We start from the raw sequence: 144,179 nt of genomic DNA on the forward strand, positions 1-144,179 counted from the left end.
GGTAAATCAGTTCACGGGGCAGGGGGGAGGGAAGTACAACATACTTTTAAGTTTAACTTGCATGATTGACATTTTCTACATCACTGTCTAGACAATCAAAAAATAAATCAAATTCATCTTTGTAGCATTTGCCAATTCAAGGATGAAGACATTCATACTGGAAACTCAGCAGTCACTCTCCAAAGAAACTAGCCCCAGCACAGCCCTATTCAGCTCAAGTTTACTCTGACAACAAATTGTCTCTAGGCCTCATCCTTTTCTCCCCAGTCCCACTCCACTGGACTCAGTCTTCATGTTGCCTGCCTTCAACAGATATGTTTTTGCCAAATTTGCCAATAACCAGGCCTCTATGTCTTGCTTGCTAGGTGGTACAGTGGATAGCGCACTGAACCTGAAGTCAGGGAGGTCTGGATTCAAATTTGCTGTGTGATTATAGGCAAGTCACTTAATTTCTTTTTTGCCTCAGTTTCTTCAACTGTAAAATGGGCATGATATCAGTACCTGCCACAAGATTGTTGTAAGATTTAAATGAAATAGTATTTGTAAATATCTTAGCACAATGCCTAGCATATCACATAATAGTTAATAAATGCTTTCTTTTTCTTTTTCTTTTTCTCTCTCTCACTCTTGCTATCTATCTGTCACAGATTCGTTTGAGTATTGAATAATAAAGCGGAGTACAAAGCAGCCCAAATCCTTTGCTCCTCCTGCTCTTCCTTTCAGCCCTGCAGGAGGGAAGGAAATGAAATGTGTGTAAGTTTTTCTTAAAAAGGGTCTTGTTTCCAAGATATATAAGAAATTGATTTAAATTTATAAAAATAAGAACCATTCCCCAAGTGATAAATGGTTGACGAAAGGATAAAATAGATATTTTTCAGAGGAAGACATCCAATCAAAAGCCATATGAAAAAGTGCTCCAAATCACTAATGATTAGAAAAATGCAAATTATCCTTATTCTGAGGTTCTACCTCACACCACTCAGATTGGTAAATATGGCCAAAAAGGAAAATTGATACATTAATGCAAAGCTGCCAAATTAGTAAATAGCCTTGATACTCCAGATCAGTTTCCGTCTGATTTTGACACCACTGTATTAATAGATTATTGGTGGAGCTGTGAATTGGTACAGCCATTCAGGAAAATTATTTAGAATTGTGCCTCCAAAGTCACTAAGCGACACATGTTCTTTGATGCAGTGATATCATTGCTAGGGCTAGACCCCACGAAAAGATGGAAGAAAGGGAGGAAAGAGCTATATGTACAAAAAAATTATAGTAGTCCTTTTGTGATGACAAAGACCTACAAAAGTAGGGGTTAGCCTATCAAGTGGGGAATGGCTTAACAAATTATGACTTATGAATATGAAGGAATATTATTGTGCTGTAACAAATGAGAAAAAGAATGTACATAGAGAAACCTGCAAAGACTTGTATGAACTGAGTCAAAAATAAAGTGAGCAGGATCAGGGGAACAATTTTTCATCACAACGTTATAGATATAAACAACTTTAAAAGATTTAAGAACTCTGATCAGGGCAATAAGTAACTATAATTCCAGAGGCCTTGTGATAATTTATGCTACATACCTCCTTGAAAGAGATGTAACAGGTTTCAGAATGAAACATGCATTTTTTAACATGAATCATGTTTTGCTTACTATGCAGCGATAAAGCAAATATTTGCTAATTGAAAAATAACATAAAATGAAAAAAAAGGGAATGGGATATTAGTAATTCTCTTCTCTTGTGGAGAATCATCCTGCTCAGGAAAGTCTCCTTCCCTTAATTGAATGCCAGATCATCAGATGCTCAAACCTAGGGCTAATTATGAAGCAGTAACCCCAAGACTTCTGTGATCCCATAAAATCCCTTTTGCTGGCTAAATTTTGAGATCAAATTGTTTAGGAAGCCCCTACTTCTGTACTTTGGAAGCTGGCATTTCAAAATGGCCTTGTTGAAATTATGTGGGAAAGCATGCATCTATCCTTTCCATATGACTTATCAAAGTTTTAATTAATAGCTCCTGCAGTATAGAGTTCTTTCTAGAAGAAAGACAGAAAGGAAAAGGCAAAAATGGGAGGAGAGGATTGCATCCTCAAATATGATTCCTTTTTATAGACTAGGAAAAGGTATAGATTCTCTGACAAGAGTCTGTTTTCCCATTACTTCCAGTCGATCAATTCATTTTGAAAGTCCTCTCATTCAGTGAGATTTAATCAGATGTTTTTATAGTTCTCTCAACAAGATGGCAATGGACATATTCATACCTTCTATGGGGAGGTACAATCTGAAGTCCACCACAAAATCTTGCCTCTTGCTAAACTCATTAACTTAATGAAGAAAGTCCCTTGATCAACCTACCACATTGGGGGGGGAAATCTATTTCCTTCAAAATCATCTGTAATCACCCTAATCAATAATACTACTTTCCCTGCCTATTTACCATTTCCTGAGGATACCTAGTCTTCACTCTCAGCCAAATTTGTTCTCCAGACTTCTTATTCTTCCCAACTGCCTTCCCCCAAACACATCCCTATCACCTCTAATTCTTCCTTTTATAGGGTCTTTCTCATTGGAATGTAACCTCCTGAAAAATAAAATGTCTCATTTGATTGAATTCTTATTCCCATATGCTTTGGACAATATGCCTAGAATGTAAGCACTTAATGAATGTCATATCTATCCATCCATCCATCCATCCATCCATCCATCCATCCATCTATCTATCTAACCATTTCTTCTCTTTTTAATGTTCCCAACTTCGTCATACTAGGACAACAGCAATATTTGAGCAAAGAAAAGCTCTCAGAATGTTCCCATCATCAGAGTTGGGTGGCACAATGGATAGAGTGTTATATTTAGAGTCAGAAAGACATTAAGTTCAAATGTTGCTTCAGACACTTATTAGCTGTGTGATCCTGGGCAAGTCACTTATTTTCTGTCTGCTTTGGTTTCCTCATCTGTACAAGGGTAACAAAAATAGCATCTAACCCCCCAGAGTTGCTGTGAGACTCAAGCAAGATAATAAAGTAAAGCACTTTGCAGATCTTAACCTGCTGTATAAATGACAGCTATTGTGTTTCATGAACAAACAGAAGAAACTGAAAGGAGAAATGGCTTGGGTTATGTTGCTCTTGGGAGTGATGGTCTTCCTGGGAGTGCTGGAAACAAGGTCCTGGGCTATCTCCACAGCAGTGGCCATGACATACTTTGAGCCTCTCCTTCTTTATGAGAGACACATTGAGTAGAACAGAAATGAAAGTGGTAGAAAGCAAAAGAAACCTATGTCACCATTCGCCTTGGAGTTGTGAAACAAGTAGTATTTTGGAAAGGTAACTGACAGAGAAAAACCAATCTGCTGAGTCTGTCTCTGGATCACTATGCAGTTTCATTTGCTAATTGTTATACTCTATGATAATAAAACCAAACTATTTGAACCTGTAAATCAACAGGGAACAACTGCCAGCCAACTACAGTAGTTTTGGGGATGGAGTTTTGGGCATAGCGTGTCTCTGGGGTTGAATTCTGTGTATTTCTGAGAAATGTAGTCTCCTTCTTCTATTTTTAGCCAGAAAAATATGGAAGGAATATTACATATTTTCTTTCCTGAACTTGTTTGGGATTGTGCCCTCTCTGAAAGCCTGAATAAGTCCAGAGTGAGAAGCAGTTAGAACTGTAGGAAATGAATGGAGAGTGGGCTAGATAGGTGGCAGAGGATGATGTGGAGCAGCAGTGTCAGACTTAAAGAAAGATTCCAGAAGGCCACATGTTGACTTAGAAAAACCACAAATTAGCATCATCTATGTTGTATTATGTTCTTTGCTAGGCATTTCTTAAATACATTTTTATCAAGTCCCCTCTGAACTGGGAAATTTTACAGCCCAGTTTGACACTTCTACAATGGATCAAAGGCAAAGCCCTTCAGGGCAGTCAACATCTTGTACTACAGATAGATAGAACAACTGTCACCAGAATAGGAAACAAGTCCGATTTTTGTTAAATTTTTCCTCCAGCTGACACCTCAGGTTTCGAGGGATTCCACTTGATCCACTGCACTACTGAGCTGCCGCTCAAAGGCATATTTATTTATATTATGATGAAACAGTATTGACATTTCTTAGACAGACTGCCTTCTATGAAGAATGTAATACCACATCCTCAGCATTAACATTTTATTCTCAATGATGCCCAGAGTTTATCTGTATTCCCCAAATATAGTATTTGGAAATCCTCCATTATTTTCTTCAGGTAAAATAAACTTATTTTCTTTCTTACCTTCTCCTTAAAGGTCTAGCACTGATCTTTTCATCTTGATGTGTTATTCCACTCTCTATAGCCTTAACACATGTCCCAAGTCATGGAGGTAAAAACTGTAAGCACCATGAGCATGTGACCAGTGATGTCTATGGGCTGGTTTTTGTATGCTCTCCTATCATGCTCTGCTCCTGTTTACACATTTTGGTGTTCTGTATATGAATTTATATTTATATAATCATCATTCTGTATAACATAGGATAATTTTTTTTCCCTAACAAGTCCCACCTGAACCTCCCATATACATCAAGAATAATTTTCCTATTACTCCTCCACTAAGGGAAAGGGAGGGGGAGAGTATTCTTAATCATGAAAATATAATTCCATTCTATCTTTGTATTCATCACCTGGTGGTCTTGGAAGACCCTGGGAAGTCTCTTTTCCCCTATATCATGTGTTAAAACAATTTTTAGAAAAGTTCTAAAGAATATTTAGGAGGAGAAATAAGCAAAAGCATATGGACAAGGACCAATTTCTGTTTAGAATGTTCACAAGTCCTGATGTGTTCTTCTTAGGTTAGAGCAAGCAGCTGGAAACAGCTTTCTGTTCATAAAGTGGTGTTTCTTCCTCTGTTGTATTCTGTATCTCCTCCTCCTCTGCTTCTCCTCCTTTCTCTCCTTTCTCTTCCTCTTCCCTCTCCTCCTTCTTCTTCTCCTTCTTCTTCTCCTCCTCCTCCTTGTCCTCCATCTCCTCCTCCTTCTTCTCTTTCTCCTCTTCCTCCTCCTCCTCTTCCTTTTCCTTCTCCTTCATCTTCTTCTTCTTCTTCTTCTTCTTCTTCTTCTTCTTCTTCTTCCTCTTCTTTCTTCTTCTTTCTTCTTTTCCCTCCTCCCTCTTCCTCCAAGGACATTATAGATGAGGCTTCACATTTTCAGGAAAGGTTTTAAAGTATCTTTAAAGCATAATAGTTTTCACAGAATTCAGTAGAATTACTTCACTATCAAATAGGAAAATACACAAAATTGTTTTGTGAACTATGAAGTATTACATTAATGTTAATTGTTTTTACCTGAAATAATTTCAGCAGTCCTAAGACATGATGAAACTTACATACCTAGACACACACATACACCTCAGACAAACAAAAATTTATCTTATCATTTCTTCTCAGGACTGTTACTCTGATGTGTAACTATTACTTGAACTAAATAAAAATATTTCCCCAAAAAAATAACATGAAAGGCAAGAGATTTTTAAATTTTAATAATATGTTTGTTAGTATCACTTTACTGTTGTGCATAATGGGATGTGTTTCCCATAAATATGCCCTGTATGTTCTTAGTTGAGGAGTTGACATAATGGAGAAAGCATTTGATGTGGATTCCAGAAGAACTGGGTTCCAAGATTTCCCCTGACATCAGTTGTGTGACCAAAGCACACTATATAATTTCTCTGACCATAGATAAACAATTGTCCAAAGTCCTAAGTCATAGAAGTGTTGCCATCTGCCATCTGATCTCCTTTTGGAAGGACAAAATCACAAATTCTTGAAATATTGATACATGCACATAGCTATATATGTGAATATACTATATTTGTATGTATGTGTATATATATATATATATATATATATATATATATATATATATATATATATATATATATATATATATATATAGAGAGAGAGAGAGAGAGAGAGAGAGAGAGAGAGAGAGAGAGAGAGAGAGAGAGAGAGAGAGAGAGAGAGAGAGACAATTTATTTAGAACTTGCCTCTGGTGATTTCAGAGGTACAGGTGGATGGATTTTTCCTGTATGACAACTCTTAAAGACCATCTAATAAACTTCCTACAACAGAAAGATCACTATTTCTGGAGTGAGAAAGGCAGGGTTCAAATCCCACTTCTGATATTTACTTACTGTAGGACCCTGAACAGGTCACCTCACCTCCTGAGCTTCAGCTCCCTCATCTGTAAAATTAGGTCTTTGGACTTAATGGACTCTAAGACTGCAGTTTGAGATTGGGTAACACAAGCACACTAAGAAATTCACATAATCTTGAATTACTGACCAAGGACTGATTTCAGTGATGTAGGCTCAAACATAAGGAAGCTTTCAGCTAGCTACATGAGCACACTGATTAAAAACACATCAATTCCCAATAATCATGCAAATATTTCTATTGGTCACAGATAATAGTAGTATACAACTGTGAGTACATAAAGGCATAAAGTACAAGAAAGTCATTGGGCTCCACCCCATTTGACCAGGGTGAGTTTCTGTTTCAGATAGATGAGTCCAACCACACCCCAGCTGTAGGATATTAAACTTCTACTTCGGTTTCCACTTCACCGCCTCTGCTTCCCCTCCACTTTTTCAGCCAACACCCATTTCTTTCTGTGTTAAGGAGAGCAAAGGCTTTCCTTAGTTCCTCCTCTTGACACTCTTTTAACTATCATTTAGCATAAATTTCTAGAGTACTAATACTCTCTAGCGTCCCCCATGCTTTCATCTGTAAACTACAGCTTTTTGAAACTTCTAATTTCTATAGTAGAATATTATACTAAACTGTATAGGAAACATTAGAGTCAAGCAGCAGATGGTGGTTGATACTGGGACTCGTAAGCACATAACTTTCAAGTTCACTCTTCTAGGAAATAAAAAAATAAATAGAATCAAAGCAGAACCAGACTAGTTATAACGTTTCTGCACCTGACCCTATCCCTATTCTGCACACACACACACACACACACACACACACACACACACACACACACACACACACACACACACACACACACCTTTTCTCTAGAAGATGCTGGGCTAATCCATCATGGTGGGCTTGAAACCTCCTACAGAAGTGAAATCCCATTAAAATGAACAAGAGACTTCTAGATTTCTCTTGCTCTTAGGATCAGACCAAGCTGAGACCCTTTCCTTTGCCCTCGGGGTGTCATTCACGCAGACTTTCTTTTCCTTCAGGTGTCAGATTAAGTGAGGGTCCTTTCTTTCAGTCCATTCATTATCCTATAATCAGTCTTAACTGAAGTCCTTTTCTTGAGAGGACAGAGAGGGGGAAAAAAGGCTTTTTCTTTCATCTACCATTAAGTCATAAGTTTTCCCTCCTCTGATGCAATAGTAGTTAAGGCATTTTCTTTGGTGAGACGGGGCATATTGGTAGGGAAGAGGAACTTTTTAATATTTATTTTTCTTCACCACCTGGGGGTTCTTTCTTTCCTTTCTTCTCACTGAGCCTTTCCCCCACCTCACACTAGGTTTTTGTTTTGTTTCATTTCTTAGTCTTTCACTTTCATTTCTGACAATCAAGGGGATCTGGATCATATCTACAGCTGGTGGGGGTTGAGTGGTAATATAATTGTTTACAGTGGTGTCAAACTCAAATAGAAAGAAATTCCTGTTGGCCCCATATTGGCTTAGAAAACCACAAATTAACATTTATTTTGTAAAGAGTTTTCAATTGGATTTTAAGACTCAAGAGTCCTCCCCCCACCTCACCCCAGCAAAATTAAGACTTCTGGTTAAATGGTTGCAGAGAGATGAATTGTACAGTTTTCTGCTTTTTAACCATCTTGGTCTCTTCATGAATAGGCTGAGTCAATACGATAAAAGGACAATACCCAAACTAATTTACAAAAAAAGTGATATACTAACAAAATGAATAATAATTACTTTGTAGGATTGGAAAAAATAATAATGAAACTCATATGGAGGCAAAAAAACTCAAGAACATATATCAAGGGAAATAATGAAAAAAGTGGGAAGTGGGCCTAGCATGATTACATCCCCAATTGTACTGCAAAGCAGTATTTATCAAAACAATTCAATACCAGTTAAAAATAAAAAGATTGATCAGTGGAACAGATTAGGTACCCAACATACAGATGCAGAGAAAATTAGTGGCCTAGTATTCAGTAAACACAAAGTCCCCAGCTACTGGAATAATAACTGACTCTTGGGGGGAAAAATGATGGGAAAATTGAACTACTATCTGGAATAAATTACATTTAGACCAACACCTCACACCTTGTACCAAGATAATCTCCAAATGGATTAAAAATGTGACCTAGATGTAAAATGTCATGTCATAAACAAATTGGAGAAAAAAGAAAAAAGCTTTTGCAGAAAGTTTCTAATTTTCAAAAAAATTGAATTAAATGTACAAGTGAGCCATTTCCTAATGAGGATATGAAAAGATAGTTCTCAAGGGAAGAAAACTAAATGATACCAATACGAAAAAAAAAGTTTCAAATTGCTAATAATCAGAGGAATATAAATTAATGCAACCCCGAGTTTTTACTTCATGTCTATCAAACTGCTAAAGATGACCAAAAAAATAAATAAATAAAATATAGAAGGGCTGTGAGAAAACAGGACCTGTGAATAGGACTAATCATTCTAGAATGCAATTTGGAAGCATATACAAAAAGTCGCTAAATAGTTTGCCCTAGCTATATTACTGTTAGGCTTATACCCCAAAGAAACAAGAGAAAGATGTAAAGGTCTTTTATGTACAAAACAAGCCTCTTTTAAAGAGGCACAACACTGGAAACTAAGGGGATGACCTATAAAGAGAAAACTACGTAGTGCAATATATGGAGTGGTACACCTGGAATCAGGAAGACCTGACTTAAAAATCTAACTTCAGACACTTAATGATAGTATGACCCTGGGCAAGTTACTTAATCTCTCTCTCTCTGCCTCAGTTTCCTCAACTGTAAAATGAGGATAATATTAGCACCTTACCTTTCAGAATTGTTGTGAGGAACAAGAGATGATATTTATAAAGTGCTTAGCACAGTGCCTTGTGCATAATGGAAACTTATTAAAACTGTTTGTTTTCCCCTCCCCACCCAACCCATTTGCCCATCAACTGAGGAATGGTTGAATAAATTGCTGTACATAAATGTAATGGAATACTTTTGTGCTGTAAGAAACAAGGAAAAAGAAAGTTTCAAAGACACATGTGAAGATTTATATGAATTGATGCAGAATGAAGTGAGCAGAGCCAAGCCAAAAATGTATACTGTAACATCAATACTGCAAAAATTAACAATTTTAAAGACCTATAAACTGGTCAAGAAATAGGGTATCTGTTGAGGACAAGAGACAGTTGATTGGGTCATCCACCATCAATTGATTTCCCCCCAGCTCAGTCGATGAAATCACAGAAGATGGCTAAGGTAATTGGGACAACAAAAGGCTGATATCTTAAATGAAAAATATAGAATGACTTCTACCTTGTTTCCCTTTGTCCTTTGTAATTCTCTAGTCAAAACTGGTGAAATTAGACGGTGGCTAGCTGTTGGATGGCTAAGAGTCAGCCATGGATCTACTAGTCCTTTGAAAAGTGAGACCCTCTCTTCAGAGGCTAACTCTGAGGGGGATGATCTCTGGCATTAGAGAAGAGAACTTTATATGAAGGAAAACCACTCTTGGGAAGGATTCATTCTTCACCTACCAAATAAGGATGAGAAGAAGCAAAAATTTCTCCCTCCTTTCCCTTTTGAACATAAGTTCTCCCAGTATAGCTTCTTGCCAAGTTAAGGACAATGTATCTTACTGGAAACAGACACAATCAGTCAAAAATAAAAGACCTGAAGGAGTTTCATGAGTTGAAAGACAGCTAGCCCTGGCTATTGGAAGTTGATCGATGAAGAGGAACAAGCCAAAGGAGCCCAGCTGAGTGATCTGCTCAGCAAAAAGATACCTCATTGAACACAGAAAACCAGAACAAGGAAACCACCAGAAGAGAAAAGACATTAGTTCCCTGTAGTACATATGGTTTAGGTTCACTGAGCTAATTTTCTTCCTTATTTGCGTGCTTCTCTTCTAGGTAACTCTATGTATATCTCCATTGTTCCAACTGATACTATATGCTTTAGGCAGAAAGAGGGCTTGAGGTGTAAGAAAGGAGAAGAAATATTTTGTTACTCCTACTACTGTTACTAATTATAGCAGTAATTACTGTATTATCTATTATATTACATCACATGTTATATTAATTATAAATATGCTCTTGAGAATAAGGAATGTTCATTTGTTTTATCTTTATATATCCAGCCCCTTGCATAGTGCCTGGTACTTATTATTTTTTTTGTCCAGACCTAGAATTTCATCAATTTAGGGAGCTCCATACAAAGTAATTCCCTCTACAAATGAAGAACCATTTTTTTCTACAACTTTTAATCTTAGAGGGTTTCTTAAGATGTTAAATGATTTGCACCTTTTCACAAACAAAATATGGATCAAAGACTAGACTACAACATGATCATCTTATTTCTGAGGGTGTTGACCATGCTGGAAAGGCAATATGTCCTCTCATGCAATAAATCTGTAATAAATACTTTTTTCTTGAACTGAATTGTATTCCTATATTGTCACTGCAGAAACTCAGCCTCAAAGAGATTAATGACTCCATAGTCAAACAGCTAGTAAGTTTCACGTCTGGATTTAAATACAGGTCTTTTTATTTAACCTCAAATCAAATGAAAACATATGAAATTAGATATGTTTGACATGTTTGACATGTATCTGTTTGACAGGCAGTGTGGTACAGAGAGGCAATCATATATATACATATATATTTTTTCATTTTATTTATTTTTAATGTTCTACAATCACTACCATAAAATTTAGATTTTCCCCCCTCCCTACTCCCCACCACCCCCTTCCCTCCCCAAGATGGTATACAATTCTATATAGGATCTACACATATATTCCTATTAAATACATTTTCACTATAGTCATGCTGTTTAAAAGAACTAAACTAAATGGGAGAAATCATATAACAAACCAAAATATAATACACACACACACACACACACACACACACACAAATGATCTGCTACATTCTGCAATTGAATTCCACAGTTCTTTCTCTGGATGTGGAAGGCATTTTGCCTTAGAAGACCATTGGGAATTTTTTTTTTTATATCCTTGCATTGCTATGAAGATCCAAGTCTACCAGAAAAAACTCTAGCACACTGTGGTCGTTGCTGTGCACAAAGTTCTCCTGGTTCTCCTCCTTTTGCTCAGCATCAGATCATATAAGTCTTTCCAGGCCTCTCTGAAGTCTTCTTGTTCATCATTTCTTATAGCACAATAGTATTCCATTACATTCATATACCATAATTTATTCAGCCATTCCCCAACTGATGGGTTTGGCAACTACAAAGAGTGCTGCTATAAATATTTTTGTACATGTGGGACCCTTTTCCATTTTTATGATCTCTTGGGGATACAGTCCTAGAAGCGATATTGCTGGATCAAAAGGTATGCACATTTTCGTAGCCCTTTGGGCATAGTTTCAAACCGCTCTCCAGAATGGTTGGATGAGCTCACAGCTCCACCAACAATGAATTAGTGTTCCAACTCTCCCACATCCTCTCCAACATTTATCATTTTCCTGTTCTGTCATTTTTGCCAATCTAATAGGTGTGACGTGGTACCTCAGAGTTGTTTTGATTTGCATCTAGTAGAGAGGCAATCTTAAAGTCATGGAAGACTTGGGTTCAAGGCAAGTCAACCTCTAACAAATAGGCTTGTAAAAATGGATAAGTCTTATTGACTGGAAATGGCTAAAAAAAAGTTGTAGTTTATGAATATAATAAAATATTAGTACATTTTAAGAAATGAAGAATACAGAGTAATATGAGCTTTCAGTGAACTGATAAAACTAAACAGAACCAGTCATATAATATACATGACTACAACAATTTACATTAAAGAACAACAACAATTATAATTGAATGTGAAATTATATTGATTGAGTTTTATCCTGATGAAGAGATAACAGGAATGTACCTGGAGCAGTGAAGTAGCACAGTAGACAGAATGGCAAGCCTGGATGGAGTCAGGAAAACCTGAGTTCAAATCTGGCCTCAGACACTTACTAGCTATGTGATCCTGGGCAAGTCTCTGTTTGCCTCAGTTTACTCATCTGTAAAATGAGGATAATAATAGCACCTATTTCACAAGGTTGTTGGGAGGATCAAATGAGATAATAATTTTAAAAGACTTAGCAATAGTTTCTGGCACATAATTAGTGCTGTAGAAGTGCTAGTTCTAGTAATGATAATAAACAAAAATAAAAATTGATATTTTTATTACTTTCCTCCTTTTCTTGTCAGTGTTGGGAGGAACTATTGGAGCGGAGGGAAGGGAAGAAGAGAGGAGGGAGAAGAATATATAGAGAAATGTATATGATGTAAAAACAAAGGTTAACAATGAAAATTTTAAAAGAAAGGAGACTAAGCAAGTCACTCAATGTCTCCATGTCCCCAGACAACTCTGTGGTACTTCAAGTTGCATAATAATTGCAGATCTAAACTGGTAGAGGGAATTTCTTTACAAAACTTTATACCTAATAAAATCACAGACCTAGAGACAGAAAAAAAGGATCAATTCTAATAAATTAATTATAAAGTAAACATTCTTCTTTTGATACATTAGTTAAATAGTGGATGAGAAATCTGTGGCCTTGAGGCCACATGTGGCCCTCAAGGTCCTCCCACATGGCCCTTTGACTGAATCCAGACTTCAAATTTGAGGACCTAGAGGGCCACATGTGGCCTCACAGCTACAGGTCCCCAAACCTTGGGAGAGGTAAAATGGAGTTTATCTCAGAAGCAGATTACTCTTTATCAGTATTAAACATATATTACCCATTCTCCAAATAACCACCAACAAAGACACAGTTACACAACAAAGTATGTCCAGATACTTTGTTAGTAGTGACCGCAATCAGCACACAGCAATATCTGAGAATCTTTGATGCATCAGGGAGAATAATGAGAATTCTAAGGCTCTGTTTTAAAAGGATACTCTAGATTTGACGGGTTTTGACTGACTGTCACTAATCCAGCAAACAGAAAGAAAGCTTTTGAAGGTCCTAGCAGTGAGACATTGAGCCCATAGGAACTGGGACCTCCCTGGCACACATGCTGATTGGGTTCAAGCCTAAAGATTCTTGCCTCTAATTCTTGCCTTTAGCATAATTAGAGGCCTCCTCTCACACTTTTTGGCTTATCAAGTGACCTTTCCCCAAATCTTAGATTATGGTTCATAAATCTAGAGGATTGCCAAAAGGAGGGAAGCTAAAAAAAAGTCATCAGTGTTCAACATACCGTCTGAATCAGGTGTGGGTCAGGTAATTTATTCCTATACTAAAAAGGGAATGCCAATCATAAAAGAATCACAACACACATGAACAGAAGACATAGAAGAAAATCCAGTCATTTAAGCCGTAACTACTTCTATAATCTTCTGGGAGGTTAATATTTCCACATCAGAACATAAAGAAGCTTCTCAAAACTCATAATTGGGCATTTTGCATTCCCTCTAGGTGGGACTATATCTGTCTATATAATTCTGCTAGGAAATGGCTAGGTTTGGGTCAGTCCTCCCCTTGTCAATGTACAAATTTCCTCTACTGTCAGCCCCAACAAATGTGGGATGTGCCAGTCTTACAAACACCCATCAGAAATGTGTGTATGTACATATGTATGTATGTATGTCTGTATATGTGTGTATATACATATATGTGTATGTGTATATATGTGTGTATGTATGTGTGTATATACATATACGTATTTGTCTGTATATATATATTTCTCACAGCTAGCCACTGACTCCAGACCCATTTCTCATATTTCCCACAGAAACAGCAGGCATATCCATGCACTCAACCACAACCACATCAATCTAGTCTAGACAAGACCACAATACTTAGCCAATCAGAAAGCAGCACCATCAGGATCCCCAAGTAGGATGTGGACCCCAAAACAACAGAAGCGACTTTTCCTAAGTAGGCATCTTCAAAGTAATGGTAAAGAATTGACCTAGACTGAATTATGAGTAGAGAAGCTTATTATAATATCATTATCATACATACCCCCCCAAATGGGTTTTTCTGTATGCATCGTGGGTAACCACATGTACAGTTACCCTGTGGCTGGGACCTTTCCCCTATTACCTAATCCCTTAATAAACCCCTCCTGCCTTTTTAATATTCATGACTTCTGTTATGTAATTGCATCTTTATCCTATAAAAATTTCTGTTGCTTCCTCTGAAGTTGCTGGTTCCTCTTGGAACTTAGCCCATTTCATGAGAGGCATCAATCTCAATAAATGCCCATACTTGGATTAGAGATGGTCTGACTGAATTCTTTGAAGCAGTTCCACCACAACACATCATGAAACTGAAGCAGTTTTTGGCATCCCTAGGTGGGCAGTCTACATTGCAACAGTTAATAATAGCTAACATCTATAGAACATTTACTATGGACCAAAAATTATGCTAAATGCTTTACATATGTGATCTCACCCTGGGAGCTTGTGGCAATCTCCTATTTTACAGAGGAAACTGAGGCAAGGATTAAATGACTTGCCCAGGGTCACATAGGAAGTCAGTGTCTGAAGTTAGATTTAAACTCAGGTCTTAGTGGCTCTAGGCCTAACCCTCCATTCATTGAGCTACCTTGGGGCAAGCCAGATACTTGCTTACTTAAGATCAGGAAAGAACGTACACAAAAAGGGCAAAAGCAGCCAAAGGCTCCAGAGCTATGTTTCTAAATGGGCTAGGTCACCATGGTGGGGAGGAGTGGTACAAGACTCATCTATCTCCACACCTGACTGAAGTCACGTATTACTCTCTGAGTCAAAATCAAGAAGTGGTAAGCTCATGCATGAACTACTCCCTTTTTTGTATGCACTATGTCATTAGTGTTTCTGGCTCAGGAGTCTATTAGAGAACTCTTATCATCTAAAAGGCAACCAGGTGGTACAGGGGATAGAGTGACAGACCTGGAGTCAGGAAGACTCATGTTCCTGACTTCAAATATGGCCTCAGACACTTACTAGCCATTTGTTCCTTGTCAAGTTGCTTAACCCTGTTTGCCTTAGTTCCTCATCTGTAAAATGATCTGGAGAAGGAAATGGCAAATCACTATGGTATCTTTGCCAAGAAAACCTCAGGAAGAGTCAGACAAGAAACAACTCAACACACACATATGCATGTACACACACACACACACACACATACACACACACACACAGTGACAAGATCTTTCCATTAGCCTTGGAATCTTTCTATGAGCAATAAGGGGCAGAGAATGGGAGCAGGGACAGGGTATGAGAAGTCCAAAAAGAAAGGGAAGTTGCACAACTGGGAACATTTTTTCCTGGAATGATCAATATTCTATGATGTGGTTTTGGTAGAGGCATAGATAAGAAACAGAGAAACTGATGACTGGATAACATAGCTGACTACCAAAGAATCCCCAAGTTAATAAATAACTTCCCTTTTTAAATGCCTCAAAAGTCTTTTTTTTTTGAAAGGGCAGGCAAAGAAATAAACATCAGATTTAGACATTTCTTATTGAAATAGGAGAAGGCTTTACGTTTTCACCTGTCAGAATTTCTAACTTAGGTGAGTAGCCTAAAAAACTCTTTACAGTGTAAGATATAGTGGTTTAAGTAGTAAAACTTTAAGATAAAAAATATGTTACAAGAGTATAATCATAAAAAAGCAGCTGTGGTAAAACAGAACACAGATTTGGAGTCATTGGAATCCTCTGACCTTACTAGCTGTGTAGTCTGTGGGACCGTAAAAGATAACTTCTCTGCAACTAAAAGAGATGAAACCTGGAGTATATAGCTCATACAGCTAATCAGAGGATCAAAAAAGATAAAAACTTTCTTTATAAAAAAGAAATACAGATGTTATTGTTTTTAAAGGAGATACATACGTACACACACGTACATACATATATTTATAATATGTATCTTCACATTTTAAAATCTTTTTCTCATTCTGTGTCTCTAATCTATCACCTCTCTGCCGAGAAGTGAAAATCATGCTTATTCATCATCCTCCTGGAGTTTTACTCAAACCCAATTGATCCAAGGATTTTAAGTCTTTCAAGGTCATTTTCCTTTATAATGTTGTAACCATTGTCTCGGGCAGGTAGGTGGCACAGTAGATAGAGTACTGAGCCTGAAGTCAGGAAGATTCATCTTCCCTGAGTTCAAATCTGACCTCAGACATTTACTGCATGGTGACCCTGGGCGAGTCACTTAACTCTGTTTACCTCAGTTTCCTCATCTGTAAAACAATCTGGAGAAGGGAATGCAAACCATTCCAGTATCTTTGCCAAGAAAACACCAAAACGGGTCATGAAGAGTCAGACACAACTGGAAATGACTGAACCAACAGTCATTACATTAATTGCTCTCTTAGATCTGCTCACTTCACTCTGTCCCATTTCGTACAAGCCTTCCCAGATTTCTCTGTTGTCTTTCTTATAATATAATTGTATTTTATTATAGCCATGTGCTATAATTTGATTAATCATTCCCCAATTTCTGGACAGTCCCTTTTCCCCAGTTCTTTGCTACAATAAAAAGTGTTGCCATAAATATTTTTTGTACATATGAGTCCTTACCTATCTGAGGCTTTGAGAAAGGCATGAGGCCAATCTACCCAGAGTCACGGACAGCATGTATCAGTGTTGGGACATGAACCCAGGATATCTTAACTCCAAAGTTGGTTGTCTGTCCACTGATACCACACAGCTTCTACTGTTTAAAGAAGTGTCTTGGGCAGGTTGTTAGACTTTTCACTTTTAAAAGGGAGATTCAGAGAATTTAGTTGGCTTGGCAAAGGTCACCTAGGCATTAAAGAAAGAGAAGTAATTGGAATTGAAGACTTCCAGAGCATGTACTCATCAACCTAAGACAAGTATATTTATAAGATGGGATAAGCTCAAAAGAGAGGTCTAGCAAAGTGCTTACAAAAATGGGGAAGGGATTGCCTTTTTCTGGGAAAAGACATCATGGCAGAGGTATCACCCAAACTGAGCCTTGAAGAAAGAGAAGTACTTCAACAGACATTTGTTCAAGGAGTGCATTCTATGCTTTTGCAGATACCTCAAGATGGGAAAGGGCAAAATAATATGAAGGAACAGAAAGCAATTTTGATTGACTAGAACATAAAATGCATGAAAAACAATATTTTGAAATAAAGCTGTAAAAGAAGATTGGAATCAGATCGTGAATATTTTATCCTTAAGTTGATAGGGAGTTGTTTTTGAGCAAGGGAATTATACAGTAAGTTTCTTGCCTTAGGAAGGAATTATTCAGTCAGTATTTCTGAAGGACCTACTATATTCCCATTAGTTGCTATATATACAAAGACCAAGTGAAACAGTTCCTGCCCTCAAGGAGCTTCTATTCCAGTGGGAAAAACTACATGCATATTCATAAGAATATGCAAAACAAAATATAGGACAGATGATACAAAATAATCTTGGAGGGGAAGCTGAGCCGAGGCTTGAAGGAGACAAGAGATTCCAAGAGATAGAGGTAAGAAGGGGGTCTACTCCAAGCATGAGAGGTAGCCATTGCAAAGGCAAGAAGTCGAGAGATAGGAGGAACATTAAGCACAGTTTAGCCAGGCTTCAGTATGTATGCAAATGAATGTGTAGTAAAGCTGGGAAAGTCAGTTAAGGACAAGTCATAAAGAGTTTTCATTACCAGAGGAGGTTCTATTTTATCATAGAGGTACTAGGGAACCACTGGACATCACTGAGTAGGGGAGGTGATTTGGTCAGACTCATTCAAAGAAAATCACTTATGTAGCTGTAGGGAGAAAAGACTGAGATGAGAGAGGTTATGGACAAGGAGACCATTAGGAGGCTATTGCAATATTCCGGGAGAGAGATGGTGAGGACTGGAACAAGACTGTTGGCTGTTAGTACAGAGAAGGAGATGTCAGAAGTAAGAGATTTGCAGGCAAAAATGACAGCATTAGCAACTTACTTCCTATGTGGGGTGAATAAGAGTGAAGAGGTAAGCCTGACACTGAACTTACAAACCTAGGCCACTGGCAAAACAGGGGTACCTCCTAAAAATATGCAAGATCAGAAGAGCAGTGTGTTTGGAGAAAAAGATATAAGATTGGGAAGGTTACTTTGGCAACTATGCCAAAGACAGAGTGAAAAAGGAAAAGATGGGAGCCTAGTTAGGATGATATTACTATAGGAGAAAAGCAATGGGTAGTAGCAGAGGGAGGAGTCAAAATGAGAATATAAAGAGAAATGAGAAGCCAGATCAATTGTGAGGTTTTAAGATGCTACTGCTTATTTGCAGGTAGTTAAAATACTGGTCCTTCAGAGTTCTGGAGTCTAATTTTGACTAGTATTCAGATTCAAGGGTTGTTCATTGGAGGGCAAATGAGAAGGTGATGGACCTAGGAGGAAAGAGGCATATGGTAGGCGGAGAGAGTTAGGGGCAATGAAGACATGGCTATGTAAGGGGAAGTATGAGTAGAAATGAAACTTCAGAAAAAGGGAAATTATTAAAAATATACTGAACAGCTGCTAAATTTACAAATGTATCTATTCAAACCATTAGTCATTAAGCTTTCAACTTTGTGATAAGCAAAGATAAAAGAACCATTAACTACACCACCACCAGAAAGCATGGAGTTTTTAATAAGCCATTTTTTTTAAGTTCTAAATTAAAGGAAGGAAATCAAATGCAAGTTCCTGAATATATAGTTTAGTCCCATACTTAGATGTCTCCGTAACCATGAACACAAAGTGGGAGCAGGTTGGGGGAGGGATTCAGTACCTTGCTTTGTATTTTTTTTTTTTCTTGTAGACTGCTGGAGGGCAAGCATCGTGGCTTTTTTAATCTCCATATCTTTTTGCATAGTACCAGTCATTCAGCCAATAAACACTTATTAAGTGCCTACTATGTGCCAAGGATAATCACTGCCTTCAAGTAGTATACAGTCTAATAGGGAGACAAAATGCAAACAGCTAAGTACAAACAAGCTATACATACAGGATAAATAGAAAATAATTAGCAGAGACAATTAGGTGGCATGGTGGATAGAGAGCCAGGCCTCAAGTCAGGAAAATTCACCTTCCTGAGTTCAAAACCAGCTTCAGACACTTACTAACTGTGTGACTCTGGACAAGACATTTCACCCTGTTTGCCTCAGTTTCCTCATCTGTAAAATGAACTGCAGAAGGAAATGGGAAGCCATTTCCCGTATCTGCCAAGAAAACACCAGAAGGGGGTCGCAAAGAGTGAGATAGGACTGAAACAACTGAATAACAGCAGAAAGAACTAAGCAGGGAATAATTAATTAAATAAGCAACAGCAGAATTAAGAGAGAGCAAATACAGTGTGCCTTGTACACTGTTCATTTCTTTGGCATCTTCTTGCTGATTTTCTTCCTATTATATGAGAAACTTCTGTAGGGCAAAGACAATACGACATAAATAATTCCTTATTTATTTTTGCATCTCCTTTCCTGGTATGCCTTGTACATTTTACATACGCACTCAATAAATAGTTTTCTAATATATTAAAGTAAATCACCTAATAACTAAAACCAAGCTATGCCCCTAACTATGTGTTCTTAGACAAAACACTACACCTCAGTTTCCTCATTTGTAAAACAAGAGTGATCTCTTTAACTGACATTAACACCATCATTAATAATAACTGGTATTTGTATAACATTTTAAGTTTTGCCAAGCAAAGAAATGTTGCTTTCTGTGACTTAGGCAATTTCAGCATCTCCATACAAAAAATTCCTCCGGTGGTAGCCATGTTGCATAGATTTGTGACTAAATGCTCAAACTTTACTTTGACTTTAACTCTTCAATGATTATTTTGTAAAATAGAAGAAGTAGTTTGTACTAACTTTGATATTATTGACATGTTCAATCTCTGAGAAATGGTTTTAGCTAATGTGATAATTAAAAGTTAATTGTACTTATTCAAACAAATTATATTTCATATGATATCAGGATCTTAATATATTGAAATCAATTAATTGAACAGTACCTCAGAGGATACTGTCCAAACTCTACCTGAGGCATGTATACCCTCTACACTGACTGAAGTGAAATAAAGCAAGTATATCCTTCAATTTAAAATTCCTTTTGAAATATAAAACAAATGAAGAAATAAAGTTGTATCCAGAGAAGCAGAAGGTCCGAAGATTCATTGCCAGAGTCCTGGGATCATAGATTATAATTTTAGAGCTGAAGAGATATTCAAGGTCACCTAATCTAACCCTCTTATAATACAAATGAGGAACTGGGGTCCACATAGATTAAGCAATTTGCCCAAGATTACATAGTTGATACAGAACTAGGATTTGAATATAGGCTTTATGATTTTAAGCTTTCTTTCCATGACATGCATTAGGAAAACCTAATGAGTCCTCTCACACAAACAGCTGTATGACCTTCACTAAATCACGTAATCACTTAGTGCTCCAAGAAACTGCAGCTCTGCACAGGTACAGGGAGAACTTCAATCACTCCCTGTCCCTATTGGCTATTCCCTATCCCTATGAAATCACAGGTCAACTCTCCCTAAATTTAAAAAAATAATAATACTTTGGTTCCCATTCAACAGGAAGCTTCAATTGCTATACCAAGTTAATTTCAACCCATGTAATTTCCCCTTTCAGTGTATTGAGATCATATTGTGAAATGGTAAACTTTCAACAAACATTTGTAGTAGTCTCCAAGGACTGGGCTTCCCCTTCCTGATGCTTCTCCCCTAGATGGTGCTGATAGTCTAGATGGGGCCCCTTAGACATCATTTGGGACTTACGACTTAATTTAAGAAGAAATGCTATGCCTTATGAGTTTCTGAGTAAGGAATGTTCACTGAATCAAGGAGATAGCCCTCCCAGGTATCTGGAGAAGAACATCTTGGTGACAGGTACCCTGAGACAGAGGTAGGATTCCTGGGCAAGTGAGAATATCTGTGGGGGTGGGGCCTGGCTGGAGGAAAAGATAGACTCAGGTCTATCAAAGGAAAGTTCCTATTCGAGCATTTCTTCAGGAGGGCAACGAGGTGGCAAGAATTTGGTCTTTTCTACTATGAATAAATACACAGGGTTATATTCTTAACCTAGGATTCAGGTGAAGCAGGGTGTCAGTGACTTCCAATGGAGAAAAAAATCCATTTTTATTTTCACTAGACTTTAACCAAAATTTGGCATTTACTTCCATTAAAAAACAAAACCAAACATTATTCTGAGAAGGAGCCGATAGACTTCACCAGACTGCCAGGAGTCTAAGGCACCCAAAGGGTAAAGAACCCCTCTTCTAAAGACTCCCTCCTATGTGCTGTTCAGCAATAGCATAGATCAGACTTTAAGATCAATGCCTGACACTGTCTTGGAAGAGGAAGAAACAGTTAAGAGCTAGGGAGCCATGGCAGCCAATGAGCGACACCTAATACTTAAGAATTGTGTTGGTCAGGAGGAGCAACAGAAGAGAGTGGTACCTGTCGCCATCTTCTGGGAGCTACTCAAAACTGCACCACCTTGCAGGTAGCTAAGTAGATTCTTGGATAGACAGGAAAAGCTGAATTTAAATCCTGCCTTAGACATTTACTAACTCCTTGTGCCTCAGTTTCCTGAGGTGTAAAATGTGTGGGTTAGGCTAGATAGTTCCTAAGATCCTTTTACTGCTTCAAATCTGTGTGATTCTATCAACCTTCTGGAGGTAGTTGGGTGGCTCAGTAGATACAGCACTGGCCTTTGAGTCAGGAAGACCTGAGTTCAAATCTAATATCAGACACTTACTAGCTGTATGACTCTGGTTGTGTCATTTAACTTCTGTTTACAACAACAACAACAAGCCTTAATCCTTTGCAGAAGGAAATGGCAAACCATTCCAGATTCTTTGCCAAGACAACTCCATAAAGAGTACTGGTGTGTTATGGTCCATGGAATCACAGAGTCAAACATGATTGAACAAATATAACAACATGAACCTGCTAAGGTCTCTGCCTCATATGATAGAAACTGAGACTGTACATAGGTATACCTTTGCCTGAGGGGCGCCCATGGGAAAGTGTCTGTTTTCCAAGAGTTCCACTGTGAGATCTATTTAATTTTCTAGAGACTTCCAATAACATTTTTCCTTTTTAGCTTTGTGAAATCTGCACTTACCAAGGGAGATGATGTCAGGATGCTAGCTGATTGAAGAAGAGTAATTACCCCTAAATTTATGGGTGGGAATTCTATGCCTAAGAAATGAAAAATACTTCAAAGTGAACCTGGATTCTGTGTTGTGAAAGCCCCTGACACATGAGGATTACATTTTGAGGACTCATCTGGAATATTATTGACATATAATATTCCTGATGTTGGGGTGGCACTTTTTAAAATCATTAAAACAGTTTTGAAACTAGTGGGCTTCCTTTCATGAAAGAAAAAGAAAATGGCCTTTCAGTTATTAAGGGACTAGAGGCAGCTATAGGATACAGTGGATAGAGTGCTGGACTTAGAATCAGGAAGCCCTGAGTCCAAATTGAGTTGCAGACACACTTACTAGCTCTTACAGATTAAGTAACTTGCTCAAGATCAGTCTACCTCAGTTTCCTGATCTATAAAATGGGGATGAAAATAGCACTTACCTCCCGGGTTTTTGTTAGGATCTAATGAAATAATATTTGTAGGATACTTTGCAAAAAAAAAACCTAGCAAAATGCTTGTTTATTATTATTAATAATAATAACTTTGAAATGAATGAATCCCCATATAAAATGCTGATAGTTTGGTGAATGTTACAGAATGTTGATAAGGGCACTACTTAGAACACCCTGCAGAATGCTTTGGAATCTTGGGGCAGATTTAGGATATTAAGGAGAGAGGCTTGCATGAGTTTTCTGAGGTAATAGAGGTTTCCGGTATGTCTTGAGAGGGAGAGCTATGAAAAGTCCTCATAAAATTCCCTGCTTTATACACTGAGAACTGAAGTGATTGATGTTCCTAGTGAAGGAAAAGAAAGTGGGATACCCAAGTCAGAAATGGAAGAAGTGTCAGACAACTCCTTACCAGCAAAATTAGAGCATGATGCCAGATGTATGGGTATGAGTCATTGAGTATGGATACAAATTTTTTTTTTTATAAGAATAGGTAATTTTCATAGGTCTAAGGATGTCCTCTTTTGGAAGTATCTCTACCAGTGCAGATAAGACACATTCCCTGAATACATATTCTTAGACAGTTAACCTGAAGTAGCGAGAGTTGATCCCTTAGTCACTAAACACTTATTAAGCATCTCCTATGTGCTAGGCATTGTGTTAAGAGCTGAGGTCCCACACAAAAAAAGGTTAAATGGCTTGTCCAAGGTCACTAAGTCAGTGTGGAATGTCCGAGGAAGAACTAAAAGGTGTTTCAGATTCTGATGCCAACGCTGTTCATCATGCCATTCTGCCTTTCTGTCGATGGGAGATATTAGGAAGGATTCCTGAATGGACATCCTATAAGAAAGTATCATTTTTCTCAGGAGAAGTTATTTCCCCAGGAGGAAAAGAGAAATTTAACCCCTGGCTAGCATATGATATGCAAAGTCATAAGAATGGAAAGTGGCAGACAAGTGAAAACCCGTGTCTACTTGAAAACCTCATTGTTGCTGCTTCTTTGCAATAATTTTCAGTGGCTGACTCTTTGTGACCCCATTTGGGGCTTTTCTGCAAAGATACTGGAGTGGTTTGCCATTTCCTTCTTCAGCTCATTTTACAAATGAGGCAAACAGGGTTAAGTGACTTGTCCAAGGTCACACAGCTGCTATACATCTGAGGTCAGATTTGTACTCACAAAGATGCTTCTTCCTGACTTGGGGCCTGGTATTCTATCCACTGTGTAACCTAGCTACCCACTTGAGCACCCTGGAGGATTTGTATTTGATACGTATGGTGCAAATGGAAAACCCATTAGCTGTTCTTCTTACGCTGTAGCTGTTTGCTTTGATATCTGTCTCGATGGAGAATGCGAGTATGTGTGTGTATGTATTTATGTATGTATATACTTATGCATATGTATCATTGTTGTTGAATTGTTTCAGGAGCGTCTGAGTCTTCATGGCTCCATTTGGGATTTTCCTGGGAAAAAAGACTGGAGCAGTTTGCCATTTCCTTCTTCAGCTTGATGTGTGTGTGTGTGTGTGTGTGTGTGTGTGTGTGTACACACAGAGGCACATACACACATATACACATACTATATATATATATATATATATATATATATATACACACACATATATCTATTTATACACAAAATTTCCTGTTGTGTATTTGAGTATATAACAAATATCATTTGTGTTTTTCTAGCCTCTCTTGAATATTTCTAAATCCTAGGTGATTCTAAAACTGTCCCAAGACTCCAAAGCAGTCTGAAGGGTCTTCCAAGTGGTGACCTTGTCATTATCATTCCGTAACATTTGCCAAACCAACAGTGTTTTGTGTGGGACTTCATTCATCCCAAAGTCTACAACTAGCACTTATATAATGCTTTACATAGTGGTGTTTTTATATACACAAGTACCCTGTGGTCAAAATTGTGTCTATCTTGTGTAGGCTGGTCTAGTTTGCTATTAAACGGGTTTTGAGATTGTTATCTGAACTATCAGACACTTGGCTTCATTGCTGCTTAGGCTGACTTCAGAAATCTAAATCCTCTTCTTAGACAACACCTTCTTAACCAAGTCTTTTTTCTTTTTCTTTTTTTCTTTTTCATTTTTAACACAGTTCATATCACGTAACACAATTCCAACTTTTGGTCAAGTGATATTTCTTTTAAAGCATTTATAATATAGACCACAAATGATTTTTTTTTTTGACATTAACCAACTGAGACACAAATGATGACTATGTACGCTAACTTCATAAGCCCTTGACCTAATTGTCTCCACACTATTACTAAGAATTAAAAGATGCTAACTTATTGTTGTTGGTCTACAGTCCTAAGGCTAATAGCTTAATTTTAGACTTAACCTCCTATGTTCCCCTACCAACAATCTATGATGTAATAATCTGGTATTAAGCTTACAAACCTTTTGACTACAAGAAATTGCCACTAAGAGTAGGGACATTGTAGGTGGGTCAGAGATTGAGGCCATGGTGCAGAGACTTCTGGAGGTGGATTATGGTAGCTACTGGTTCTTATGCAGGCCAGATAAGGCAAAAAGTTCATCTTTCATAGCCTGGGGAGGGGGAGCATTTAGCTTGGGAGATTTGGGTAATTCTATTCAATTGCCTCAGAGAGATTCTTGGAGACTTAAGAGATTTAAATCAGGAGGAATCAGTGTGTTGTCAGCTCCTGGACATGTAACTAGTGCTCAGGGATGGGGAAGAAAGTGGTATTGCCCTTCTCACCAGGTGTTTGAAGGAGAACAGGCATTAAGATTTTTAAGTTCCATTTCTGAAGCTAGTGTTAATAACTGAGATCCTCCTGAAGTAGGGAACAGTGGGATTCCTAGTTCCCGGATCAGCATTTGTAAGGCCAGCATCATTAGGAGTACTATCAAAGGAGGAGAAACTCCCAGCATGCAGCAGGCAGAACTGCTATCTTCAGCCAGAACAGGAGCATCCTTGGAGGCAATCTCCCCAGGAGTGGGCAAGGACATCATTTAAAGAAGACTGGGTCCAAGTAATGTGTGATATGATCTAATGGCATTATGCAGGAGCCATGACAAGGAGCAACACCTTGTGGGAGCTGGAGCCTCAGATTGGGGGTTGGCAGGGCATCTGCTGTTGGCTACTGGGAGCTATGCAGAGATACAGGAGGAACTGCCTTGAGGAACACTGCCTGCTGGGAGTTGGACTGCCTAGAACAGCACACCTGCTATTGCCTGCTGGGTGTTAAGAAGATTTGCAGGAAGAGACCCTGTGGAGAGCTTCACAGAACTGCAGGAATCAGTGTCTGTTGGGACCCTGGCCTAGCCTGGCCCAACCATAGACCAGGCCTTTGGGAATGGAGAGTGTTTCTCTTCCAAAGTTCTGGTTTGTTTCCTAAGATGTTTCAATAAAACTTTCCTTTCTTTCTTTTGTGTATGGTTAGCCGGCATCAACAAAGTATGGGACATCAGGGAGAAATTTTCCCAAATTTTTGGACTGAGGGCTATGAGTCACAGAAATAAGGAATTCCATAAAGTGAAGTCCAGTAATCTGCATGGTGAAGCCCTTTTGTATGAGTTAGACATTTTTAATTGACTAGATTTCATACTTTGAATTCAATGAACATTTACATAGTAAGCACCTAAACCAAAATACCATACTCACGAGTTCTGTATCTTTGATTTGCCTCTTATTTTCCACAAAACCATAAATGAAATATTTGTTTATTTACTCAGCAACTATGAGAAAAGAGTGGCAAGTCCCCCCAATATTTTGAAAAACTCTAAATTTCAAGTGAAGTCAGCAGATAATTTTGTACATGCCTAGAGCTTTCTGTTTGGTGATTAAGTTCCACAATTGACTTCCCTCTTGTCTATGGATCTGGGTGAGTTTTTGTAAAAATCTTGGTGGAAATAAAAACAGATTTTTTTAAATGACAGTTTCTTGATATTAAATGTAGAAATGTAAAATCAAGTCAAGTCGAGCAGTTGAAATGTGAACCCTGAGTATTGCATAATAAACAATAAGGAATGTGACTTATTGTAGTCACCCTGTATCAGCCCTCCTGTCAACATTGCCTTCTGGTGACAACCTCCAGCTGTAACTGAATTGTTCTATAACTGAAATCGTACTGAGACAGCTAAAGGACATGGAGTAAGAAGAGAAGGTACTTAAGATGAAGCAAGGTGCCGAACAGGGCTGGGCTACACACTTTTTGATTGTTTCAGGATTTTATTTTTTTTAATGGAAGTAGAGACTAATTAGCTATATTTTCCCAGGTTTCTTTCTTCTCTGGAATCTAAACATAACTAGATACAGTATGATTCTAAAGGGATAGAAAATGAAATATATCATGAAGTCTTAAACCAGATTATGAGGGCAGTAATCATTTCCTGGGTTTTGTGTCCTGATCTTTGGCCCCATCCTTAAACAAAATAATATATATAATATGATATATATATAATATATAATAATTATATATTATACAATAATATATAAAAATAAATTGAATTTTTAAAAAGTATTTGTGAAGGATCTGCCATGCACTCAGCTTGGAAAACTCAGATACCAGAACCCTTTCCACTTTTTCAGTCATGTCCAGCTCTTCATGATCCAATTTGGAGTTTCCTTGGCAAAGACACTGGAGTGGTTTGCCTTTTCCTTCTCCAGCTCACTTTACAGATGAAGAAACTGACGCAAACAAGGTTAAGTGATTTGCCTATGGTCATATAGCTGCTAAGTGTCTGAGGCCAGATTTGAACTTACAAAGATCAGTCTTCCTGACAGGTCCAATACTCTATCCACTGTGCCATTGACCTGTCCATATGAATAGTAGATGAAAAAATAAACAGATGGATGGGTAGATTAATGAATGAAAAAGCATTTATTGAAAGAGTAAGCATTTTTATAGGTTTTAAGGTTTGCAAAGTACTTTATTGTACTATTTCATTTGACCTGCATAAAAGCCTAGTATTTTTATTATCCCCATATTGCAAATGAAGAAATTGAGAATGAGACTTGCTCAGGATCACACAGCTAGTAAACACCTGAGGCAGAATTTAAACTTGGGTCTTCCTTACACCGAATATAGCACTCTATGCATTGAATCATCTAGCTGCACAGGCTATGTGCCAAAAATACCATATTAAAAGGATACAGATAGAAAGGAAAGACTGCCCCTCATCTCATGAAAATCACCTCCTATATCCACATGTACAAAACTATTTATAGCAGCTCTTTTTGTGGTGGCCAAGAACTGGAAATTGAGGGAATGCCCATCCATTGGGGAATGGCTGAACAAGTTGTGGTGTATGAATGTAATGGAATACTATTGTGCTATGAGAAATGATGAACAGATGGACTTCAGAAAAACCTGAAAGACTTATATGAACAGATGCTGAGTACTAAGTGAGCAGAACCAGGAGAACATTATAACAGCTACGGCCACAGTGTGAGAGAACTGTATCTGATAAACTTAGCCCTTCACAGCAATGCAAGGGCCTAAAACATTTCCAGAGGATTCATGATGCAAAATGCCATCCACATTCAGAGAAAGAACTATAGAGTGAGAACACAGAATGAAGCAGAATACTTTCTATTTTGTTATATGTTTTGGTTTGGTTTTTCTCATGGTTTCTTTCATTCTTTTTAATTCTTCTATGCAATATGACTAATGTGAAAATATGTTTAACAAGAACATATGTGTAGAACTCATATAAGATTGTATTCTGTCTCAGGGAGGAAGTGGGGAATATTTAAAACTTACGGAAGTGATTGTTGAAAACTGAAAATAATTATATAAAGAGGAAAAAAAGAGAAAATCACCTGCTAGGGTGCCACAACCCATGGAGGAAGCTTCAGTGTCAGGGTAGGTGGAAATGCCTAGTACTCTTTGGGATTTAGCAGTAGGGCAGATGGCAATGCATATGCTTTAGCATCATTTCTATTTAGCTGTGGTGAAAAGAACTTTCTTTTTCTGGATCTTCAATTCCTGTGGATACTGAGGAGGCTTCAGTTACTGCGCTCGAAGAGGCAGTTGCTAAGTTTGGTCTCTATGGGGTTGTCACCCTGAATCTTAATGGCAGGGGCTGGGCTGGAAGCTGGGTCAGTGGGAGTGGGAGCCATATGTAATGTTCTCTCACATCTTGCATTGGAAACAAATATTCCCTCTAATTTTGTTTTTCAAAATTGTGAGCTGACCATCATAATGAACAACAAACTATGAAAATGGAGCAAACATCAACAGATTAAGGTATTGAAATTAAATTAAGCTTTCAATAAAGTTAATTTGATACATTTGAGGCTATATATACATACATTTGGGGGGGGTCAGTGTCTCACCAGCTAATCACACCACAGAGCAAGGAAGTTTCTTATAACCTCATCACAATGAGTAGACCAACCCATAATCAGTTTTAAAAGATCATAGGACTTTTGGCCATTGGATGAAAGACAAGTGATGTCACACAGGAAACATCTTATAATTGGTTGAGAAAATCAAATTACATTTTTGAGGTTACATATAAAAAGAGTAATTAGATCAGATTGCCTAGTATGACAAAAAAAGGAAAATAATAAATGTTGGAGGAGATGTAAAAATAATGGGACACTAACACTCTGTTGGTGGAGTTGTGAATTGATCCAACCACTCTGGAGAGCAAGTTGGAACTATGCCTAAAAGGCTATAAAACTGTACATATCCTTTTACCCAAAATACCACTACTATGTCTGTATCCCAAAGAGAGAAAATAAAAGAGAAAAAGACCCACTTGTACAAAAATATTTATAGCAGATCTTTTTGTGGTAGCAAAGAATTGGAAATTGAGGGAATGCCCATTCATTGGAGAATGGCTGAACAAGTTGTGGTATATGATTGTGATGGAATAATATTGTGCTATAAGAAATGAACTGGATGATTTCAGAAAAATCTGGGAAGACTTACATGAATTGATTTAGAGTAAAGTGAGCAGAACCAGGAAAACACAGTACAACGTAACAGCAATATTGTATCATGATCAACTGTGAATGACTTAGTTCTTCTAAGCTATACTGATCCAAGACAATTTCAAAGGACTTATGATGATTTTTAAAAAGTATTACACAAATATATTTTTTAGTGATTCTTTGGTTTGTTTTCTTTAGCAATATAGAATATTTTGCTATAATAGAAATATTTATATTTCATATATTTATGTATAAATATATAAGATATATATTTAAATATATAACAGAAATCTTAATGTAATAGAAATAATAATATTTTGCTAATATAGAAATATGTTTTGCATGATTGCACGTGTATTAATTTATGTCTAATTGCTTGCCATCTCAAGAAGAAGGGAGGAGAGGGAGTCCAAGAGCTTGAAACTCAAAATATTTAAAAATTAAAGCTAAAAATTGTTTTTACATGTAATTAAAAAAATAAATATGAGAGATTAAAAAGGAAACAGCAATTAGTCTATCAGTGAGTTTGGCTATGCAATGGGCAGGCCAAGCAGTGGCATCGAGAAGCAGGACATTGCCCATAGAGGTGGGGGGAGAGGGTGGAGGGGGAGAAAAAGCCTAGATGGAGTGTTATACTATCACCTCCAACATCATTGTACCTGTTATTGGAGAGACTGGACCAGTAGCAGACAACATGTCCAGCCAGGATCAGCAAAAGAGCTAACTACAAACGTAGACAAATAAGGGCATAGATGGAGATTAAAAATAAGCCATCTGAAGAGCAAACAATTTCAAAAGATGTGACACTTCCCTCCCCCTTACACCAGAAGAGTCATGTTGGCTTTGAACTGTATGTTTAGTGGAACTGGCTTTCAGACCATGGCACATAGCTTCACCTCAAGGAGACTTCTGGAAGCTTCTACAAAGGGCTTCTAGTAACTAGGAGCTGTGACTACTCTTGAGTCATATGTGTCCTCCACACATGTACCTCATTACCTTTGTACTTTGAGGCCCCAGGGACTTTCCCCAGGTACCTTGTGTGCATTCAAAGAGAGTGTACGCTTGGATTTGGGGAAATGTGGTCATACCAATTGTTCTTGCTGTACCATTTTGGAAAATAATTTTCTAAGAAGTTAATTGAAGTTACTGACTTCAACAGAAAATACAATGAGGAGGCGTGTGAAGGATAGGACCAGAAACTCCATCACTCCCCCCAGGGTTACTCTCAGGACTCTAAGGGAGAGCAGTAGCCACACACTAGGAACCCAGCCTGCCAGAGGTGAGTGCAACTTGGGTGAAGAAGGGCTACAAAGGTAGACATAATCCCTACTGTGTAATGTAGTATTGTGCCATCAGCAATTGGTCTTCTATTACCAAAAAGGTGGTTGAGCATACAACTACAACTAAAAGTTGCCACTTTTACTGTCTGTGTGACCGTGGGCAAGTTTTTAACCTCTCTGGGCTTCAGTTTCCTCATCCTTAATATGAGGGGTTTGAACTAGAGGCAAACCCACAGAAAAATTAATTCTCAAGCAAGTGTAATTTTCATTAGGTTAGACAAAGGGTGGGGAACCTATAGTCTCAAGGCCACATGTAGCCCTCTAGGTCCTCAAGAGCAACCCTTTTACTGAATCCATATTTCACAGAACAAATCACCTTAATAAAAGGATTTGTTCTGTAAAACTTGGACCAATGGAAAGGCCACACCCAAGGACCTAGAAGGACCATGTGACCTTGTGGCTGAAGGTTCCCCACCCCTGGGTCAGAGTGTATTTGAGGTAGGAGATAAAGAAAGGGTAGGCTGGAAGCCAGATATCAGACATCTCTGACTTCACAGTTTTATCTAGGCAAGGTTCATTCATCATTTTCTCTTGTGCTCAGACAAATTAAATAGATAGATACTACCTACATAGCTCACAAGAAGCACTGATAGGTCATACTAAGAGTAAATATGTCCAATTACACCTCAGGTCAGCTGATCCTCAGACCAATTTCTCTCTCTTTTTCTTCCTTTACTTTTCTTGTTTTTTCTTTCTCTCCCTTTTCTTTCTTTTTCTTTCTCTTTTCTCTCTCCCTCTTTTTCCCTCCCATCCTTCTTTCTTCATCCTTTCTTCCTTCCTTCCTTCCTTCCTTCCTTCCTTCCTTCCTTCCTTCCTTCCTTCCCTCCCTCTCCTAGCTTCCCCAGGCTGGAAATGCAGTGGCTCCTCACAGGCTTAAACCCTCTGTTGATTTTTCTCCCTAAACCAGTTCTCCCCTCCTTTGATGACTTGAAGCCCTGCCCTCATTCCAGTCCCAGAGACTCACCATATTAGTGCCAGACAACATAATTATGACTTTTGCCCTACTGAATTCAAAATTCCCCAGTTTCATCCTCTCCAGTAGCAGGAACTACAGGCATGTGACACTATGCCTGGTCCCAGACCAAATTTCTCAGTTCCTCTAAGGCAAGGGATTCTTAACCTGTGGTTCATGAATGTGGTTTTTAAATAGATAATTGTATTTCAATATAGCTGTAATTTCCTTTATAATACTATATATTTTATTTTATGCATTTAGAAGTACAGTTCCTGAGAAGTCCACAAGTTTCTCATGGCTGCCAAAGTCAATAAAGCTGATAAACAAAAAGGTACCTACTATGTGTCAGGTTAAGTGATTGGGTTACAAAAAGAGGCATAAGACAATTCTTGCCCTCAAGGGGCTCACAGTCTCTTTGAGGAGACAGCAAGCAAATATGATACAAAGGAAGGTTAAGAATCCTAAGGTATAATTGGCAGTAAGGCTAGTTATAACGGGGTGGGTCAATATTTGGGAATTTAAATATCTGTCCAACATTCTTAATTCTAAAACATGTACAAAAATGTCACCAACTTTATATGGCAGAGGTTACAAATACAATTTACTCAGACGTAATATTAAAAGTCTGTAGTTAGTAATGTATACAAAATCTCTAAATAGAAAATGAAATTCTCCTTATGAACTCTGCCTTATGTGTTAAGCTATTGATTTATCCTTGACTTCTGAACTCTCCCTATCTAGCACCATTCTTCCCCAGCGCTCAGCAGCAACCAGTCATAGGTTTCCATCTTCTATAATTAGAGCAGCATTCAACCCCCATCATCCTTGGAGAGCTGGGTGGAATCTGGTATCTATACACAACCTCCTATTCTCTCTAGCTCAACAGCTTTTGTTTTCAACACACATATATTGAGTGCGTCTGCCTGCCCTTCACTCCATAAATTAATGAAATTGAATATTTCATCAGCCAGTCTTCCCCCTCCTCCAAACTTCACTCACTCCCCCTTTCTAACTTTCCCATTCCTATCAGCCGCGAGATTATTGCCTCATTGTCATTTCCAGTGTATTACTTTTCATTCTACCTATTAAGTACTATTGGCACTGAGGATACAAAAGAATATTTGCCTCCAAGGAGCTTACCTTCTATCAAGGAAGATTTCTCTATCTCTCTCTCTCTGTTTCTCTGCTCTGTCCTTCACTCATATGTATATATGTATATGTCAGTATACATACTTAATTAAACAAATTAATTTGTTTAATTAAACAAAACATAAATATAAGGTGATTTGAAGTTGGGGGTAAACAGGAAAGGCCTATTTATTTCATTTTCAGAATTACCAATTTTCACTGAAAACAAATAAAATAATTTAATAAAAATAATATTTATCAAAAAAAAAAAAACTACCAATTTTCCTGAAACATTTCTCTTCTCACTCTAAATAGTAGTCACTCTTCTCAAGTAAACATCTGGTCTCATAAACACTGAAATATTTTAATTTGGATTCACCACACCACTTTAAACATCTGAAATGCTTTCCATATTCTTCAGGGCTATCTTTTGTTTCTCACTTTATTCAAAGTCCTCTGCCATATAATCTCTTTAGCTAGATGGTCCAGTGGTTAGAGAGCCAGACCTGGAATCAGGAACATTTGAGTTCAAATTTGTCCTCAGACATTTACTAGTCATGTAATGCACTTAACCTCTCTCTACCTCAGTTTCTTCAACTGACAAAGAGGATAAGGACAGCATCTACTTCATACTTTGTAAAGTGCTTTGCACATAACAGGCTCTTCCACTACAAGGAAACAATTCTTTAGCTAGTGGCCTTCAAGGAACAGGGCCCCCACCCCTTTCTTCAGTTCCAGTTCTCTGATTAGCATTTCTATGTAGATTTTTGGATAGGAACTGCTGGCTGGGTAAGTGTGTATGTGTTCTTGAAAACATCATTATGCTAAAAAGCATGGGAGCAAGCACACAGCCCTGTTTCATTCCATTGGTGACTGAGAAGGCACAAGAGCTTTGTCCATTATCCAGAACCCAGGCAAACATGCCATCATGAAATTGATGTACAATATTGATGAACTTCTCCAGGCAACCAAATTTTGACATAATTTTCCATAAGCCCTCATGACTAGCTGTGTCAAAGGCCTTGGTCAGATCTACAAACATTGTGTACAGACCTCTGTTCTGCTCCTGGCATTTCTCCTGGAGTTGTCGGACAACAAACACCATGTTGACTGTTCCTCGGCCCTTTCTGAAGCCACACTGGCTCTCAGGGATGTGCCCTTCTTCCAGGTGAAGGATCAGCCTATTAAGGAGGACTCTAGCAAGAATTTTGCCATCAAAGACTAAGACAGAGATCCCTCTGTGATTGTCACAGGACAATCTATTCCCTTTACCCTTATAGAAATGGACAATGGATACCTGGAACTCCTGGGAGATAACCTCCTCTTGCCATATAACCTGGAAAATTTCAGTCAGCTTTTGTATGAGCAATGGTCCCCCTACCTTGTAAATCTCAGCTGGAATAGAATCAGCACCAGGTGCTTTGTCACATGAAAGGAGCTTAATGGCCCTCAAAACCTCTTCTTCAGTTGGAATTTCAGTTACAGAGAGATTGACTTCAACCTGAGGCATCAAAGTCAACTACCATACTGATAGTAAGTTCTCATATTTGAAAAGGCTACAAGCCAAGACCAAAGTGGAGGGAGTGTTGGTCCATGATTTTCTGTTTGCAGATGAGAGTGCACTCAATGCATCCTCTGAAGCTGAGATGCAACAAAGTATGGATCAATTCTCTGCTGCCTGTGCTAATTTGGCCTAATAATTAACACCAAAAAAACACAGGTGTTCCATCAGCCACCACCACACCATCAGTTACAACAAATGGAGAAGTTTTGAATGCTATGGATAAGTTCACTTACCTTGGTAGTATACTTTCCAAGGATATATACACATTGACAATAAGGTTGATGCACACATTGCCAGAGCTAGCTCAGTGTTTGAGAGGCTCCAAAGAAAGGTTTGGGAGAAGAGAGGTATTAGACTGACTACCAAATTGAAGGTCTACAGAGCCATTGTGCTGACCTCATAATAATATGCTTATGAAATATGGACAGTCTACCAGTGCCATGCCAAGAAGCTGAACTGCTTCCATTTGAACTGTCTTAGGAAGATTCTGAGGATCACCTGACAGGATAAGGTACAAGTCTTTGTTCAATCTGAACTGCCAAGTATTCCAACTATTCTTCAGAGAGCGCAACTCCGATGGGCTGGCCACATTGTCTGAATGCAAAATGTACGCTTGCCAAAAATACTATTTTATGGAGAACTTGCGTGGGGCAGGCAATCACATGGTGGCCAGAAGAAATGATACAAGGACACTCTCAAGGTCTCTCTCAAGAACTTTGGATTTGACTGTGCTACATGAAAGACACTGGCACAGGACCACTCAGCATGGTGTGCCCCCATGAGAAAGGGTGCTGTGCTCTTTGAGCAAAGCGGAATTGAGACAGCACAAAGTAAATGTAGGATGTGCAAATCTGGGATATCCACCCCAAATATTCATAGGGACTATCTGTGCCCATTGGGATATCTACCCCAAATACTCAGAGACTATCTGTGCTCCACCTGTGGTAGAACATTCTGAGCTCATATTGGTCTGATCGGCCACAGTCGGACACTTTACAATGGTGATGTCATTTTGGTCCTCTTCGAAGGTGAAGGACAACAACCATGTGTTCTTGTCATTGACAATCAGATGGATTTCCTTGTGTTTGCCTTTTTTCCCCCAATTGGAAGGTATATTCTTCTTGGGTAAGAGCTGAGTGATTTCTCCTGCTTTTATCACTAATGACTACACCAGGCACTTGCATAGACACTAAATATTGTTAATTATAATAATAGCTAACATTCAAAAAGTGCTATGAGGTTTGCAAAGTAGTTTGAATACATGTAAGTTGTGTTATTTCAAATGAAAGAGTCTGGCTCAATGTAATGAGGGATGCTAGACTTACTGGGTTTCCTGGGTTGAGGCTATAACCCCAGCCAAGAGGGTGTAAAAATAAGCCAACTATATTTGGGACCTGAGACTCATGAGTGTTTGATCCAAGGTACACCTTGTTTGTAATCCTGGTTTTCTTAAAACTAACAAAATGCTTTGTAATAACTGATGCTTACATAGGGTTTAAAAGTTGTAAAGTACTTTAAATACATCATCTCATTGGATACTCACAACAACCCTATGAGATAGATAGTTTTGTTGTTCAGCTGTTTGTCAGTCATGTCTGACTCTTCATGCCCCTATTTTGGGTTTTCTTGGCAAAGATACTGGAATGGTTTGTCATTTCCTTCTCCCTGAGGCAAATAAAATTAAGTGACTTGCCTAGAATTGCATCGCTAGTAAGTGTCTGAGGTCAGATTTGAACTGAGGAAGAGGAATACTTCCTGACTCCAGGTATGGTGATCTACACACTGTATTACATAGTCACCCACCCAAGGTATATATCATAAATGATATTAATATCCTGATTTTATAGATGAGGTAGACTGAGCCCACCAAGATGGTGACAGTTAGAGGAGAAAAGGGGACATATACTGAGAAATAGAATTGACAGGGCTTGGCAATAGAGTTGAGTTCAAATTCTGCCTTTGGAACTCTTTGGTGACCCACTAGGCTCATTGTTGACTTGTTTTCAAAGTTGTCCATTAATAAAGATGCCATATGTCCCAATGTCTCTTCTATTATAGTTATTTTTTAAAGATTCTTATTTACTTTCAAGTTACTCCATTATTTCCTATAATGTGTCAATTAAAAAGAATATCACAGACTTCATCCCCATAATAAAAGAGCTATAGAGAATGTTTACTTGCTACATTTCTACAGATATCCAAAGAAAATTTAGCACCTCTGTCTTCTGAGGCCTAGAAGAAAGAAGAAGAACAAATGCTCTTCCCCTTCCAAATTTAAAAAAAAAAATCAAGGATTGCCTTCCTTTTGAGATGTTCAATGTACCTGCATCAAATAAGTTAGTCACACTAAGAAAATAACCAAAGAAAAAATTTGAAATTCCTATCATCTGGCCAAAAAATCTGGCCAAAAATTAGGTCTTAAATGATCATTTCTACAGAACTTCAAGAGGGTGGCTAGATGATAGAGTGGATAGAACTGCAGGCTTGAAGTCAGGAAGGCTCATCTTTGTGCATTTAAATCTAGCCCTAGACATTTACTAGCTCTATGACCCTGGGCAAGTCACTTAATACTTTGCCTCAGTTTCCTAATCTGTAAAATGAGCTAGAGAATGAAATGATAAACCACTCTAGTATCTTTGCCAAGAAAATCCCTGATGGGATTATGAAAAATTGGATTCAGTTGAACAACAACAAACAGAACTTCAACAGATTAATTGATACATTATAAATAAAATGGCAGCTTAGTCTTTCAGAAAAGATCCCAGATCTCCCAAACCAGAACTCATCCTGGCCTCTTGCTATTCTCAAGCTATAAGTCCATAATTCCATACTACATCACTCCCTGACCTGTATTGGAATTATTTTTGTCCATGATAGATTCTTCTACTAGACTGTTAGTTCTTCGAGAGCAGGAAATATCTTTTTTTTTTCCATCTTTTATTCCCAGTGCCTAACACAAAGCAGACATTAAAAAAATTAATAAATATTTCTTGAGTTGAATGGGATCTCTTCTCCCTGCCTGTGTATAAAATCCATAGCTCTGTTTTGGTCAATTTGCTTCACCAATAAAATTTAAAGATAGTGTTCACCCTGTTAGCAGGTTACTCAGATCCACCTTCATCAAGTTCATGGTAGTCATCTCCTATATGACCATATTCATTCAAACCTAGTGTTATACTCATGTTATAAAACTCAATGAGAGCCTTAGTTTTGGAATCAGAGGACTTGCTTTCAAATATTACCTTTGTCGTTTACTGTTTGACCTTGGACAAGTCACTTAATCTTTCGCTCTCAGTTTCTTCTGTAAATGATAGTTTGGACTAGATACTGAAGTCTCTTCCAACTCTAAATATATAAATAGCTAATAATGATAACTGACATTTAGATTAAGCTTCAGACATTGCTAAGCACTTTACATGCATTATTTCATTTGATCTTGACAACTAGTCTATAAGGTATGTATTTCAGGTACCCATATTTAACAAACAAGAAAATTGAGGCTTGGAAAGATTAAACGTCTTTTCTGTGGTCACACACGTGAGTGTTCTGCCAAAAATGAAATTTGAATCTGCATTTTCCTGATGCCAAATCCAACATTTTATTGTTATGCTATTTTATCCCTCCTATGAACTGAGATTTCTTTTCATCAAAAGTGAGACACTCTTAGACTCCCCAAATTGCAAGTTCTGAAAGTGCCTAAAAATAAATTACCTTGATTTTCTGAATTACACTCTGCTTTTTGGGAGTGCTGTGGCTATCTGACCTGAGCTAGCTAGTTTGATGCAAGATAGCTATGCCCAGAATCTGTTGACAAAACATTCCAAACGATGTGATGATAAGCGAAAGTATAAATTTCTCTCACCACCCCACAGAGTTCCTCAAGACAGCCTGATCCCAAGGAGACAATGATGGCCAGTCAGTCTCAGGGAATCCAGCAACTCTTGCAGGCAGAAAAACGAGCCAAAGATAAGTTGGATGAAGCCAAAAAGAGTAAGTTCTCACTTGTCTTGATGATGTTTTCTTTTCTAATGTTCATTGCATGCCTAGCTTCTAAATTCTGATTTGCTCTGACTCTGGAGTTGAAATGGAGTTTCTTGAACCCAAACCAAAGTTTTGAAATTGAGATCTTCTCACTGGGAGGCAAAGGCTTTCTTTGCTCCAGTTCATTTTTCCAAGAGGGCTTGTAACTAAATCCTTAAACAGATTCCCCTCTTAATTGCTTTTCATTCCAAGATTTAAAAATATTCCCATCACATGGTCCAGCTGTCTGCAAGCTAAACTCCAAAGCTAGCATTTCTAACTTTAACTGTTTCTCAGTGGTTCCTCTACTTTTCTCTCCTTCATATAATAACATTGATTTGGTCCAGCTGTGTGTCTCTTGAGCAAGTAAGGCTCTGACCCTTTCTGACCCTCAGTTTCCTCATCAGTATAAAAGGAATAATAACACATTGAGTACCTACCAGTAAGGTTGTTGTGAAGGTCAAGTGAGGTCATTCAGTAAAGTTCTTTGCAAAAATTAAAGTGCTTTATTCATGGTAGTTATTAATTTTTTTATGGTTTGTTCTCATCTTTTCAGTAGAGTTCAGAAAGAAATTACACTAGAAGCTATTATTTTTGTTATGTGTAGAATGAATTCTGCAATAATTATTATTACTATTTCAGTGGATCTGTCAAAAAATATAGAAGAAAAATTGGATAACAAAGTAATCTATTTAAAATATACTTAGAAGGCAGCAATATGTAGTGCTTGACCCCAGAGGTCTGAATTCATATGAACAGACAAGAGTTGCAGGGAGGCAGACTTAGGCTAACTTCCCAACAGTTAGGATCATCCCAAAGTGGAATGTGCTGCCGTAGGACGTAGTGAGTGGATCCCTCTTCCCTCAAATTTAGAAGTCTTCAGGCAAAGACTAAAAGATCAAGAAGATTATGGGGTGGATTCAATGTTGATGTTGTCTGAGGTCCTTTGCAATTCTGACTCTGAATTTATAAAACCTGGATTCAAATTCCAGTTCTCTAGAATTTACAAGCTATATGACCTAGGTCAAATCATTCAAATTTAATTTCCTCATCTTTATAAAGAGGATAATAACAATAGTGCTTTTTTTTCTGTTGAATATTAAGGTTTATAAAGTACTTTCCACACAATAACCCTATGAGGTAGACAGGGCAAAAAAAATTATGATTCCTGCATATATATAAATGTGTGTGTATATGTGTGTGTATGTGTGTATGTGTATATATATATATATACATATATATATATATACATATATATATGTGTGTGTGTGTGTATAAGATCAATGAGACAATAATGGATGCATAATGATTTTACCATACATGTACCATTCGTATGATATATAAGGACGTTATTCTATACTGTAACTAAGCATGTTGGAAATATTAGTGAATGCTTAATTATGAAAGTAATGGCAATATTTCAACAGCATGGATAAATTCAAGTTGAAGTACTATTAATGTGAAATATTTCATTTTAATTTGGATTAAAAAAAGAAATAAAATGAAAGAAATTAATCAACTTCCTGACTTTGGGACGCAAACCAAGAACTGGTTTGTTAAAGTCATAATCAAACACAACTGCAAAAAGACTAGAAAGATATTCTGTATCTTCTTTGAGGTGGAGAGAATAAAATGTGTAGACTTTCAACCTTAGGATTAGGTTTTAATAAATTCATAGGGCAGGCAGTCGATGGTACTATAAAGTCTACAGAAAGCAAAAACCTCTGAGGCCTGTAATGGCTCCTGAAATTGTCAGGATTGGAATCATGGATTAATCACCTTCTCAAGACCCACAAATTCTGGATTATGCTACTTTGCTAGTAAATACAGATTGGAGAAACCATCACATGGTGGTTTAGGGGGTCAAATTGGATTATTAACATAAAAGCTCTTTATAGTAAGCAAGCATCTTGTTAATACATCCAGGATTTCCTAGCTGAGAGCACATAGTCCTAAGGGCAAGAAACTCTCTATGCTCAACTCTCCAACTCATTCTAATTATAAAATTGTAGGAACATAAACTGCTACATCCAAGATTAGAAGGGACTAGGAGTCATCTAGCCCAACCCCTTCATTTTATACATTAATGGATAGACTTGGAATCAGGAAGATGAGATCAAATCCTGTCTCAGATACTTCTCACCCATGTGACTCTAGAGAAGTCACAATCTCTCTCAGACTCAGTTTCACCATCTGTAAAATGATAGGGATAATAATAGTATTTATTTCACAGGAATGTTTTGAGGATCAATAGAGATAACCAGGTAAAGTGCTTTCAAAACTTAAAATGATAGATATATAAATACTGCTGCTACTACTATTATCCATGAGGAGAATGTAAATCAGTTTAAAATTTTGGATACATGATTTGATGAGGTTACTTTCCTATTCAATAAACTCCAGTGGTTCTCTATTACTTCCAGGATCAAATATAAAACTCTTCTGTTTTGTTTTTAAAGTTCTTTATAAACTGGCCCTTTCCTCTTTTTCCAGTCTTCTTATACCTCACTTCCCTCATTCTTCCACCCAATGACACTGGTCTCCTTGCTGTTCCCAGTATACAACACTCCATCTTCTCCTTGTGTTCATTTTTCCCTGGCTATCTGTCCTTCACACCTTTCCCTCTCACTTTTTCATGTTTACCTCCTGGATTTTCTAAGTCCAAATCTCAGCTAAAGTCCCCTTTTCTGCAAGAAGCCTTACTCAATCCTCCTTAACCTTATTGCCTTCCCTCTGTGATAAAATCCCACCTTCCATAAGATGCCTTTCCTGATTTTCCTTAATGCCATTTACCTTTATTGATCATCTCCAATTTATTCAGCCTATATCTTGTAGGTTCCTTGTTGTTTAGTCATGTTCTACTCTTTGTGGCCCCATTTGGGGTTTTATTGGCAGATACTAGAGTGCTTTGCCATTTCCTTCTCCAGCCCCTTTTATAAATGAGGAAACTGAGGCAAACAGGATTAAATAATTTGTCTGGGGTCACACAGCTAGTAAGAGTCTAGGGCTAGATTTAAACCCAGGAAGATGAATCTTGTTGGCTCAAGGCCCAGTGTGCCATCCACGATGCCCTATAGCTGTCTCTGTCTATACCTAGCTGTGTTTGCATATGGTCTCCCCTGCTCCCCATGCCCTTAGGTCGTGAGCTCCTGGAAAACAGAGTCTGTCTTTTCCCTTTCTTTTTTTAAAAATTAATTTAAGCTTAAATACACAATAAGAAAAGAAAAAGAAACTCATTCATACAAAATAAGAAAATAAAAAAGCATTACCATGTAGAACTTAAGAGAAGATTCAAAATATACAGAAATAAATGTTCATTTTAAGAAAATCTATATAATAAACATTGTTACACATTGTGTTCTGAACTGTCCATTTTTTTTTGCTTCCTTGTAATTATTCTTTTGTTTTCTGTTGTACACTTTTTTACTTTGCTCTTTTCTTTGCTCTTTTTTCCCTTTTCCTTCCTCCCCCAAGAAGGGCACAATTAGGTACAAATATATTTGTGTGTATATACATATACATGCGTGCATATTCACTTGTGTATATACATACATACATATAAACATGCATATATACATATGCATGTATACACAAATACATATACATACACATACTTACATATCTATAATCATAGTCATATGATTATATATCATATCATATATATAATCATCCTCCTATTCCTATGCATCTATTACTTGTGTCCTCTGTTTCTCTGAGGGTAGATAACCTCTTCATTCATAAGTCCCAGTCTTTCCATATTTTTCTTAGTCCACCAACTCAGCCTTTTCTAAATCACAACAATACTCCAGCCTTATACCATCTAGTTATTTTAAATAGTCTAAAACAATATTGATTAATATGGCTGACACATGGTATAGTTTCCCCATTTTTCTCTTTTGATTAAATCTGTTTGAGCTTTAACTTTGTCTGAACTCATGATTAATACCCCTGCTTTTTTTTCCCTTATTAAATTCTACTCCTGATCTTTATTTTATGTTGTCTTTCGCCTTTCATTGTAATCTCAGTACTTTGCAGTCTCTGGCACAGAATAAGCACTTTTTCATAAATGCTTATTGACAACAGCACAAATACACAAACATGCGTAACATTTAAAAGTTGACAAAGTGCTTCATTTCCTCACCATCATATCTTCAGGCAGCTAGTACAGCTACTAGTTTCCTTAGTTTTCAGATGAGGAAACTAAGCCCTAGCTAGCATGGTTAAGTGGCCTGTCCAATGTTACACAGCTAAGGGACAAGGTGAGGAATGAAACGCACGCCTTCCCATTTACAGTCGAGTTCACTGTGCCACCTTCCTGATTACATGAACGTTGTGAATATGAAATAATTTTGAAGATGAGACAAACTATGAAGCCTAGTTCACAAATTTGCTAAATATTTATATTTTTTCTTACCAAAATTAGAGCAGTTTAAAATGTTCAAAAGAAGCCAATTCTCCCTCAGACATGACAGTCATTCATCTGTTTCCTGGCCTCCCAAAAAAGTGACATTACACTCAATTTTAATTAATATCATTGTCTTTTCAAATGACTTTAATCAACCATCTCACTCTATTCCCAACTTACTGGTGAAAAGAGAAAACACTTTTCTTGCTGATCCTGGTGGCTAATGGAGGTTGTTGGGGGCGGGCAGTGGGAACAGTTTCAAATTCCAGTGTAAGGGCAAAAGATAAGCTCTTTTCTTTTTAAATTTATGGAAAGTCTTTCACAATCCCTTAGTTTATTAGTGTTCTCTCCTTCCTCAAATAATCATGTATTTGCTTATCTGTTTACATATTAAATCCCCCCAGTAGAATGTAAACTACTTAAAGGCAGAGATTGCTTTTAGTTTTGTCTTTGAGAAGTAGGGCCTCTTAACCAGAAAGATCTAGACTTAAGTTTAGCCTCTGACGCATGTTGCTTGTGTGACCGTGAGCAGGTCACTTAATTTCTCAGTGTCTTCATGCTTTGGAAGATGAAGTTTACTCACCAAGAAGTTCCCTTTACCAGTGAAATTACAGGTCTAATTATTATCCATTCACTGTATCCCCAGGGCTTTGCACACACAAAAGGAAGTTGATAAGAGTGTGGTTTGGCTATACAAATACAAATGAATATACTTAATATGGTTTCATTCTGGGGAACAAGTTATGTGAAATTATAAAAATTGTATCAATATTTGTCTGTAATATGATAATTTTCCATGTCCACAATCTAAAGCAACAGCAGGTATTTTGTTTTTTGCCAGTATCCCCTTTCAGTCATGTCTGTCTAGCTAAAAATTAAGGAGAGTCAGTGGCTGGCCTTTCACAGACCTTTCAGAAAATGTTTTGATTTCTAACAGGTAACCTTTGTTTTTGGTTTTACCCAGTGGGTAAAAATATACTGTTCTGCCCCAGAAAGCAGGAACCTAGAGACAGTTTTCACTGGCTAGCACCAGATTTTCCCACTTAAAAGTAGGCAGGCAACAGTTTACAGTAGCTACATAAAATACCCAACCCAAACCATCCAAAAGAATGCAGTTCATTCCATGGCAAACATAAATAAAGCCTGACTTTCACAGCATAAGAAATCTGTCATTATTTAACTAAGCCTTTATATTTTGCTGTCTTTTGCTTCTTTCTTTTCTTTACTAAATAGATGTGGAATCAGAGTTAGAGACAAAAGAGACTTTAGCTCTCACGTTTTAAAATTTTCTTCCCTATGAAGCCAAGATCAAAAGCTTGAATAATTTAAACCAACTAACTTAGGTAATTGAACTGACTGGTGAAGTGTTAAGAGCACTGAGTTAGATTCAGATGATTTAGTTTCCATGCCTCACCTTGACAGTGGTGTGAATGTGGAGAAATCACTTTACCAATGTGAGGTTCAGTGTCCTCATGGGAAAAAATGGAGACCATCATACTTTTAGTATGGAACTCAAAGAGCAGCAAAAAGAGCACTTTCAAAAATCTATAAAACTCTATATAAATGTTAGTTACTAATTAAAAAGCTAGCAGTTCTAGGTGGGTGTATATGCATACATATACATCTGCGCTAATACATATACACATATATGTATGTATAAAAATAAATCTTTAGAGCTTACAAAGGAACTTAGAGGCTATCTAATCAAAGTCTTTCATTTCACAGATGAGGAAAATGAGGTCCCGAAAATCTTTGAGGATATTGGTTTTATAAGAGTAGATACATTGCAAACCTGATTAGTCCATTAATCAGAAGAGGGACACTGACTCTCAGAGTTGGAATGGACTTCAGGAATAAACTAGTGTAACCTGTACCCAAGCAGGCATTTATCTATCTATCATCTAACTATATTATACTACCATACTATACTATACTGTACTGTGCTGTACTGTACTATATACTATACTATACTTTACTATACTAATGAGATGAGTTGTCATTTTGCCCCTGCCTGAATATTTTCAGGGAGGAAAATCCCCCAACAGGGTCCATTCCACTTTGAATCACTTTTAACTATTAGGAAGTTTTTTTCCTTGGATTGAGCCTAAATCTGCCTTTCTCCAACTTACCATAGGACAATAAGACCAAAATTCTAGAATTGGAAAGAACCTTAAAAATGATCTAATCCAACTTCCTCATTTTATATATAGGGAATTGGATTTAGTCCTCACATTAAGATCAGGGATGAAGCAAGGATGCCCATTCTCACCACTATTATTCAATATTATACTAGAAATGCTGGCTAACAATAAGAAAAGAAAAAGAAATTGGAGGAGTAAAAACAGGCAATGAGGAAACAAAAACCTCACTCTTTGAAGATGATATGATGGTATACTTATAGAAGCCTAGAGAATCAGCTAAAAAAACTAGCTGAAAGAATTAAAAACTTTAGCAAAGTTGCAGGATATAAGATGAATCTACATATCCACATGGTCATAAGGATTTCTACATACTACCAAAAAACCCAGCCATAAGACATAGAAAGAGGAATTCCTTTTAAAATAGTTGCAGATGATATAAAATACTTGGGAGTCTACTTGCCAACAGAAACCCAGGGATTATATGAACACAATTACCAAACACTTTTCACAAGATTAAACAAATGTAGAAATATTAATTGTTCATGGATAGGCTGAACCAATATAATAATATAATAAATATTATATATTTATCATATAATATATTAATAATGTAATAAAAATTTTACCAAAGTTAATTTACTTATTTAGTGCCATAGTAGTCAAATTATCAAAGAATTATTTTATAGAGTTTGGAAAAATAATAACAAAATTCATCTGGAAAAATAAAAGTTCAAGTAGATCAAGGCAATCAGTGAAAAAATGTAAAGGAAACAGATTTAGCAGTTCCAGATTACATAGTTTTAGAACCCTTTGGGCATAGTTCCAAGTTGGTCTCCAGAATGGTTGGATTAGTTCACAACAGAGCATTAGTGTCACAATTTTTCCACATCCCCTCCCGCATTTGTCATTTACCTTTACTGTCATGTTAGGCAATCTGATAGGTAGAAGGTAGTATCTCAGAATTGTTTTAATTTGTATTTCTCTAATCAGTAGTGATTTAGAACATTTTAAATTACAAAGTGATAATCCTCAAAACAATCTGGTATTGGTTAAGATATAGAGTGGTGGATCTGTGGAATAGATTAGGTACACAAGCCACCATAGTAAATGACCGTAGTAATCTAATGTTTGATAAACTCAAAGATTCAGGCTTTGGGGGTAAGAACTCACCATTTGACAAATATTGCTGAGAATACTAGAAAGCAACTTGGCAGAAACTAAGCATAGACCAACACCTCACACGGTTTGTCAAGATAAAGTTCAAATGAATAAGTAATTTAGACATAAAGGGTGACATCATAGGTAAATTAGGGTAGCATGGAAAAATGTACCTGTCAGATCTAAGGATAAGGAAAGTTTATGACCATACGAGAGATAGAGAACATAACAAGAAGAAAGATAAGATTATTTTAATATATTAAATTAAAAAGCTTTTGTACAAACAAAACAAAATAAATGCAGTCAAAACTAGAAGGAAAATAAGAAATAGGGAAAAATTAAAGCAGGTTTCTATGATAAAGACCTCATTTCTCAAAAATATAGGGAACTGAATCAAATTTATAAAATTAAAAGTTATTTCCCAGTTGATAGTCAAAGCATATGAACAGGCAGTTTTCAGAAGAAATCAAAGATATCAATAGTCACACACACACAAAAATGTTCTAAATCACTACTGATTAGAAAAATACAAATTAAAACAATTCTGAGATACTACCTTCTACCTATCAGATTGCCTAACATGACAGTAACGGTAAATGACAAATGCAGGAGGGGATGTGGAAAAATTGTGGCACTAACGCTCTGTTGTGAACTAATTGTGAACTAATACAATCGATCTGGAGACCAACTTGGAACTATGCCCAAAGGGTTCTAAATATACCCTTTGACCCAGCAATACTGCTACTAGATCTATATCCTAAAAAGATCAAAGAAAAGGGAAAAGGACCTATGTGTACAAAAAAAAGTATATTCATAGCAGCTCTTTTTGTGGCAGCAAGGAATTGAACATTGAGCAGATACCCATCAACTGAGGAATTGCTGAATAAATGGTGATATATGATTGTGATGTATTGTGCTATAAGAAATGACAAGCAGGATGGTTTCAGGAAAACCTGGGAAAATTTACATGAACTTGTGCAAACGGAAGTGAGCAGAATCAGGAATAAATAAGTTATATATTCCTCAAATTCGAAGCATTGACCACGAAAGGATGGAGAAGATCTTTTTAAACAAGCAATTTTTGTAAAAATTAAACAAAAAAACCACCTTCCCCAAATCTCCTAGGGTCTTTAGTGGTCAACCAACTCAAAACGAATCACATATTGCCCAAGAAGCCAACACAACTTCGGTGTCATTACAGAAGATTAGTGCTTAACTCAAGAGAGGTGTGGTTCCTCTGTCCAGCATTTGCAAGGCTGGTTACTGCACACCCGAGTGGCCCCATTGATTCCTACTTCATTGTAGCTAAATCTAAGACTAGAAAAATTCAGCTGACTTCTTATCTCTAGCAATCAAGGATGTGACAATCCTTTAAATAATTTCTTTGGTTTTGATCTGTGCATAAGTCTCAATTCACTTCACTGAATTGAAGGAGATTTCTGTGGATTTGCACTAATTTATTTTATTTTACCTTTATTTAGCCACTCTTTACCAAATGCCTAGAGAAGGATGACAGAGAATAAAACAACCAACAAACATGAAAATGAACATATTGTTTCAACAGCAGCAAATTTTTTCTTAGTTTATGCTGACCACAGCACTGCTTAGCAGTCTAAGGAGTTCAGAGTCCTGGCCAGAATTCAATGTGACATTTAGCAATGTGTAAAACACTAGACTACATGTTACAGTGACTTGGGCTTCCTCCTGCTTATGTCCAAATTTTGCTCTAAATATCCTTTTGTTTCATCATCTTTGTGTTATGGATCTATGGATATTTTCTCAGAAATTTTAAAAAGCTCATAATTGAAGGAAATGCTAATTTTGAGTTAGAAGTTAGTGAATATAAATATGTAATTTGTTTTTCTCGTCCAAGCTCTTGGATTCCCTGAAATGGGACTTTAAAGAGTTCTGTGTATCCCAAATTAAGAATTCCTGCCTGAAGACAATTTTCTCGCTCCTACATTTTAGTAGTATACTATAAAAAATATTACTAATTACATACATGTTTCATGCAAAAGCTTTTTGGAGGGACATTAGCAAATTTCAGTTAGTCATGATAGATGGCGGTGGTGGCTGTCAAGTTCCCCCAAAGATTTAATTCAGTTCAATGACCACCTGCTGCTACACTGTGCACTGCAGAAATAAAAATCTAAGACAAAAATAAAACAAAATAAAAAGGAAGTCCTTACTTCCCTTGAGGAGCTTATATCCTACTGCTCAAGAGTGTATAGACCTCTCTGCCTTCTCAGTTTGCAAGTGAACTAGAGTAGGTCTCCTAAGATGAAAAAACCATCATCACTATGAAGCATTCTTTGCCTTCACTCTTTCACAAACTCAAGTCTGGTGAGGAACTGATTTTGAGGGGGGACATATTCCATCCACCCAACTCTGAAATTTAAGCAGAAACCAAAAGAGTATGAACTATCCAAGATACCTTAGCAAAGTGGGGATTACTATATGGGAGAATAAGTAGGGGAATGAAGACAGAGAAAGCTGAAAAGGCTGAGAACTTGAAGCACACACCAAGGCATCTGTCCTCCCAGCTGCCACAGGCCCTTGCTATCCATTTGCCATTGCCGTTACTTATCCATACCAACTGATCCCACTATATCTCTCCAGGACCAGGTTCCTCCCCCAGATCTGTAGCTTTTCTGCTATATTTTTATTGGTTCATTTCAGTTATATCTGACTCTTCATGACCCCTTTCAGGTTTGGTTTTGTTTTTTGCAAAGATACAATCGGTTCCTTCTCCATGTCTGCCATATATTATTTTTAATGCATTTTTATTTATTTTGTTGAACATTTCCTAATTGCATGTTTAAAAAATTGTAACATTCATTTTTTTAAAATTTTGAGTTCCAAATCCTTTCCCTCCCTCCCCTCTCATACCATTTGAGAACACAAACAAAATGATATCAGTTACACATGTGAGATCATGCAAAACACATTCTGCTATATACTCTTGCCACATCCTAAAGTTCAAAGAGAGAACTATCATGAATTGTCTGCCACCTTCCACCTCGTTAGAAGATTGAGGGACTGACAAGGCTATTGTGGGAGTAAGCGAAGTCTGGGTTCCACAGATGTTGGCTAGCTATCCCCCAACATCACCACACTCATTACATCACCATTTAAATGGAACAAGGGAGGTGAAAGAGGACAGATCCCAAGGTGGGATCCCAAGGCCTCCTCATACCCCAGATAAGATATTTTATAGTCTGGCCCCACCTTATTTCCTTCACACAATGGAGTTCATGATTTCTTCCCAAACCTGAACTATCCCTACTGCTTCAGGTATCACAATTCCTAGTTCTTGCTCTGGCAAGAATACGAATTAGGCTGGAATGGGAAGTATGTAAAGAAGAATAATCAGAAATGTATGAAAAAGTAGGCTAGCGCCAGTTTGCAACAGGTTTTAAAAGTTATGGTGAGTAGTTTGCATTTTGTCCCAGAGACAATAGTGAGACATTGAAGATTCTTGAACAGATAAATGATATAGCCTGACTTGTGTTTTCAGGAGAATCTTTCAGCATCTGTGTGGGTGGAATTAGAGGAGGATACTAGAAGCAAGGAGATAAAAAAGGAAGATATTGCAATATTCTAGGCAACAACACAGAGGGCCTGAAATAAGGTGGTAGCTAAATGAATAGAGAGAATGGGATAGACCAACCAAGCAAGAAGTATTTATTAAGTATCCGTAATATTCCAGGCACTGCAATTGGTGCTGGAAGTATAAACAATCAAAATAAAAACCTAAAACAATCTTTGCCTTCAAAAAGCTTACATCGTCTAGGAAGAATTAACATTCTAGTGGACAGATGAGAAATAATGTGGAAGCAAGCTTGGCAAGGTTTGACAAGGGATTTGGATGTGAGAAATAAGGGATCTGGAAAAATGAAAGATTGCCTTGAGGCTGTACACCTAGGTTCTTAGAAGGATGGTGGTGTTCTCAGTGGAAGTGAGGAAATTGTAGAAAGGGCAGGTTTAGAGGAAAGATCATTAGCATCCTTTTGGTCAGTATCTGAATATACCGAATTTTTTGCTTTTCATGTGTATGTTTGGATTTAGGAAGACATACTCTTTTATGAAATTATATATTTTGTGGCCTTCTTAGTCATGTTCCAAATATGAATATAAACAAATATGCAGAGGGGTCTTTGATCTTACCAGCTTAGGGAACTCTAGGCATAGGAACTCCTTTCTTCCTCCTCTAAAACTCAATCTCACCTCTACATTCTCTAGATTCTTTGCCTGGTTCATTGTTGAGGGGAACCTTCATTCCCTTCCCTGCTTTCCAAAATCCCTACAAGTGTTGTCTTTCCCCTGTAGAATATAAACTCCTTGAGGTTAGTGACTATTTTATTGACTTATTTTAAAAAATCAAAACATATTAAAAAACAAAAGCTAATGAAAAAATCATTAGGATTCTCTGCACAGAATGTTTCCTCATCAATTTTTCTAATCCTTTCCCCCCGGCAAAATTACAGCAAATTGACTCTTTCTGGTTTTCCACCTTTCCACCTTAAAAATGTTATGCATTAGAACTAACAAGTAATCATTGTGCATAACATTTTTAACTTTATGGATAAAGACTATTTCTTATTCACCTTTGTTTTTTCCCTAGTATTTAACACCTTCTACCACATATTGTAGGTTTTTATTAAAAGCTTATTAAATTGAGGGCAGCTAGATGGATTGCTGGGATGGAGAGAGAGCACTGTGCTTGGAGTCAGGAAGACCCGAGTTCAAACCCCACATGAGGAATTCACTAGCTAGGTAATCTTTGGCAAGTCACCTAGCCTCTGCCTTAGTTTCCTTACCTATAAAATGGAAATAAAAATAACTCCTACCTCCTAGGTTTGTTGTGAGGATAAAGTGAGATAACATTTGTAAAGTACTTGGCACAGTGCCTGGCACATAGAATTTGCTATATGAATGTTAGCTCTGATTACTATTAATTGAATTATTGGCATAGTCACAAGTGTATTATGAACAGATTTAGGCTTCCAATGGTTATGAGTATGCCTGCATTTTAAGTTTAAATTCTAATCTCCCATGAAAAATTTTCATAAAGGAATCTCTTACATGGTAGAGTGAGATGAGCCCTAGAAGGAGTCATAAGAACCGGATTTAATCATGGACAAGACATGATGTCCACATAGAGGACAGCAGCAAAGAGTGTTCAATTAGAATCAGAGGATGGAGGAGCTTATGACCTCGTTTCCAAGCTCAGTTCTTCTATTATTACCTATGCAATCTTAGAGAAGTTGTTTACCCTCTCTAAGTCTTGGTTTTCTCATCTATAAAATGGGGAGCATGGACTTAATGACTTCAGAGATCCCTTTTAACTCAAAATTTGATCCTTATTTCAAAAATTAGAATAATATGACTATATTCTTAAAATAGATTTTAAAGACAACTTTTGGGTTTTTGTCATATTACCAACAATTTACCAGTATCCTTCCCTAATTCTCTAGAGAGCCATTTCATGAATCAATTTTTTTTGAGGCAATCAGGGTTAAATGGCTTGTCTAGAGCCATACAGTTTCTAAATATCTGAGGGCACATTTGAACTCAGATTCTCCTGACTCTAGGGCCAGGGATCTACCCATCGCTCCACCTAGATGCCCCCATGACAAAAATTTTTTTAAAAGAAAAGAAGTCAGGTTAGTAAAACTGATGAATACAAAGAAAAAGTCTTAAAACATATGCAATATACCACATCCACTGAACTCCTACTTCTATAAAGGCATGGGATGGCAGTCTTCTCATATCTCTCCTTTGGAGCAACACTTTGTAATTTTGCTAATATTCACTATACTCACTAGTGACTGTTTTGTGGTTGTCCTTAAGTAAAGTATGACCTCATGATTCCTACCTACTGCATTGAGCTGTTATGAAACTATAATATATGTAAAATTTCTGAATAAACTCTATTATTAGTGTTATTTTTTTCATTGAGAAGATGATACCTCTCCAATAGAAAGGAGCATTCCCCAAAGCTCTCACAGGTACTTAAAACAGCTTACCACCACACTCCACACCTCCCCATGCTTTACAAGGACAGCTGAGAAACTACAGGGTAGGCTCATAGCTTTCCTGGTTGGCTTCTCTGCTGTTGCTTCCAAGGCAATGACATCCGTGTTCAAATTTGGAGACCTGATTTCACAGACAGAGCCACAAGAAATAGGTTAATGTAAGCAAACCCCATTGATTCATTTTTATTTTCATCTAGTGAAACAGTGGGTACCAGAGGTAGTTCCTCCCATGGAATGTAATCAGTGTCAACATAGGCAGTGTTACATACAGTGGCAGCTGCTGTGTCAGTCCAGAAAATTACTGAGCCAGCAACTCTTTCCCTATAACTTGCCCACTTAATGGAATAGGGAGCAGCAGGTACCTGGTGTGATGATAGTGGATATCACAGACACACTGAGAAACTGTCACTGGGAGAAGAATCTCATAGATGGCATGCTGTAAGAAGCCCTTGACTTTGGTCTGGGGTGGAGCATACATTACCTTTTCCAAAATCTTTCTTTGCCATAGCATTTTTATTTTCAAACCTACAAATCCAACATCTTTACATTGGAAAAGAGAGGGAAGATATGTACAATTTTGATAGTAACATATTTTTTCTCACTATTTTAAATTATATTATTCTATGCAATCATTTTCAATGAATTGAATGTCTATTAGACAGATGCAAGGCACATTTTAGGAGCTGTAAGGCATACAATGATAAATAAGAATGGTTGAAATTTACTTAGTGTATTAAAATCTGAGCAGCACCTTACATCCACTAACTCATGTGGTTTCAAAGATGCTCCCTGCCCTCAAAGAGCTTACAAATCTAGTCAGTAGAGAGATGACAAGTAGACCAATAACTATTAAGCAAGGTAGAATATGATATAAGCTGTAAGAGAGACACAAGCAGAATGCTATTGGGGTTCAGAAAAGGGAGAGAGCATATCTGGTTGGAGATAGTAATAGCACTTAAGGTTTAAAGAGTTGTTTACAAATATCTCATTTTATCCTCACAACAAGCCTGGGAAGTAACTACTATTGACAGTCATTTTACAAATGAGGAAACTGAGACAGACTACATGACTTACCCTGGGTCACAAAGCTAACAAATGTCTGAGGCTGGATTTGGAGTCAGGTCTTCCCCATTTCAAGCCAAATGTTCTAACCACTTTGCCACTTAATGAATAACAAATGAGTAACAATTCAGCACAAATTTTTCAAGCACTACTGTGTTCCAGACATGCTGGAGTAAGTGCATAAAAAGTACACAAAGACAAAAAAACAGTAGCTGTCTTTATGGAACATACATTCTTTTAGGTGAAAACAATCTGTACATTAAAAAAAAAAATACAAGGTCCAAGCAGTTGGGAGGGATTAGGAAAGGCTTGTAGGTGGCATCTGAATTGAGCCTTGAAGGAAAGCAGGGATTCAATGAGTCAGAATTGAAGAGGGAGTTCATTTCAGGCAGGAGTGGTTACTTGTGCAAAGGCATGGATGTAGGAGATTGAAAGTCCTGTCTAAGGAACACCAAGCAAACTAGATTGGTTGGAATATAAAATACAAGAAGACTAATAGGTAGTATGCTAAGAAAGGTAGAGCCTACAACTTCATGAAGCGCATTAAATGACAATGTTTATATTTTAGCTTAGAGTAAGAGAGAGAGTCTAGAACAGGGGAGTGGGATGGGCAGACCGGTGCCTTAGGACTATCCATCTGAGAAGAGAGAGATTAGATGCATGAAGACCAATTAGAGGTATTATAATGATCCAGGAAAGAGGTGATGAGTGCTGAATGGTGCTGAACGTTGGAGAGAGGGAGGGGAAAGGGAAAAGGAATTGATATGGCATATGTTGTGAATGTAGAATTGACAAGACCCAGCAACTTGATTGGGTTTGAGTTGTAACAGGTACTCCAATAGAAAGGAGGTTTGGGGGGCCCATCCGTCACAATTAGGGAATCAATCAACAAGCATTTATTAAACACTAAGTAATTCTACGTAACATAAGATTTGAATGAAAATATGTTTTATCTATCATATGCATACATACATATATTTATATCTATCTACATATACATGTGTATATATATGTGTGTATATGTATGTGTATATATATTTCTATATATAAATACAAAATACTATTAATTATTATTTCATCAGCATGGACACTCTCTCCACTATGTAATTTTCACCCCTTCAAGTCTTAGTAGATTCCACAAGTTGCTGTAGTTAAAAAAAAGTCATCAATTTTTTCAATGTTCATTGTGGTTCTGATATCGTTTTTAAATTAGCGAGGCAGGTCCTTGAACAACAGAAATAATTCCTCACTCAAAGTCTTTCTTGCTTGGTCAGGCTTGCCAGAGCTTGGACTCTGGTGGAACAGCTACTAGAACTCTGCATACTCTCTGTGCCAAAGATGGGGTACCTGTAGCTTTGGGGCCACCTGTGAAGTTTGGATTCAGTCAAAGGGTCATGCTTAAGGATCTAGAGGATTGAGACCACAGGTTCCCTACCTCTGCATTTATGCCATAATGAGTTATTAGATGTTCAAGTATAAACCATTTTGTAATAACCTCTAAATCTTCAAATTAACATTTAAGAAATTCACCCATATGAAAATTCTAACTATATATATGAATATAAAATTATCTGTTTTATCTAATTTTACTCAAATTCATCCTTCAGCAAATTCAATAAAGTACCTGTGTTTTTCTATATGGTTCCTACATGCATCACTACTTAATTTGAACATTCCCAATCCAAACATACCTTCTGGGGATCAGCTCTTAAAAATGTTTCCTGACAAGTCAAAATTTCAGGGGCCATAAAATTTCAGAACTTGTTTCCTGAAATTTAAAAAAAAGCACATGAACATTTATTTCAGTAACAAAATTCTCTACATACACCTATAAAATAAGAAACTCCTTCTTTTTATGCTTCAGACATGGTTCTTACATTAAGATATATATATATAGTATTCAGTAGAGGAAAATGTGTATAGGTAACATGGCTTCAGGTTGTCATTCACTTGAATTTCTCATTATCCCCACACCTTGCTGTCCCTACAAAATTTAAGTTCTTAGTACAGGATTATAGATTCTTCAATATTTCAAACTTCAAAATATCAGTGATTTCATCAGTGTTGGTGCTCTTTCTCTCTATATGTATTGAAATCCCTCTATTTCTTTGTAATGAGATTTGTGGGTTCCAGTGTAACCACCACCACCCCTCTCTTACCCCATTATCACTTGTTTGTTAACTTTCTTATGATGAGCTTTAGTGCACTTAGCTAGGTGGATCGTCTGACAAAAATCACTGCTCCATCATCCCCAAACTGTTCTGACTTGATAGAATCTGTTAGAATAGCTGTTTATCCAATATGCCATACTGCCTCTATTATAAACATGTATACAGGTCATTATCCTCTTCATTTTCCTAGGAAACCTGAGATAGATTAAATGATTTGCCAAAGGGCTTACTGGTAAACTATTAAATGGAGTCAGAATCAGAATCCAGGGCTATGGATTCCTAAGGCTTGTATTTTTAAAATTCATTGTAATAAACCTGCCCCCCTCCCCAGTTGGTGAACACTCTTGGGAACACTCCTCTCTTAGGGCCTACCAACCTGGAAAGTTTACAACCTTTCCAGGAAAGGTTACTAACTCAGGGCAGATTGCATAACTATCATCTAAGAACAAACCTTTATCTCCAGAATGTAGGGGAATTCAATGAGGCTTATCCAGTTTGCAAACAATAGAGAGACACTTTGAACATTTACAGAATGTTGGGTGACTACAATGTCCTATCTGTTCTACTTATACTGATTATCTGCTGGTTTGGTGACATGTCATATCTAATAAACTTCTGCCTTCACTTTGGGAAAAAAATCCTAGAAATTCAGTCTTTCACTTCTCTCATGTCCCAAATAATATACCATATGGAAGAATTCTTGCCCTTATCAATCTATTTAAAATATAGAGCTGATGGATTCAAACAGTAACCTGACCTCAAAAATATTAGTGTAGAGTCTAGGAGTGCCCTACCCTTAACACTCAGAGTAGGTCCCCCAGGGAACAACAGGTCAAGGACCTCCCAGAGGGGCTACTTTGTCTAAAATCTCACGAGGTCCAAATGATGTGTTCATCTTTAATAGTCAACTAGAGGACCCAATTAATCCAAACAAAGATTTAACAAATGATATAGAAGGAAAAGTAACAACAAAATATTTCTCTAATAAACATGGGATATATTATTCTACAAATTCACACACAGGTTGGAAACATATGGGGTCAGAGGACACAATGGAGAGAAACACATTTAATGAGACATAGGACCAGGCACACATATGTAGGGAGAATGAGTGACCAGGGTACATACATGGATATGCACATATACAGGAAATGTGCATGGCCAGGACGTACATATATGAAGGGACAATTAACATCTTCAATGGTGCAGAGCTACTGATGTCTTCTAATAATACCCATCTTGTCTCCCCTGTGGTATTGTGTTCTTCAGTTGCTAGATCTCATAGTGGGTATTGGACATTAATGCTCTGCTGCAGTCTTTCCTAGACATTGCTGCACCAAATGCTGTTTAACTGAATTCTTGCCTCCTGAATGCTGCTTACTGGACACATCGTCTCCATCTGGCTAGGCTGGTTTGTTGATGCTTCTGGTCTACATGAGTTCTTTGGCTAGCTTTTCAGGGGAAAAATGGATATTGAAGTATTCTATCAGCTAAAATAAAACCCTTGAACTTTCCCCCAACTCTTTTAGAAAAGGCAGAATCTCTTTCCTAGAAACCAGCAACAAAAAAAAAAAAAGAAAGAAAGAAAGAAAATCCCTTGGGAGTTCTGATTTCTTCTTCTCTCAGAATCTCGGCTACACATCTCATCAGGAGAGTCTTAGCTTTAGGTGAAAAGCTCTTAAAAACAAATAGCTTGGTCCTCCCAGTTAAAAAATGCCTTTCAGATTAATCTTTTTTTTGGACTCCCCTCCCTGCATTCAGAGACCTCATCCTAGCTTATGGTGAACATGTTCAACAAAATATGTTCACATTTTCAGTCTCTGAAGGTTAAGCTATAAGTCAGGGAATGATTATTTGTGTAACTACTATCAAACATCACTAGGGTTCAATGTTTCTGAATTTTTGAATCCTAAGTTTCTTCTATTCTACCATATAAATAAGAGATTGAGTAAAAGGTACTGAAACAAGCTAAGCCCAGGGGGTAAGATCACACAGCCAACTCTACTTGACTAACCACATTCCTTACTTGTCACATGGAGATACAGACAATACCAAAACTTTTTTCAGGGCTTTGAGGTATATCATCAGGAATTATTAAAGCTTATTTAGAGCCATGGTAGCATATAATCTGCTTTTAAAATAATGTGTGTATGTATGTTTTCATACATACATACGCACACATATATACAAGTTATATTACTGTAACCCTCCCCAACCTCTGTCACAGACAAATCTCATATAACAAACTTTATATATAAACAGAAAAGAAGAAAAAAATCAGTAAAATCAACCAATATATTGAAAAAATCTGAAAATACATGCAATGTTCCACATTTGTGAACCTTCCATCTTCTCATTGTCTTCTCATATCACTCCTTTGTGACCATGCTTATTCTTTAATTTTCAACATTTATTTTTGCTTGTTTTGTGGTTATTCTTTCTGGCTTGTTGCAGTCATTATGTAGAATGTTTTCTTAGCTCTGCTAATTTCATTCTACACCAGATCATATGACACTCTCCATGCTTCTCCATGTTCATCGTCTTTGTTGTTTCTTATAACATAGTAGTATTCTGTTACATTTATGTACCACCACTCTTTCAGCCATTCCAGAATCAATGGACTTTTACTCTATTTCTGATTTGATTGTAATTCTCTGTTTCTAAATCTTAAAAGATGGAAAGGGTTGCAGAGGTAATACACCAATTAGTCACTGAAGTATGTGCAGCATCCTTGAGGATAAGCTAGGAAGACTTCAACTCAAGTACTCAAGTGAAAAGGAATTCTTGGTCTTCCTAGGTAGTCTTAGTGTTCTTTTAGACAGTTACAATTCTTAGGTATTTCTTTAGCATCAGCTGAAATCTACCTCCTTGTAACTTCTACTTATTGTCCTACTTGTACCCTCCAGGGCTGAGTGAGAACTTCTTGAGGGCTATGTGCTGCAGAGAAAAGAGCAGTAGGCAAAAGACAGGAGACCTGGGTTCTAGTTCTATGTTTCTATATCTTTGTGACATTTTGCCATACCCCAAATATGTTGTTTCATACTTTCAGGATCTAGGCACTGGACATTAGAAGGCCTGGTGGGTTCAACCTTATTAAAAATAAACACATGATTTTGCTCAAGAAAGGTAAGTTGATGGAGAATATCACTATTTGAGAAATGTTTATTTCAGTACAAAAATGCAAATACGTTAGAAAACAACTGTATAATGAAAATGAAATTCTTACCTATATCCCTAAAGACATGAGATATACAAGTGTTCCTCCAAAAAGAATATGAGGTGGATTATTAATCAATACTTATCCTAAATACTTAGTTAATGCCTCTTTACTGATTAGGCCCAAAAAAGTCTTTGCATGAGGTTGATAATGATGAAAGTGAGGGTAAAACTAAAGCCTGCTGATCTATCTACCAGAAAAGAAAGCTTAAAAAGAATGTACGAAGCAAGTATCTTCATCTCAATGGGAAAGTAGAGAAAAGGGAAGGAAGGCAGAGGCAGGAAGAGATAGAAGCATGGAGCTATGGTGGGAGGGAAGCAGACAAACAGGAAGGAAGACAGGGAAGCAGGGGAAGAAGAAAGGAAAATGAAGGAGGGAAGAAGGAAGGAAAAAACGAAGGAAGGAGAAATAGGAAAGGGAAGAAAACAAGCATCTCTGACTCCACTCTCAACCAAGAGAGTGTCCCAAGAATTCTGTCCTAACAACCAAATAGAAAGAGAGGTCAAAGGAAAGAGAGCTCAGAAGGCTTGTGCCCTGAAGCTGTTACAGATTTGAAAAGATTGATAGCAGCGATATTACTCCTGAACAGTACGATACAAAGCAATCTAAGCATTATTAGCATTCATAGAAATACTGATATTCTCTATTCATTATTCAAGGAATAGAGTTTTGGGGCTTAGAAATTATTTAGTGATTCACCTATCAGATTGGCTAGCATCACAAAATAGGAAAATGATAAATGTTGGAAAAGATGTGGGGGAGGCAGAACACTAATTCATTGTTGGTGGAGCTGTGAGCTGATCCAATCATTCTGGAGAACAATTTGGAACTATGCCCAAAGAGCTATGTTGGGGGTGTAAGCTCAGTTCCATGTGGACAGTCTCGGGCGGGTAAAGGTGAGAACTTCTAAACCTTAGAGTTCTCATGAGGCCCCCCAGGGAACAGCAGGGAATTGAGGTGTGAGACCGAGCTATCTCGTGCATTTCCGCCTCTTCCTGTGAGAAAAGTACTGGGAGAGGGCATCCCTGCCCTCGAGATTGGCCCAGATCTGAGCACACCTATTGTTATCTAACAGGCATGGTATTCAGGTGCAAACTATGTGGCAGGAGAGCTTAAGTAGGGTCAGGAAAGCCTGAAGGCGCTCTTAGCGCTGAGGGGCCCTTAGAGGACAGAAGGCCCCTCTTCCCTCTCTCCTCTCTCCTTTCTTCCCTCTCCCCTCTCTCCCCACTTCCACTTCTGCTTTCATTCTCTTACTGTAAGATCTTTGCCTCCTTGGGAGATTCCCCTCTCTCCTAAGGAAGAATTCCCCCTGCACATGTAACCAAGACCCTGAATAAAGCCTAACCCTTGTTCGACTCTGGAAAGTCTCTTCTCTCATACGTTTATCCGGTTTGGCCAGCCGAAGACCTGCGATAGGTAAGGTAAGACTCGGGTAGCCCTCAGGCCTCTAGGCCTGGCAGGGCTACAAAAATGTGCATTCCCTTTGACCCAGAAATACTGCTTCTAGGGCTGTATTCCAAAGTGATCATAAAAAATGGGGAAAGGACCCACATGTACAAAACTATTCATAGCATCTCTTTTTGTGGTGGCCAAGAACTGGAAATTGAGGGGATACCCATCCATTGGGGAATGACTGAACAAGTTGTGGTGTATGAATGTAATGGAATACTATTGTGCTATGACAAATGATGAACAGGTGGACTTCAGAAAAACCTGGAAAGACTTATATGAACAGATGCTGAGTACTAAGTGAGCAGAACCAAGAGAACATTATACACAGTTACAGCCACGGTGTGAGAGGACTGATTTTGATAGACTTAGTCCTTCACAGCAATGCAAGAACCTAAAACATTTCCAAAGGATTCATGATGCAAAATGCTATCCACATCCAGAAAAAGAACTGTGTAATCAGAATGCAGAATGAAGCAGATTATTTTCTCCATTGTTATGTTTTATTTTGCTTTTCTCCTGGTTTCTCCCATTCATTTAAATTTTTCTATGCAACATGACTAATATGAAAATGTGTTTAATGGGAAAAAAAATTATTCAGTGATTAACAAAACATTCCACCTGAAGTAAGAACAAGTATTAGTTATCTACTCCTACAAAATTATAGATTTATTTAAAAATAACATTCTCTGAAAGAGTTACATTTCCTGGTTTTATAGTTATATAAGAGGCATCATGACATACTAGACAACATGATGGGCTTGGAATAAAAAAAAAAACCTGAATTCAAATCTTGCTAATTTATGCGATGGTTGATAACTTACACAAGTTTCTTAACATTTTGTATTCCTCACTCAACTTGCTAGTACTCATCTACTATGTAATGTCTGGGTTGTGTAATAGGATCATTTGCTACTAGTGTTCTTATCTCCAGTAACTTGGGTTAGGCTAATTTTGTCCCTTGACACGGCTTCCAGGTAGCCTTTCATTTTAATGACATGACTTCATGGTCACTTAAAGTATTTAAAAAAAAAAAGACCCACCTATGTGGATCTGGGGCCCTTCAGACTTGGTAGATGTCCCAAGACTGTGCAAGTCACCACAGGCTACAAATGTATTTCCATATGAACACGAAGGGGCCACCACTAGCCAAGCAAATGCTGGAGTATCTTTATTGAATATCCTTTCTGTGCTATGGCTAAGTAAACTTCCCTTTACTAACTGTTGAATGACCTATAAGTATCTCATTTTGTTCTCAAATCAAACCTGAATTAACACCATACAGATCTGATTCAGGCTTGCCTCGTCTAGATGGCAACCTGTGTTACTAAAGGTAGTTTCCCACACTGACAAGGTCGCAGAACCTTTGTACACATCAAGTCATTAGCTTATGCTGTAACATCATTGTGGCTGAGCAGCATGATTTAGTAGAACATTGTTTTGTGTGATCCTGGGCAAGTTGCTTAACCTCTCTGTGTATCAGTTTCCTAATTTGTCAAGTTGAAATAATATCACTTGCACTCCATACTTGAAGTATTGTTGAGAAGAAAGCACACTGTAAACCTTCAGGCAATGTAGGAATATGAGTAACCACCACTATTAAAACAAACTAATTTAACTTAAGTCTACCCAACAGACCATATTGGAGAAAAGGAGTAAAGATGCATTATTCAATGTCTTGAACAAGGGAGGAGAATAAATATTACCTGGATAAAATATTTGGGATATAAAAGACAAGAATAAGAATCAGAATATGGTGCAGAGTTTCTTGAAAAGTTTAATCTTAGCAATGACTAAGGAGTTTGGCAGTGTTACCGTTGAACTCCTGGGGCTAGAGGTGGGAAGGTTTTACCTTTTGTTTGGTTCTCTTACATACAGAGCCAATTCCAGTAGTCTAAGACATTAATTTCAGGTTTTAACCAGTGCTACCCAAAGCATTACTTTTGTACTAAAACTTTACAGTACCGTCTGCCAGTCTTTGGATTTAATACTTATACCCTTGGCCTTAATAAAAGTGAGGGTCCATTTAACTGAATCTCTTTGCTATTAAAAAAAAATTGGTTTTACAATCCCTTTCAAGTCTCCCTATAGAAAGTTAGTATACAAAACCTGCTTTGATGTGCTCTTAATCTTAATCACTCATTCCACAGGCAGAAAAATGTTAAGGGAAAAATCCCAATAAAATGCAAAAACAAAAATGTAAGCCAGTTTGGTAGAGTCTGACTTGCAGGTTTGTAGGGACTTGGCTGGCTGCCAGTGTTAAATAGAATCCAGTTGGTGGGGACAACAGGGTTCCTGGCAGCAAATCAGTACCGAAAATCTGACCAAATAATGTCTTTTCCAACCAATGACAGCTAAAATCTGTTCTCTGGCTGTTATTGCTGTGAAGAAAAGAGACAGCTATTTTACTTAAACATGAAAGTGCAATAGAAAATTGTTATTTCTATTACATTAAAGAAATCCAATGGAAAATGTTTCAGAATCTGGGTAACTATATTTGGTTTCTTTTGCAAGCATCCAATAATTCTGTAATGTGGTTCTAGTGATTGTCACCTTGAAAATAACCTGACTTCCTCCTTCTGGTGTGTTATGTGTATGTATGTATGTGTGTGTATATACACACAAACATATATGTGTGTGTGTATAATAGGTAACATTTATGCATTGCTTACTATGTACCTGGCTAATTATTATCTCATTTAGTCCTCACAACAACCTGGAGAAATAGGTGCTATTATTATCCTCATTTTACAGATGAAGAAACTGAGACAAGCAGAGGTAAAGTAACTTGCCCAGTCCCAGAGCCAATAAATGCCCAAGACTGGATTTGAACTCAAGTCTTGCTGATTCAAGTCTGGTGCTCTATCCATCATGCACTTAGCTGTATATGCATATGTATGTAAGTATGTATATACATATGTATTCATGGACATACACATACATACATGTATGCATAGCTATATATGGTATATACATACATATGTGTATGCATACATACATGCATATATATTCTATCGAATCATAGGCTCATCGGCTTAAAAATAAAAGGGACTTTAGATAACATACAGTCCAATAGGCTCAATTTAGAAGCAAGGAAACTGAAGCCCAAAGAACCAAAAGGTCACATAAGATTAGAAGTAGCAGATCCCAAATTTGAACTACAGTCTCCTAACTCCAAATATCCATTTCAAAGAGACCTCATTTTCTATTTACCTCAGACACTTCTTTTAAATTTCAGGAAAAGGTAAAAGGCTAAAACAAGCAAAAGAAGAAGCAATGGCTGAAATAGATCAGTATAGGATGCAGAAAGAAAAGGAATTTCGAGAAAAACAATCATTGGTAAGTACGAATGTCAATTAATTATTTATACAACATTTTAAGCAGAATCCCATGGGAGACGGTTTGACATACTGAAAAGAACATTGAAGAGGATGGACGAAGACGAGGATTCTAGAGTTGGTTTTGATATTCAACTATCTGGGCAACTTGACTCTTAGTTTCAATTTCTTCATTGATAGAATGAAGGGGTTGGAGATGACTACTCAAGACAATCAATTCAACTAAATTCAACATTGATTTAAGTGCCTACTCTATATAGAACACAGCCTGTATTTATTCCAGCAGCGAGAGAAGGCATATGTGTAGATCAACTAGACTGGGACAACAATGTGACATAGTGGACATACAGCTGACCCTGGAATCAGGAAGACCTGAGTTCAAATTTGACCTTGAATGCTAACAAGCTATGTGACCTTGACTTGACTTCTGTCTCCCTCAGTTTCTGTATCTGTGAAATGTGGATAATAATAGCACCTACCTCCCAGGGTTGCTATGAGGCTCAGATGAGATGACAATTGTAAAGCGCTTAGCACAGTATCTGGTGTATACAGTTATGTAAATGCCAGCTAGTAGTAGTAATAGTAGTAGTAGCAGCAGCAACAGCAGCAGCAGCAGTAATACTGCATACGAAAGGAATACAATGAAAGACGATCCACCAGATGTTTTGGGAAAGGGAATTTCCTTACTGGAATTTCCCTACACCAATGAAACACCACTACACTTAGATAATCATTCATTCTACCATTTTTTTCTTCTTCCAGTTTTTTTAAGGGTTTTCCCATGGATGTTTCTTTATAAAAAAATCTTCATTCTCTCTAAGTCTGAGTGGTTGGCAGAAGTGACATTCCTTCTACAGATGAGAGAATAACCTCTGTACATGTTAAAATGGAAAAGAATCAATTTATAAAATAAGTTTCTTATATATTCTTGCGTATGTACCAATCAAAGAGCTCCCTTGGATGACAGGAAATACAGTAATGACAAAGCAGAAATATAGGTATAGTCTACCTTCTGTTGTCACTTGATTCCCCCCTTCCCCCAAACCACTGAGAAGCCAAACAACACTAAAGGAAGCAGTCAGCTCCACAGGAATATTCTATAAACATATCAACATAATGAAGGGGATTTTGTAGCAAATAGTGTAATGAAGCTTGATTACAATGTGCTAATGATGGCTGGGGAAACCGTATTCTTGGGATCCAAAGTCTATACATGCAGTACCTAGTCTGAGGGTGTGGAAAGGCCATCTGATGTCTTCCTAATCTGGCACTAAACTACCTTTGATTTAATTGTATTTATCTATTTATTTTATGTACATACTGTTTCCACCATTATCATGTAAGCTCCTTATAGGTAGGGATTGTTGCCTTAATTATATTTGCATCAGTAGGTTCTAGCACAGCACCCACCAAAGAGTTGGTGCTTAATAAATTCTAACTGATCGATGAGTTTCTTTTAGGTATGTGTTGTAGAAACCAAGAAAATACTTTCATTCTCTGACATCTTCTAGGGATTCCCTTATGATTTTTGTTTTTGTGAATATTATTTTGGTGTAAAAGCAGGATCATAGAGGGTGCTCATAGGCTGTAAAACCTCCTCCCAAGCCCTTCATAATAATATATTAATTAATTAAATTAATTAATCAATATTAATCAATAATATATTAATATGTTAATTAAATTAATTAATCAATATTAATCAATAATATATTAACATGTTAATTAAATTAATTAATCGATATTAATCAATAATATATTAATATGTTAATTAATTAATAACATTATATTAATATAACATATTAATAATAGCTAACATTTAGATAGTGCCTACTACATGCCAGGCACTATGCTAAGTGCTGTACAAATTATTATCTCATTTGATCCTCACAACAATCCTGGGAGATAGATGCTATTATTATTCCCGTTTTACAAAAGGGAAAATTAAGGCAAGGGGGTTGGCCAACGTCACAAAACTAGTAAGTGTCTGAGGCCAGAATTGAATTCAGATCTTCCTGACTGCTAGCCCAGAGCTCTGTGAATGATGGCACCACCTAGCTGTTTAAGGCACAGAAATGGTTAAAGGACTTGCTCAGGATCACACAACTAGTACATTTCTAAGGATGGATTTGAACCCAAATCTTGCTGACTTGAAGTCCAGTGCTCTATCCACTATGCCACATTGTATCTCCTTTTCTTTCTTTCATAAGAACTAAAAGGTCTACTTTTACAAGAAAGAAGCTACTTATCAGAAATCACATGATTATTTTTTATAAATAAAATTATTATCCCTTACTATATCAATAAAAATAAAATTGCAAAAAAGTGTGTAATGCATGTTGAATTTGGAGACCAAGGGCCTGGATTCAAGTTCTAAATCTGCCATTTACTACCTGTAAAGTTACTTGTTTATCTGGCAAGTTACTTTATTTTTCTGGGTCTCAGCTTCTCATCTCTCAAATGAGAGGGTTGAACTAGATGCCTACTAAATTCTCTTACATATATCCATGCTCTATGATTGCCTCCTAGCTTCCTTGACTTCCTCCAAGTCTTAGCTAAATTTCCACCTTATGCAAGAAGCCTTTCCCAGTCCTCCTTAATCTTATTGCCTTCCTTCTGAGATTACTCCCAATTTCTCTTGACTAGATAAATATATAGTTGCTTGTGTGTTGTCTCCTCCATTAGACTGTGAACCTCAAGAGCAGGTACTATTTCTTTTTTGCCCTTTTTTTGTATCCCTAGTATGTAACACAGTGTGTGGCACATAGTACATACCTACTAAATGTTAATCAACTGATTGAGTATGATTACTTGGAGAGGAAGATGGGGAGGGGAGGGAAGAGAGAGGGAGAGAGAGACAGACAGAGGAAGAGAGACAGAGATGGATAGATAGATAATTAAATGCTGACTATGTACCAAGTAAGTATTTAGCACTGAATATGCAAATAGAAGCAAATAAGACAATCTTTGCCTTCAGTGATTTTACATTCTCATAGGATGAAGAAAACACATGAAGAGGAACCAGAATGCATGGGTGGGATGGAATTGGGGGGTGATATGCATCTGGAAGTATTGATCAGAAGGTGATACAGAGGCCTGTTTCCAGACAAGAAGATATGAAAGCTCACTTATTGGAGCCCAACATGGTTCCCAGGGCAGAGTGAAAGGTTCGGGCCCAGGGAGGGGGTGGGGGGTAGGGGGAGCAGGGGAAGAGGAAGGGAGGAAGGGAACCTAGGGAAGGAAGAAAAAACGTGAGATTGTGGTGACTGGGAAATGCTTTCCAAACTAACAGACTTTCCTGTAATAACTCCTTTCTGAGAAACAGGACATAGTAAAGATCTATTTTTAATCAAGGAGTATCTATCAGGCAGAATCATGTGTCTTGGGAAATATTTCTTCCCTGACCAATTCCTGACCAATGTAGCTATGATAAACCCATGAGACAAGAGTACCTGGGAACACAGTCTTCTCAATTATAACCACCTTTGGCTACTTTATTGGAAAAGAAAAAGAAAAAGAAAGTTTTGTTGTCTTTTTTTCGGTATCAAAAAACGAAACAAAAACACCCAGCACCAAAGCTATCCTAACACTGCATGTAGTGGGATTGTGGGGATGCAGAATCTCTTAATATGCAATAGCTAAGAAGGTTCCTCCCTAGGAGTTGTATAAGATGTAAATCTAGTTCAGGAAATTAACCATCAGCATTGAACTTGAATAAAAACTCATCATTTTCGCAATTCAAGCCTAAGCCAATTTCACAGCTGGCTGATCAAACTGTGCTCATAGAGAAAGGCCAGAGTGCATGGAGGCTGCTCTGCTGAAGATTTATTATAAAAACTATCTCAGCACTTCTACTCTTGGTGTGACCTCACAGTATTCGTTGTATTGTTATCCTAGGCAAGATTTCTCATGATTAACCTAAGCCTAGGGTCAAGCAGGAAGAGCTGCTTAGAGTCTGAAGAAGAAAGAGTCTTTGAGGCAATCATATTGAGTTCCATGTGATGTTCCCAAAATATATACAAAGTCATTTATGGTTCCACATCCATCATAATCCATTCAACTTAACATTCTGTATGTAGCGTCTCTAAAGGATGTGATTATCTTCATTGCAATAAACCACCTCGAAGTATCATCAACAAATGTTTTTTAAAACAACAAAAATGGAATAGTGAGTGTAAAGATCACTATCTAAAGGTTACTGAAATAACAATAGCATATGTATAGAGAGATGTAGTTAAATAGAGATGATAGATGATACATAAACATATGTGTATATATGTGTGTGTTTATTCAGTTTAGTCTTTTTTTCAGTTGTGTCCAACTCATCATGATTCCATTTGGGGTTTTCTTGGCAAAAAGTGATTTGTCATTTCCTTGATGAGGAAACAGAGGCAAACAGGATTAAGTGACTTACCTAGGGTCACACAGCTACAAAGTATCTGAGGCCATATTGGAACCCACAAAGATGAGTCTTCTTGACTCCAGGTCCAGCACTCTATCCACTACATCACCTAGTTGCCTTGTATGCGTATATGTACATACCAATATATATATATATGTATATGTATATAAATGTGTGTGTGTGTGTGTGTGTATAGGTATATGTATATATACCTAGATAGACAGAGTGCTTCAAGGTTCGCCGAAAGCTTTACATTTGTCATTTTATTTGATCTTCTTCACAACACTTTGAGGTAAGTGCTATTATTATTAGTCATCTTTTTTGTATATGAGGAAACTGAGACCAAGGAAGGTTAAATGAATTGTTGAGGGTCACATAGCTAGTAAGTGTCTGGGATTTGAACTATCATCCCAATAAACCACCTAGCTACTCCATGAAATACCACAGGAGGGAGGGATAAGGCAGGAGTTCAAAATCCACTCAAGTCATTTTGTCAGAGGTGTAGTCAACAGTGTTTTTGCCTGGAGAGAAGGCTTACTTCAGCTACAACCCCATGGGTTAGGAAGGATATCCTGGGAATTCCAAGGTTTCTATCCTGCTGAAAAGTAAAAAGGGAACAGAATTTCACATCAGTGGCTGATGGGAAAAAGTGAGTGACCACCACTAACAAAGCTAGAAAGGAGATAAAGAGGCTATAAATCTTTTCCCATCCCTACTCCCATCACTGGATGCCCCTACTATAATTACATCTTTACATTTTCTTTCCAAATGGTTCAATTTAAGTTATACTGAATGAGCTAGATTCCATTTTAGGGGAGAGAAAACTGATAACTCCACATGTTAATAAGGAATAGAAACCACAACTTTTCAGCTCAGCTTTTGTAAAATCTTCCATTTGTCCCCAAAAGAATAACAACCAAGCACACTCTTTGCAAGCATCCCGAGGGTTATTGTCCCTGAAGCTGTAACCCTTAGCCATGCAATAAAGCATATAAAATAGCCTCCTGACAGTAGTTCTGTCAAGTAGACATTTCTAATTATTGAAGTTTATGAATTTCAATATGATGGATCTGATAGCCTTGAAAATTCAGGGAATACCCCCAAATTATTTTTCCAATGTGCCTGGGGCTTGGTCAAACCCCAAACATATTTTGTTAAATCATCTCTCCCACATTTTTAAAACCTTATGAGCAACAAAGAAAACCTAATCCATATGGTTCTGATTCATTTATATTTGTCATCAAAATATTATTTTGAATAAGCTACTGGATATCTAAGGACCTATAATATCCTTTCAAAGCTGTTTTCCTTTGAACTGGGAAGTCAACTTTAGCCTGCACTATAAACAGAGCAGGAGTAGAACCTGGATAAACTCAAGCTCATTTGATTTCAAGTTTAGGACTCAGGAAGATCAAATGGGCACTGAAATTCACTAGACTGTCACAGCCCTCTGGAAGAAGCTTACAATGGTTTCCTGTCCTAAGTACCTTGTACACCTTTCCGAAATGCCCATAGAAAAGCAAGTAAAAGAAAACAAAGAAAGGGTATATACACAAAAATCAAACTGAAATATGAAACTGGCCTTCCTAAACAGATAAATTAGGACTCAATGGTTGACTTTACAGAAGAGTGTCTAATTTTACAAAATGCAGAATTCCTTTATATCAGGAGTTCTTGACAGTTGAACCCTTTGTGTAGTCTGATGAATCCTATGGATCACTTCTCAGAATAATGTTTGCTACCTTCATTAATAACTGAAGAAAAATGTCAAATTTCATTTAAAGGTTAGTGAAATAGAAATGAAATTTGTTTCTCATCTAAGTTTGTGGATCCTTGAAATCTAACAGCTGGTTTAAATGGTGAGCTCCCACACACTGTGTATTAGTTTTAATTTACAGATTATTAACTTCTTGCCAGAGATTCAGAGTAAATTCAGCATTGGGGAACTTTGAGAATAGAAATAAGAATTAAAATATCTTTAAAATGATAATGTAAATCATCCCACCCTGTCATTTATCCACATCACTGCCAAGCAGTCCTCTTAATACCTGTGCTGTAATAATAAAAAAAAAAGTTAAAATTAGATTCACACAACATTGTTAGTTTTAAAAAAAAGTGGATATGAAGTCCAATGACTTGTGTTTTAATCTTGACCCTGCACCTTACTCTCTGTGTGACCTTTAAATAGGCCATCTCACTTCCCTGAGCCTCAGTTTCCTCATCTGTAAAATAAGGAATTAGACTCAATGATCTTCTAGTTCTAAATCTATGGTTCCCAGATATCTGGTAGCTTTTTGATTGTGGAAAAGTCTCTTAATTATACAGAGCATCACCAGTTTCCTTTCCTCCAAAATGGGGGATAATAGATATCCTACGTATCTCATGGGGTTTTCATGAACAATGTGTTTTTGCAAACTACTAGAGAAAGTACTAGAGAGTTTTTGTTAAAGTACCAGAGAACTCTGAGTTTTAATTTTATAATGCATAGGTCTGAGCATGTAATTTCTCTGCTCAAAAATCTTTGGAACTCCTCATCTTTTATCAGATAAGATGCAAAGTCCTTAGTCTATCATTCAAGCTCAATACTAAGGCTTCCAGCTTTATCTGACAATTCTCCTTGGTGCACACTTGGTGCTCCAGGCAAATTGTTTCCCCCGTCTTGTCTTACCCCTTCAAACCTCCATACCTTGAAACATGCTAAATTCGATGACTATAATAGAATGCATCCCCTCCCCCATGCACCCTGTCTGCCCATATCCCATTCTTCCTCACTTCCTTGCTCAGGTACCATAGTGAGCCTTCTCTCTTTCTCCAGGTAGAAAAAACTCCTCCCTCCTTGGATCTCTCAAGCATCTAAAATTTGATCTCCCCATGCACATTATCTGTTCCTAACTTTTATTATGTTATCTGCATATATGAATCACAAACATACCCTCCTCCCCACTGGGATGGGGCAGTTAGGTGATGCAGTTGATAGAGAACTAGGTCTGGAATCTGGAATACCTGAGTGAAAATCCAGCCTGAGATATTTATCAAAGTAAGTGATAAGATGCCCAATCAAATCATTCCTTGAAAGGCCTTACAGTAGCATGAAAAAGCCTTTGAAGTAGAATGAATTACAAGAATTGTTTGTTTAGGTTGAAAAAAATTGGCCATGCCCTGGATATCTCCCACAAATTACCAAAGTTGTTGAGAAGGGATTCATTCCAGATACTGAAGTGAGTTAACATTTTAACTGAAGTCCTTGGAAAGAAGCCAAACCCAGGGAAGGAGGGACCCTAACATTAGTTTTGATAAGCTCTTCTTAGCTTGATTGACACTCCTGATTTATCCAGAAGAGAGTCATGTACGATGAGAATGGTCTTGTGGGTTTGGGAATTCCCTTCAATGGCCTAATGAGCTGCATCCACTGATTGCAGTGTCTTAATTGGGAGCTAAGGGTACAAGGAAACATTTACACATTCAAGTAGAACTTCTTAACTGGGCATCCCACAAATGGGAGGAAAAAAACTTCCAACAACTAGGACCTATGAGTTACTCCTTTGCCACATGTGATCTCTAAGCTTGAGCCCACTCTTTCCTGGACTCTCTATATATTTAGGTTATAGACTTAGGGAGGAGGATATTTTACCTCAACTGTTCTTAATGCTACATGACTAAATGAATATCAACAAATAATCTTGGGGGAAAGCACAGCAGTGGAGACTTGAGTCAATGACATAAAAGAAACTAATGAACCTTCAGGAGCACTCCTCCTAAAACCCTAAAAGGAAGATATTGCCTTGTTTTGGGACCCAAGACTCTTTGCTACAGTGGCGATTGATATAAGGCTCCTCAGCTATATGGGCTATGGGTGCAAGGGGCATTAATGGAGATTACCACTCTACCACACTTTGGAAGCTGGTTTCATGAGTTGCTGTGGGAAAGAGGGATGGGCATTTGTGACCTGGGCATTAAAAAATCCATCCAGTGAAGTTTGAAGTGACTCAGAGTGCAATATCTGAGTCAGCCACCAGGTGGCATTCAAAGCCCAAGATGTTCCTTTACATAGCCTGACCAAGCCAGGCTGCCTTTCACTGTTAATAGCTGAAAACAGTTTTTCCCTTTCTGCACATGGAGGCTTCCTGAGTTCACATCTAAAAGATAATTAATATTAATTAATATTTATTTAATTTTAAAATAGTCATGCTTTCATTATCTCAGTTCAGCCCTACCTCTTGATATATCTGACCTTAGCTAATCTGATTCTCGAACTATCACAGGGGTGATATTGAGAACTCTTCTGACTTGGCAGGGCTTGCCAGAACTTTGCTTTTTTTACATCGCCCTTGAGAATGTAGGGTCACCTCAGAATAGGACTTCAGATGCTTTACTCAGTGGGTGTCTCATACAAGTGTTTTGAGTTGTATTAAATTTCTCTAGGGGTCATTTCAAAATTTTCTGAAACATTTATAGTAAAAAATAGAAAGTCTTTGACAAGCTGGGTACATAACAGTAAATGACTCTCGGTTCAATGAGTTTCTTTCTTTTTGCCTTTGCAGATAATGGGTTCCCAAAGCAACCTCTCAGTTGAAATAGATGAACAGACAGTAGGAAAGATTCAGAACCTCACTGGTAACTACAAGGAGAGCTTGGAAAATGTGATGAAGCAACTTCTGAGCATGGTTTGTGACTTGAAACCTGAAATCCATAAGAACTACAGAGTCACCGATTAAACACTGTTCAGATTCATCAATAAACAGCACATGTATGTTATCTGGTGGCTTTGACTTGAGCATTTGTATCATGGGGGCTGTGATCATGACATTCAAATCATATGGGCGCTGACGGATTTTAGAATGACATAATTTACTCACAGGCACTGAATGAAAAGGGGCTGCTTATTACTTTTCCTCCACAGTAGTAATGACCCTGTCATTTAAAGAGGGCCAAGTCAGCCAGGCGGAGTCACTTATCCTTCCACACTTTACATAAGAAGACCAGACTGACAACTGTTTAGTGGGTCTTGGGATTTCTTTTCTCCCTTCAAAAAAATGTACTGTTTTTTGAGGGTGTTGGATTAAATCAGTATCAGTCTGTAATGGGTTTAACATATTACAATCTAAAACTGAAATACATTATTTTATTTCATATTACAGCAGGTTCCTTTGTGGAGATGGAATGAATTAACTTGGATGACAGTCAGACTAATAACTGCTAAAACTTAAAAGTGTATACAAAAAATAGTTTATAATTGCCCTTTCAACATATACATACAGAGGGAATCAGAGAGAGAGACAGATAGACACAGAGACAAACAAAAGAGAAATTGACAGAGACAGGCATCCCTCAGTCATATAGAACTCATCCTGCCACTGTCTTCAATTCCTCAACTAACACTTTTTCCCACTCTAAACTACAGTTTTAAACAAAATAGATAAATAAGAAAAATGATATTAGGGAATTGAGTGAGTTTCTTTTTGTTACTTTAATTTGTTTTCTCATTTTGGTTTCTAAGAAAAAATAAATGGCTCCCAAGGGATGTTTGAGGTCAGCAAACATTTTAGCCAATCTACAACACCAAAAACCAAGAACTGTTGCTCAGAATGCAAACCTGTAGATGCCAGAAACATTCTTGATTACCAAAGAGTGAATGCAAACCCTTTTAACATGTGCAGGGAGAGAAGAATTAGTAATGTTTATCTCCTCCTTTAAAAAATTCAGATAATGAATTTTAAAATACAAATATAAAAGACATTTGGATGAAGCACCTTTTTGGATTAACTGCCTATTAGAAGAGGAAACCCAGAGTGGTCTGTATTTTCTTAAAAAGATGCAGATATAGCTTCTTAAAGAAGAAAGAAGGATCCAGTGAAAACAACAGTGACTCTGAAGTCATAAGAACTGACATCAAATCTTGCCACTGTTACTTATTAGTTCTTCCAGTTTGGGAATATCACTTAAACTCCTTGGGCCTCAGTTTCCTCATCTGCAAAATATGGGAGTTGAATTAGATGATCTCTGAGGTTTCTCTTTATCTATGATTTTATGAGATCTACAGCATCTTAATGGAAGTGTCAGACAAATAGAAGTAATATTCTGGCAAGAGAAGTTTTTAAATGATTTTATTTCTATATTTGTACTCCTGCATCACATAGTAGGCACTTAGGGGGGAGGGGTTATTAAAGTTGCATTGTGTCATTTGCTTGGCTGCTTTGAAGTCAAGAAACATTTTAAAAATGCCTGCTGTGTATCAGGCACTGTACTAAGTGCTAAGGATAGAAAGATTTAAAAAAATGATCCCAGTGCTCAAGAGGGTCACATTCGAATAGGGAAAACAACATGAAAACAATTACGTACAAACAAGATGTACACAGATTGAACTGGAGATAATCACAGAGGGAAAGGTCTAAGTTTAGCAAGGATCAGGATATATTTCTTGCAGAATATGGAAGTCTAGCTGATACTTCCAGGAAACCAGAGAAGGTAGGAGGCAGAGATATGGATGAAAAGAATCCCAGGAATGGGCAACAGCTAGAAATCTCCTGTCTGCTTTTTCGTGTTTTGTGTGTGTGTGTGTGTGTGTGTGTGTGTGTGTGTGTGTTCATCTTTCATTGCTGAAGACCATATGATCAGAAAAATAATGACATGACTTTCACTTGACTTTGTTTTGAGTGAGGGAGGCCTGTGCGGGTCACCAACCTCACTTCTCCTCCAGAGCCATCTGAATCCAGTGACCAGATATTCATCAGGATGACTGGAGATGATCCAGGATAAGGCAATTGGGGTTAAGTGACTTGCCCAAGGTCACACAGCTAGTGAGTGTCAAGTGTCTGAGGTGAGATTTGAACTCAGTTCCTCCTGACTCCTGCACTGGTGCTCTATCTACGACACCACCTAGCTGCCCCCTCCGTATTATGAACCAAATGACTGGTGTAAGTTGTATACATAGGAAAGTCCTCCACAGAAACATGTTGAAAAGTCCTCCACAGGTTCATGTTGGGAGTGAGAAAACTTGACTCTTCCTTACAAAGGAGTAACACAGAACAGATTTGTCCCTCCTCCACATAATTGGACTGGAATGGGAGAAACAGGTTCATAATTAATATTTCAATAGCGTATTCTCACTGATGGAGGTGTTCCAGTGGCAGAGATGACAAGCTAACCATACCTCATCTTGTCCCTACTCATCCATTACCCCCCCATAAATTTTCCACAGGCCTCCACCCTAAGTGCTAAGGCTTTCCTCTAGATGTCTTGTGGGTATCATTGTAATATGTGGTCTGTGAATCTGTTACCCTTGCTTTTACAACATGACCCACCCACATCTTTTTCCTGTTAGGCATCACCTTGATAATTTTTGGCTATTTTATGCATGTAATTCACCATTGGACATATGCTTCATCTCTCCATTGCTCTTTGGATGACCCACAATTCCAGTTTCTCTGAGTTTGTGGTATTCTGTGATTCATAGCATGTAGCATAATTATTTGAGCACTGGTTAGAACATGGAATTTTCCTGCTTGATAACCCCAAGTTGTACCCTATTTTTTTCCTAGGATCAATTACAAACTCCTGTTGGACATTTTCAGCTCTTCACACCCTGGTTCCAGTCAATCTTTCCAGGCTTATTGTATGTATTATCCCCATTCTTACACTGTAGTCCAGCTAAACTGGTCTTTCCCTTATTCAAATTTAACCTTTCATGTCTCATCTCTGTATCTTCCCACAGGCTGTGCCTCTTATCTGAAATCACTCCCTCCTTTCCTCATTATTAGAATCCCTAATTTCCTTCAAAACTCAGTTTAGATATTACCTCCTATATGAACATCTTTTCTGATTCTCCCAATCACCAGGGTCTTCCCAAACCCCCAGTTCCAAATTACCACGCATTTCCTTTGTCTACATGTCATACACACTTATGTGTGCACATGTTGTTTTGTAAAGAGAATGTGAGTTCTTGGAATGCAGAGACCAGCTTTTTCTGTCTTTGTATTCCTAGTATTTAACACAGAGCCTGGTACATAGAGTGTTTAATAAATGCTTTTTTGATAGATTAATTAATTGATAAATAACATCTAAAATCATCTTAAAAGACAATAACAAGGGACACTTTTAAAAGTTTTACTAATTAGAAAATTAGTGTTAAAATCAAAAACCTTTATTTTGGCCCTAAGGATTCAGAAGAAAAGTTTTGTATTTATCCTTATTAAATTTCAGCTGCTATTTGGACAAATGTTCTAGTCTTTCAAAATCTTTCTGCATCTTAGTTCTGTCATCTAGTTTGTTAACTATCCCTCCCAGATTTATGTCTCTTATGAATCTTATAAGCATGGCTAACTATATATATATACATATATGTGTGTGTATGTATATATATACATGTATGTGTGTATGTATGTATTTGTGTGTATGTATGTATTTATGTATATATATGTATATCCCCAAATTAGTAAGATGTAAAATGTAAGGCCAAGCCCATATCTCTACTGGAATTCCACTGGAGACCTCCTTCCTTGAACCACTAATAAGCACTTTTAGAGTTCAGTCATTCTGTCAACATGTTGCAGTGTACAAATTGCTGACTCAGAGTCAGAAATACCTGGGTTCAAATCCTGCCTTAGACACTTACTAACTGTATGACCCTGAAAAAGGTACTTAACCTCCCTTGGCTTCAATTTCCTCATCTGTAAAATGAATGGGCTTTCATAAATTCTGGAAGGTTGGTGTCAAGATATTTGTTGAGAAGTTCAGGGGTGTTTTTTTTTCTGTTCTGAACCACAGCACCTGGGACATAGCATAATGTTTGTCCACAACAACTTTAAGATTTTATAAGGCAAAATTTTATAACTGTTTAGATTTTATAAGCCAAAATGCCATAAAAGCTTTTAAAAGAACCACAGTCCTCCTAAGGTCAGGGATCTTCTAAAAGGCAGTTGGCAAAGAACTTTGTGGTGGATAATTCATTTGAATTTGAAAAATAGTAGATGGAGCCTAACAAACACAAGAGTTGGGACGATGAAAAAGAGTAGGGGGTCAAACAAAGGCATCAAGCTAACTTTATAATGAGCATGATGAAGAACAGCCAAGAACTAGAGAAAATTCAAGTTATCCATGAAGTCAAAACATTCACCTGATCCAGACACCAAGTGCAGGCAAAGGAAAACACTAGAAGAGGAAATGATGCTTATTTACAAGAGATTGCCAACATGTAAGGTTCTTCCTAGATCTTAAAATGTTCCACAACCATTACTATGTATCTCTCTCAAAAATACCTTGTAGAGTGGAAATTCTACTCCATCACTGATTTTTTACATTAGTTCAATCAAACAAGCACTAGCGAAAAATACATCTCTTCCCCAATGTTAGCTATAAACCATCAAATGTTATGGATGTTAGATTGTGCGTTTCAAGGTTAAAGCTTCTCTAATAAATGCTGTTTTGTAAATGATGAAAGTTCTACTTGTAATTGCAGAAGTACATAGCAAGACAAATGCTGTGTCATTCAGATAATGGCTTCAGGCATTTATCTAATACAATAATGGCACTGGGTTTTAAGGTCATTGATATGAAAAATAAAGTATTTCCTTTGAATACCCCCTCTTTATTGTTATGGGAATGCAATACAATTGTATGTTTACTGAATTGCCAGCTTGTACAGTAATTGGTTATGAATTATGTTCTGTACTTAATATGGGTTAAAGTTTTCTTGTTTTTGTTTTTGTATTCTTTGGTAGAATAGTTGGTGATAGAATATTTCATCTTATATGAAACAAAAAAAAAAATAAAAGGACTGAACTGAATGGTCTCCAAAATCCCTTCCGGATCTAAAGCTATGATTCAGTGAGTCTAAATAGTTGCACTAACTCATGTGTCTCTACCTTTGTAAAAGAAGATTATAATAGATTTTATCCAATGCTTTGCTATTATCTAGGTGAAATGTTATCTGCAGCATCCTTCTGTACTATCATTTTAGTAACATTGTCAAAAAAGAAAGTAAGGTTAATGTAACCTAACTTGTTCTTGGAGAGGACATACAAGTTCTTTGTGATCATCACAACCTCCCTTTCAATATTTTACTTTGTCAAATTGCCAGCAATAAAAGTCAAGCTCATTGGTCTCTTTATAGATTTAGTTCTTCATTCTCCTTTGAAAATCAAATACCATTTGCACCTTCTTCAGTCTTGTAGTAATGTTCCAAATATCCAACATCTTTCTAAGATCACTTATAATATAATGGCTCAATTCTTTTAGTAAAGGAAACTCACCAAAGTCAACTTAGCTCTCTTATAATTGCCCAACTCATCTCAGGTTTCAGCTCCTCATTAGCCATATTTTACCTGTCTTTTCCAATCCAAAGATCATTCTCCTGAGCTAAAAATATAGGAGCAAAATAGCTATTGAGTAACTCTATCTTTCCTCTGTCATCAGTGGTCATTTTCCTATCCACTCCAAGCCACAATCCTATGCCTTCTTTAAGTCTACACTGGCGACCCTTAAAATCGACATTGAACCATTAATGAATATTCTTTGGGTCCAGTCATTCAACCACTTCTGAATGCAACTAGTTAAACTAATCATCATCGTCATCACCTTTCCACAAGAATAGAATAAAAGAGTTGTTTTCATATTTTGCACAGGTTTTTAAAAAAATATCTAAATTGATTGGTGGTTTCCCTGTGCATCAGTCATTTTATTGCAACCTCAGCATGTAGCATAATGCTTGGCACTTAGCAAATGTCCTGTCTACCTGCCTACTTACCTGTTTGTCTGTCTATAACTTTGTCTTTACACTTTTCGTCTTGGGCCCTCCATTCCATGGCAGCAGAAGTGATAGAAACACCACTGATTGCCCTGAGGTGTTCGTCTTCTTGTCATAACCTTAGAATTCCTAACAATGCTTTCTAGCTTCCTTCTGACAGTATTTTTATCATGAGTAATGGACACCAAGTTTGATAGGGCTTGAGAGACTCTGTTACATCCCAGACACATATACCAAGAAATAATGTACCTCTCTATTGTTTGTGTCAAGCTGACCATTGGTTGTCTCAATAAGAAATTTCAAATCCCCACTCTTTATCTCTTCTTCTGCTCAGTCTTAGCTGCCTTCTCTTTGGCTGATATGTCCTTTTTCCTTAGAGCATGAAAATATTTTCCGTTTAAAAAGATCTAGCTCTATCCTCTTTGGGAAGAGTCTTTAATCTATTGCATACCCCCAAAGGCTCAGTGATCCTTCTTTCCCCTTCCTCTGTATTTCCCATTCATCTACTCTCTAACTTACTCAGATACTTTCAAGTTCTGCTCTGCCTCTGAAATATTTCTTCTTTCTTTTCTTTGAAAGACTTTTCCCATTATTTTGAGACACTTTATTTTTCTTGATAACATAAAGAACAGAGAAAAATTCCTCCAGACCTTAGATTCCTCTATCATAGGGAACAACTCAGAATTTGTTCCTACTTAGGTGATGTGTGACACTAGCAGAAACACAGCATGCTGATTTCAGGCTACTCTGAAGTTCACCTTTCCCCCCAGAACTGCTGGAGGTGAGTCCTTGTGTTCTCTGTCCTTTTTTTTTTTTTTTTGGTAGCTCTTATGGTTAGCTCATATGCCTAACTACCATTTGTGATTGCTTACTTGTAAACTCTTAAGGGGTGAGATTTGGGGTACGGGAAAGAGTTCTCAATTTTCAATTAACTTTTATAATAGGTTTCTGACTGTTCTTGATTCCTTCCTACCTTTTCTCAGAATGGTTGTCTAGTTTCTTTCGTCCATCTTTAGCCTACAATTAGAAGATTTCTACAAAAACCCTAAGAGAAACAGAAGTGCCCCCCCCCACAATTGTCTGAGGAGTCTTAGACAGAAATCCAACTATTAATAACTTCTCACTTTCTTTTCTGTCTTTCTGCTGATCAGAGCTTAAAGACTTTCTTCTTCCATCATTCCTCTTCACTGTCTCACCCTTTCATGTCCATCTTAGCTATGAATTAGAGAATGAAATTTCATTCAACACTGTCTACTTAGGTATTATAGGTATTATATAATTCAGTTCCTCAATTCTTTCCCTTCCAAAATTCCTATATTCACTTGGAAGATGGAATGAAAATCCCTCCTGTGTCCTCTCCCGCATACTACAAACTCTATTAGTTTCTTATCCAGAATTCTAGAATTTCTACAGAAACTTTTCAGTTTCTTCCACCATCCTTCCCTGCCCCCTACAAAATATTGGGAAGCATATGAGTCAATAGAAATAGGGACTGATCAACAAGTTTCACAGGTTCTCTGCCACATCTTATATACATACCTCAATATGGAAAGCATCATAGAAAAATCATACTTTCAAAAGTTTTCATGGGGAAAGAATTCTGCTATGAATTCTAGTTTCAGTACTATGTTTTTACCAGTTGTGTAATGGGACAAGTTAGTTTAACCTCTTTTGATCCCAATTTCTTCATTTGTAAAATGAGGGAATTTGTTATTGTTTCTGAGTCATTTCAGCCATGGCCAATGCTTCATGAACCTATTTGGGGTTTTCTTGGCAAAGATACTGGAGTGGTTTGCCATTTCCTTCTCTAGCTCATTTTATAGATGAGGAAACTGAGGTCAACAAAGTTAAACAACTTACCCAGGGGCACATAGTTAGTAACTATCTGAGGCCACAGCTGAACCCAGGTCACCCTGACTCTAAACCCAATACTCTAGCCACTGCAGCACCTTAGGGTAGATAGTGATGAAGGAAATGAGAGATTCAAATGAAGGACTCTAGGATCATAGCTTCAAAAGAACCTTAGACCTCACCTAGTTTCTCATTTTACAGAGCAAGAAGGTCAGGTCCAGAAGGTTAAGTGACTTATCCACAGTCACATGTAGTCAGTAGCAGAGTCAAGATTTAAACCTAGTCTTCAGATTCCAAATCCAATGATCTTCCTATCAACAACTTTATAGTACTATTTAGATTAAACTACAATTGGTGAGATTGAACCTATAATTCCTGGCTTAATATGCTAGTGACTTTAATTAAGGCAACAAGATACATTCAGCAATTCACATTGTCTCCTACTTCAGTGAAGAGATGAGGGCTTTCTGATAAAAACTCTCTTAGCTCTTCCCCCCTCACTTTCCCCCCCTCATAATTCAGTAACAATTTCTTCCTTCCTTACAGAGAAAAAAAAGTATTCATACTTTTCATTAAAGTTAATCCATTTACCAGCACCCTCAGTCACGTTCCATTTCACCTGTTGTAGGCAATCCAATAGTTATTTTCTCTCTGTTGTGCACTTTCAATTTCTCCTTTCCCAGTGATTCCTTCCCATCTAACTGCAAAAATGATCCTCTATCCCCAATCCTAGGAAAGACTTCCTTTGACCTTTCTACCCTGATAACTGGATGTCATGGAGGAGCCCCCAAGTATCAAGTCATACAAGTCAAATGCCTGTTAAACTCAAATTGCATAGGGCAATGCTCCCTCTTCTGGAAATACATGAATATTATAATGCGTTAGAGTGGCTTACTATAAGAGTGCTAGACTTGGAGAGAAAGAAGATCTGGGATTAAGTCTCAATTGCGCCGTATTATTTGTTGTAACTACCCTCATTGGACAAATAACTTCATCCCTAGGAACCTCACTTTCCTCATTTGTGAAAAGAAGACAATAATTTTTGCACTTCCTGCATCACAGGACTGTATAAGAATCAAGAAATACTACATAAATAACAGCTTATTATTATTGACAATAATAAACAGTTTACAACATGGTGTAGTAGAGGACTTGACTTAGAGTCAGGAAGACCTGTATTAGTCCTGCCTTAGACACTTAGTAGCTGCATGACTTTAGTCAAGTCACTTAATTTCTCTTAACCTCAAGCACATTATCTGTAAAATGGAAATAATGGTTAACACTTACTTTACAAGACTGTTGGGAGGATAAAAGATAATGTATATAAAGTGTTTTGAAAAAAATTAATGGGCCTATATTAATATTAATACTTATATTGATCTAGAGTGTGTTATATACCTTTAGTAAAATGCAACTGCCTTAAAGCCAATGGCTATTTCTCATTTTGTTTTATATGGGCAGAGATTAGCAAAGTCCTTTGCATATATCAGGTACATGTTAGACACTTATTGGACTGGATGATCCATGTGCTTCTACACATGGGAACTGCTATTATTACTAGCATTCTTTATCAAAAGGGAGAATTATAGTATATAGATGAGAATATTCTAATGGGTATAGCCCAAGATGAGAAATTACATTTAATTCAAACCCATGAGAATTTCAGACAGGATAAAAAGAGAAAGAAAAAAATGGGAATAAATATGACAAAAGGAATAAAAAGTAAGAGACAGTTGGACAGAGACAGACACAAAAAAAGAGGGACATAAAAAGGGATACAAAGATAGAAAGACAAGAGAAAGAGAGATAAACAGAGACAGAGAAACAGATGGAGAGACATACAAAGAGAAAGAAGGAAAGAGAGAGGGACAGAGGAAGATAAAAAGAGATACAGAGAATGACAGAGAGATGGAAAGAAAGAGAGTGGGGGAGGGGGAGAGCACAGTTAGGAAAGGAGAGCGAACCTGACTCTAGCTGAGCTGCAAATCTCATGATGACAGAATTTACTTTGAGTTTGGTGGGCCTGACAATGTGTGAAATGATTTTGTACAGCTAGGTCCTGTCACAATTTCCCTAATTTGAGCCCAGCCCTACAAAGAATTGTGCAAGTTACCATGGAAGCTAGGCCTATGACACAGGCCTCTTGCCATACATAGGGTATAAAACCCCAAAACTGGGCTTTCCTTAATGCCCACACCCCCACAGACACAGACACACAGAAGTATCAACCTTTACATCAGGTAGGATATTACATAAAGAACACATAGTCTCAATGGTTGGAGTTCAATGAGGCTTCTCTATAGGACAAAAGGGACATGAGCAAGACATAGGACAAAGGAAGGTTTAACCTCCAAGGAGAAAACTTTGTTTTTAAAGCAAGAAACGAAAAATAAAAGTTCTCATGTAAAACATCAGATCAGCTTTTAAACATATGTATTGAATGTCTAATAAAAGACAATCAAAGGACTGGATGAATAGTGTTCTATGATCTAGTTTTTCATGCTTAAAGGGATAGATTTCAGGCAATTACAGCATGGGAAACCAAATGAGACTCATCTTTGCACCTTTAAAGGAAGACCTTTGACATTTTAGAAAATTAAGTCATTTCCCCTTCCTGGTCCTTTCCTCTTTCAGAATGACTCACAGGCACTGATAGACACAGTTCTAGCTTCATGTCACAAGTAAGATGATGGCTTTATCCTCTGCATACCAAACTAACCCTCAAACTAGAACCTTTCAACCCATGACAGTTCATTAAGGTTCTGATGCATTGGAGGGAATGGAAATAGAGTAAGAAGGGGAAGCTTTCTATTTAGCTTTTCATTCCACAAACAGATAGGGGATGGCTAATCTGTGAATAGTGGAGTGCTAAGTGCCTAGGGAAGATACTGGCTTTTTGCCCCAGATAGGAACATACAACAACACCCTACCTCTGTTGGATCCAAGTGAGCTAAGCCACTTACCTTCTCCCTCTAAGGGAACCTCTAGTTCTGGACTTACGTGGGAAGCCCCATTCAGTCCTAGAGGAACTTGACCCCTAAAGAGAAGGATCAGTCTTTTAATGTCTCATAATCTTTGACTCTTTATTTGCATTCCCCAAATCTTGGAGAGAATCACTTAAGGCTTAGGTCTGACTCATGTCTAGCCCCGAAAAGTAACAAAAAAATATACAATATACAAGAAAATTAAGTATAGGACAGCTGGGTTTTTTTTTTCTGCTGCAAAAGAAATGCTTACAAAGACAGAAGATTCCCAAGTGCACATTGACAAAGATTTAGCTGTGTAGCAACAACTCATAATTAATATGGTTTCCTAGAAGGCTGATACTTAAAACATCAAAACATGAAACATTTTGGTTGATTGCTGGACATTTCACCTTTGACTCACGGTTGCATTGTCAGAATAACTCCCTCAAGGTAAACATGTACTGCTAATTTAGGCAGAAATTGGGTTCCCTCTCCTAACAGTGGCCATCTTCTCCATAAAGCACCATAACAGTTGCAAGGGATTCCTCCTAAAATGCAACCAGCACTTACTGAAGAGGCCAGGAATTCTCACATTCCAGAAGTAAATACTCCCCAAAAGTATCTCTTCCAATTGGTCATCTATCATCCGAGAAAGAAACACAAAGAAGGGAGGTAGCAGAGGCCATTTCCCTAGGTTAAAACTTGCCAAGGTATCCAAAGCTATCGTAACTGCTTTGGGAGGGAAGAATATCCCTCCCTTACCCTTTGCAGGAAGTTCAAGAGAAAGAGAGTCACATACCACATATTACATAGAAAGAAGGAAAAGAGAGAAACAGCAGTTGGAGTCATTTCTTTGAATATCACAGAGAGGGTGGCTCTTCCTCTCATCTGATGAAGTCCCAATCCCCTGCTGCCATCATAGGGGTCAATGAATTATTGTTCAGTCCCAAAGAACCAATTCCTTTATCACTGAACCCCATGTGAAACCTTCCAAGAGTGACTTATATTACAACAGAACAAGGAGAAGGGATTAAGTTGATGACACCCATTGCCATATATGAAGTTAGAAAGAAGCATGTGACTGTCAAATTGAGCAGTATTGGTCAAGAGGCTATAAGAATTGAGAGAAAATAGTGTGGAAGAAACTAGGCATAGACCAATGCCTGACACCATATACCAGAATAAAGTTCAAATGGCACACAATCTAGGTATAAAGGCTAATACTACAAACAAATTAGGGGAGCAAAGAGTAGTTTATTTGTCAGATTTGTGGAGAATGAAGGAATTTATGACCAAACGAGATCAAAAACATTATGAAATGCAAAATGGATAATTTTGGTTACACTAAATTGAAAACTTTTTGCACAAAGTCAATGCAAACAATATTAGGAGAGAAGCAGAAAGGTGGGAAAGAATTTTTATAACTAGTATCTGATAAAGGCCTCATTTCTAAAGTGTATAGAGAACTGAGTCAAATTTATAAGAATACAAGCCATTTCCCAATTGATGAATGATCAAAGGATATAAACAGGCAGTTTTCAGAGGAAGAAATTAAAGCTATCTACAGTCATATGAAAAAATGCTCTAAATCACTATTGATTAGAGAGATTCAAATCAAAACAACTTTGAGGTACCAAATCACACCTATCAGATTGACTAACAAGACAAAACAGGAAAATGATAAATTTTAGAGAATATGGAGGAGAGTTGGAACACTAATTCATTGTTAGTGGAGCTGTGAGCTGATCCAAACATTCTGGAGAACAGTTTGGAACTACGTCCAAAGGCCTATAAAAATGCATACCCTTTGAGTCAGCAATACTGCTTCTACGGCTGTATGCCAAAGAGATCATAAAAATGGGAAAAGGACCCACATGCACAAAAATCTTTATAGCAACTCTCTTTGTGGTGGCCAAGAACTGCACATCAAGGGGATGTCCATCACTTGGGGAATGGCTGAACAAGTTACGATATATGAATGTAATGGAATACACTGATGTGCTATAAGAAATGATGAACAGAAAAACCTGGAAAGACATATACAAGCACTGATGCAGAGTGAAGTGAGCAGAACCAGGAGAACATTATGCACAGTAACAACCACAGTGCAAGAGGACTGAGTTTGATAGACCTAGCTCTTCTCAGCAATGCAAGGACCTAAAATATTTCCAAAGGACTCATGATGCAAAATGCCATCCACATCCAGAGAGAGAACTATGGAGCTGGAATGCAGAATGAAGCAAACTATTTTCTCTTTTGTTATGTTATATTTTGTTTGTTTTTCTCATGGTTTCTCCCATTCATTACAATTCTGTGCAACATGACTAATATGAAAAGTGTTTAATAGGAATATATGTGTAGAGTCCATATAAGATTGCATGCCATCTTGGGGACAGAGGGAGAAAATTTAAAACTTATGGAATTGAATGTTGAAAAAAGGAAACAAATAAATTAATAAATTTGGAAGAAAAAAATAGAATTGAGAGGAAGAGATCACTGTGAGCTGGGTCGTTCCGGGGTGACCTTTACCTTAGCTAAAACTGATTCTTATACTCAGAGAACAGCAGTTACAGAAAGCACTAGATTTAGAATAAGACCTGTAGTTCAAATTCTAGCTCTGGGAAACTAAGTGGCATTTTCAAATCCCACCTCAGATAGTTACTAGCTGTATGACCTTAGGTAAGTGACTTAAACTCTATTTGCCTCCGTTTCCTCAACTATAAAATGGGGATAACAACAGCACCTACCCCTCTCCCCCAAGCCTTCTGGGTGGTTGTGAGCACCAAGGGAGATATCTGTAAAATGTTCAGCATAGTGTCTGGCACAAAGTAAGGGCTATATAAATGTTAGCTATTGTTATTATTTTACTACTATTACTGGGGCTGATAGTACAGAGGATAAATTGCAGAGCCGGGAGTCAGGAAGACATGTCTTCTTGAGTTCAAATCTAGTCTCAGACACCTCCTGGGCAAGTCACTTAACCCTCTTTGCCTTAGTTTTCTCATCTGTAAAAAGAGATGGAGAAGGAAATGGCAAACCACTCCAGCATCTGCCAAGAAAACTGCAAATGCAGTCATGGAGAATCAGACATGACTGACATGACTCAACAACAACAGCTCATATGGGTTAGCACAAGTCACTTTCTCTCCTTGGTTTTAATTTTCCTCATTCACGAAATAAACTAGTAGCTGAATCGGGACTGAACCAGATGATCTCTAAATTCCAAATCCAATTTCACTAACCCCTCCTCACTCTTCCCCACCCTCCAGAAAGTTCTGCTCATTTCTACCAATCTTTCCGGGGTAGGAAGTGATTCCATGCTCATTTGAACAGCTGTAAAACTGTGGATCAATATCTCTTAATAATATCACCTTCTATCTTATATTTGTATCAGAGAATAATCAATGGAAGGAGTCATAAAGGTCATCTAATACAACCACATTATTTTACAGATAAGGAAACTCAGGCCCAGAAATGTTGAATGATCTGCCTAAGGTCACATAATCAGAGATTAAGAGGTAGAAAGGACTCTACAAGCCATCTGTTCCAATCTTACAGATGAGGAATCTAAGACACAGAGAAGCTAAGGTGACTACACCCTAGATGAGATTCAAAGACCTGAAGTCTTCTGATCTAAAAAAGTCAATGTCTTTCCACTGTATAATATTACTTCTAGGTCACCCAGGCACTAGGTGTTTATTAGGGGATTTACTTATTAGCATATACCTCTTACTCCCCCATCTAACTTCTCTACTAAACCACATGCTCCTGGAGAACTAGAACTATGAGTAATTCATCTTTGTACGTTCTGTAGCACCTAGCATAACATTAATATAATGGCTTCTCAGTAAGAGTGATCAAGTCAATATAGAGAGGACATTCCAGGTAGGGGATATAATATAAGCAAAGATGTTCAAATAGGAATTAGCAAGTTATGCTCCAGGAATTGCAAGAAAGAATTGTGGAATTGGAAAGTAAAATTGATCATCTCATGATGAGAGTGATAATTTGTTTAGCACTTTATAAAATACTCCTCATAACCACCCTGTGAGGGTCAGTACGAGCATTATCATCCCAATTTTATAGATGAGAAAAAATAAGGCTCAGGGAAATTAATTTAATTGCCAACAGTCACATCAACTGTGATTCATGGTCTCCATCGAACTCCCAGTTTCAACCAACCCTGCCTACTTCATGATTCCTTTTTGCTTTCCTGCTCCTCCCAAATTAGATAAACCAGGAGATATGAACCTTGATAAACCAGAAATATTACAGATCAAACATATGACATTGCTTTACATCTTTGATGAGCTCTTAAATTTAGAAAGCAGTAGAAACTAATATAAGCAGTTTTCAACTTACAAGAATATTGTGTTCTCAAACTCATCTTAAATTCCAACTTGGAACATGAGAAGCATATGTTCCCCCAAAGCAGTTCTGGCAATGAGGAAGAAAGCTTGGCTCCTGGTACACAAAGCCACAACAGAAGTTCTGGGATGCCCCAGAAGCCAAGGAAAGCAGAGAGAGGAGTGGGAAGGGAAGCAATGCCCTGAGGTACACTAGGGAGGGTCTCAGGCATTCCTAGCATGGGTGGGGAAGGAGCAAGATTATTGGAGTCCACCTAACTACCAGGGAGAAAACTGTATTTATGGAAGCTGAGACTGGGAGATGATCTAACTCATTCTTATGTAAGACTCATTCTAAAGAATGGGAGGTTACCTATACCATTGAAAGTATGTTAGAACCAGAGCCAAAAGATCCAACTTCCTATGCTAGGTAAAATATTCATTCACTAGTTACATGATTTTAAACAACTCAGCTTAACCCCTCTGGATCTTAGAATTATCAATAAAATGAGGGGGAAAGACTATATGACCTCTGAGGACTCCTTTAGCTTTAACACTAGTCTGAATCAAGGACTGCAAGGTAATCACAGTCAATTTTAGTTTCTAGGTGTTATATGTACTGTCATATTCTGTCCTGGAATTTTGAATGGTCATTTGAAATAGGATGAGATATAGACAAATCAGAGAAAGTTTGAAGTCAAAGTTAAAAATCACAGATTCATTGACTCTTAGAGTTGAGTGAGACCTTGGAAGTGGATAATCATAGAGCAATATAATATTAAAACTGCCACTTACCTTAAGTGTCTTCTAGCTTAGTCCCTTTATCTAATACATTATCTAACTAAGTCTTAAGAATAGTGCGACTTGCCTAATTAATATCATGGGACTCATAAGTGGGAACATTGGGATTCAAATTCAGGTCTTCTGTTTCTAACTTCAGTACTCTTTTGACTGAACCTTTCTCTTCCATCTAGTCCATGAAACATATATATATATATATATATATATATATATATATATATATATATATATATATATATATATATATATATATATACATACATATATATATGCTATGCAAAATCCCTGACAAAATGGTGAATCAGTTTCCACTTGAAGACTTCTAGTGACAGAGAGCTCACTGCCTCATGAAGCAGCCCATTTTATTTCTGGACAGTTTTCTCTCTCTCTCTCTCTCTCTCTCTCTCTCTCTCTCTCTCTCTCTCTCTCTCTCTCTCTCTCTCTCTTCTTTCTCTCTCTTCCCCCACCACTCATTTCTCTCTGCAGTCAGGGTTAAGTGACTTGCCCAGAATCACACAGCTAGTAACTGTCTGAGGTCAAATTTGAACTCAGGTCCTCCTGACTCCAGAGTCAGCACTCTGTCCATTGTACTACTGGATACTTCTAATGGGTAGAAAAATTCCTCCTTATTGAAAAAAGAATTGAAATCTGCATCCCAGTTACCTTTATCCTTTAATTTAGTCTTAATTCTCTCCTCTGGTAAAAAAAAAAATCTAATCTTTCATCAACCTTACTTCATATATTTAAAAAGTTATCATGCCCCACCCCCTATGTCTTTTCTTATCAAAGCTAAACATTTCCATTACCTCAACTGACACTTATATGGCATAGTTTCTACAACAAGAACTAACCAGTTGACAGGTTGATGGGAGCCAGTGTATGATAAGCATGAGCAAGGACTGCCATCAACTTAGAAATGGATTCTTGGAGATATCACAGACTCAGAACAACTTGAGGTACTTGCTCTAACATAAGGGATTGACTGGAGAAGACATGTCATTTTGGAATAGCAATCAGTGTGTTTTCAGAGAGAGAAATAGCTGGAAATAATTACATTGAAAAGAAACTGTGATCTTGGTTGATAGTAAAGAAAGGAGAAATAGCCCCTATGGCTCCTCCATTGCAGACATAAGCTACTGGTAGTGGTTATGGAGACCACACAGAGGGTGAGTCAAGACAGAACATGTATTAGGGAGTACCCTTTCCAAAATAAGAGAAGTAAATGGGGTCTTGGGAGAGACCAGGCTGTGAAGCGTTATTAGGGAAAACCTGAAAAGGTCAATCCCTTTCATCCTTCTCAAGTCACCACAGCCATTGCCATTTGCATAGAAGTAAGGGGATGATGAGAGGAGTTTAAAAAGGAATCTTACCCCTGAGAAACTCAGCTACTTTGAAATGTGAGCTATAGGGAGCAATTCCTGGTGGGATATAGATCCTACATGGAATACCATTATTACACCAGCAATAAACAGCAGCTTTGCAGTGTGGAAGTGGGTTGCCTCACTATGTATTTTCTCTGTTCACATATGTTCTCTACTCTATGTGCAGAAACCCGATAAATAATTCCTATAAAGGTGGATTCTCTTCTCTGAGTGTATATATCTTTATGAGACTAAAATCTCATACTAATGGAGGAAGTGTTTTTTATTACTTTACTTACATTGCTATTGTATTAAAATTCCTTTCTTATGAATTAGATGTGATATCCGATTAACTGGTAAAAGTAAAACCAATCAGTAGAGGTTCGTGAACTGTGGTTTGGAAAGAATTCTGAGCCTCAAAATACAAAGAACCTGGGATGACTGACTGAGGGAGCAGAGGGAAGAGCACCTTGATCAACATGTGAGCTAAGAAAAGGGTCTTGCAGAATTCTCTGCCACCAAAAGTCTAGCAAAATTTGTGGAACTGTATTTTGACTTTCATGAAACTATTATGGGGGTGGTTGCAGAAGTTGCAGTTCCGTTCATCATCTTGGTTATTTTCCTGTGGATACATTATAATTTTTCCTTGTCCTTCCTAAAACACGTACTCCATGCTATTCATGACACTGTCTTTGTTATTTGACAAAAGTAGAATAAAGTGAAACTTCCACCTCCCTTATTATGGACATAATTATCAATATCATAGGTTTCTCCCTGTAAGAGGAAAATAAGGTATTTCTACTGGAAATATGGGTTGCACTTGCACCAGCCAGATAAGTAAAAAGCAAAACAAACAAACAAAAAAGCCAGAAAATATTCACCAAGTCAGTTACACAATAAGATACATAGATTTGATCAGTATCAGTTGACACAGCCTATGTATGTGTATAGGGTCTGGCATTAAATAAATGCTTATTATCTTGAATTAAATACACACACACACACACACACACACACACATACACACTCACACACACAAACCCTAAATGTGTGTGTATCTCTCTAACCCAATTTACTGTGTTCCCAAGAAGATATTACTAAATTGAATGAATAATACAAATAATTCAGAACCCCAAAAGGGACCTAGTTTTGCAAAGAATGGTGAACCTTTCTCCATATCTTTTCAGAGAAGGCATAAAATATGTAGATTTTGATTCTAAATAATTCAAAAAACAAACAAAAATTAAAAGTTAAAAACAGAGGAACTGAGCCCTGATCCTAGTCAGTTTGTGTAATGTGGAATAAATTCATTTAATTGAATGAGGTTTTGTTTTCCCATTTGTCAAACAGAGATCTCTCTTGCTTATTTCATAGAATCATACTATATTAGAGTTGGAAGACCCCCCTTAGAGGTCTTCAAGCTCACTTTCAACCACTCAGTAATTCTTTAGGTAACATCCCTGACAGATATCCAACCTGACCATCCAGCCTTAATTTGAACATTTTCATTCTTCTCATAGGAAAAGCATTGAAATGCATTGGGCTTTTTGGAGAGATTGCCATAAATAAAACATTTCATTATCATTATTGATGATCATTACTCTAGTATAACAATGCTGCTCAAATTCATATCTGTCCTTTTTCAGAACACATAAGGAATTTTAATTGTATGGCAAGAAAACAGATGCAGATAGATTTCAAAGACTTCTTGCCAGAGAGAGAAAATGGAGGGGGTTTGGGGGGCAAGGGGAGAGAATTGGGAAGAGGTAATTAATTGCCTGGTCATTGGAGAAATCCATTCTAAAGCTCCATGCAGTGCACAGATCTATTTCCAACAGCATCTTCCCTCATTCTTTTCCTTAGCTGCCTCAGGGAGTACACTGTCAATGCAATGAAACTCTTAAAAACCAATAAAAGAAGAGTATTAGACACAGGCAGTAAACTTCCCGCTTACTCAAGCTGAAATACATCTTCAAATATCCCCACTGAAGAAAGAGATCCATTAAATAAAGGCATTTCTCACACATTAAACCTAAACTTAGGTTGGAAAGAACAGAGCTCTCATAGCAAAACAATTTCTGGAAACATATTTATGCACTCACAGAGAACTGGCTTCATTCAATTATTTGTTGTTCAGTATTAGATTTTTCACTTTGTTCAATTAACAGAGTAGAAGTATCAACTAACAAAGGAGTATGCAATGATTTTTTAAATGAATAATTCATAAGAGAAGAGATACTTAAAATTTTATTGAATGGAATATAATAGAAAAGGTACAGAACTCCTGAACACTTCAGAGTTGGGCTTTTTTTAATGGTACATAAAATAAAGTGGGTAAATAATATCAATTCTTAGCAGATGCAAAATTGTGGAAGTCAAATAATAAAAGGTCATAATATTCTTATAGCTCTTCTACATGTTAAGAAAGTACTTTACTCACTTTATAGGTAGGGCACACATATTTATAAATGCAATTTTCCTCCCCTTCTTATATCCATTAACATATGTTTTCAACCCAGATCTCATATCACTTTTGAATATCCACATTATATGAACAAAAATTCCCTCCGTATGAGAATATTGCCCTATTGATTTGGGCAAAGGGCCCCAAACTCATCCCATCAAAGGCAATTCTATATTTCCCCCTCTATTCTCTGCCTTGGTTCTTGTACTAACATTACATTCATTCAGGCTACAAATAATTTATATTGAATGCCTGTTATGTGCAAGGTCAGAGTTCTCTAGATTTCATCACCATTCTTTTCATTCTGATGTGATTTGTATGACATGATCCCACTAGAAGTTGTGCTTTCACGTACTTGTGTGATTTTATTTAGTCCTTCAAGGCTTTCTTTGAACTCCCTCTTCTCTCTCCTCTTTTGACTCCTCCCATTGTACTTCTTCCTCTCTTTTCCCCAATCCCATGTTCCTCCTTCTTCTAAGGCTTTGAATTCATCTACAATGGACCTGTTATTCCCCTTTCCTTTGATCTTTCCCTCCATTCATTTTTTTTCTCATTGCAATTCTGCCTTTCTCTCCTTTTCTAAGGATTTTAAAGAAAGCTTGCTTTGGAAATAAATGTTCTCTATCTATACCCTCATCCTGCAAGAGACGACTTCAGCCTGTTGTTTTCTTTACGTTCTTCTGATTTCATCTCCACATGCTTCATCTGTTTTCTCATTTTCCATCACAGTTCTAAATTTTTCTTGAAAAATAATAGTAAGAATAATTTCCAACATGTCTTTCCAAACTTGTCTTCTACTTTTTCCTTCTCTTATGACCACAGGTCATCTCCATCTATTTGGGCAGATATCATTAAGCGAATTGTTTCTTTTCACTTTCATCTTGGGCTTTTGAGGTTGGCCTCCCTCTGTTTATTTCCTTTTTACTGCATTACATGCTCAGGCAATTTGTACAAACACATACTTTTTTTTTTTTAATTTCAAAAGTTATTCATGCTGGTGCTACATCTTTTTTTCTCATATCTAAAACTTTTCTCCCATCACATTCAGATCATTTCCTGAGCTGGAATACAGCAGGCCTCTGGCTTTCACCTCTACCATTCTATACCTATAAATTGAAAGCACTTGTTAGGTTGGTTAACCCATTAATCCTCTTCTTTTGACAATATAGAAAGCCATAATCTAAGCCTTAATCTTCCCTGTTATTTTTAGTGGAGTTTTTAATACCTTGTGCTGTCTTTCAAACTGAATGACAATGTCTCCTATGTCCTCTGTTTGGTTTCCAATGAAAATGAAGGATAGTTTAGGTAGATTTGGTCTTCTAAGAGGAATCACCAAGAAAGTTCTTCCAGTGATGCAAGTCCTAACTCTTTGATTCACTGGCCAAAATAAATCCCATTCCTCTCCTCTCTGATACCTGCTTAAAATCCCTCCTTTCCCAAGAGACCACATTGACTACAGATACAATCCTTGATGACCAATCCCAATTGAATAAGCTGAGTACCCATAATCTCTTGCTGTGCAGTTGCTTTTATACCTTTTGAAGAAGAGTTCCAAATCATTTCAATTCAATGAGCATTTATTAAGGACCTACTATGTGAGGAAACAAACATAAAAATTAAAGTCTCCCCCCCCCCCCCCACAATTCCCTTTTTAAGGGATCGTCCTTGTGGTTGGAACAATATCAGGTTCTCCACCATATAGGCTAATACAGTTCTTTCCCATAAAAGGAAAGAAGTCATTCTTTAGACTTGATTGACCCTAATTCTGAGATCTGAAGGTCTGAGCTTAAATCCCGTGTGACCTCAAGAAAATTGCTCACCATCCTAATGCCACTTTAGCCATTGACAAACTAAGGGAGGGTGGACTAGATAGTTTCTGAGGTCCCTTCCAATTATGGATCTATGATCCTATGATCTTTTTATTTTGGTGTATCAGAATGTCATGCATAAAGTTCTGGTCTTGGATTCAAGAACTGGGATCAAATCCTTCATCAGATGCTTGATGACTGTGACCCTGGCCTCAATATTTTTATCTCTCTTGGCTTCAATATTTTCATTAGTGAAATGAGGAGATTGAACTTGGTAACCTCTCAGCTCTCTTTTAACTCTAAATCTATATTCTTATGATGGCTGCCTAAAGGCACAAAGAGGCCAGTTCATATGGAGTCAACACCTTTCAGAGTTGGCAGATAATGTACCTTGTGTTAATGACCAGAAGCATTTCTGTGTGGAGAGGAAACATGCATCTACCTGAATTAGTGCTGTATGTTTACTGAGTATCCTTCCCATGCTATGGCTAAGTAAACCTCTTTTTGCTAATTACTGACTGAACTAAAAGTGCTTCATTTTTTTCCAAACTCAGATATATGTTAACAGCCCAATCCAAGTCAAGTCTGACTTATTCTCTTCTCTTAATTAAGGCAACTAGGTTTAGATTTCTTTTTTCTTCTGTGTACCTAACTCCCTATATCCATCTTTATATTTATATCCCCAGTACATATCATAATGCTTAATAAATTTTTTTAATTTATTCATTCAATCATTCATTTAGGCAGAACAAGTAAAATATAGAGTAAAGATTGCAATCATTGTTTTCTCATCAGTCATCATCCCCTTCCCAATATTTGCAATTGGTTTTCTGCATCCTGGAGTTCAGTTGGCACAGTGAATTTTGAATATGTTAAATCATGATTAAATGATTTATTAATCATGATTAAATCTGTGGATGCAGAGGACCCCTATAGGAATCAAAATATTAAGACAAATTAGAATAAGAATTTATGTGCCACATGCTTCTTATATTCTAATTTGTTATAGATATTTGTATACTTGTCTAATTAGAATGTAGAATTTTAGATCTGGAGAGGACCTGAAGGTTATTTACTCGAGCCTAACACCATAATTTTACAGGTGAGGAAACAGAGGCCCTGTTTTCAAAGTTGGCTTTTTTGTGCAACCAATTATTCAGACTAAGCTGTGAACACTGAGAATTATAGTTTAGTCTGTCCATCTGGTTACATTTGCAACTACAAATAAAAGCATAAGTCCACTTAAAAAATTAACTTCTTTTCCTAGGAATATTTTCAAGAAGAAACAATTATTGTGATCTATAATTTTTTCACAAAGATGCTTTGCTGCTCATTATTGCTCTATCATGCCAAGCCCTAAATATGACCAAATCTTCACACACATAGAAGAGTAGATTTAGAGGTGGAAGGGACCAACAATCTCATTTAACAGATGAGGAAACTGAAGCAAGAAGTGAAATGATCTATCCAAAGTCATACAGAGGCAAGTAATTATGTTACTATTTTTATGTGATGCTAAATCAAGCACTATATTCATTATACCCCTATTATTTCTAACATGCTAAATGATCATAATATTTTAAAATTTGTACCACTGACAATAGGTTCATTTGACAGTGGGTTAATTTCAAAAGACTCACTAGGCAACTACTCCAAAACTTCTCCAAAGTAATGCCTGATAGCAGGAAGATAAGCCTAGTTCCTGACCTGTCTTGCCAGAAGACGACTTGGAAGGATTTGTTTGAAAACTAAAGATTCCACAATTACTTCTTGTTTTGATGTCTTAAGTAACAAGCTCCACAGATGATATAATAGCAGTAATGAATTACTGCTGCTCTTTGTTTCTTTGTTAATTTACATTTCAGTCTCTTACATAAGAGTATCTTTAGTGTGGAGTCATCAAGTCAATAGCATTTTGTTAAAAACTGTGTGTCAGGCACCATCTTAAACACTGGGAATAGAAATACTGCAGAAGCAGAAAGAAATATAGTTTCTACTCCCAAGGAACATATAGGCTAATGGAGAAAAACGACATTTATAGAAGAGATAGGAAAGGAGATAAAAGTACCTGGTGGGGGGAAAGGGGGAGACATGGCAGGCAAAGTCCTACTGAGATGAGATTGGGGAGAATGAAGACGTGGGTGACCTAGGTCTCCTCCTAAAAGTGAAGGTTTTGGAAGGAACCAATCAATCAGAGGGAGAGGACACAGGGAGGGTATTGCAGTAGGATAGGGGTAAAGTAAGATTCCAGGGAAAAGAAGTCTATGACATGATAAATCAAGTCCTGTGGAGATATCAGTAGTACAGTCTGAAGAGAAAATGAATAGCTGTTCCATAACCAATTTATGTTGTATGTTGAATGCATTTCTATTCTCACTCCCTGTTTTGAGCCAAAACCAAATGTAAACCAAATGGGAGCTTTACATAATTTTCTCCAGGGCTTTGGGTTGGAAAGAGCAAGTGAGTATATGAAGTGGATCCTGTCTTCTTTCTTCATTCACCAGACTTCCTTCAGGACTGAACCTTGTCCAGAACTGAAAGGGCCCCATTAGCGGGAAGGAAGAAAGTGATCCTACCAGTTCTACTGGGTCTAGTTTCAGTTCTGTGTGGTTATATCAATAGCTTGGACTTTATTCATAAGGCAAAGAGATAGGGATTGGCAAGGCAGTCGTTGGTAGGAGTGGAAAGTTGCAGAGGAATAGAAAGGAACAAGTCAATTCTTCCAAAACCCAGTTCAGTTCCAGTCATTTCAGTCAATGTGTACTGGTTTTAGTCTTTTTAATAACACATCAACAGTGTTTTGCGTTTCCAGTGGAATACATTTAAGAAAATTAGCTTTAATCAAATTTGCATGACTTATTACCTCTCTCTGGGACTATGGTGATAACCTGTCAACTGTTCTCCCTGTCACCAGCTTCTCTTCTAATCAGACCAACCTTCACACTTTAGACCTAGTGGTCAGTCCAATCATATCACTCTTCTTATCAAAAACATTCTTGACTTCCAGTAGATGATTCCTGGTATAGTACCTTGCACACAGTAGGTACTTATTAAATGTGTGGTGACTGGAAAATTGACTATGATCAATAAAGTTTCATCTCCTTGTGGGGACATTCAAGTCTCTTCACCAACTGGCTTAAACTTGAAATGTCAATATTAACTTAGAGCGAATCCTCTAGTGAGAGGGCTCTAGTGATCCAACTTGGATAAAGACATAGATGGCATGGTTATTAAAATAAAAGATAATTTAAAAAACCAGGAGAGATAGCTACCAGACTCCCAGTTTTAGCCCTAAAACACCTCAGAACTCCAAACCCAAGTCATCCACCAGCTTCAGCTTCCCTAGGAGCAGGTGCCATAGGCACATACCACTATGCTGAGCTAGCTACTCTTTTTTCCCCCCACATTCCTCAGACTATTTTGGAACTTTCCTTAATGATTTTATGTTTTTTAATGTTTGTGATTTATTTTTCTTATTAAATTGTAAACTCCTTGAAAACAGGAGCTACATCTTATTTTATCTTTGGATCTTTAGCACCTAGCACAATGCCTTACACAAGGAGGATGCTTTAAAACTATTTGTTGAATCAGACTGAAGCAAATTGATTGAAATTGAAATGGGGAGCACAACAATAAGCCAGAGGTAGGAGGGGATCAGGTTATTCAAATTTTGAGGTACTAATTGGAACTAAATCTGGAGCAACACTTGCAGAAGGAAGGGAATTACAGAAAATTCTCAGAAAAGTGATTGAGATCAGAAGTCCCTTAAAAACAAAATATCAATCCTATGATGAGTTTAAACTCCAATTCTCAGCATTCAAAACAAACACTTAATGTAATCTAAGAAAGTTCAGTACTTTTCTCCAGTTAGATTTATTGGTCATATCCAAAGTTCACAGATATAGAGCAACTTGGTTTTGAGGATATCTTTTCTCGTTAAATACTGATCAAAAGCAGCTTTAAAACAATAAACAGAAAAGACACAAGCACACATTTAGTGACTGACATATGTATTGTCACTTGATAATGCAAAAGAAATGAAATAGAAGGATTAGTTTGAGTGTCTCAACTGGTTGGAGACTAGGTCTGAAAAACAAAGATGTCATACATATCTATAGGGTTGATTTTAAACAAAAACCAACTCATTCTTGTTTAACCAAAACAAAACCAGGTTTGCATTTGCCAGTAGCCTCATTTTCTGTAAGAATCAAGGAGTCCAATCCAATTGAATCTACAAACACACACACACATTTTTATTAGACCCTTGCTACACCTAGAACACACTATATACTACATTCTTGGAGAGGAAGACAATTCATAGGACTTGAGCCAGAGCAATGAGACCTGGATGATCTAAATTTTAGGGATCTATTTTGTTCAGATTCCATGATCAAGATAACAAATGAGTTACTTCCTACTTAATGTCACTCTTGTATGGTATAGTAGATGGAACAAAGGACTGGAGTCAAGAGACCTCAGTTTGAACACCATCTCTGCCATCTGTTTATCCTCTGTCACTTCATCTCTGCATATTGGGTGGGGGGTTGCGGAGCTGGAGTGGAGATAAGGGAAGACAATTCCCGCCTGGGAGAAGCCAGGGTGCTGCTTTCAGAAAGGCATGATGCTATATAATAGAAGTGCTTTGCTCCCTGATTTGGAGCGTGCACAGGCATTCTGTAACTGGTTCCAGTCTGCTAACCATGTGATAAAGGGATAAACTACTGATGGGCTAAGTGGCTGGAAAGAGTGCATTTATTCAAAATGTACTAACCAGAAAAATGATTGCTTTGCTTTACTCTGAGTCCTGCCTGGGTCCTGTTTGGGTGAGTGGGACAATGATATAAAGGGCCCTTCAAGGCTGAGGTGTAGAGATATAGTCCCCCTGAATACAGGCTCTATCGCCTCTGCTCTTTGTTTCTCTGCCTTGCTATTGCATAAAGGGGAATTGGAATTTTGTAATTTGATCTTCCTGGGCCTCCGTTTCCTTATCTGGAAAATGAAGGGATTGGACTACATCACTTCTGAGTTCATTCCATTTCCAGATGAATGACCCAATGATCTGTGATTACCATTATTCTGATGGCTTCATGCCTGGACTATTGCTGCTTAGAAAACTCTCATTCTTCTGTAACTGATCTCCTTGCCCCCCACATTCACCATGAAGCCACGATTGCCACCTAAAGTCCTACTATGATCATACTGATCCCCAACTCAAAAATCTTGAATGACATCTATTGCCTTGGGACAACTAGGTGGCAAGGTGGATAGAGCACTGGGCTTGAAGTCAGGAAGACTCATCTTCCTGAGTTCAAAATTGGCCTCAGACACTTATCAGCTGTGTGACCCTGAGCAAGTCACTTAATCCTGTTTGCCTCAGTTCCCTCATGTATAAAATGAATTGCAGAAGGAAATAACAAACCACTCCAGTATCTTTGCAAAGAAAACCCCAAGTGGGGTCACAAAGAGTGAGATATAACTGAAAACAACCACAAAAATTACTCAAAGGATAAATTCCAAAATTCTTAGTCTGGCATTTAATAACCTGGTACCAACCAACCCCTCCACCTTCATTACTCATTAATACTTTATATGAATGCTCTTATTTAACCAAATTTGCAAATTTGGTTAATTTGTAAATTTCACATTCTCCTCATTATTCATTTTGTCCTGAATTACAAGGTTCAGAAATAGTTCTGAACTAATTACAGGATTTGTTGATGATTTACAAACCAAAGGATATTAAGGATGTGTATGCCTTGCCACTGCATAACTTCTTGATACTGATTCTGGTTTTGTGAGTTGAAGGAGCACATGCCGTAAGCAACCAACCTGCCTAGAACTGTAATGGCTGGTTCTGGATACTCAGGGTGACTGAGGGTCTGTGGGGCTTTACATTTGAGGTAGACAAAGGAAAACTAAAGTCCTTTACAAACATGCCAATGCAGAATAAACGGAACCTAGCCTACTCAGAATATACTAATAATTCGTGATAGTAATAATTATAACATTAATAATAGTTACCATTTATATCATGCTTTAAGGGTTACAAACCACTGTACAAATTTTATCTAATTTGAACATCATACCCCTAGAAGTAGTTATTATTACTATCCTCATTTTAGAACTGGGAAACCTAAAGCAAAAATTAAGTCACTTGCCCAGAGTCACATAGCTAGTTAGTGTCTGAGTCAGGAGTTGAACTCAGGTCTTCCTGACTCCAGGTCCAGCAGTCTATGTACACATCAACAGAAACAGAATGGCTGAGGAGTCTGTTAAGTGCAGCCCAGGATAACACCTGCGTTTATCTTAATCTGGTCTATTCGTGATTTTCTACAACAGTGTAAAACCCCACAGACCTGAAGTTCCCCTAGGCATACGTATAAACCACCCCTCATTCGCATACATCACATACATACATACATACATATGTTACCTCCGCCCAACTAGATTATAACTTTTATGCCAACAGAAACCTCTGTTTCTACCTTTAAAAAGTAAATAAATTTTGTTCATTGACTTAGATGTTCGTTGATTATGAATCTACACAATTATATATCTGATGTGATGGGATGTTAGACAGCTGTGGATTGAAAAAGGATAAGACAATCTCTACCCCTAAAGAACGTATTGCATTCCTAGTTGACCTTTTCCTCCATATATCACAAAGCCACCCTTACTACATATAAATCTGGAGAGGAGGGTGGTAGTTAGTATAAGATTCAGGAGACAGCATCAACTGACATCAGCTAATTTCTATAACTCCCTCCTATCTCCTCATTGTATTTTTCTCAAGAATTCTTATAGTGTCATGTCAATTAGAGTTAATGCTGATCTCAGAAATAAGCGAGTATGCTAAGTTCTCAATAAATATTGAAACTAATTAATACATATAGCATGAGACAAATCAGTCCCGTTAATGATCAGTGGGTTCTTGATTTAAATCATCCTAATTTCAATTTGCTGGAAGCCATTCAGATGTCTGCTACTATTCCCAACATACAGTGTTAGAGAAGTAAATTTGAAATTGCATTTTTCTGCTTGCTCAGATTGAATTATAGTCTATCCTGGCTATCTATATATTTCAGTATCACTTTATTAATTCTTGTTTACACAAAAGTCAAACAACAGCCTCTTACACAATACACTGGGGTCATGTTTTCCAGCTATTTCAGTTGCTTGCCCTTGCTTCACTTTATTGTTCCTCATTTTACAATAGCAAAAGACACTTCAAACCATGAGGAACTTCCCTAAGGAATGTTAACACTTGTTGTGAATACATGACCCAACCAACATTATTGCAAAATGTCTGGGAAATGTGGCATCGGAGTATTATTAATAAACCTTACAGCACTTACAGGACAAGACAGTATATAGAATTCCATGCCAACCTGCCAGCTTATTATTGTCAGAGAAGTTCTTGTTCTTATTAAAGATACGCTAAATTTCATTTATCTGACCCACATAGATCTCTGTTTATTGTTTCCCTTCACTGCATGGATTACCCATAGGCATGCCGCTCAACCTGGCTACATCTCTCTTAAAATCAAGGATGCTTTGCCTCTGGCTCCTGCTGTACTCTAAACTCTCTCCCAGATGGATATATCCATTTATAGTATTCACAATCTATAGATTTAATAGTTGTTCTCTAATAGGGCATTAACACTACCATATTAAACCAATTAAACTATGTATCTACTTCTTGAGAAAATATTTTATCCCTCAAGTTACATACTTAAAAAATATCAATAATATATGTCACTCTGACTCCTCCTAGACCCTAGTTAGGGTAATTGGGACTTGAATACAAGAGAGAAAGAGAGAGTGAGTGAGTGTGTGTGTGTGTGTGTGTGTGTGTGTATGTGTTCCTATTACCTTAGTAGAGATTCGAGAGTAAAGCATCTCCTTCACTCATAATGAGATGACAATACTTTTCTCTGGTACTACTTTACCCACCTGGGACTATATTACTTTTCCTAGTCCTAAAATCCTTGCTGATTTGAGCAGTAAGAACAATGACTTTCTGGTTTTTTTTCATAAAAGTCATATTTTGGAGGGACATTAGTCCAAAGCTAGATCATGTCTGTTACTTGGATATTCCATGGCTCTGTGGTCTCCTGTCTATTCTTTTCTGCGGTGCAAATTACAATCTATCCATACCTTTACTTTTGTCCATATTCTTTCAAAATCTACCATGGAGGTCCATCCAACATTCTAGCGACTGTCCTCTAGCTCTATTGGCATTGCAAATGTTAAGAAACCAGGTGTGTTTGTCCTTTGTTGCTGAAGAAGACCATGTCATCAGAGAACTGATGACATGACTTGCACTTGATTTTGTTTTGAGTGAGGGAGGGCTGTGCAAGTCACCAGCCTCACTTCTCCTCCAGAGCCATCAGAATCCAGTGACCAGATATTCATCAGGATGACTGGAGATGACCCAGGATGCACTGGGAGACCTCGAGCCCTTTGGGCCAAGGTCTTTGCAGGTACTCACTTAGGGTGAGGCAATGCCCATTGATTGAATAGGCCTGTTTAAGAAGTAACCAGGGCATGGTCCCTTTAATGAGGCCAAGAAAAAGAGACATCAGGCTGGGAGAGAAACTGCAACAGTTACTATTGATAATCACTATAAAACTAGGAAGGTCCATAAGAGCCCTTAGGCAGTGGCCCATTGGCACTCCAGCTTCAGAGTGTAGTACATTGAAGGTTTTGGGAAAGGGCAGGAAAGGAAAGGGCAGGAAAGGAAAGGAAAGGAAAGGAAAGGAAAGGAAAGGAAAGGAAAGGAAAGGAAAGGAAAGGAAAGGAAAGGAAAGGAAAGGAAAGGAAAGGAAAGGAAAGGAAAGGAAAGGAAAGGAAAGGAAAGGAAAGGAAAGGAAAGGAAAGGAAAGGAAAGGAAAGGAAAGGAAAGGAGCTAGTAAAATCCGAGTCAACTGGGCATCTTTTCGTCTTCCAAGTTTACCTTCCTTTGGAGAGGAAAAGGAAGGGGAGGGGGGAGAAAGACAGAAGAGGAGGAGCTGAGTTACTCAGCTAGCTAGGTCCCCATTCAGCCAGTTGCATCTACTCACAGGATTGTGTTCACCCTTCGTTGCTGAAGAAGACTATGCCATCAGAGAAATGATGACATGACTTACACTTGACTTTGTTTTGAGTGAGGAAGGGCTCTGCAGGTCACCAACCTCACTTCTCCTCCAGAGCCATCTGAATCCAGTGACCAGATATTCATCAGGATGACTGGAGAAGGCCCAGGATGCACTGGGAGACCTTTGAAACTACCCAGAGTCAGCTAGGTCCTCACCTCACATTCATCCAAAGTACTCACCTACATACTACTGTTTTTGACATCTCCCCTTGAAATCAGATAATAGGCTTCCATTGATGGTCTCATTGCCTCACTGGTTTCTTTCCTCTCTATGAGGGAGATAGAAACAATCATGAAGCTGCCAAAGGAAAGATCTGGACACTAATTCTATTAATACAATTTATTGAATTCCTCCACCAAAGTTCTACTCCAAAACCTCCTCATGGCTCAGAGTAGATCCTGTATTCTGGAAGGCCATGTCAGCAGAGCACAAACTCTTAGCATCTGATTAGGACTAGAGGGAAAAATGAGTACTGAGTTAACAGAGTGATAGGCTATCAAAAAGCAAATGATGCCATATTGCTTCCATACTTCAGGGATCTACAGTTCCTTCAGAGTGGGTACTCTGTCCACAGAGGCAGATCACAGCCCCTCTATCACGTAGGGGTCTTTGAAAGCTGCTAGGGTAACAACAAAAACACAATCATCAATCCCATTTAAAGCTAGGGTAGACATTATAAAACATTTGGGAGTTTACAAACCCAGGGACTATATGAACACAATTACATGACACTTTTTGCGTAATAAAGTCAGATCTAAGTAAGTGGAAAAACATCAGTCGCTCATGGGTAGGCTGAGCCAATGTAATAAAAATGACAATTCTACCAAAATTAATTTACTTTTTTAGTGTCATACCAATTAAACTATCAGATAATTATTTTCTAGAGCTGGATAAAATAATATCAAAATTCATCTGGAAGAATAAAAGGTCCAGAATATCAAAGGGACTAATGAAAAGAAATGCTAGGGATGGTGGCCTAGCACTAAGAGATTTCAAATTGTATTATAAAACAGCAATTATCAAAACCACTTGGTACTGGCTAAGAAACAGATGGGTAGACAAGTGGAATAGTCTAGGTACTCAAGACACAGTAGGCAATGAATACAGTAATCTCCAAGGACCCCAGCTTCTGGGATAAAAACTCACTGTTCTACAAAAATTGCTGGGAAAACTGGATAACAGTGTGGCAGAAACTAGGCATAGACCCATGCCTGACACTGTACACAAGAATAAAGTCCAAATGGGTACATGATCTCGGTATAAAGATCGATACCATGGACAAACTGAAGGAGCAAGGAATAGTGTATTTTTGAGATTCATGGAGAAGGGAAGTATTTTTGACTAAAGAAGAGATAGAAAGCGTTATGAAGTGCAAGATCGATAATTTTAATTACATTAAATTGAAAAGTTTTTGTACAACCAAACCCAATGCAACCAAAATTTGGAGGGATGTAGTATATTGGGAAAGAATTTTTACAGCTAATCTTGGGGATAAAGGCCTCCTTTCTAGAATATATAGAGAACTGAGTCAAATGTACAACAATACAAGTCAGTCCCCAATTGATAAATGGTCAAAGGATATGAACAGGCAATTTTCAGAGGAAGAAATTAAAGATATCTATAATCATATGAAAAAATGCTCTAAATCACTTTTGATTAGAGAGATGCAAATCAAAACAACTCTGAGGTACCACATCACACCTATTAGATTGGCAAACATGACAGAACAGAAAAATGATAAAAGTTGGAGAGGATGTGGGAGAGTTAGAACACTAATTCATTTTTGGTGGAGCTGTCACCTCATCCAACCATTCTGGAGAGCCATTTGGAACTATGCCCAAAGGGCTACAAAAAATGTACATACCTTTTGAACCCAGCAATATTGCTTCTAGGACTATATCCCCAAAAGATCTTAAAAATGGGAAAGGGTCCCACATGTACAAAAATATTTATAGTAGCACTCTTTGTAGTTTCCAAAAACTGGAAATCAATGGGATACCCATCAATTAGGAAATGGCTGAATAAATTATGGTATATGAATATAATGGAATATTATTGCGCTATAAGAAATGATAAACAAGAAGACTTTGGAGAGGTCTGGAAAGATATGATCTGATGCTGAGCCAAAGGTGCAGAACCAGGAGAACTTTGTGCACAGCAATGACCACAGTGTGTGAGAGTTTTTTTCTGGTAGACTTAGATCTTCATAGCAATGCAAGAACATAAAAAAAAAAATTCCCAATGGTCTTCTAAGGCAAAATGCCTTCCACATTCAGAGAAAGAACTATGGCATTCAATCGCAGAATGTAGCAGATCATTTGTGTGTGTGGGTGTGTGTGTGTGTGTGTGTGTGTGTGTATTATGTTTCGGTTTGCTATATGACTTCTCCCATTTATTTTAGTTCTTCTACACAACATGACTGTAGTGAAAATGTATTCAATAGGAATGTATATCTAGGTCCTATATAGAATTGTATGCTGTCTTGAGGAGGGAGGGGGGTAATTGGGGGTAGATAGGGGGAAAAAAATCTAAGTTTTATGGTAGTGATTGTAGAACATTAAAAATAAATGAATATATTTTTAAAAAAAAACAAAAACAAAATCATCACCCTAGTGTTGGAGTTTTCTGAGCATAACTATGCTATCTCACACAATAGACATGAAGTCCATTGATGGACCCATAATTGAATCCTTTCTAACTTCCCAGAGGCTGTAAGAGTTTATGATCTCCTAGTATAGCCTTCAAAAGTTCAAGATCACCTCTGAGCCATGATGAAGATCCAGAATAAAACTGTGGGGAGGGAATTCCTTAAGTTGTGTTAATAGAAGCAGTGTCTGGAATAAGAAAAGGAATAGTTTCAATGTACCTGCAGAAGCCTGGAGGAATGGTTGGAGTCAAAAAGTCCTGGGTTCAAATCCCACCTCTGGCATTTACTATGTGATTCTGGGTAAGTGGCTTAACTTCTTAAAGTTATCTGCCTCAGTTTTCTCATCTGCAAAGTGGGAGAATAAGACTAGATGGTCTTTATCATAAAAAGTGCAGTAAATATAGCATTGGACCTGTCGTCAGGAAGATCAGAGTTCAAATCCAGTCTCTTAATAGCTGACACTTAAGAAACTTTATAACTCTGGACAAGTTACAACCTCTGTCTGTCTGTTTCCTTAACTCTAAAACTGAGGCAGGGGGGAATTGTGAGGATTCAATGGGATAAAACTCGAAAGCACTATCACTATACTTGGCACAAAATAGGTACTATGTAAATGTTCTCTCCTTTCCCCTTCTTTTTCTTCTCCTTCACTTTTTCCTTTCCTTCCCCTTCCAATTCCCTTTCTCCTTTCCTTTTCCCTTTCCCCAGCTCCCTTCCTTTTTTCCTTTCTCCATTCCCCTTCTCTTTTTCCTTTCCCCTTCCATCTTTCCTTCTCCTTCCCTTTCCCTTTCCTTTCTTCTTCTCCTTCCCCTTCCCTTACATTTTCCTTCCAGGTCTAAATTTATGATTCTATGATCTATAACCATCAAATGATATCTGAAGTAGAACATTCAGTTCTGGGTTCACATTTTAAGAGGAACATTAACAAGCATGAGCACATCTTAAAAAGACTAACCAAAAGGGTAAAGGTGCTAGAAGCTATGGGTTAAGAATTTAGAGCTAGAAGGAGTCTTAGAAATAATCTAGTACAAACTGAACATTTTATGGGTAAGGAAACTCAAGCCCAAAGAGGTTGAATGACTTGCCCAAGGTCACTACATGAGTAGGATGAAATTGAACCTAGATTTTCTGACTCATGAATATAAAAATCCTGATTCTTTAAACCGGAGGTGTCAAATATGGGCCAGCTGCCACATACTGTCTGCAACACTCCCCAGTATAAACCAGATTAAAATGTAATCGGGAAACATTTAACAATTTTCATTTTAAAAAATACAGTAAAATGGGTAACATTACATTTGAAAACTAAGCCAATATGTGGACCCCAGGGATGCTTACGTATGGATTAAGCAACCCTATTTATATTTGAGTTTAACACTATTGCTTTTAAACTATATCACTATGATGTGTGAGGAATTGCTACAGGAACAGGGAATTTGGGGCCCTCTGAAGTCTGCAGGCTTGAGGACGGGGGCTGTTTAGTGTTTTTGTATGTACAACATGGATTCTTGTACAAAGAAGTTGCTTAATAAATATTCATCAAGTGAAATGGATATTTACACTCTCCTATCTATATATTATGTTTTCTTTCTGAAGTTATTCTTCTGAGATCAGAATTTTTAATCATGCTGTCTGAAAATTTCATTCTACTATCCTTTGGTGTGAAACAATAGGTGTCTGAAAGCTAAGACACAGCTAATTGATTTTCTACCAACCAACATGACATTACATACCAGCAGGCACAAGAAAATTTCAGAAGCTAAGATTTAGAGAGATCCACCAGACTGTTGAGTCTAATTCCTAACCAAACAAGGATCTCCTCTACACTATTTCTGGAGGTGGCCACACAACATTTTTCAAAGATCTCTGCTGAGAAGGAGCCCATGGCATCTAGGTAGACCATTCCATTTTTGGATAAAATCCATTGTTATCATATTTATTTGTTTTTTCTTTACATAAAGTCTAAATTTACCTCTTGACAACTTCCCCCCATGGTCATATTTCTACACTTCAGGAGTAGGGGGAGAGTTCAAATAGAGCAAATGGAATTCCTCTATCATAAGATAATCCTTCATGCTTGATGGCAGTTATCATATAATATCCCCTCACCTATGTTATCTCTAACTCATATTAAACATTTGAAGTTCTTCCATCTAATCTTTAAATGGTGTGAACTTGAGAACATTTACAAGATTGTTTGCCCTCCTCTGGAACCTCAATATTTGTCACTATCCCTTCTAATATTCAGTGTCTCAACCTAAACATATTTTCCATAGGTGGTCTGTCCCTTAATATAGGACAGCAGGATAATCCCAACTCTAATCCTGGACCCGATGCCTCCTTTAAAATAGCCTATAATCACAACCTTTTTCTTCGCTTCTTTATCACATAGCTGACCACTCAATACCTCAGATACCTTTAGGTAAACATTTCCTATTTCCTCCATTTTGTACTTGTGAAGTTTAGTTTTTGAACCCAAGTGAAAGACTTTACATTTGTCCCTATTAAATTTCACCTTAGCAGATTTGGTCCAGTGATTTAGCCTTCCAAGATAGTTTTGAATCCTGTTTGCCACCCACTAAGTTAGCTATCTCTCCCTGCTTTGCATCACCTACAATCAGATAAGCAGGCCACCTGTAGCCACAGAGAATTTTCCCAATGGCTTTTCCTTTGCTCAGGTTTTGTCTTAAGTAAATTAAAATTCAATGATTGATTTCCAAAATCATCTTCAAAATGCCCATAGGGAACCCTCCTCACCCCCAGATGGCCTAAAACAAAACACTTGTTCAAAGCCAGTGAGACTGGCAAAGCTGCAAGTAGCTGCACCGAATTATGCAAACTGGGTGCATTTTTGCTATTTTACAACAACATGTTTTGTTGTGCTCACTCTAAGTCCTTTGCCAGGGGCAAAGCACTAAAGTATCTAGAGGTACCCTCAGTCATAGCTGGCAGCACTGATCCTGAAACCTCTTGGCACTCCTCTTTTAGCCAAGAGGCACAACAATTGCTTACCACTAAGTCAGGATGAGCATATAATGCTCGTCAGAGAAAGCATGAATATTATAGCATTTCAGCCTTCTTCTCTCCCCCCCTCCCCACCCTCCACAGTGACATAATGTTATACTTGGCAAAGGTATTCTTTTTCCCCCAGGATAGATAATTAAAGATGGGGGTGAACAAAGATGAGAATATTTAAGATTTAAAAAAAGGGCTATTTTAATCAAGTGGGTAAAATGACAAAACTTGCAGTTATTATACAAAGCATTACCTAGAATAGCATGTGGATTCTCACATTTTTAACACCTGCAAGATTTACAAAAACATTTTTAAATTAGTAAAGTGTTTATAAAATACTTCAGGCACCTGGGAATATTAAATGTAAGAAACATATCTTCTGAAAGAGATCTGGATGGCTAAGGGAAAACAATGAGTAATTCCAGCTGCATTTAATATGATTTATTAGCTTGTTAGGAAACCTTTGAACCTCACTGCATGTTATCAGTACCTTGAGTTAACAATTATGATTTAGAAGTCATGTGGGGGCCCTTGAGAATTATTAACATTCTGCTATAATGGACATTTCATCAAGGTATCTTTGTTTATGGTATTCAGAACATTTTCTCCCCATCTCTCAGAAACAAAAATTAATTTCATCAGTAAGATCTGGCCCTAGCAAAACCACGAAATAGTGTGTTTTTTTGCCATTGTCTAATCCCTCTTTTTCTTAATAAACTAATAGTATTAATGGCTGACTTTGCTAACCTACCCATGTAACAATGCATTTTTTAATACTGGCCTTCAATGCCTTGAACCAAATGAACGATCTGGGAATTTGAAGTACTGTCAGAGCCTGTTGGAGAAATATTTAAAGGCAGCGCCAAATATTTCAGTAACTTTCAAATCACTGCAGGTTGATTCTTTTGACTTTGTTCATAAAAATCTCAGGCCATTTTTAAAAATTTTGTTATATGTTAAAATCAATCTCTTTTTCCTAAAAGTTGATTTCATATTACTAGGACATAAGCCATACTTCTTTCTAGGAATAATTGAACCACTCATTTGCAAAAGGACAACTTGCTGAGGAACTGTCTTTTAATTCTTCCTATCTTCCAGAGAACTTAGCAGAGTACCTTACATGTTAGGCATTCAGCACACACTAGATCTCATCAATCAATCAATAAAGGTTTATTTAAGTGCTGAGGATATAAAAAGGGGCAAAAGACAGTCCCTGTCCTCAAGGAGTTTATAATCTAATGGGGGAGATAAGACCTGTTATTTCCCAGGTATGGGAAACTAAGAACGGGCACTACACATGTGACATCACTGATATATTCCCTCCATCAGTAGAGGTCATCACCTTCTCTGCAATTTAGAATATTCAAAAATTGCCAACAGGCCTAAGAGGCTATTACTTGCTCAAGATCACATAGCCATTATTAATCAGAAGAAAGACTTGTATCCAGGTCTTCCTTGCTTGAAGTCTGATTCTCTAACTACCATGTAACACTACCTCTTTAATTAATTAATTAATTCTTAAATATTTATATTATCATTCAAATTTAATATTAAAATTGTTATATTGGGTAATCCCTAAACAGCCTGAGGGAACAAATACCCTCTATGCCTCTGATTGGAGGAAAGAATGAAAAATGCCTCCCAGAACCTTCAATTAAGGAGGGCACGCAGGCCAGCCATCTCTTCATTTCTCAACCACCTGCACTCCTTTGGGACCTCTCCACCCTGGCCCTAGGAACTTCATCATCAGAAACCTCATCATCCTGCAGGGGGGCAACAGCCTTGATACTCATACCTTATCGGTACCCACTGCTTCTCTAATTGGAGGGCAGATTGAAGGGCTCTTCCCCAAACTACCATTTCAGGAGACTGGCCAGTCCAGAAATCTCTTCATTTCCCTCCAGGCTGTATTCCTTGGGACTTTTCTATTGTGACCCCAGGACTGTACCTGGGGACTGTTATTTCCTGTACCTTTTGAGTTTCCTTTTGTGTGTTTTCTTTCTCCCATCAGATTGTAAACTCTTCAAATTTATATCTCCAGAGCTTAGCACAGTTAGTTATGTGGTAGGCTTTTAACAATTATTTACTGAGTGACTGACTTCCAAAAGCAACCAAGTTACTCTTTTCTGAAGCCTTAATTTCAATTAAAATGAACATTGGACTCTGATCAGGAGACTTGGGTTCAAATCCGGCCTGTGACACTTCCTAGCTACATGACCATGGGAAAGTGAGAATGTGATGAGACCTTAGCCGAACATGGCCACGGTCTCCCATTGCATCCTGGGCCATCTCCAGTCTTCCTGATGAATATCAGGCCACTGGACCTAGATAGCACAGGAGAAGAAAGTGAGGTTGGTGACCTTGCACAGCCCTCCCTCACTCAAATCAAAGTCAACTGCAAGTCATGTCTTCATTTTGATGTCATGGTCCTCTTGGAGACAGAAGGACAAACACAATCTGGGCAAGATTTCCTTATCTATAAAATACCATTCAACCTCACAAAGCTGTGCTAAAAGCACTTTGGAAATTTTAAAATGCTATATAAATTTTTATAACAAGAATAATGTCCCAGAGATGTCGTTACTATTTCATAGAGCTCCAAATAGGGGCATGTGGAACTGAATGACTGAACAGGGCCTAATATCCATAGAACAATCACTAACTTCATGAATTGACCTCATGTTTTTGTATTTCAATTCCAAAGGATAAATGTTAGTTTAAGTCATACCTAATGCCTTGATCATAGGTGTTTACAAATCAAAATGTTGACTATGCTGGGCTCCCTGGTGTGAAATGAAAGGCTTGGGAAATTCAGAATCATTCTGAAACATAAGCACAATTTTGTTTATTGAAGGTCAGGAATGGCCTGTAATCAAGTCACAACCCATTAGGTAAACAGACAGTTTGCTTGGCATATGAGAAGGATAATTCATGAATTTGCTGATTGTTGTTTAGGAGATATTAGCCTCATTCTATCTTAGCTAAAATAAGAGAGTTGGGGGGAGGGGAGAGAATTAATTTCGATTAAATTACCTGCTGTTTTGAGGAGGAAAAAATGTTTCAATTAAAAACAATGAACTTTCGACTCTAACCATTTCTTTTTTCAATCCAAAGCAAATATTGAGGTGAATTTGAAAATGTTTTCTCCCAAAAGCTGTTAATGTGTATATAGAGCCTAAATAGGATTCAGTTTTTTAACAAATAAATTATGAACTTGCTCTGTTTGTTGTAAATAGTGTAGATTTACATGACACAAACCACCTAAATTGACTTTAAAAAATCCTAGTTTTATTTTGTATCATAATGTAGAGTGTCATTTCCATCAAAATTATTGAGACTTTACTTAGTTACTAATACCCAGTTCTAATGGAAGGCTTTATTTTGGAAATCCTTAAATATATGTTATTCTAGCTCATAAATCCCCCAAGGGATCATGCTTAGATCCCAATCTTCTTACAGCTTCAAGAGCAGTTGTTCAGTATGATACTAACAAGGGGCAATGAGATGTATTGGATAAGGAGTTGACCTTAGCCTTAGGAATCAACCAATTAAAAAATATTCATTTTCCACTATAGTGCCAGGCACTGTGCTAGTTACCGGAGATCCGTACACAAAAATGAAACTGTTCTTACCTTCAAGGAGTTTAGATTCTATTAGAACTATAAAAGAAAACCCAAATTTCAAGTCTTTGCAGCTTGGATGCCTAATAGCTATGTAGCCACAAAAATCACTTAATTTTTCAGTGACCCAGACAACTCTGAGACTAAGTAATAAACTAATTACTCATTTACACTGGTAGAAGGAAAACCAAAAGAAAAGGTAATTTTAAAAAATGATACTAGCGCATGAGTAATTAATCCAACAACCATCACTTAAGAACATTTATTTTGAACTAGAAACAACTCTAACAATATCTTTTATGATTAAAGATGGATATTAAAGAATCTAAAATATTTTCAAGTTTAACATAAGGTTGATCAGATTTTTTTAAACATCTCCCTTCAGTAAAAACCTTGGAACTATCCAGCTCTATTTAGACATAATTCGCTGGCACTGGTCTGATGCTTCAACATCTAATGAATTCATAATCTGTAGCCTATTGAATCTGAAATAGTGAAGAAAAATCTCATCTATATTATTTTGTTTAATCTTTGTTAGATAGATTGAAGAGAGGCTTAATTTAACTCTGGAAATATCGATTTTAATGGGTTTGATGAATAAGGCTTCCAGTATCATTTAAATATAACTTTTGATTGTGAATAGACAATTTCTGAGCAATGGTTTTTCATAATAGATCCATCTCCTATTGAGAATGCTTTATGGAACCAGGACAGAATCCTTAGCAGTAATCAGTGCTTTCTTCACCAAGCAGAAAGAATGAAATTATAATATTTTAGAAAGATTTTACTCAGAAAAAAAAGAATTGTGCTGCACATTCACTGTCTCTTTATTGTATAATATTATACATGATACAAAAAAATCTGGTTCCTTAAAGTTATGCCACAGTTTCCCTGATTTACCTTGTAGTAGTATCTTTTGTTTTAAATACTATCTTTTCCCAAGCTCTTAAAACTTCCTCATATTTCTTATACACACAGATGCTATTAATAGAGGAGGAAATTTCTCAAGGGCATGGAGTTGAGGTAAGAATTGGATTTCCTTAAGAACCTCTTCCCCCTCCCCTCAACAAGGTTCACAGCTGAGGTACTCAGGTCTGGCCAAAGGGAACTGACTGAATTCTCCAACAGGTGAAATCAAACACTTCCTATTCTCAAAAATCACTGTAATTCTTCTTGAGCTTTTCTATCAAAAATAGTGCCTCATGCCTTTTCTGTTCTGCTATTGTTTCAGGGGAAAAAATGCTTTCACTGAGGATTCTAGATTTTTAAAAAAAACATTAACTTGCCTCAGGAACACACGTTTGTTTAGCATTACTGCTCACCAAATTAATTCTCTTACACCAGTTGGTTCATTTGGTATTATAGATGCTAAAAGCAGCCAGTGGTACATGCTGGGTGATATTTGTTTTCTTAAAGTCTCAGATTGATTGCCCCTCTTCTTTGAAACCTTAACTGTCACTATCAATTTTCTTATAAAAATTTTTTTGGGATATGATTTTGTGACATGAGCCATGTCACAAATGATAAATAATGTAAACTGATTTCTGAGCTAATATTACTCAACTTAATGTCACGTTATTTCTTGGAAGGGTGATTCCGTTTCTCTTGAGTTGTAATTTTCATTAACAATACTAACTCATTCAGATAGTGCTTTAAGGTTTGGAGATGATTTCCCGTATATTAACTAATTTTAGTCTCAAAGCAACCCTGTAAATATTTTTATTATTTTACAGAGCATGGAAAAAGATTAGTCCTAAGTAGCTAATCATTCTTCTCATTTATCTGGGATGGAAGGAGGGAAGAACATAGATGATTTTTTAAATTTTTTTCTAAATGTGTTGTGGTCACTTAATCTCGTAGCCTAGGTTTCCTCCTCTGTGAAATGAGAAGTTAAGCTCTCTGATCTCCAAGGTCCCTTCTAGCTTTAAATCTGATTGTAAGGTAATTTTTTATTCTAATCAATTGAGTCCCAGCATCCTTAGGTTTCTTGTGCCACCAGCTAAGATGGTTTACCTTGTTCACAATTAGAAGGGAGTATACCAAACCAGGCACTCATCCAAGTGCATCACTTAATCAGAGAAAGTAAAGTGTTGTCACTATTGTTTCTGTTATAATAAGTCAATAAATATCTGATTAAAACTTCTCCATAATGCTGACAATCTGGAATTTGAACACTAGATGGCACTATGAATTCATCTAATCAACAACCAACCTGCCCTATCTATAATTTCAAACAAGGAAGGAAGAAAAAAAAGAGAGAATATACCCTTTGCTGATTTGATAGCCTGACACATATTCATAAAGAAGTGAATTTATATGCTGTAACCTAGCTATTTCATTAAGTTACATTTGAAAAACACCCCCTTTTGGCAAGTAAAAACTGCCTGTGTCTACACACACAATCCAGTTAAATCAGTACAAAAAAGTCTAGTCAGTTCAAAAAAAAAAAAAAGTCAGACAAGTGTGTTGACTGACTTGACTGTTTTTTGACTGACTTGACTGTTTTCTTGACTGACTTGACAGTCAAAACATTCCAACCAGTATATGTGCGTGTTGACACAACCTATATGTTAGCTGATTACAAAGTGAATGGCCATGTGTGTTCTATCCATCCTCTGGCTCTTTGTAGTCTGGACTGCTTAGCAAGCTCCGCTAAACCAGCCTACTAATGAGGCCAAGGTCATATTTCCCATCCCTGTATGGGCAAGTTCCCTTTACACAGAGAGAGCCTGTTCCAAGCCTACAAACTGCATCCACAATCTTGCTAAGCCATCTCAAAGAGCTTGCCCTTGATTACATAGAGAAGCAGGTAAGTAAGCAGGGACAGATCAGTATAAATCCATCAGTGGGGGGAGGGGGGAAGGAGAGAAGAGGGAGAGAACAAAAAAAAAAACCTGAGTTCATGCCTGAATAATGGTAGGTTTCCATTGTCATTGTGTGGGAAGTGCAGCAGACTGACAAAGGATTATTTAACTGCCAGCTGATTCTTTAGAAATCTCCTCCCTTATTTCTGAAATCAGAGCTGTTTACTCACAGAGTCATGAAAATATAGTAACTTAAGGTGGATGCATCTGTTTGATTGGGGAACCTCTTAATTTGATCTTGTTCAATGCTCTACACTCTTCCCATGTACCAGGAATATCATATCAGCCTAGGTTTGTTTTTGCAGATGCTTAAGTGCCTGAGCTCCACCCTATCATTATGATAAAAAAAAAAAAAAAAAAAAAACAAAAAACACTTCCAAGTGTAGTAACCTCTGAGGTCCTACTTCAGAGCTCAGGTGAAACATGTTCTCACCCACCTTATGAGAAGCACGGAATTCTGTTCTGTCGCTATTACCATCAACTTCAGCATCATTAGAGACATTTAAAACATCTACTTACTTAGATCAGGAAGAAATGAAGACTTAGAGACCATGAGGGTGAGGAGGGTGTATGGGGGCGGGGGAGGTCCTATAGTGGTGTGGAAAATAGCATGTAAATTCAGTGACATGTGAATCCAAGTCTGGCTTTGTGAATTATTGAAATGGACGATTGAATGATGTGATTTTTAAAAGAGGGGGGGAGTTATCTCCCCTACAAACCTGTCCTGGCTTAGAAATTCATTCAAGGCTTTTCCCTCTTCCAGAGACTCCCATTAAAATGCAAATCAATCTAAAAGAAGTAACACCTTAAACCAGCATCAATTAACACCTTCTTGGTCTAGGAACTTGTAATAAGGGAATGTCAGGCAGAGAGGGAGAGAGAGTTAACTTAAGGGAGTGAGTGGGAGAGAGGAAGGGAAAATGACAAATGAGATGAGAGGCTACCAAAACTGATTTTGCCAACTTGAGAATTTTGTCTAGGGCTAGCCCTCCATAAGACCACAAGTGCAGAAAAAACTTCATAGATTAAAAGAAACTGTATGGCAAGTAACTGTTTCTAAGAAGAGTGGACTCCCCTGAGATACTGAGGTACCAGCAGCCAATTTAGGCCCAGTCAATTTGCCAAGTACCCAAGGTAGGTCCAACATTGTGGGAACCTTTTCTATTTTGAAATATGGGTGCAGCCTCCTATTCCTTTATTGATTCGTCAGAATGGAATTTATATAATGCAGTGTTACCTGCCCACCAAGTTTCTTACGAAAAGCATTCAAATTTAATGGGAGAAAATGCTGCTAGGGAGTTAGGAGGTCTAGTATCCCATCACTGGCTCACTATGTGACCTTAAGTAAATCAGTTAACCTTCCTGGGTGTCAGTTTTTCCATCTATGAGATGGAAATAACAATACCTGCCCCTGCCTATTCCTTAGAGATGTTGCAGGGATAAATAATAGAATAGCTGTAAGGTGATAGCTTTATTATTTCAAAAGGGCTATCTTCCTGTGTGCTTCCGTACATTCACTCTGCTTCCAGAATTGGCAATGAGTTATATCACTGGTGTCTTGACCCAAGTGCCAAGATTCAGTCTGCTTTTTAGTGGGTGAGGGAGTGGGGGGGGGGGTGTGGAAAACCATGAATTCTCATAACTATGCCTAAAATTCAACGGGTAGTATTAAGGTAATAAAAAGGAGAAAATTCAGGACCATCTCTAACTGCCTTTTCCTGTGAGCCAATGTATATTATAGGTGCCTCCCAAGCTCTGCATTTACTGAGGAGGTGTTTCTCTTACTATTTTGGAAAAAAAAATTAGAATAGTTTCACTATTGCTTAAGTCTTCATTGGTGACACCAATCATACCAGTAGCAAAGCTGCTAACATATTAGTGGTCTTTATATTTCCATAAAACTGTATAGCTATACCAAGTTCCATTATGGTTTGGAATTCTTGTTCAAATAACCGATGAGAGTGTTACAGCTCAACTTTGAGATTTCGATCTCCTGATCTCACCCCCTCCTCTAAAAAGAGCAACTTTCAAATATGTTGCTTACAAAAAGGAAACACCATTTTTTTTGCCCAAATTTTAGTAAGGAAATCACTAGAGTTTTTAAATAGAATAATAGATTTGGTAAAATATCTATAACTGGCAAAGTACTCTGAAATGCCATTTAGCTTTTATATATGGAATATTGTTGTCCCAGTTCACAGTATGAGTTCCTGTATTAGGTTCTAAGTTCCTAGAGGGAGCAATATGCAACGGGATATTGATGACTCTGAAATGTAATAGTAAGATATAATTTAGTTAGATCTTATCTTAGAGACAGTCTTTAAGTTCATTCTAAATGAATCTTCCAGAGATTTATTCTTCTATTTACAAGCCTAAAATATTTGAACTTCTAGTTTTTCTGAGGATAATTTTAGTAATAAAATAATAGCTTGTAGAAGACTTGGGTGTTTTGGTTCTGATACTGACACTTGCTAGTTGCGTGACCATGAGCAAATCAGCTTCACTATCAATTAAAAGGGGCAAGAGCATTTCTGCTACCTGTTTAACTTGAGTTGTTAATAAAGTAATTGATAATAATAATAGTGTATTTATATAGCATTTTAAGATTTGCAAAGTGTTTTACAAATGTAGTTTCCTTTGATCTTCACAACCATCATGTCAGGTAGATGACTAATTTTATCTTTATTTTATAGTGAGGTCATTGAGGCTGAGAGCAGCTAAACGATTTGCTCAGGTTCATATAGCTACAGCCAGTAGCTGTCCAAAGAAGGCTTTGAACTCAAGACTTCCTGACAAGTCCACTATTCTATTCACCATGCTACCTATCCAATAATTATTTTCTTCTCATCACCAAGAAATGGGACACCACATTATTAACTTGGGGGAGACTCATAAAACTATCTTCTAAGGCACACAGGAATTGTAATGTTCATCAGTTAAGAGAGAACTCAGACATGTGAAAGCAGAGATCTTTTAGCGTGCTTAAGGATTTATTTTTCTTAGATGAGCATGCAACTAATAGTTAAGAAAATGATAAATCATCAGGACTGCAAATTCCTGGCTCAGGGCCTCATGTTATCTGTTATTTATGTTTAATATATAATATAACATATGCTAACTGTAACATCCTACTTTTGTTTAGGATTCAATCAAAATCTGGAATCAGAATCTATCATGACATGGTAAAATACTAGATTCTTTGATTCAAACTATGAAAATGAAAACTTTCCACCAGTGAGAGTAGGTAGAATAGTCTCTGAAAAGTCGGTCAAGTGTTACTCATAGAAAAGAGAGGGAGGGAGACAGAGAATGAGAGACAGAGACATAGAGACAAGGGAGACAGAAACAAAAAGGAGAGGGGAGGAGAGAGAAAGGAAGCAGAGAAGGTCATCATATCTTTTGGTATTTACTTTTAAAGTTTGATATTCAAGGTCAAGCTGTTCAAACACTCAAGTGAGGTGATAAATGCCAGTGAAATTAGTCAGTTCACCTTTTTTTAGATGGTCATGTCCCAGACCCCTTTTGGGGTTTTCTTGATAAAGATACTGGAGTAGCTTGCTACTTCCTTCTCCAAATCAGCTCATCAGTTAATTCTAAAATTACTTCACATTCTAGCGGTGCTGTACATAGATTCAAAAACATTCTGGGCCCATGAAGGTTCTCACCTGCCCACATAATTTTCCATCACTTAACTTACACTTGTTACCCCCTCCTACTATTTCCTGTATTGCAATGCTAAGAGAGCAGATGTCTGTACCTAATAATTTTTTAAAGAAATTTTTTTAACCACGGACGCTCATTTCCATGGGATGTCTTATGTTACTTTGGGATCATCATACGAGCTTTCTTGCCAGTGTCTCGTAAGCCCTATACATGAAGGCATGTGTTCAGTTGCATGTATGGTATATAATTTTTGTATGATTAAATAGACTTTTAGTAAACTAATTATTTTATGTCATGCAAGCCCTGCTCTCAACTATATAATCCACACAAGAAGCTATTTTTAGCTTGAACATTGTTTTTTAGTTAGGTACCTCACTTGATGTCTGGCATTCATTCTCTATGCCCACTTCTCCTGTATTTCTCTATTTAAATAACATAAATCATGAATGTTAAGAAATCGTAAAGCTGCAAAGGAGTTTAGGCAGTGTGCTATAGTGAAACAGTCCTTGAGTCTGAAATCGGAGGACCTGGGTCAAGTCTTAGCTTTGCCTTGCTACATTTCAGCGACCTTGGGGAAATTTCTTAACTTCATTCAGCCAAAGTTTCTTTATCTCTAAGACGAGAGCGCTGAAGTATTTAACCTCAGAGGTCCTTTGAGCTCTAAATCTATGATATTAGGACTTAGTTTAGTACAAAGTAATTTGGTTTCTGTAACTTTAAATATATTGATGTATCCCATAAATGCTGGTTTTGAAGAGGGAAGCATGGAAATTGAAATAGCCCTTTTATAAGAGAGTGACAGGGCTATTCTGGAATAAAATAGATGAAATTAAGTCCATTTTTGTATGAAAAAAAGTCAAAGCATATACATGTAATTGGGATTGGGATAAATTCAACTGATAGTCTAATGTAGGGGCTCCTTGAGGGACTTGCCTAGAGAATGCCCTAATTGCCTAACATGGAAGCTCTCTGCATCCTCTACCACATGGGAAGGGAGTGGCCTCCTTTGATTGGCAGCCTGGCTAGAACAGTTCATGTCTTTAAAACTGGCCAGACCTTTTTTAGTTTCTTGTGCTCTCTTTTCTGCTGTGACCAGAGCAAGAAGATTTTATAGTATATCTCCATCATGGTCCCCATGAACTGAAGTGATAAGAAGTGAAGGATTTTCTTCTCCTTCTCTCCTTCTTTTACTCTTGGTCCAAGAAAAGGTTTGATGGTGTTTGTTTCTGTTCCAGATTGTTTGTACTTCTCAGTTTTAGATATCTGGTCTGTCTCCACTGGATTTGAGTCATGGTGACACTGGAGTCTAGATTGCAGAGGATTGCAGATAGGATGCTGCAGCCAACTGGCCAGTCATGCTGGCAGGAAAGCTCAGAGAAGTCAGGCCACCAAGGACTTGAGCCCAAAGAGGGGGAAGAATTGGACTGGAAGTAGATACTATAGGAACCAAGCTAAGCTGTGAAACTAATCTCTTCTCTTTTCCTGGAGACAATGTGGTGCAAGGAGAGAAGGATTAAGGGGCACATTTCAGGCAGTAAATTTGTAGATTGTAATTATATCTCTTGAAGTAAAATATTCCTTTGTCAAAGCTAATCCAACTATTAGTGACTAAATGGAACTGGGTTGTAGTGGATCAACCATAAAATCAGAGGGAACACCATCAGTGGAGGTGAAACCAAGGTTATGGAAGAACTCTGGGGCAAGGGTAAAATAAAATATGTATTGCCTTCCAGGCAGTGAGGGTCAGGGTAGTCAGTGGATACATAAGTATTTTTATAACTAATTTCACATATAATAGTTTATAGGAAAAATATCACGAATATCTAATTGTTCTTCATGAATCATTCTTTACATTACACAGAGCATCAGTGTTTTACCAAATTCAGTGTGGGAAATGCTTATCAACCATCCTCCCCCAGTTTTATAGATAAGGAAACTGAGGCCCAGAGAGAATAGGCAATTTGCCCATAGTCACGCATCCAGTAAGTGGCACAGCTAATCCTCAGCCAGGTATTCAGGCTCCAAATCCAAGGGACCTTATTTCCACCATATCTGAGTCATATTACTCTTCATTTTCCTTCCTGTTATGCCTCTTTCACTCTGAGAACTATATTAGGTACGATGATCCTAATGTATACATATATTTAGAGAGAGAGAGATTGATAGAGAGTCTGCACCCATGATTTCATTAGCATAGGAAGCTTCCTGATGAGAAAATTGCCAATCAGTCATCTCTCAAAGCAGATCTGCAACTGTTTTGCAACTTGCAGTCTTAGAGAGTTAGCTAAGAGCAGAAATGTGTGTCAGCCCATCACACTTGGACCCAGACTATCCTGATTCAGAGGCTTTCTCTCCATCCACTGTAATGGTGGCTATCCCTAAACATCAATCAAAAAAAAGGTGGCTAACGTATTTAGCACTTTAAGGATTGCAGTGTTACATGTATAATCTCATCTGATCCTCAAAACAACCATATGAGGAAGGTGTTATTATCATCTCCATTTTATAGATGAGAAACCTAAGGCTGAGAGAGATTGAGTGACTCATCTAGGTCATAGGACTACTCTTTAAGGCAGATTTCAAATTAAAGTCTTCTTGATTCCAATTTCAGTACTCTATTTGTTATGCCAACTAGTGGGCTCACTAAAGTATTTCCTATTAGTAATATATATGTTTAATGGAATATATCTTATTTTATATAAATATGTAAGTATGGATCTATGGATATATGTATATATATATGTATATGTGAATGTGTGTATATAAATATGTGTGTGTATATATACATATATATATATATACACATATATATATATATATATATATATATAAATATATTTAAGGGACAGCTAGATGACGCACTAGATAGAACACTAGCCAGAATCAGGAAGATCTGAGTTCAGATCTAGCCTCAGATATTTATTAACTGCGTGATCTTGGACAAGCCACCTGCAAAATGAACAAAAGAAGAAAATGGCAAGCTACTCCAGCATCTTTGCCAAGAAAACCCCAAATGGGGCCAGTGAAGAGTTCGACATGACTAAAACAATAAACAACAAAATCTCTTTTAAGAGAAAGACTAAGAGAAAAGTAAACCATTGAAACCTCAATTTGGATGGTAGAATTGTAGTCTCTACTGAGAAACATCTGAGTTTGAGCCTAGTGAGAGTATAGGGAGTATAGAGGTGTCTTTGGTTAAGCACAAACTAAACAGGAATGGATTTGTAGAAAAATGTGTGTGTGTATGTATGCATATATACATGTATATTCACATATAAGTATGTATTACTAATAGGAAATACTTTAGTGAGGCCACTAGGTACATACACACATACACAAATTAGAGAATTCTTGTCCCACTATACATCCAAGGGAAATATGGTTCTTTTTTTTTCTATTAAGGATACATAATTTTAGCTCTGACTTCTTGCTTTTTATCTATTAGGCTATTATTTGCTTATCTGAATTTCTTTTAGGCATGTATTCTAGAAACATCCACTATAGAATTGTCTGAATGGGGCCACCAGGTTCACCTACATTCCTCATGGTGACACAAAGAGTAACCTTAGGTGATCAAATCAATACTAACAGATCCCAAACTCTGGCAAGTCCTACCAAACCAAAGGTTTCAAGTTCTAGGGCAAGTTCTAGACTGTTGTCTAAGAACCAATTCTTCCATTTAGTTCAAGGATCCTCATCATGATCCTCCCAGTCTTAACTGATGAGCTGCAGCCTATGTCACTGGAAGGAAAACCTAGACTAATGTAATCACAGATATCTGGAATTTTGAAACCATTTACACAGTTTTTATAATAATCTTCCAAGCAATATTTGTGGGAATATATTTCAAGATTTAAAATTAATACATACTAAATATATACCTGTTTTTCTATTCACTTATATGTGAAATAAAATTTGTGAAACTTTTTTTCACTAATCCGTTTGTGTTAGCTCTCACTATACTCAAACTCAGATGTTTCTCAATACAGACTATAATTCTACCATCCAAATTGAGGTTGGAGTGGTTTAGTTTTCACTTATAGTCTTCCTTTTAAAAAAGATTTCTAATTTCCAAGAACCTATCAAGAGACCTCTTAAAAATGTTTTATTGATTCCTTTTAATTTTTTTAATTTCAGTCATTTCCTGATATGCCCCTCCAATCCATTATACCTTGTAATAAAGGAAAACTACTTAGCAAACACCACTCAACCACATCTGATAGCTATCAGCAAACTTAAGAAGAATTTTAATTAAGAATTAATTCACATTTTTATTATTTTAGTCATTAAAATGTCTTGTACTAATTTTGTATATCCACCCCTAGCCATTCTTTTAAATACATAGGCATACTATATTCTCTTTTCTAGCAACCTCAATGACATTCATTCAACCAATCAACCATCAAATAACTGTTGGAGAACTACTAAGAGCAAGGTACTTTGCTAGTGTGATTTTAGGGATTTATGGATGCTCTGCTTTTAAAGAGCTTATGATCTAGTTCACAAACAAGTGAAATACACATGAAAACATAATCAATTTAAAATCTAAGTCAAATTAAGGCAAGGATATGAGATGATATAACAGAGTACATGATGAATTGTCGATAAATGGTATATCCAATAGGACCTGTGAAGTGCCAGGGAGGTGGGTGGCAAAGAAGAGTAAAATGTTGTGAGTTTAGTTGGAGACAATTACTAAATCTTTTACCAAGTGGAAACCAGAGAATTAGCTCATCTCTGTTCAGTCTTTATTCTCATTAGAGATACAATCTCATTACCATGATTTAGTCTCTCCACTCTTAGAAACCCTAGGTTTTGTTTTAGTTTTTTTGAAAGTTCTGCTCCAATACCACTTTCTGGAACATAAGGTTCTCTTTGATTCTACTGGGTGCTAATGCCTCCCTTCCAAAAGTGAAGTTGTTTTTATTTTACATGTAATTAGCATAAATTTAATTGAGCACACGTTATCTCCCCTAGTGGAATGTAGTCTCCTTGAAGGCAAGTATAATTTGGGATGGAGGGGTCTTTTTTATCACTTAGTACAGTGCCTAGAACACAATAGATACTTAACAAATGGTTACTGATTGATCGTTGCTTCTTTTTAAAAGTTCCTTTTTCCTAAACAAAAATAGTAGCTCATAATGGCACTGGATCCCATAACATGCCTGCAAACTCAGCTTCCTGTCATGCTTTTGTTAATACACAAAATGGGTTCAAGTTATCTCAGCTGAATTAGTGGGCTGTCAATTCAGTATTATACTAGATGAGATCCCTGGGGTCCTACAATAAAAGATGTCCACATACTCCCTCTTCCTCCTTTGGAGATTGCTTGTTAGAAAGGCAGGTACGTAGGGAGAAAGAGAAACTAGACTGTGGTACACTCAATACTTCTTCCATTCACATATAATCATAGCTAGGGGATTTTCTAACTTTTTCACTCTCCAGTGGGAAGCCAATCTTGTTCTGCCTGAAGGTCATTGCTTTAATTATAATTGAATAATTTCCACTTACAGAATAATTCTGAACCCCCCAAAATGTTAGAGTAGCATAGTAATTTGGAAAGTGAAGAAGCTTACGGTATGCATTCCTAGAGTGATAATAGCATCTGATCAACATTCCATCAGATTGCTGATAGCTTATGTGTGGTCTCCAAGCTAAATTGTTTTCCCTTTGCAAATCATCTTCACTTATATGTAATGCATTAATTAAAAGTAGGGGGACCTATTCTGACAGAGGATCTATATATGATACCCTATCAATTTCAGTAAGAGTCTCCAGTGCATAATCCCTGACCTGAATTCAGTCCTAATTATAATGAGACTCTTGGGCACAAGGAGGATATTGGAATAAATAATGTTAGCAATATTGTGAAATTGGGTAAGGAGTGATTTTAGATTCCTATACAGATAAGATATATAAATGCTTATAACTATATAAGAGATATAAATGCTCAAAATAGATTTCTCCCATTGCCAAGTATATTTCCAATCAAATTTGATTTTCATTTTATAAACTTGGAAAAATAATTCTCAATGTGTAAGGCAAAAAATAATGAACTAGCAGGGACAAGGATTCTACTAGATAAGCAGATATTTCCAAACTTAAGGTTCATTCTATGATGTAATGAATTCAATACAGGCCAGTTTTTATACTATTATCACTGAGAATTTTCCCACTGGCTCATGGGAGAAAAAAAGTAACCAAGTAACAGAATAATCTTACTCATGCATACAAAGGTTAGCCATTGCTTAATTTATCAGCTGTTAGACAAATGAACTAGTACTCAGGTCATATATTCTTAGACTATCTCTACCAGTGAGTTGTGCAACTCCAGTAAGTTGGTCTTAAGCTCTTTGTATGTACGTCGTTTTCTTCCATGGCAAAGATGAGTTAACCATACAACATAGCTATCATGCCTTAATGAAAACAGCATTGTTTATTTGGAAAGTATTCTGAACTGTGGACCAAGAAAGTGAAATTTAGTTCCATTTCTCTCACCAACTCACCATTTGACCCTGGGAAAATCAGTTAAACCCTTGTAACCTTTAGTTTTCTCATCCAAACAATGAATTTACAGTAGAAATCAACCTCAGAGGCCATCTCATCCAACTGCTGCATTTTATAGATGAGAAAATTAAACCTCATGAATATTGTCAACTAGTAAACATTTATTAAGTTTCTACTTTGTACCAGGCACTGTGCTAAGCACTAGGGATACAAAGTAAGGCAAAAGACAATCCCTGCTTTCAAAGTGCTCACTATCTAAGGGAGGAGACAAAGTGCAAACAACTATGTACAAATGTATATGTATATCTATACAGGACAGATTGGGATAATCCATAGAGAGTAGGCACCAGAATTAGTGCGAATCAAGAAGGACTTCTTATAGAAAGTGAGATTTTAGCCAAGACTTGAAAAAAGCCAGAAGATGGAGATAAGGAGGGAAAGAATTCTTGGCATGGGGGTCAACCAGTGAAAATTCCTAGTTAGGAGATGGAGTGTCTTGTGAGAAGAATAGCAAGAAGCCTAGCAAGAAGTTAAGTGAATTACCCAAGGTCATATGGTTACCTGATGGAGTTTGAACCTATATCTCGCAACTCCAATGTCAATGCTCTTTCAAACAAAGAGTTTTTTCTGGCTACCCCTCAAATGATATAGAAGTGACACCATCCATGAGAAATAGAATACATTCTATTTCCAATAAGATTATACTTGTTTGTGTCCATGTTCATATGTTGGCACATATGAATATCCAGTTGCCTATAGAACCCCAGAAAGGAAAGGGTGATAATGGTGGAGTTTTAGATACATTGTTCGCTTTTGGTAGAATGTAAGTTTAATTTAAGTAAGTTTGGTAGAATATAAATAGGGATTGTGGAAGTAGGTAGAGGAGCATCTTTGCTCATTGTACTGGAAAAACGCAGGTTCCTCAGAACATTAAGCTGAAGTAGAATTGAATCTAGGAAATCTCATTGCACTGAACTCCCCAAAGCTGTATGGAATTTTTTGTGCCAGGACCATTATCTGTGCTGTTTGAAAGAGATGACCATGGGTCAGGGTCTGGGAAATTTTTATGCACAGAGGTTTTCAAAGATTTATCTAATGAGATTGAATTCATATCTTAAATGTTATGACATCCCTTCTGAGAAATTCAACAGTTTTCATACATATTATTTCATTTACCATCTTAACTTCCCTATGGGGCATGTTTTACTGCACTTCCTAAAGAGTCCTAAACAATGAAACTTCTAAATGAAAACAGATTTCAGTGTCCAATTGAAATCAACAAGCATTTACTAAGTGGTACCGCCTGTCAGACTTGGTGCTACATGCTGGCAATACAAAAATAAAACAAGATGGTCTATCCCTTCAAAAAGCTGATTTTTTTATCATCAGAATTCTTTCCTCTTCTAATGTAAATAATAATGCACCACTTATATCAAAAATATATTCATCAGTCACTTCTTTGATTTTACTGTTGTCGTTTTTCAGATGTATCTGACCCCATTTGCAGTTTTCTTAGCAAAGACACTAGAGTGGTTTGCCATTTCCTTCTTCAGTTCATTTTTCAGATGAGAAACTGAGGTGAACAGGGTGAAGTGACTTGCCTAGGGTCACACAGCTAGTAAATGCTTGAGGCCAAATTTGAATTCATGAAAATGAATATTCCTGAGTTTAGGCCCAGCACTCTATCCACTGCACCACATAGCTGCTCCTTGATTTTATCACTCAAACAATCATAATTGACATTCATATAGTGCTTCGTGTTTTACAAAGCGCTTTCCTGACACAACCCTCTTAGATCGGTAGTGCGGGTGCTACTATCCCCATTTTACAGATGAACTGAGACTCAGAGAAGTTAAGGGAGTTGGCCAGGGTCACATATATAGAAGGTTACAGAAATCCAAATCTTCTGATTAGTCAGTAATGAACTACTCATAACACACATATCTATGTATCTATCTATCATCTATCTATTAATCTATCATCTATCTACCCACACATATGTATATATGTATGTGTATATGTAAACATATATGTAGACAGTATGAGAGATAAAGAAAGGAATTGATGCTAAATGATGAGAAAGGTTTAATAATATAATTTCAATGGGCTGAAACAAAATGAACACGTAAATCCATTCTCACTCCCTACCTTCCTCTTCTTGGGGAACAGCAAGCCTCTTAAATTAGGTTGGTCATCAATAATACTCATTTTCTAACACCTGGATATTCAGTCCTATTCTTGGTGGTTTCAAGGAAGGTTCTCACCTCTTCTCCAGTGTGGGCTTCATCGCTGTTTGTTTATTTGTTTGTTTGTTTCTATTAAGGAACAGGTTGGAACTAGTTGCAATTTTCCTCTTCTCTTTTAGATGTCTGCAGTCACCCAGTGACATCACACAGCTGCCTGAGGCACCAGAAGGTGCTCTGCTGCTGAAAGGAACAGCAAAATTCATGTCCAAATATCTCCATGGTAACAGCAGAGCATGCCAAGATATTGAACCATGTGCAAGACAAAAGTACATTTTGCTAGAAGTCTCCATAACAACAGTAGAGCATTAGGGGAAAGGAAGAGTCCAAGAAGGGGATGCACCTATCAAGTCAGAGTGGTAGTATTCTTTTTTCCAAAGATCTTCAACACCTGACGTGTTGACCAACTTTGATTAGAAAACAAATACTATGATAAATATATGAATTCAAACACTGAGGCAAATCATAGTTTCATTCTATTAACCAAAACATTCCATTGAAGACTTTAAAAATATTCCTTAGGAAAACCCTATTCACTCTTTAACATTTTGTAAAATGCATCAATAGCAGTAAAAGAAGAAAAAGAAATAGAAGAAATATGAACAAGGAATGAGGTAATAAAACTATCTTTTTGCAGATAATATGATCATATACTTGGAAAATTCCAAAGACAACTAAAAAGTTAGTTGAAACAATTAATAATTGTTAGCAAAACAGCAGGATATAACATAAATCCACATAAAAATTCAATTTGATTTAACAAGCATTTATTAGGCACCTACTGTGTATTAGATACTATCCGAGTTACTGCAGTTGTAAAGAAAAGCAAAAACATAGTCCCTGCCTTCAAGAAAATTTTAAATTTTACTAAATTTTACTGGGGGTAAGAGAGGAGTTGATAGGTTCTCTATCCACTGCACCATCTAGCTGCCCTATCTAGTGACTTGTATGGGAAAAGGAAGCAGCCCACTCAGAACAAACAGGGTGGTCAAGCATGATATTACAATGTAGCCACACTGGGGGATTCCACCTTGAGTGTCTCACATTGATCTCACTAAATAACTGCTATCTCAAAGTGGTTCCTAGGAATTGTGACTCACGTCTTAGATGTGCCAACTAGCATTAAGTGCTCTGTATTAAACTATGATTCTGCCAATTTGTAGAGAACTATAGGATTAGAATATATGACTACATTATAAAAACAAAATGTATAAGCAGTTGTTTAAATAAAAGAAGAAGAGAAAACAGGTCCTTACAAAATAAGTTCAGTCCTCTTTCTTCAACACCTTTCATTATACTAAACTGTCTCATAAAAAATGTGTGTTCGTCCTTTGCTGCTGAAGAAGACCATGCCATCAGAGAAATAATGACATGTCTTGCACTTGACTTTGTTTTGAGTGAGGGAGGGTTCTGCAGGTCACCAACCTCACTTCTCCTCCAGAGCCATCTAAATCCAGTGACCAGATATTCATCAGGATGATTGGAGATGACCCAGGCTGAGGCAACTGGGGTTAATTGACTTGCCCAAGGTCACACAGCTAGTGAGTGTCAAGTGTTTGAGGTGAAATTTGAACTCAGGTCCTCCTGACTCCTGCACTAGTGCTCTAACCACTGCACCACCTAGCTACCCTCTCATAAAAATATCTGTTCACTGAAGGGTCTATAAATCTTGGTGGCACAGTGGAGAGAGTATTGGGCCCAGAGTCAAGAGGATCTGAACCTGGATATTTACAAGCTATAGAACCCTGGGCAAGTCATTTAACCTCTGCTTGCCTCAATTTCTTCCCTAAAATAAGAATAATAACAGCACTCACCCCACCAGGTTGTTGTGAGGATCAAATGAGATAATATTTGTAAAATGTTTAGCAATGAAAGGGATATAGTAAGTTATATGCAAATACTTATTCTCTTCCCTTGCCTTCACATCTAAACATTCTTCCAATTGTCCAACCTGAAAACCATGATTTTGATCTACATGATCTTAATTTTTACAGATAATTTGGGTTTTCCCATATTGATTCAAATAGTTTATCAACCAGATCCCAAACCAGATCTATACACAAGCCTATAGGAGAGCTGGCGAGCTCTCTACCTGAGAAACATGAGGCTCATAAATGCAGTTGTCACCATAACTTAAGCAGTAGCTATACTGGCTAGACTGAATTCAATCTTTAAAACAAAAACTATTTTTAAATAATTTTTAAATTTTTTTTAAAAAATTTAATTTTTTAATTAATTTTTTTCCCTTTCACAGTGTTGTCACTAACTACTTTTGTTTGAACGTTTCATTTTATTTTAAGTTGGTTGTTCTGGAATTATACAGATGCAGCCTTACTGGGATTAAAGTTCTCATTTTTTTTAAAAATGAGCTGACTACATAGGGAAAACCCCAAGATTTCATCAGTTCAATAGCTAGTAACTTGAAAAAGTTACACCAGCCAAATATTTGAAGATAATTAATTATGAATTCAACTGACTTAGAAAAAGAAAACAGTAATTGACAGACCTGCTTTGTATGCAGCTTTGGGCAAGTCACTTGACTCCTCCATGTATCTTCGCTTACTCATCCATATGAGTAATAAACAATATACCTTCACTCAGGTTGCCTCAAAATTGGAGGGGGGAGGGAGATGAAATAACGCATGTAATCCCCTTTCCTCTCTTTCAACCTCTCCCCTTCTCTCCAATTCAACCAAAACTGGTCCATTTCCTATTCTTTATGTACTACAACAGCTTCCCGCATCTCCATGTCTTTGAACCATCTGTCCCCCATGCCTGGAATGGATTTGCACTTCTAGTCTTCCACCTAGAATCCTTTGTTTCCTTTCAAAGATCTTCTTAAATAACACTTTCTATCAGGAACATTTCCTGATCTCCAACTACCCACCTCCCCTCCAAAATTTCCCTTTTATTTATTTAATATATTTTTTGTATGCTTGCATTTATGTAACTATGAGTTCCTAGGTAGTGCAGTGGATAGAGTGCTGGACCTGGTGTCAGGAAGCCTCCTCTTCCTGAGTTCAAATGTGACCTCACTCAGACATTTACTAGCTGTGTGACCCTGGGCACATCACTTCATCCTCTTTACCTCAGTCTCTTTATCTGTAAAATGAGCTGAAGAAGAAAATGGCAAACCACTCCATGTCTCTGCTGAGAAAATCCCCAGTGGGGTCATAGAGAGTGAACATGACTGAAATAACTGAAAAACCACATTTATATAACTATTGCTTCCCCTGAGACCTCTGAGAGAATTCAAATTCTTTAAGGACAGGGGCCATTTTTATTTTGTCTCTATATCCCCAAGGCCTAGCACAATGGCTATCACATAATAGGCACTTATTAAATTCTAGATGATTGATTTTTAACTCCTTGTTAGCTGGTCTTTCCACTATATCTTGCTGTTTAATAATAATAACTAACAACAGAAATAATAATACCTAGCATTGATATAGCATTTTAAAGCTTGTAAAGGACTTCATAATTATTATCTCAATTTATTCTCACAGCAACCTTTTACATCCATATTACAGCTGAGGTAATTTATTCAGGGTCACACAGCCAGAAAGTGTTTGAGATTGAATCTGAACTCAGGTCTTCCTAACTCCAGGTCCAAAGCTCCATCAACTATAGCACCTAGCTGAGCAAAAGACTTCAGGCTGCTTACACAGCAATTTACAAATCAAGAAAGGGAGTGTCACCATTGCAAATGATTTGGACACTCAGTTAATTACTTTACATGTTGACCAGTTAGTAGTATGAAAAGATTGATCAATAAGAGAAACTGGGAGGATGTTATTCAATTTAGCACATATCTGAAATATCTATAATGCTTGATAGTAAATCATCATCACATCTGTTGTGTGTAAATAACTTCACCAAGGTTAATACAATTTAAGCTGTGATTAATAAAATAGAGTGCCTGGTTCAAACAACAAGAAAAACAGTTAGAACTCTTTCCTTAGCAAATAAAAAACTTTCACCAAATAGCATTTTGGTGTAGCACCAATTGCAAGCCAACTTGTGAATGAGATGACTTTCTTGGAATGTAGACAGACTTCCTTTCTTCAGGTTCTAGCAGTCCTTTCTTTGCAGAGAGGCATGGAAAGAGTTAAGGGAGTTAAGGAAAGAGTTAAGTACAGGCTGTTCTGCCTGTACCATTCCATTCAAATGAACAACGCAGATTTGACAAGATGTGACTAGATTCCCTTATTCACCAGGTGTGAAAAGGTGTGGTAAAGAGCCCACCTGACATAACTTTTAACTCTTTGGCTCTGGTGAGCTGATGTCATTTTCCCAGGTGGCCCCAAGAATAAATCTTCCTCTCATCTGAATTTCCATTGATGGCTAACAATAGCCAGCATGCTATTTGCATTAGCTGTGACTCGCTGTCATTGATCAATAACATTGCCTTCTGTAACTTCTCAGGTTGTCATCATCACCCTTTGTTACTCAGTGTCTAGAGGGTGCTTAGCTAGGGCATGTGGTAAAGATTTGCCTTGGTATCTGCCCCAGAGAAGCTTATGTTCTACTAAGGGAAATAAGCAAGCAAATGACTGGGTGAGTGTAATAAGTCAAGTCAAAAAGTATTAAGCACTTAGTGTCAGGCACTGTGAAGAGAAAAGATAGATAGGTGTGTTTCCTTTGTGAGGACAGACTCTCTTTCGTGTTAAAGCAAGAAAAGCTTCCTGGAGCAGATGAGTCAAAGTAGGTGATATGTGCAAGTATGATGGATGGAAAGAAAGCGGAAGATTCTTTCAAGTGCAAACTTAGGTTGTTTGGAGGATTGGAGGCTAGAGAGGTTGCAAGAAAAGCAAGAGCTAAAAGGCTTCTTCAGTAGATTAGGTGTGGACTTTTTCTATGAGAGATGATGGGTCTTGGTTTAACGGTCCACTGTGATCAGTCGCTCCAGTGAAGTAGTATCTGACAAAGAAGACAGTCTGATAATAGTGGAGAAAGCATCAGCTCAGAAGCCAAAGGCCCTGGGTTCACAGCCTACCTGAAAAATTAGACCTAATTAAATTAAGTCTAGAACTGGAAGAGATCTCAGAGGCCATCTAGAGCTTCCCAGAACCCTCATTTAAAGAGGTCACTCCAATGAGCCACATCTCATTCCTTTCCAGGCGGCACATAGACCTTCCTCTGCTCCCAGATCTTCATCCTAATGCCTCACTAGAATTTACACACAGGAAATACCCACTGCAGCCTCTCCCTCTGATTGGACAACTCCTCCCAGACCCTCGTTTAAGGAAAGCACCCAAGCCAGTCATCTCTCATTTCTGCGCAGACTTCCTTCTGCACTTTCTCTACCTTATCCCCACACTGAGTACTTTTGTCTCCCTCTCCACTTTCAGCTTCCTTTTACGGGTTGTCTTCTGCTATTAAATGTAAGCTCTTTGAGGACAGAGACTTTCAGAGACTTTCTTTCTACTTGTATTTGTATTCCCAGTCCAGAGCATAGTGGCAAAGACATATTAAGCACTTCATGAATGTTTTTAACTGATTGACCATCTAGTCTAACCCCCTCTTTTTACACAGGAGAAACTGAGACCCAGGCACAGTGAGTCACTTGTCCAAGGTCACACGGGTAATAAACAGCAAAGTTAGAATCCAAACCCAAATCCTCCAATTCTACGTTCCAAATACTTTCTATTGCACTTCTGGCACTTATTGTGTGACTTTGGGCAAGTCACTTGAAATCCCTGGATCTCTATTTCTTCATCTATAAAATGAGGAAGTTGGATGAGATGACCTCTGAGGTTCCTTCCAACTGTCTATGATCCAATGACTGATGTAATCTCATTAAGGGTTGAGGTTGATTTCTTTTCTTCCCTCTCTCCAATCCTTTTCCCTTAGGACAGGACTGGTACCTAGCCTGTTGTATGTACTTATTGCATTGAAAATTAATAGAATGATATCACTCTGGTGTTTTGAGGTGTTCTTTTCTCAGTACTTTGATGTGGCATCATTTTTTTTAAATCAACAATACATATTAATTCATTAATGGCATGCTTTTCAAATTGCAGATATGTACTCAGAAGGAATTAACTAATATTAATCAATCGAATGAGAATTTGAAAATATCTCCACAGCCGGAATAATGAGCCCAAATTAGAAAAACAAAACTGTATAGGAATTACAGTGTAATTTATGAATACATGATAGAAAAGACCTGGTTTAACATAAAAAGGGGTAGTGAGGGTTATCTGATCACAAGTTCGGTGTGAGTCAACAATTTGATATTGTTGCCAAAAAAAGGTATTATGAGTTTAAGCAAAATTAATTTTTAAAATAGAGTATGTAGATCAAAGGCAGAAGTAATCCCACTGAGCTCTGTACTGATCAGAGCACATTTGGAGCACTGATCTGGGTTCTGAGCAGCACCCAGAGAGTGCTAATAAAAAAAAAAAAAGCAGGCCATTGATAAACTAGAGTATATTTGGAGGAGAATAACGAAGCTGGGGAGGAGCCAAGAAACAATGTCATATGAAAAATAGTAAGAGCAACGAGGGATGCTAAACTTTCAAGTAATATGAATATTTGTCTTATAACTATATCTTTAAGTACAAAGTGAAACCAGAAGTAGGGAAAGTAGGGGGATAAGCATAGAGCCTATGATTCCCAAGCGTAGGAAACTTCTAGGTGAAGAAACATCTTCTACCAATGCAGTACTTATTCTATAACTCAGAGTGGCTGGATCACCAAGAGGATAAACCCAATCTCATATGGTTCACAAGTTTCAGAGGCAGAGTTTGAATCCTATACTTCTTACTTTCAAGGTCAGCTCTCTAACCACTATAAGATGTTCAACCAAAAAGAAAAAGAGCTTTGAATAAGCTTGACTTAGATTCATCACCAAGTTTCACATTTATGATTCTATTGATTTATTTTCCTAAAGTTTTCTGAATCTATCACTGCAGTTATTTCACATCTAGGAGGTCAGTTCCCACATCACATAAAATGTGAGTGCCAAACTAGATGGTGGCCGAGGTCCCTTCCAACTCAAATATTCCATGATCATATTAGTTTTCCATTTGTGACTGGGGAGAATAATCTTGAATATTGGTTTTAATAGGCAGTTCTTCTTATGGAGGATATCTTTCTCAATTTTTCCTCATTTGTCTTTAAAAAAGAGAGAGTTGGACCCCCAAAATTATATATCCTGACATAATGTCTCTGACTCACACTTTAATTTCATTGGTCACAAGCCGAGTTCTCTCTCTAATGCTTCAGAAAACATCTAAGAACTACTATTGTAAGATCAGTACCCATGGTAACTAACACCAATTATATTAAAGTGAAGTCTTTTTTTTTCTGGACAAACCATTGTTATTGCTGCTATTATTATCAATGTTATTCTCCATTATGAGAGTGATATGTGATGCATTTCACATCCATTAACTATTATAAAACTCCTTGGCAAGGAAATACTAAGGCAAAGACTAGCAAGCTGCTAAAGAAAATATTTTTGGACACAGTCATTTGTTTCCAGGTTGCATTCTGGTCATCGATGTGGAATTCAGAGTAAAATATTACAAAGTGAATGCCTGTGTTTTTCTTCTCCGCCTCCATTTCCATTTATCCCCTTCATTTTCAGCACTATACTAGTTCATTTATATGGCAAGCAAGGCATTGCTGAATACAGACACACTCATTCAGCAGCCTATCTCTCCAGTTCAATTACCAGTACTTTAACAGGGCTAATTAGCATTCCTCAGAGCTAGATCTCTTTGAGTGACAGGTAACCATGGAGAGGCACACTCCTCTAGGTGATCAGCAAGAGTCTGACTTTTCTTTTTAATTAAAAATTAGAAATGCCTTAAAGAAAAAGAAAAGCATTTACTGATTCATTCTGTTATCCCAAGGTTGCCATTGTGGAAAGAATAACATTAGTGTTGGAGGTGGGGATGAGGGGAGGGGATGACACCATTTCAAAAGGATTACAGAAAATATACTGTGAAAGTAGGATGCTGGAAGTATGTTTATTGTCCACAGTAAGACTGAACACCCGCAATGAAAGCACAAAATACCTAAATAGCATTTGTTTCTTAAGAGAGTTGGCTCCGACAACAGGTGATTCGCCTTCAAAATAGTGAACATAAATCCATTGTATTCCATTTGAGAAATAGAGTTTTTATTCCCATTAGGGATCAGGCCAAATTAGAAAGTGCCTAGGATTTCCATTGTGCCTGGAAATAGGATGAGTACAGCTCATACTAGGCATTGCTATAGCTAGTGAGAAGAATTTTAAGCAAAGTACAAAGGTATTAATATTTCTTCTAAGTCTTAAGTGCTATTTGGAAGAGTTCCTGCCCCTCCATTGCACAAATATTGGACCCAATCCTGGGAACTGACATCAGTGGAAAATGACAGGTCTTTTAGGCAAAGTGGCTACTGTAAATAAGGTAGACAGATGAATTTAGGATTGTCATCTTAGCCTGGTATTTAAAACCCACACCCAAGAAGTATAGTAGTCTCATTCTACAGCTTTCAGAATGAAATGTTTTTAAAGTGAACAGAAAGATAATATTTTAATGAAACATATTGAGGTTTTTGTACATCCCATAAAAATGGAGGAAAAATTTTGGATAAGATCATAATTCTCTCAAATTTTATTTTCCCAAGCTGAAATCAGCTTTTTTTAAGTTCGATTCACTATTTTTCTCATTCAATTTTCACATGCCTCTCCCTTTCCTGTTTTCACCCAAAAGCAGAATTACCATAAACACAGTCTGTTCTGTTGTTGCTGGCTTGGAGAAAGTCAGGAAGCTCTGAAAATCATGTGGGAGAACTACATCCCAAGAGATTTCCAGTCTGGTTTCAAGACATTAAAACTTTTTTTTCTTTTATACATTTTGTATAAGTTTTAGATAGGAATGTAAGCCAAAGTGAGTTTTTCAAGGTTCACCTCTAAGCCAATTCTAGATTTCCAATTAATTTCCCATAAAGAGGTAGGAAATATCCATTGATATTCATATGTAGCTTGTGGAACCTACCTCAGTGCCTTATAGTCACAGTGTGAATGTATGGATCCATTCAGACTTGAAGAGTTCATCTTTGAGTTTTCATAGCTGTATGGGATCTTGGAGTGTATTTCACAGAATTGGAGAGTTGGATGGGACCTTATAAGTTCATCTTGTCCAGTTTATATCCTATCAGGAATCTCCTGTATAAGGTCCTTGGTTAATGGTCATCCAGGTGAAGGGGAACTATTACTTTTGAAGACAACCCACTTTACTTTGGGACAGTTCTAAGTACTAGGGTATTTTTCCTTCCATTGTGCCTGCCTCTCAACAATGTGTACCCATTACTGCTACTTCTGCCCTCTGACACCAAGTAGAATGACTCAAATCCTTCTACATAGGAATCCTTCCAACACTTGAAGACCACAGTCATGTTTCCCTTCACCCCATCCTACATCTCCTCTTCTGCAGGTTAAATATCCCTCACTAATTGAATGCATCCATTTATTACATGGATTCGAGTCTCCCCCACCATCATAGTCACCTTTCCTGGGCTTACTCCAACTGCCAGTTTCCTTCCTAATATGTAGCACCTAGAAATGACCACAATACTGCCACTACGATCTGACAGGGCTGAACACAGCAGTTCTGATGCATATCAGTTGTAGAACTCTACACTGATTTCCACTGGATTTCATTTTATTAGATTGAGCCTACCGATCTAGCTTACTGAGATACTGTTGGTTCCCAATTCTTGAATCCAATTATTCTCTTTAATTCTCATGTTCAGCAACAAATCTGATATGCATGCTATCTATGTTTTCATTTGTTTTGGTGAAAATGACAAAGAGAACAAGGCCAAGTGTTGATCACTACGGTATGCTACTAAAGACATCATTCTAGGATAACATTGATTCATTGACTCACTTAATACCATTCTACTTCAGGCTGAGCCATTCAAATGATTCAGAGTCTTTCTAATGGCTGTTATCTAATACACATCTCTCTGATCTGTCTGCAAAGATATCATGAATGGATGTGTCAAATGACTTGATGAAATCTAATTACACTATGTCTGAACCTTAGCTCTCCTACCATATTCTTTGTTAATTAACCTTCCCATTTAATTAACTAGCATGTATTAATTGCTTACTATGTGCTAGACACTGTGCTAAGCTTGCCAAACTGACCAGATGATAGCCTGGATTACTTGACCCTTTCAACTCTGGGATACCTGCCCCTTGACTCTCAAGGTCCTGAATAGTGTGTGCCTCACTTGTGGCCCATTATAGCAGGCTGGCTGCTCCAGTCATGCTCCACCTTATTCTTCTACCTGTTACTCAGGAGCTATCTTATTAACATATATACCCTCCTCTCCTCCCAATTTCAAGTTCCAGAATTATAATCCAATCAGTACTGCCATGGTTACAGGAAAGGGTGTTTTTGGACAATCTACTCTCCTATGACTCCCCCCATATGTATACATATATATATATATATATATATATATATATATATATATATATATATATATATATATATATATATAAGTGTGTCTGTGTATACATATATCCCATAACTAGCCATTTGTCACTTCATATTTTTCATACTAAAGAAATCAATAGTTTTCCTTCTCTCCCTTTGGATCCTTTGCAAGAAGCCTGACTAGGTTTATCTCTAATCATTCCACCCTCTCTTCTGCCTCAACACTCCCAAGGCCCTTGTTCAAGGACCATTCTTAGGTTTATTATAAGTACCAGAACTGGGAAAGCTACCCACTCTAAGATAATGGTTTATTTCCAAGATGGCTGAATATATGTCACCCTTAGGTTAATTATGAGAAATGCCAGCGTAAGACCAGATAATAATAGTCCCCTACACTTGAAGGTGCTTGAGGTGTTGAATATGTGCCAAAGCCAAATTATCTAAAAGATTAATTATGAGTTCAGAAAAAAAAAGTCCATGAGTTTCCCCGCTTGTTATCCAGTCAGTTAGTGCCCCTAAACATTCATGACCAATGAAAAAGGGGAACTTGGCTATTAAGCATTACCAGGGGTGAAGCTTTTTCTCTAAGAAAAAATAATCTATTCTCAGATTGCAAAAGGCCATTCTATAATACTTCTGTAAATATTCCCACTTACATTTGTATGCAATAGATGACCGGGGATCAAGAACTCTTTAGGCCTAGAGGAATTTACCTGAAAGTTCCTTAGGAGCCTCTGACAGCCTTCACATTCCCTATACTACCTATCCATTTGAAATCTGGCCAGTTGTATTTGCTCTTCAATAAATTCCACTGGAACATACACAGTTTTTTTTTTGTTGGGTTTTGCTTTCATCTTTTGGTGATACGGAGATTAATAATAATTTGTTTAGAAATCATTTGCTGCTAAATGTTGGAGAATGGGTTGGAGAGACAGAGCATCTCTCCAACTGGTAGAATTAGCCTCTCAAATTTAAGGCAAACACTAAATATTACTGATACACTGGCACAAGACCACTCAGCATGGCATGCCCACATCAGAGAAGATGCTGTGCTCTATGAGCAAAGCAGAATTGAAACAGTTCGAAGGAAATGCAGGATGCACAAATTTAGAGAATTCACCCCAAATGTTCACACGGACATGTGAACCTGTGGTAGAGCATTCCAAGTTCATACTGGTCTGATCAACCACAGTCAGACACATTGGAACTTGACTCCAGTCTGGTGATGTCATTTTGGTCCTCTTTGAGAACAAAGGACAACAACCAACCAACCATTTATTTCAAATAATTTTCTATTAATAGTAATAGGAAACACTGAAATTACTATATACCTCAGAAATCTCAAAATCTATTATATTTAATCAGAAATTCCTGCTACATCTAGCAGAATGCTACTGTGAGCATCACAAGTATTCCCTTTTGGTTTATTAAATAAGATTTTCTTCAGAAACATTAGGATTATCTCGTTTTTGTACTATAATAGAGCACTCCTTTTGGAAAGATAGAAATGCCACTTGCTTTAAGCTTCACTCTTAAATGAAAACACAAATCAATTTCACTCACTAATATGGAAACCAAACAGAGTTAGGGTAGAATAAGGGAACCAAGTTTCATCCATACAGATGATTTATTTAGCAATGCATGCATTTGCATGTTGAATAAAACAAAATATATCATGCGTACTAAGACACATTAAAGAGAAAAGCTACACAGCATAGTTTTGGTTCCAAAATGTCAGATATGTTTAATGACAATTTCCACTCAGTTATTTCTTAAATAAGTTTATTTATTGAATATTAATGAAACTAGTGAATATAATAAAATTACTGAATAAAATCAATCGTAGCTTTAACTGTTTCTGTTGGCAAAACAAAACATATGCTACCACAGAGCCTGAATAGTGCAAGCTTCAACTATTCATACTTCAAAGCACTTCAAATCACCTAACACAACACCTTGTATCTGGGGACAGGAACTGGATTTGTGATGGCATTGGTCTAGGGAACTCCCAGATAAAGAGATTTCTTCTACCCTTGCAGGCTGTTACTTGCCCAAGATCAAACAGCCGGTATGTCAGTCAGTTAATAAATATTTATTCAGCAATTACTATGTGCCAAGAAATGTGTTGAATGCTGGGGAAGCAAAGAAAGGCAACTAGTAAAGGAACAGATATATAGATGATGAATGGATGGATGGATGGATGGATGGATGGATGGATGGATGGATGAACGGAATAGGCCTTACTCTCAAAGAGCTTTGACTCTAATGGGAAAGACAATATGCAAGCAATTATATATAAACAAGATATGTACAGGACAAATTGGTGATAATTAATAGAGAAAGCTATAAGACATTAACCTAGGTTTTCCAGGGTTTGAGGCTGGCTTTCCATCCACTACACCATACTGACTCTCAAATAGTAGGTACTTAAAAATGTTTATTGAATTTAATAGAATATTTGTTAAATATCCTGAGGCAAAATATCTCTGAGGTAGATAGTTATTAGCTATTCCTTCTGCTAATAGCTTCCTATGGATACAGAAAGTACAGAGAAACCCTGAAATTAATTAAACTCTTTATAATATATTTTCTTTGATTAGTCAAAGGGAGGCAGGCTTCCTCTGGAGCTCTGAAGGGCATTTCTATAGTCCAGTATAATATCTGATCTTTAGTTTTTCAAGTTGAGGGTTAACTGTCCCTTCCCTATTTTAGCACTTACTGGTTTGACCTTGCTGTTAGCAGCAAATATTAACTTTTTGTAAAAAAAAAGAAATAATTAGGCCAAAAGCCTTAGAAGTTAATTAACTCCCATTACAAGTTTGTAGAGGCCCCCTCTCTTACGTAGGTTTATGGATTCTAGTGTCTATGAGGTCCTTTCTAGTAAGTTTCTTCTCTGTAATTCTCTAAGGATAAGCTTCAATTTCACTATCAAGTTCTTGCTTATTTTACTCACATTTTGTTCACCAAGTCAATCTGTGACTCAGATGTTATACAACATCCTTGCTTCAGAATCACTATTTCCAAGACCTCTCTAGCCTTACTATCTCACTTAAGATAGAGATGTCTTTCTAATCTGTATTTCATAAATAAAAATAGCATACAGTGCCTTTTTGATCATCATTCTATTCCTATAATATTTTTGTACATGTAAACATTGCCCCTCCAATTTATCTGCCCTCAAGTGAAGGTTTTGTTGTTGTTTAGCAAAAAACAAAACAAAACAACTACCTTCCCTTTCCTTTATCCAATTTCTGTTTTTAGAAGTTGAGATGTCAATGATGAACAAGCTAAAATAATCCTATCAAACAGATATGTTTTAAATAACAAATATATATTTAAAGGACTAGAGAAATAAATGAATACTGAGCTAGTATTTATAACTATCAATAATAATTTATATTATAAGCCTTTTTAAAATATAGGCACAACTAGGCACAACTAATGGGATTTGTTTTATTTTTTTTTCTACTCAAGACCATTGAAGGTGTAACAATAGTATTGTAAGTATAGGTAGAAACATCAAAGGCAACTTAGTTCAGTTGAAAACTCATTTTTCTCTTATTTCCAGTAATCCTCACTGCCCCAATGGCATCAGTCAGGATCACATAATTTTTAAAATTTTATGCTGAGTACCTTACAAAACATTCTAAATAAATAGAAGCTGCCTCTCCTCCATAGTAGAAGAATGAATAGATAAATGAGTGAATGAAAAAGCATTTTTTAGCTCATTACCATAGGCCAAATACTTTGCTAAGTGCTAGGGATACAAATTCTAAAGCAAAGACAGTTCCTAGCCTGGAGGGGCTTACTAATAGGGAAACGACACACACACAAGGGAGAAGTGACCAGGGAAGGGAATGGGTACTTTACTCCAGAAAGTTGTAAGGATGATGAATACTGCCATAGGGAGAACAGAATGACACACCCAATCTAGGATTGAGAAGCCGGTACTAGAGAAACAGCTACTAGAGACTCAGAAAATTCTCACCACCAAAGTCCCTGACACTGTCAAACAGTTCTACATAAAAACAAATGTGATTTTGTCAGCGGAAATTCTATTAAAGAAGACGCATTAACATCTTATTTGCCACTTCTTTTGTCAGAGAGCAGAAACCTTCTGAATGTGTTGTCTTCTCATTAGAATGGGAACTCCTTGAGAACAAGGATTGTTTATGTGTATTTTCAGGGCATAACATGGTGCTTCTCATACAGTAAACACAAAAAATGCTTTATTCATTTTTTCCAGGAAGGAAGGGAAGGGAAAAGAAGAAAGAAGGAAGGGAAGAGGAAAAGGGAAAGAAAGGAAGAAGAAAGGGAAAGTGAAGGGAAGCAAATGAACACAGCTCAAGATTCTGGATCTAGAGGTTGGGCATGGAAGGATTGGATGGAGAAGTGGGGAAAGAAAGTGTATTTGCCCAGGGGAGTATCAAGTTAGCTATGTGTCCCTCCACAAGTCACTTAACCTCTTTTTGCCTCAGTTTCCTTACCTATAAAATGGTGATAATAATAATATCTACCTCCTAGGGTAACTGTGAGGATCAAGTAAGATAATAATTATAACCCACTTAACACATGAGTGCTATTTAAATGTTAGCTATAGCGACAGATGGCTAAAGAGAAAAGAGTAAAATAAAGCACACCTAAGGTTTTTCTGATATAATTAAATTAAAATCAAATCACAATAACAAATGGGCTATGTAGGACATGTAGTTCTCCAGTAATGGAGTTCTTCAATACACAGTTGTAAAGTAAAAGTGATTCCATGTTCTTAAATATTTTGGAGAACGTAAGTTTTGGATGACTCTAATAAGTTAGAAAGGCTTTGGGTATAGACCTAATGATAGTCTATGTCTGTTTTCCAAAGACCAAACTAGTTAAATTCAGAGGAGCTCACTGCCAGGTAGGTCATATGGTGATGAATATTTTAGTCACAGAAACTCAGGGGGGAAAAGTCTAGTAAGATAGAAAATTGTGATCTTTATCAGTGGAGAGAGGACACACTAATGAAGTCAGGAGTCTTAAAAAGTATTGAATTATATTCAGATATGTTGAAACGTGCCAACCTGGAAAAATAAAAGATTCAGTTTGATTAAACATAATGTTCATTTTGATCCATTTGATAGATTGTCATAGGTTTTTCTAAAATTTCCCTTCTTTTCTAATGTGAGACAAGTATTTTTAATCATCATTGCATTATATTATTTAAATTATGAATGAACACATGTTCAGGAAATTTGCTGCTCAGAATTTAAAGCAATTGTTTTTTTAAGTCTTTTTTAAATCATCGAATGACTTGAGGACTTTACAAAAAACAACAAACTGTTGTCCTAAAACTCTATCATTTTCAAAATATATACAAAGTAAACATAAGTTACCTTCCAGGAGCAGAAAATATGAATAATTGGGACTATCAGAAAAGGTCTCCCATAGGAGACGGCCAAATCTAACTGACCAAATTACTTTAATGTCATTGGAAATCTAGGGCATGGCAGAGGAGATGAAAAAGATGAATGAGTAGGGAAATGAATGAGTAGGAGAATCAGAAAGAAGGATGGAACCATAGAAAGAGAGAGCAGGAGAAAGGAAAAGAAAAAAGAAAGAAGCATATGTAGAAAAGACCAGTAAGCCGTCACTAACGATTGCCTTAAGTGCCAAACAGC

General features: G+C 37.3%; 1 protein-coding gene across 3 annotated transcripts; it reads left to right on the top strand.

The window, feature by feature from the left end:
* The first annotated feature begins 647 nt into the window (after positions 1-647).
* Positions 648-72,795, top strand: ATP6V1G3 (ATPase H+ transporting V1 subunit G3). 3 transcript variants are annotated; one of them, XM_072648289.1, is made up of 4 exons: positions 648-753; positions 38,515-38,632; positions 63,542-63,642; positions 72,582-72,795. In XM_072648289.1, the coding sequence occupies exons 1-4, from the start codon at positions 748-750 to the stop codon at positions 72,753-72,755; spliced, it is 399 nt and encodes a 132-aa protein (XP_072504390.1). In that variant the 5' UTR covers positions 648-747; the 3' UTR covers positions 72,756-72,795. The 3 variants fall into 3 exon arrangements, with proteins under 3 accessions (XP_072504390.1, XP_072504392.1, XP_072504391.1); XM_072648291.1 differs by lacking the exon at positions 648-753 and adding an exon at positions 20,903-21,037; XM_072648290.1 differs by lacking the exon at positions 648-753 and adding an exon at positions 30,864-30,934.
* The last annotated feature ends 71,384 nt before the right edge of the window (positions 72,796-144,179 follow it).

Source organism: Notamacropus eugenii, chromosome 2 (assembly GCF_028372415.1).
Source record: "Notamacropus eugenii isolate mMacEug1 chromosome 2, mMacEug1.pri_v2, whole genome shotgun sequence".
Lineage (NCBI taxonomy): Eukaryota > Metazoa > Chordata > Mammalia > Diprotodontia > Macropodidae > Notamacropus > Notamacropus eugenii.

What these genes read in the sequence shown, in the direction of transcription:
- ATP6V1G3 (XM_072648289.1), top strand. An exon ending in GTTGGATGAAGCCAAAAAGA is followed by an intron (nt 38,633 to 63,541) that starts GTAAGTTCTCAC and finishes TTTAAATTTCAG; the next exon opens with GAAAAGGTAAAAGGCTAAAA. An exon ending in TTCGAGAAAAACAATCATTG is followed by an intron (nt 63,643 to 72,581) that starts GTAAGTACGAAT and finishes TTGCCTTTGCAG; the next exon opens with ATAATGGGTTCCCAAAGCAA.